This window comes from Notothenia coriiceps, unplaced genomic scaffold (genome assembly GCF_000735185.1).
Source record: "Notothenia coriiceps isolate Sejong01 unplaced genomic scaffold, NC01 NC01_scaffold00034181, whole genome shotgun sequence".
Taxonomy (NCBI): domain Eukaryota; kingdom Metazoa; phylum Chordata; class Actinopteri; order Perciformes; family Nototheniidae; genus Notothenia; species Notothenia coriiceps.
In genome coordinates, this window is record NW_011366882.1 from 1 (window position 1) to 107031 (window position 107031).

General features: G+C 38.2%; 12 protein-coding genes across 20 annotated transcripts; 7 read left to right on the plus strand and 5 right to left on the minus strand.

Annotated features, from left to right (window-relative positions):
- Window positions 1–455: 455 nt before the first annotated feature.
- Window positions 456–7808, minus strand: LOC104962003 (B-cell receptor CD22). The gene is made up of 16 exons (XM_010790378.1): window positions 7681–7808; window positions 7171–7569; window positions 6739–7014; window positions 5899–6162; window positions 5491–5748; window positions 5068–5370; window positions 4351–4644; window positions 3953–4222; window positions 3041–3292; window positions 2756–2837; window positions 2605–2668; window positions 2073–2212; window positions 1832–1865; window positions 1146–1255; window positions 1009–1060; window positions 456–756 (listed from the first exon to the last, which is right to left on the minus strand). The coding sequence occupies exons 1-16, from the start codon at window positions 7727–7729 to the stop codon at window positions 613–615; spliced, it is 2991 nt and encodes a 996-aa protein (XP_010788680.1). The 5' UTR covers window positions 7730–7808; the 3' UTR covers window positions 456–612.
- A 947-nt stretch (window positions 7809–8755) lies between these two features.
- Window positions 8756–12919, plus strand: LOC104962013 (hemicentin-1-like). The gene is made up of 6 exons (XM_010790398.1): window positions 8756–8767; window positions 9157–9502; window positions 9597–9887; window positions 10028–10139; window positions 10448–10493; window positions 10877–12919. Exons 1-6 carry the CDS (start codon window positions 8756–8758, stop codon window positions 11261–11263), a joined length of 1194 nt encoding a protein of 397 aa, XP_010788700.1. The 3' UTR covers window positions 11264–12919.
- Window positions 12920–13998: 1079 nt separating this feature from the next.
- On the plus strand, window positions 13999–15138 carry irgq2 (immunity-related GTPase family, q2). The gene has a single exon (XM_010790399.1). It carries the CDS (start codon window positions 13999–14001, stop codon window positions 15136–15138), a length of 1140 nt encoding a protein of 379 aa, XP_010788701.1.
- A 1229-nt stretch (window positions 15139–16367) lies between these two features.
- LOC104962015 (mast/stem cell growth factor receptor kita-like) lies at window positions 16368–19621 on the minus strand. The gene is made up of 5 exons (XM_010790400.1): window positions 19268–19621; window positions 18320–18427; window positions 17949–18227; window positions 17722–17833; window positions 16368–16383 (listed from the first exon to the last, which is right to left on the minus strand). The coding sequence occupies exons 1-5, from the start codon at window positions 19563–19565 to the stop codon at window positions 16368–16370; spliced, it is 813 nt and encodes a 270-aa protein (XP_010788702.1). The 5' UTR covers window positions 19566–19621.
- A 3864-nt stretch (window positions 19622–23485) lies between these two features.
- Window positions 23486–29485, minus strand: LOC104962016 (sialic acid-binding Ig-like lectin 10). Its single transcript, XM_010790401.1, has 10 exons — window positions 29348–29485; window positions 28787–28895; window positions 28043–28453; window positions 27426–27746; window positions 26956–27282; window positions 26129–26410; window positions 25769–26047; window positions 25541–25652; window positions 25378–25447; window positions 23486–24981 (listed from the first exon to the last, which is right to left on the minus strand). The coding sequence occupies exons 1-10, from the start codon at window positions 29483–29485 to the stop codon at window positions 24595–24597; spliced, it is 2436 nt and encodes an 811-aa protein (XP_010788703.1). The 3' UTR covers window positions 23486–24594.
- Window positions 29486–32546: 3061 nt separating this feature from the next.
- On the minus strand, window positions 32547–35218 carry LOC104962018 (uncharacterized). Its single transcript, XM_010790402.1, has 5 exons — window positions 35170–35218; window positions 34102–34188; window positions 33362–33637; window positions 32912–33011; window positions 32547–32824 (listed from the first exon to the last, which is right to left on the minus strand). The coding sequence occupies exons 1-5, from the start codon at window positions 35216–35218 to the stop codon at window positions 32716–32718; spliced, it is 621 nt and encodes a 206-aa protein (XP_010788704.1). The 3' UTR covers window positions 32547–32715.
- Window positions 35219–35405: 187 nt separating this feature from the next.
- mag (myelin associated glycoprotein) lies at window positions 35406–54669 on the plus strand. Of its 7 annotated transcripts, none has more exons than XM_010790379.1 (13): window positions 35406–35525; window positions 39418–39534; window positions 42290–42386; window positions 43747–43807; window positions 44075–44443; window positions 44839–45135; window positions 45800–46057; window positions 47512–47772; window positions 48557–48865; window positions 49733–49832; window positions 50442–50538; window positions 50806–50859; window positions 51174–54669. In XM_010790379.1, exons 4-13 carry the CDS (start codon window positions 43762–43764, stop codon window positions 51330–51332), a joined length of 1950 nt encoding a protein of 649 aa, XP_010788681.1. In that variant the 5' UTR covers window positions 35406–35525; window positions 39418–39534; window positions 42290–42386; window positions 43747–43761; the 3' UTR covers window positions 51333–54669. The 7 variants fall into 7 exon arrangements, with proteins under 7 accessions (XP_010788681.1, XP_010788684.1, XP_010788686.1 ...); XM_010790382.1 differs by having other exon boundaries at window positions 42290–42316; XM_010790384.1 differs by lacking the exon at window positions 50806–50859.
- A 468-nt stretch (window positions 54670–55137) lies between these two features.
- Window positions 55138–56034, plus strand: LOC104962019 (myeloid cell surface antigen CD33-like). Its single transcript, XM_010790403.1, has 2 exons — window positions 55138–55251; window positions 55595–56034. Exons 1-2 carry the CDS (start codon window positions 55191–55193, stop codon window positions 56032–56034), a joined length of 501 nt encoding a protein of 166 aa, XP_010788705.1. The 5' UTR covers window positions 55138–55190.
- Window positions 56035–68328: 12294 nt separating this feature from the next.
- LOC104962020 (beta-1,4-galactosyltransferase 3-like) lies at window positions 68329–72818 on the plus strand (the record flags this gene model as incomplete). The annotated part of the gene is made up of 4 exons (XM_010790404.1): window positions 68329–68543; window positions 68634–68756; window positions 69637–69741; window positions 69954–72818. Coding segments are annotated over 4 exons (726 nt in total), but the record flags the coding sequence as incomplete, so codon positions are not given.
- Window positions 72819–74906: 2088 nt separating this feature from the next.
- Window positions 74907–81325, minus strand: LOC104962006 (serine/threonine-protein kinase crk1). The gene is made up of 6 exons (XM_010790387.1): window positions 81255–81325; window positions 78681–78826; window positions 78095–78233; window positions 77813–77920; window positions 76035–77227; window positions 74907–75426 (listed from the first exon to the last, which is right to left on the minus strand). Exons 2-6 carry the CDS (start codon window positions 78824–78826, stop codon window positions 75420–75422), a joined length of 1593 nt encoding a protein of 530 aa, XP_010788689.1. The 5' UTR covers window positions 81255–81325; the 3' UTR covers window positions 74907–75419.
- A 2647-nt stretch (window positions 81326–83972) lies between these two features.
- On the plus strand, window positions 83973–89423 carry LOC104962007 (uncharacterized). 2 transcript variants are annotated; one of them, XM_010790388.1, is made up of 10 exons: window positions 83973–84054; window positions 84495–84525; window positions 85516–85943; window positions 87081–87134; window positions 87324–87629; window positions 87974–88087; window positions 88487–88534; window positions 88644–88684; window positions 88910–88925; window positions 89074–89423. In XM_010790388.1, the coding sequence occupies exons 1-10, from the start codon at window positions 84012–84014 to the stop codon at window positions 89103–89105; spliced, it is 1113 nt and encodes a 370-aa protein (XP_010788690.1). In that variant the 5' UTR covers window positions 83973–84011; the 3' UTR covers window positions 89106–89423. The 2 variants fall into 2 exon arrangements, with proteins under 2 accessions (XP_010788690.1, XP_010788691.1); XM_010790389.1 differs by having other exon boundaries at window positions 87327–87629.
- A 606-nt stretch (window positions 89424–90029) lies between these two features.
- Window positions 90030–104269, plus strand: lsr (lipolysis stimulated lipoprotein receptor). Of its 2 annotated transcripts, XM_010790390.1 has the most exons (11): window positions 90030–90239; window positions 91589–91918; window positions 94445–94564; window positions 94855–94911; window positions 96291–96437; window positions 96926–97120; window positions 97339–97395; window positions 97866–97982; window positions 100245–100539; window positions 102144–102615; window positions 103523–104269. In XM_010790390.1, the coding sequence occupies exons 1-11, from the start codon at window positions 90200–90202 to the stop codon at window positions 103556–103558; spliced, it is 1866 nt and encodes a 621-aa protein (XP_010788692.1). In that variant the 5' UTR covers window positions 90030–90199; the 3' UTR covers window positions 103559–104269. The 2 variants fall into 2 exon arrangements, with proteins under 2 accessions (XP_010788692.1, XP_010788693.1); XM_010790391.1 differs by lacking the exon at window positions 94855–94911.
- Window positions 104270–107031: the final 2762 nt, after the last annotated feature.

Below are 107031 nucleotides of genomic sequence, written 5' to 3' on the forward strand. Positions count from 1 at the left end.
CAGGTTATTGACATGAAGTTTAAAAGTAAGACAATACCTAAAATGCCAGATACCTAGGTATTTATAACAGGTAACCACTTCAAGTACTTGTCCTTGCATAGTAACAATATCTAAAACAGGCTCTGGTGTCTTTTTAGCTTTTGAAAATAGCAATACCTTGGTTTTATCAACATTTAAAAGAAGCTTAAGCTAAGAGTCTGAATAATGTTTAAAACAGCCTGTAATTTAACACCAGCCTCCTTAATGGAGGGACCTGCACAGTACATAACGGTATCATCCGCATAGAAATGTAAAGTAGCTTCATTCACATTTTCACCTAAACTGTTGATATATATGGAGAATAAAAGTGGACCTAAAACAGAACCTTGAGGAACACCATTAGCAATGTTTAACTACTCAGAAGACAGCCCATCAAAGTGAACACATTGGGACCTTTCAGAGAAACCACCCCACTGCATGGATGGATATGCCAATACAATACTGAGTAGCCTCTGCTTTAAGATGCGATGATCAACGGTGTCAAACGCTTTGGAAGATAATGTAAACTCAGATGTTGACGTGAGAGTACTGCGTCTCCTCTTCATCAGAGTTGATCAAGTCTCTGGCGGCTCTCTAAGTCTTTGCCTTGAAGTTCACCTGTGAATAATTGATCTCTAATTCATCCTCACTGGTGTCTGTGTCATCAGTCAATGGATTCGGAGATATGGCTGAGTGTGCTGTGCTGATGTTCTCGTAGTCCTGGAGCCTCTTTTCATTCTAGAAGAAAACACATATATAGTCACCAGATCATTGCTGTGATAACCTTTGACAGTATCAGGATTTTCTAAACAATATCTACATTTACATACATTTTATCCTCAGAAGAATTAAAAAAGTTTTACTTGATTTGAATAAGTAGTCACGTCTTAAGAGGAAACATCCATTACAGTAAAGTGGACTATACATGCCATACTTCTTTTCTATATATATATATACACCATAGTTTACCCCAAACACAAGCAAAATTACCTTTTTGTCTTTGGATACAATAGCATATACTTCCTCTTCTGCCTGTTTGTTTCTACAGAAGAAAAAAACATCATACATTTGCCATGCGACAATACCTTTTTTTTACTGGTATTATATGTAAAAAGATATATTCTCACTGTTGCTTATTTCCAAAGTGCAAAGACGCGTAGTTGAGAGAATCATCTTGTGTGTGTCCACCTTGCTGTCGGATTGGCCTTTGTGCAAAAGGACGCTGAGCAGATTCAGACTGAAGACAGATCAGTGAATGAACACTAGCACTGAATCAGTTCATTCATGCTTTAAAATGTAGGTCATTCATGCTCTACTATACTAAATACTGAATGATTACTATTCTGAAAAACAGTGAGGACAGAGTTATATTTCAGCGTGCAAAGCAACAGCTTGATCAATGGAAGGGATTTTGTGTGTATGTGCTAAACACAAATTGTCAGAAGGCATAAATGTCATACTTCAAATTGTGTTATGTCAAAATGGTCTTACAACAGTATGCCATAACATGTCATTGTATAGTATTTGATAAAGTGAATAAAACACAAAGGTCGATGTTAAATCAGAAACAAATCCAAGGCAGTGAGTCTTGAAAAAATGTCCTTAAAAATGTCAGAAAAACGACATGTTCTGTATGGCATAGGAAATGTCCAAAAAATATCATATTAAAAATGCCATAAGAAGTCATACAAGTCCCCAAAAAGCAACAGCATAGCACAATGTAATGTATTTTGTAATCTTAAAGTGAGGGAATCATTTTAAGTTTGATGTTATGTTTGTTTTGTTTTAATGAATCTGGAATTGCTTTACTCACTTGTTCGGAGGGCAGATTCAGAAGACTGTAAACACTGTTGATGTTGGATGCAGGCCATTGGAACAACAATGGAAAAAAAACATGTTATGACTGATTATAATAAATGACAGGGGAAACTCTCATTGTGCATTTCATATCTGAAGGATTTTTTAATGAACGCTTTAGTTCTAGCATGAGCAGCAGGATCCTACAGAGTGAGCCTCGTCCCGTGAGGACTGTGTTTGCGTGTCTGCTGTCTTACGCGCAGTCTGGGCTCGGCTGGCACCGTTGGGCCTTTGGACGGCGCGGCTGTTCTGGCAGTAAGTCATCTCTGCTCCTGGAAGGCTCCGCCAGGCGGGGCTCGTTTATCCGATTTCTCACCCTGGGGCCCATCCGCCATCCCTGAGTGTGTTTCCACCCACACACACACACAACAGTTAAGTCACCATGATATTTCTACATCCGTTTACATCTCACATATTTATACATTTTTAAAATAAGCAGTATTTTATTCCACTGTACTATACATCCTGTTGTTATTTATCTGTGAATAATGTTTACTTCGTTTTGCGTTTACTGGCACATCGGTCTTTCTTTATCACAATTATTTTCTGTTTCTTCTTGCACACTTTTGTTTGTATTGTTTTATATCTTAAACATATTGTATGTTGCATTTTTGGAAGAGCCTGGGACTTTTCCTTGCCAAAACGACAAGCTGTAGCGATCATTAATCATTATTGTCTAGATCAGTAAAATAAAGGAGTAAAGAAAAGGTTGTTCAAATGATTCATCACCAGAAACCCAATACAGGGCAGTGTGTTTGTAGATCCTTGTTGAATTGATGTCTTCCTCTTTTTTCTGAAAACAAAGTGAAACGGCAGTTGTTTAAAATGCCAGTTAAACGTGCCAAAAGATCCTAAAAATGTAATTGCTTTCATACTTTACCTGTAGACGAAGAAAATTGTCAAAATTAGGATCAGGGTTATAAAGAAAAGAAAGGACCTAAACAGGACCTTCATCCAGCTTTCTGTGGATAGAAGAGAAATGTATATACAGTACATACAGTATGTATATATGTACAAATATATGTATTTGAACAAGAGCCAGGCTGACAAACTGTTGCGATTATTTAGAGGAATAAGTGTACTCTGGCAAGTCTGATTTCCATAACCAACACATTTCCAGTATGAACAATTAGCATAAAGAAACATTGCATTAAAACTCACTCACGGTCAAACAGATGGATCTTTTCAGAGGACTGAATCGGATTTATTTTATTTTTCGCGGTGCAGTAGTAGACTCCAGGTTGATCTGAATACACAGTGTAGTTCTGACGGTCATGCACTTTGACGTCCTTTTCTCCCGTGTTCTCCTTGTACCATACATATTGTATAACTGGGGGATAGCTGTGACTGCTGCAGCTCAGCGCCACAGAGTGAGTCCCGTCTTCTGCTCTCAGTATCTTTGTGTGTTTTGGAGCATCTAGGTGAAATTTAGGACAAAATGAAAAAAGGGCAAACAATCATCAAGGATCAAGGCACGCGACCAAAGACAATGTGAAGCCACTGTGTGTAGAACTTTACATCTTTGGTGCCCCCCAGTGGTCGTTTCCAAAATGTGCAGATTTGTAGAAAAAGTGTTAGTCACATTTAAAATTAATCATTAAATCACGCTTCGACACAATGCACATCCCTGTTATGCTCCATGTTACTTAATCTATTGACAGCTGGTAGAGGTTATGCGAATGTAATTATGACTTAAAAAAAAGAATGAAAATCTCCACTGGATACCTTTAACATCCATCACTGAAATGACTTCCTTATTTTGTCTTAACATTACAATCTGTGTTAGAATAACCACTTAAGCTGCCACTTTCACAGTTGCATAAGTCCTTTGTTACCCGATGTTGGACATAAGAAGAAAGATGCTTCACATGTTTTATTAGTAAGAATTATGGCCTATAATAGTAAAGGGTATATTGTATCAAACACTTAAAATGTAAATGTTTTTGTGTTATCTTTCGTTTCTGTGTCTTATTCTTATCAGGTTAAGGGGTTTTGAATCCATTTTGTAGACATGCTTATCTGAATTTACAATACTCCTATTTTTTCTATATAATCTTGATTGTGCTATTGTACTCACAGTTTACTTTAACATCAGCCTGCATTGAGTCTCCAGCTCCAATTTCGTTACAGGCTGTACATCTGTACAGTCCGCTGTCTGAATAACTGACAGACTTCAGACTGAAGGTGTGAGTCTTCCAGATGATTTTACTCTTTCCATCAGTCATCTTCATCCAGGTGAAAGAGGTTGCTGGTGGGTGGGACTTGGCACTGCAATGCAGCGTCAACGACTTGTTTTCATTCACAGTAAGGGCAGGCTCAGCTCTTATGGTCACATTTTTTGGAGAATCTGCACTCGCCAAAATTCAGTAAAAGAAAAAGAGAAAGACAGGTGTCGGATCAAAGTTAATGTTAAGTTACGATGATATGGTAATACAAATACTGTATATACAAAAAAATTCTCGATAAGTCACTCACATTTCACAACCAGCGTCGTTTGATTGCTTTTGGTTGAGCCTTGACTGTTCGTGGCAGTGCAAAAATAATTGCCTGTGTGGGTTGAAGTTAAATTAAATTTGTGTTGAAGAGTGTTATGGGGCCAATCATTTGCAGCTTCAAATAAATGCTTTTCTGAAGGCTGAGGAGTTGATGTAGGAGTCATGGTCAAGGTGAGCTGTGACGGTGGAAAGCTTTCAACAATGCAGTTGATGGTGATGAGCTGACCTTCTCTGACCGCAGCATCCATAGACAGCCTGACAGATGTGGGAGCATCTGTAGAGACGGGAGAGCAGCATGATTTTCAGAAGGATCAATAATGTTTCTAAATGTTGCATGATATAACAGCAGCAGACCCTGAACAGGTGCATATCCTACAATCTTTAGTTTGACATTTTCCTATACGCGCTTATACTTGTTCTGAAAGATTGTTCGAGAAAAAGATCAACGGGAGGTCAAAAAAGCCTACACCATAATTCAGATTTGTTAAAAGTCTGTTCTACTGCTTATTCAGGTATTTCTGCACAAGCTAATTAATTTTGAAATGCTAGCTCCAGAACGATCAGGGTTATGCTATGCTAACATTGTAGCTGCTAGCTGCATCAACAATCCAAAAGAATGTAATACAAATGATACGAATAAATACGTCAGAGAAACTTAAACATCACAGTTCATTTTGAGCAGAACACAATTACTTACACATTACTTGTATGCACTTCGGTTCACTATCCTCCCCTGTACTGATGAGGTTGGTTGCATTGCACATGTAACATGCTTCATCTGATCTCTGTACTTTGTTCAAACACAGTGTGTTGTTATCAGTTGTCCTGGACGTCCACTGTAAGGAGTCGATCCGTTTATTCTTGTTGTATCGGTACCAGGAGTATCTCGTTGGTGCAGGATTGGCATCAGTGTTGCATTGGAATGTAATGGAGCTACCGACTCCCACATTTGGATCCTCTTTTATACCATGGTTACTGATGGTTGTCTTCCTCGGGCCGTCTGGAACATGACATTTATTTTTAGTATACTTTCTACAAATAGTCAGTGGATTTATTTCCTTTTCTGTGCCATATCAAAACGGTTTGATATACATACAGCAAAAGGAGCGGTGCAACTTACATTTAACAATAATTTGAAGAGGGTCTGATGTTCCATTCCCCACAGTGTTAGTGGCTGTACATGTGTAGCTGCCTTTGTTCTCAGGCTCGATTCTTTTAACAACATACAGCTGTGTCCTCTGCCCAATACTTGTCCCATTTTTTGACCAAACATAGGTTGTGGGTTGTGGGTTGCTTCTTGTCACCTTACATGTCAAGGTCAGTTCATCTCCTTGTTTAACTTCAGAAGTTGAGGACACAACCTGAACTTCAGGCTTATCTGAAACATAAGATTTCAATGTTTATTTTGGTTAATATACATGGATAATACATTAAGAATGCTGCAGACCTCAGGTGTTAAAAATACTGAGAATCAGAAACGCAATTAAAATATATGTTAAATTCTAGAATAAATCTAGTAAATACTTACATGTGACATTAATTTTGACAAAGTCCGATTTGTTTGTACCATGTCTGTTTATGGCTTCACATTGGTATTCTCCACCCCAAGACTCTCCAATTGATGGGATGTCCCAAACTGCAAAATTTTTTACATTTACATCTCCTGCTTTTTCATTTTTATACCAGGTAAAGGTGGGGTCAGGATTTCCTTTGGCGGAGCATCTTAGAGTCACATTTTGTCCTTCCACAATGTTTATTGGACTCATTTCAGCCAATGTGTTTTTTGGAGCATCTGTATCAACACAAGTCAGGAGAATTCAGACAACACCCAGCAAGCATAGATGGACTTGTACATTGTTTCCAAATATCCAGCACAATAGAATCATATTACATTTTATTTCAGTCCCGGTAAGGGTTTTTTAAATGTTATAAAATCAAAGCCAGAGTGAGTCAAGCATTATATTACTTTCTAAAGTACAACTAAGCTATTTGATTTTTTTAAAAGCAGGAAAGTTGTTGGTTTTTCGACCCTTAAAAATACATAATCTGATGGTCAAAGGAATTATTCATTAAAAATCTTATTATTACTACTAAATAGAATATGACAAAGTTGTTCATCTAGCTTATTCGGATCGTAAAAAATACGCATTTCAAAGTAGTAGCAACTCAATTGTACAAGATTGTCAAATTCTTAATTTTCAGTATTTCTAATATGCAGTATATTTAAAAAAAATGTATGGAAATGATCACCATAAAAGTTGGATGTAGCAGATAAAGATTGCATCTTTTTTTAAATCACTTACTTTGCTTTGCGTATATCCGACTACTTTAATAATAGACATTAAATAAACTACCTTCATTAACTTACATTCAACAGTCACACTGATATTGCGGATCAAATAGCTGTCTGGGTTATTTTGGGTTTGGCATGAAAATTCCTTCCCATCATCCAGCCAGGTGACTTTGAAAGTGTCTGTGATTCTTTTCTGTTTTTCATCCTTTTCTGACTGGTTATTTGAGTTTGGACATCGAGGATGAATTTGTAGATCTGATGTGCATGAACTTGAAGTAGAGCATGTCAGTGTTATCGAATTAGTTTCGTTTACAGCAGGCGGTGTCTCAAAAGTAATCGGGCATGGATTTTCTGAAAATATGAAAGAGGCAATATCAGAAGAAATGTTAATTAACAGAATATCCAGTGTTAGTTACAATCAAAACAATACAAATTCATGTTTTAATAGAATAATTATATTGGTATGTGTATATATAAATATATACTGTAAGGCAAACATGAAATTACCAGTAACCGTGATGCGTGATGGCGGTTTAGTCATCCATGTGTCTCTCCCTTGCTTCCCTATATATCTAAAATAATAGTTTCCACTGTCAGTTTTGGTCAGGTTGCAGATTATAATACTACACTCCTTTGAGGGTGTACCATCATCTTTCCATCTTGAAAATGGAGAGCCGATGTATGAAACTCTTTCTGCAAAGGCTGGACTGACAGAACGCAATGTGTTATTACTGCTGTAAATGACAGTGCCGGTGAAAGAACCTTTATCCCAAGTTGCATTTTTCATCCAAAACCAGTGTGCGTCAACAACATCAACCCTTTTATTGACGTTGCAGGTGATTTTGATGCAGGACCCCTCTGTGGCTGTCAGGGGAGTCTCTTTGAGTGAGAAGACACAAGACAATTCTGTGGTGGTAAGAGCACATAAATGAAAGTCAGGTCATTCAAGTAACTTTAATGAAAATGTTGTGAGAAGCAAACAATATTATTATATCGGAGATAAAAAGAAAATCCTACCTTTTATTATTGCCAGAAATACCAACCACTCGAATATCTTAGCAAACATTGTTTTGTGTTACTGAAGCTTGATATCTGTAAAAAAAAGTGTGTGTACACTATTGTATGTACATCTCAATACATATAACCAATTTTTGAAATGTATTTTCTTTATTTAATCCAAATGAGCTATGCAACATTGTAATTAGGGCCGGGACTCGATTAAAAAAATTAATCTAATTAATTACAGGCTTTGTAATTAATTAATTGCAATTAATCGCATTTTTAATCGCATATAGATATTTGACCTGAGAACAGTGAGAAGCAATTTTTTTCACATGGATTTTAGTATACCATTGAATAATGACTGAATACATAAGCTTAAGCAACAAAGCATTGTTTATTTTTTTCAAGGAGGTACTTAACCAAGACCAACAGAAAAGTGCAATTTTTGCCATAAAGTGTAGCAATAGCATATTTAGGAATATAGTATATTTAATATACTATATTCCTAAATATGCTATTGCTACACTTTATGGCAAAAATTGCACTTTTCTGTTGGTCTTGGTTAAGTACCTCCTTGAAAAAAATAAACANTGTAAAATAATGGGTTGTTTGAATGTATGGTTTTTAACTAGTAGGCAGAGTGCAATTTAACAATTTTTTTTCAAGTTTTATTTATATATAAATAAAACTTGATTTGATTTGTTGTCTAAATGGAGATCGGCTAAGCTAACGCAATATAGGCTATATGCTCCGACTGTCCACACTCACAACGGCCTATACAGACATAAATAAACCAGCGACTGTATTCGCCATGACACAGACAGTCAGTGGTTTGTACTTGTTTAACTTTTGTCTAGTTTCTGAACAGATATGAGGAGCTTGAGTGCAAACAGCTAACGGCTCCGCCTACACTGCGTTACTATAGTTACTGCCCCAGCTCCTAAACTTAAGCGCAGCATTAAAGTGAGCCGGGCCTAATGAGGCCTAACCAAACCGAGCGAGGCCTGCGGTGGAAACGGGCCAAAAGGTTTGCTGTGTTGTTGCGATTCCTTATGTGTGTTTGCTGTTTTCACAAGGATCTTAAGTCCGGATGTGTTGTTCAGTCAGAAGTTCTGACATGTGAGGGGTTTCCTTCAAAGAGCATCAAGTTGTCCTTGTTGAATGCTCAAGATGAATACTATGTCACTAACAATTTGTCAAATCAGGCAGTTGACGTAAAATTATCCATACCTTTTTTTTAGATGGTTCTTAAGAGTTCATATCGGGTATCTTCATCATCAGAGGGCATTTGCAAATCAATGGTTACTGCATGTAAATCTGGTTATTGATGGAGATTTTATTTCTTAGTCCGCTCTAACCAACATAATCCTTTCATTAAAATGTCTCACCCATATTTTTGTGCTTTAACGCATCTAGATGGTTTTCAGCCTCAGCTTGAAGCCACATTTGTAAAATAATGGGTTGTTTGAATGTATGGTTTTTAACTAGTAGGCAGAGTGCAATTTAACAATTTGTCAAACAAATACTTATTTTTTAACTTATTTTTTCTTTCAAGTTGGGAAGAAACCTGTGATCACTGGAAATACAACAATCAAAGATGGTGATGATTTGAATCTGACCTGCAGCGTTGAAAGTTTCCCTCCATCTGTTATCACATGGATTAAACATGGTTCCATCAAAAACCTGACAAAAGAAACCAAAATCATCCTGCATAACAACACTGGAACAGCCACTCTTATCATCCGTAATGTGACAGTAGATTATTCTGGTCTGTACGTCTGTAAAGCAAACCACCAGATCTCTACTCTGAGTACACATGCTGAAGTAAATGTGACATGTGAGTAGGCTGTTCTAGTCTCATTTTAAATGCAATAATGTCATCTTACTGTATGTTTGCTGTATTGTTCAAATCCCTTGTGTATGTTTTTCAGTTCATCCAAGGATCTTCAGTACCTCTGGATGTGTGGTTCAGTCCGAGGTTCTGACGTGTGTGTGTATCAGTGAGGGGTTTCCTTTACCCACCATCAAATGGCCGCTGTTAGACACTCACACTGAATACTCTGTCACTACCAATTTCTCAAACCATGCAGTTAACCTCAGCATTACTGTAACTTTGAAAGATCACAACTACACCACAGTCGAGTGTGTCAGCAGAAATGACATTGGGGAAGTAAAAGAAAACCTCAATGTTACGAGAAAAGCGTTTGAACAAAAACCAAAGGGTAAGTGTTGACAGCTAAAACGTCTCCCAACTCAAGACCACTGTTTTATGACATTTTCATTACCTAATTAAACCATTTTTGACAAAGAGCAGTGATCACAGCTCTTATTTCTTTTAATAATCTGTTGTTCTCTTTTCCAGATCCCATCCATAGTTTGTTTAAGACTCTTAATCTGCCGCAACTCATCATTGCATTTTTGATTGGGCTACTTGTTGCAACATCCATCTGCTGTTTGTGCAGAAAATGCCAAAGGTACACATTTTACTTTGCTGTGTTTCTTTTTGACATGTATGCATTGCTGTTAAAAGCAGAATACTTTATAGAGTCTTTAAGCAATAGATCTAAAAACAGAACAGAAGTTGCCTGGTAAGTAGTAAAAACAAAAAAGAGAGGAAAATTGGTTAGCAGTCATGATTACCTACATGAATAAATGTTTTAATAATGCTCATCAATTGTGGGCAGAAGCATTCTAAATAAGAAGTTTGGTCCTTTTTGAAGACAAATGATTGATTATTAATTGTTATTAATGTTTGCTTCTGTTTATTTAATTTTCTCTCCAGAAGAAAACAGAAGAACTCTGAAGAAATCGCTGAGACTCTGGAGATGGTAACTACTCAAGCTGCTCCATTGCCATTTATATTGATACAGTTGGCTTTAATATATACATTCATTAAATATTTTGTGAATTATTAGTCTTGTGTGCAGAAATGCTCTTCCATGATTTTGTTTTTCATTTAACTTCAAATTGCAGAAACTTTAATAGTCATATTCATGCAGTTTCCCGCTGTAAGATCAGAAGAAATATATATTTGATATGTATATCATGGAAAAACTTTGAAACTTGTTGGCAGTGGAAAAAAGTTATATATGATTTGTAGTCAGCCTATGACTGTAAAGTTTGAAATGTTTTGATATCTTAACATATTGTATGTTACTGATAAATTGTCTAGTTTGTATCATGTACATTATTTTGTATTTCTATCTGACAGATCAGTGCTGGTGAAGCCGTGCAAAATGATGGGACCCGAGACGGAGAGGCAGCTGAAGGAGGAGCTGTGGCTCAACCAAACGATGACGGGGTACCAAGAGAGGTGGAATACTCTGACATTAACTTCAGCTTGTTGAAAAGGAAGTGTCCCAATGGGCCAGAGGCTACTAAAGAGACCACAGAGACAGAGTACACTGAAGTTAAAAGGAAAGGGGAGAGACAAGATGATGGTGGACAGGATGGTGAAAAGGTGGAGGGCAACAAAGAGGAAGAGGTGATGTTAGTGGGAGAGAAAGAGGTAGAACAGTGGATGTCTGCAGAGGAGGTGGAGGGAGGTCAGGATATGGCATTGTACTCAAATTTGAATGAAATAATGGGTAAGGTTTGAGCACAGTGTGGCTTGAAATCACAAAATGATACATGTTTAAAAAAGGGTTTTCAGTGCAAACACAATGGGTGATTAAACATTGGCGTAACATGCATGCAAGAACTACAAGAATATTGCATGTTTTTACAAACTAGAAAGTATGTATACAATCAATTTGACATGTTATTGAAAAACCTTTTAACAAAGCACTGTGCTCTCAGCATGAAATTAACCGACCTTATCAAGCTTCTGTTTGTTTTTTTTGGAATCTAACCGCTATCTTAGGTTACACCTATTCCATATGCACATTTTTTGTAATCCTCACAGTTTCTGCTTCACATGGCCGATCCCCTATCCACCCACACTGAACTGCATGTACATTTTATCAGCTAGAATGATTGGTTTTTTGTAGCAGTTAGGCTTTCCATTATAATGCATTGTTATGTTTGTAGAAATGCATGCAGATAGTATTGCTTGTTTTATTACTATGGAGACATTGAAGTAGGTCTTGTTATTGTATTATATAGGGTTTCTTTGTTCAAATGCTGTTTTCTTCTATTGTTTATTATTCCATTGAGCTTTTCCAAACAACTTTACTTTGTTCATGAAAATGATTATAGTGCTGGTGTGCAAGGAGAGGGCATGTTAGCTTTGTGTGTACCAAAGTCTGCATTTTTTACTTTTAGAATGTAAACAGGTTTTGATTATGTAGTATGTGAATATATGTACATATAATGTCCCATTTGCAGTTGTGTATATCTTATACAACTTATTTACTTAAAAGATGTAAGCAGAAATCCTATTAATTTAATCGACAATGTGTTAGAATGTTTTATTGCCATTAAGAAACTGTATGTCGAAGTGTTTTTTGTTAAGAATGTGATTGTTTGAATTGCATGCCATGATCCAAGTTAAGAAAATGGTAGCATATACAGAAGTTCAACATTTTAACCAACTGTTTTATACCTGAGAGTTAGAGGAGAATAGCAAATAAATGCACATGTCTGTGCTAATATGAAGCTATAGAGCTAGCAGAGTTAGCTTAGTTTAACCATTTTAAATGGGGGGGAAAAGCTCCATGTGAAGTTTAAAATAATCCTCAAAAGCACACAATGTAAGAACTTAGTACAAAAACAAAGATAAAAGAACAATTTGTAGTTTTAGGACCAATTATGTGCAGCCAGCTGCACCAGCTGTTACAGTTGAGAAAGTCCAAACCAGGATGTGTGTTGGGTGAATGTTTTCTTTTTTAATTTACATTTTACTCATTGTTGTAAAGCATATATTTGAGCATGTATTAAAGCAGTTAACTTGATCTAAATATTAGCATAACAGAGAAACTGCGTAACCTTAACTTGAAGTCCAATTACTTTGAACTAACTCGCATATATATTTAAAGGATGCTTAACACTTTCTTCTGCTGTCACAAACACAGGAAATAATTTTGTGAGAGGGTGATTCTAAAATAACATGTGAAACACCAGCCACATGTTGGACGGTTTGCATACTGGGTTCTGAAAAGGGAAGAAAGAAGCTTTTTCTAACAAGAGTACATTACACAACTTCCTCACATTTATTAACTTGACTTTGTTCCTCTTTATTGGTAAAGCCTTCAGTATATGGCCAAACCCAACATTCATGTAACAAAGGTTTCCATAATAAAGAAAATGAAACTTGTCATATTAAACATTGTGATTTTTGGGCATCATTAATTAAGGAGGCAAATCTCTTGAGGTTCTGTGTGTAAAACTTATATCAACTATTTATACCTAAATTACAAAATGTTTGGCTGGTCCTTTTATTTCATACACAGCAACCTTTGAGAAACTTCCCACACAATTATAAACAAAGACACTTGTTTTATGCTTTCAGTTTAATGTATTCATACTCTATACTTATTTGGGCATTTTTGTATTTATTTTCACTATTGAAATTGTCGAAGTACATCAAAAATGAAACACATTTGCTAAAGTTCTTCATGGTCCTACTGGTGAGATTTGGCAACATATTCCTTTCTGCATGACTGTAATGCTTATTAGTGAAACATTGCAGTTTAATAATAAAAACAATGGGGCTATTCAAATGACTCTTTATTTAAAAAGTGTATGTTTTTGTTATGTGCTTCTTCTTGAAGGCTTTGAAAAGTACAGTTTAACATATACCCAAAGTGGGCATGTGCTCAGAGGGATTTTGGATTAAGGCTAAGCTAACAGGATTAAAAATGTCCCACTCGCTGGACAGCTTTAAATAGATCAACCTGATGCTGCTTGTGCTTCAGAGCCGCAAAAGAGTCAAGATTTGACAACCAAGAACACATTTCTCAACCTCCCGGCTGTTTCTCAAGACCTTTAGGTGAGTGTGTGCAGTTTGTAATACATTGAAATGTTGCATTTGCAAAAAGGACCTATTTGACGGGTTTGAACACTGTGAATTATCTGAATAACAGAAATAATCAGCAGGTTTAGTGATACTGATAGCAATGTATGCTAAACAAGACCTTTGGTTGTGAAAAGTACTTTTATTAACACACTATGTACACCTTTAGTTCAGTTTTAAACATTGTGTGCACCAGTGTTAAGTGAGATTGTTTCCTGTGACACCAGAAAAACAGGTCAATTCAGGTATTAGTAGGTTACAAGGGTACTATCAAACTGTGTTGCCACAATCTATTTTATACTTAATACTATGGTAAAGATGATTGACTTATGTGCTTTAATAACTATATTCAAAAATGCAATGCATATCTTTTCACAGGTATGGCTGATGTTTTCAGAAGTCTGAACCTCATTGAGACCCTAAAAGAGTCCATAGACCACAATAAGTTATCAGAGGTCAAAGATGCATTAGAAGACCTCCTGATCAGCAGGATCAACCTCGCTTTGATTGGGGACCGTGGGGATGAAAAAACCTCCTTCATAAACTCGCTCAATGGCCTCAGCTTCGGGGACGATGGAGCAGCTCCCTCTGCGACACCTGTTGCACCGGAGGAAGTGGCATGCTACCCTAACCCCAAACACCCTGACTTTCGTCTGTGGGATCTGCCACCTCTCCCATCCACCTCTCCGTTTGAACCAGAGGGATACATGAACGCAGTGAAGTTTCCCCGCTACAATGCCGTCTTTATATCATCCACACAGACGCCCCAAACCAACAGTGTGAGATTGTTCCTTGAGGCCCAGTCGCTGCAGCAACAAACAGTGTATTTTATTCTCTTTGCTTCAGAAAAAATTACAGAAAAAAGCCTAGAAGAAATACGGAAAAGCAGTCTGGAAGTGCTGAGATCACAGGGTGTGAAAATGCCTAAATTCTATGTGGTACGACCCTCCGCCCTGGAGAAGTTTGACTTTCCTGGCTTGTTGCAGGACATGGAAAGAGACCTTCCTGAGATCCGAGCCCACGCGGTGCTCTTGGCTCTCCCAACACTTACCTCCAGCCTGGTCACACAGAAAAAGGATGCATTTAAAGCACTAGTATGGGCAGCTGCCTCGCTATCTGGTGGGGTGTCGGCTATTCCTGTTCCCTTTGTGGCCTCCATGGTGGACTCAAGTGTAGCAGTACGGATTCTAACCAAAGCACAATTATCTCTGTGTCTAGACGATGAATCTGTGGAACGACTGGCCCGTCAGCGAGGCATGGAGCCCACAAGACTTAAAGGGATGCGAACTTGTGCACTGTCAGTCGAGGTCACTAAGGGCGAGGTTCAACAGCGCCTGGCGAAGGCACAAAACGACTTGGCCACAGTTTCTTTAAAGCTGGTTGAGATGGCGTTACCTAGACATGCTGGTTCAGCCAGCCGCTCCTTTGCTGCCATGCAGCAAGCCTTAAACTGCGCCATCGATGAAATGGCGGCTGATGCTGAGAAGATAGTGTCTGAGGCTCTTGGGGAGGGGAAGTGAAGTCAACTTGTTTCTTCTTTGTCTAAGGTTTCTTGTTTGTGTGTGTTTTATCTCTGAAACACACTTTCATAAAGTACTCCAGAAATCATTTGATACATTGTAACAACTTTTAATCCGCAAGTAATTATAAAGGGTCTTGCAAATACTTTGCTAGCATATAATCTGCAACTCGTTTTCAAATACTGTAACTATTCAATGCCAGTAAAATATACTTCAACCACCCAACCCAGTAGCTTTCAATAAAAATAAATGCATCAAATAGAGGAAGTGAAAGGAGGTTGCAGGCCTACTGTAGCGAGCCAGATGGAGAGGGGAAATAACACAATTGCATATAAAACATTTTGGTCCCGGGCAGGCATGATTGAGCATGCAAATTTTGAGAACATTTTAGGTCAAGTGTGAAAAACTTCCTTTTTTTAAATCTTACTTTTACTTTAGGAGGGATGGCGTGAGCTACATAACGCTGTAAGAGGATCCTCTGAGGTAAAAACAAGATTATGTTGTTGTCTTTAATATTTTAGATTTCCTCTATTTGACTGCCTATTTTAACTTAAAAGGTGATGTCTGTCTGGAAATGTTTATCTCTTTACTAAATAACAAAGTGGTACACGGTCTGTGTCCAGAATAAAGTTTGAGTTTTTTTAAATGTTGAGTGAATGAGGAAAAGGGGTTATTTTGTTTCTGCAAAGTACAAAATGGCATTTGAAAGTTAAGTATACAGTATACTGTTAAAAACCCTACAAAATGCTGACTATTCAATTTACAAAGTGGGGGATTCATAACCATATTCTAACACTCCTGTCGTGTCCGGGTAAAATCTGACTGATTTACTACTTTCATCAATCATAAATATTGTGTTTTACGTTTGAATGCTTCAAGGCCTTATGATATGAACAGGCATTTGAAAATATAAAATTGCTGACCACCACTTTTATTGAATTTTAGGTGGTTAAGTCAACTCTATGGGTAAGTTCAGCCAGATAGTACACACACACAAATTGACAAGCATTGTTTGTGTATTCACTGCAGTTATTCATGTAAACTTGTAGTCGAAAGCGGATAAAAAGTTTACTGCTTAAAAGGGTGATAATTAACATTAAGCGGTTTTGTGTTAATGTGAGAGCAGTTAAAACAGACAAGTCAAATTTGACCGGGAACAACAAAGTAAGACAAATAAAAACGACAAGAGGGCTAATGCTGCTAAATGTGGTGTAGAAAACATACTTTCTTTAAGTTTCCAGCAATCTTAAAACAAGGAAGAAACACTCAAACAATTCAGAAAACCCCCCCAGAAAAAAAGGAAGTATTACAATTAGGGCCGGGACTTTAACGCGTTAATTAAGATTAATTAATTACACAAAAATTAACGCGTTAAAAAAATTAACGCATTTTAATCGCACTTATTTTTGCACCGCGGAACGTTTCTCACTGGATGAGTTTCAGGGGTACCGATTATACTGGAGCACCAACTAACGTTCATTACTTCAGACAACAACAAACCACAGTGAACAATAGTCAAACGTGAACGAAGAAGCTGATGAGACCGCTTTGGTTGGCCCCGTGAATGGGACATTTTGTTTTAAAAAACGGACGGATGGAAGCGTCAATAAGAGCACAGTTGTTTGCAAATTATGCAAAAAGGAATTCGCATATCACCGCAGCACATCAAGCCTCAAGTATCACCTCAATGCAAAACATATAGCAGCTAGCGTGGAAGCTAGCGTGGACGTTAGCCCGACTCGTAGTACAAGGACCCACACCCAATTCGCGTTGATCAAACAGTGGCCTATGCAACAGAGAGATTTTATTTTTCATCAGGATATTGGAAGAATAGGAGGGATTGAGGTCAATCACTGGCACTTTTTTATTTTATTTTAAATGGTACACTTTATGTTGAACTATTTATTACGTTGTTGGTGCAACTGGCACTTTATGTTGAACTGTTTATTGTTTTGGCCAAGGTTATTGAGAGAGTTGGACTGAAATGTATTAGATTTTTTAAATCAACTGTTGGTAAATCAACAAAGTCTGTTATGGCCTCTGAAGCAACAGAGAGATGTTTTCTAATAGTCAGGGTTTCCAATGTTCTGAATGTACTTGAAAGTATTGTGTTTTACTTAAAAAACGAAGTGTTATAGTTTACAGAAGGTCTACCTACCTATAGGCTACCTAAATCTCTGAAATATACTATATTCCTAAATATGCTATTGCTACACTTTATGGCAAAAATTGCACTTTTCTGTTGGTCTTGGTTAAGTACCTCCTTGAAAAAAATAAACAATGTTTTGTTGCTTAAGCTTATGTATTCAGTCATTATTCAATGGTATACTAAAATCCATGTGAAAAAAATTGCTTCTCACTGTTCTCAGGTCAAATATTTATATGTGATTAAAAATGCGATTAATTGCAATTAATTAATTACAAAGCCTGTAATTAATTAGATTAATTTTTTTAATCGAGTCCCGGCCCTAAAAAAAAGACTTCTTGCCTTTTTCAAAAGCCTCGTCGATAGGTAAAAGCCCCGGTGCCTTTGCAGCTGGCTTTCGATTTGCCGCTAGTTTAGCAGCGCAGGCGTCTTCGTACACTTTTNCATACCAGAGGAACATCATGAGGATTATGCAGATGACATTTACAATAAGAGATACAGCAGCAACGCCAAGCCAGAGTAGCACTTCGCATGGTCCATGTTGATCTGCTATTAGAAAGTACATAATGTAGATTGTGTCACTGTTTAAGATTTATATTAGTGCTGTAAAGTATTAAACATTTCATAAAGCAGTTTGGGAGATATTTTAGTAGTCAACACTTACCATACTGTTTTAACACTTCTCTCGTAACAATGAGGTTTTCTTTTACTTCCCCAATGTCATTGCTGCTGATGCACTCGACAGTGGTGTAATTGTGATCTCTTAAAGTTACAGTAATGCTGATGTTAACTGCATGGTTTGAGAAATTGGTAGTGACAGAGTATTCAGTGTCTAACAGCGGCCATTTGATGGTGGGTAAAGGAAACCCCTCACTGATACACACACACGTCAGAACCTCCGACTGAACCACACATCCAGAGGTACTGAAAATCCTTGGATGAACTGAAAAACACACACAAGGGATTTGAACAATACAGCAAACAGAGTAAGATGACATTATTACATTTAAAAGGAGAATAGAACAGCCTACTCACATGTCATATTTACTTCAGCATGTGTACTCAGAGTAGGGATCTGACGTTTTGCCTTACAGACGTAAAGTCCAGAATAATCGACTGTCACATTACGGATTATAAGAGTGGCTGTTCCAGTGTCGTTATGCAGGATGATTTTGTTTTGACACGTTTTTGAAGGAATCATGTTTAGTCCATGTGATAACAGATGGAGGGAAACTTTCAACACTGCAGGTCAGATTCAAATCATTACCATCTTTGATTGTTGTATTTCCAGTGATCACAGGTTTCTTTGCACATTTAAGAACAAATTAAACAAACCATAAAAACCTATTTGGCAAAATATTAAATTGCAGCGTAGTTATCAAATCATTAAAAAAAACCTGTTTGAATAATTCCTTATGCGGTTCGAAGATGAGGCTGAAAATCTCCTAGAGGCCTTAAAGTGTCTAAATATGGATGATCATTTAAATTAAAGGAATATGTTGGTAAGAGCCGAATATGTAAGAAATAAAATCACCATCAATAACTTTAAATACACTGACACTCTTGCAAATGCCCTCAGATAATAAAGATACTCAGAAAGAATACAAGTATAACTAAATTACTAAAATCATTTGGAAAATACTCAAATTTTACGTCAACTGTTTTTGTCAGTAAGCTGTTCAGATATGTTGCCGTCTGGTTGCCGTACAGATGTTCTGTCCAAAATGTTCTGATGTCAAATGATGGATTATAATATGACCGCAAACTTCAATGTTATATTTCGATTGATTACCAGTCCTTTGAGAAAATACGATATGATATGTGATAAGAGTAGGTGCACTAAAACAGGTCAAAGCTTTGGACCCTCTCAAGTCACACGTACAAATGACATTTGAGAGAAAGATAAAAACAATTGTCTCAAAAAAGGGAGGCAGATTAGATTTGACTTTTTTAACTAATCAGAATGTAAAATGTGATACTTACAGGTCACATTAAGAGTCACAGTCTCCTCTGCAGTGATGTTGTTTCTGAAGCTGACCTCACAGGTAACATTGCTGTTGTGGTGTTCAGCTGAAGGGTTAAAGGTCAAAGTGGAGCTGTGTCTCTGTGTGACAGCAGTCAGATCCTCAGTCTTGAGAGCAGTGATGTTTCCTGTGATCTGAGAGTCCTTCTCTCCTGCTCCTCTCCATGTCCAGGTGAATTTAGGATCAGATCCAGAACAGAGACCAGGAGCAGTGCAGGTCAGTGTGGTCTGCTGCCTCTCTGTCAGAGGAAGAATCATCACTGAGGGCTTCTGGGTCAGACCTAAAGACAGAGCAGTCTGTTAGTGAAATCAGTTCAACAGCCTGAAGGTCATCATTCAATTGACTTTTGGCACAAACATCATATACTTATATCCTAACTACTAACTTGTTAGTAGTTAGGATATAAGTATATGATGTTTGTGCCAAAAGTCAATTGAATGATGACCTTCAGGCTGTTGAACTGATTTCACTAACAGACTGCTCTGTCTNTGAAAAAGTTTAAAGTTATAACTCCGTTTCCTTTTATTAAAATGTTGTTTTTTAATTGCATTTGTATCGTTATCAATCTGTAATATTTTCTGTCAGGTATGCGTAAAAAGGAAGAAATGATCATGACAATCATAGCCATTTTGTTATATAGATTCATAAACATTCATCATGGAAGAACTACAAATATTTGTCCCAAAGAATATAACCTCGCCAGTCAGACTGAACATTTGTTACCATTCCATTGTCATGTTACAAGCTGTTTCTGCTTGTAACATAAGGACAACAGTTCCACACAGGAGTTGCCCAAAACAATCATTTATTTTACCCAACACAGTGGTTACAACCAACAATAAAACAAACACAGGAGCGGTGTACTGCTGCACCGAGCAGGGCAGCTGAGAGAGAGCGAGAGCCTGTTCTGCAGCCCTCTTATATACTGGAATCAAGTGCCACAGGTGGGTCCCATCACTGCTGATTACAACAAACACACAGGTTACAGCAGCACCACCTGCTGGACAACCACAGGGCTGTCACAGTCATCAAAAAATAAGATAACAGATTTTGGTTGAAGGTTTCCCTTTGTAGCATGACAATTACTTCCCTTCACACTTCTCATGAGAAGATGTCATTTGTCTTGTCTTTTGGAATGACTTTATAGCTTTACTGAAATACACTTTGGAACAAAACTTGTTGAAGTTCCTTCATTATTTTGTTATGAATGTCTGAATCCATTAGATAAAAGCATACATCAATAATAGCTACAACATAAAACATATACTTAAAATTCACAGCCCTAAATAAATACATAGCCTACATGCAAGCTAAAGATGTGTTTTGTTGTGTTTGAATGTGAGAACATGTGAAGTAAAATTGGTGTTTTTTATTATTTGTATCATCAGTTCAAGTTGTGTCTTTCTATGTTATTTCCTCATGGTTTACTTGATGCTGATTGGTTGAGATCTCTGGGCCACCATATTATGCAGCCAATAAAGTCAAGTCTTCTGAGGGCAGTTTAATTTGTTGATTAGTAACTTCATGTGCAGGTGTGGATAATCACTGACACTCTGGCCCAATTCCAAACTTCCCCCTACCCACTTCTACTCGGTGACAGAGTGAACTCCGTCTGCAGTCACACTCACAGCTGAATGAGGCTCCCTTTTTTCAGGTGGGGTGTAAATACAGAGGGAAGCTTTGGGACGAACTCCCCTCTTTCCAGCAGAAACAGGAAATGCTGTCACTTTTCGTAACATTGGTTTCATATCAGCATCTATTAGACAAACATGTATAAAACAATAACCAAAATAAAACTCCAAAAAGTATTTTATGCCGTTTTTATTTCTTTACATTCCAAAAAACAAATGTTCTTCTGAATTGCCCAAAATATAAATGTGTAGTATTTTTAAGCTCTAATTGAATAGATATATTAATATGTCATTCATTGTTCAGTCAGACACACCTTCTACAAGGATTTGACCTCCTCATAACTCAGATCAAACCTTTATGATACAAATAGATGCACATTGTGGTGGAATAAAATATTTCCAGTGTCGAGCCTTCGTTCAAAATTATTGTAATTATACTAGGGTTTAAAATGAAACCCTCCCCTTCACCCTGTGTAGGAAAGAGGTCTCTCTTTTTCAACGTCACTCTAGGAATGTCAGCGTCCGGCTTTCTGTCAGCTCTGGTTTGTAAGAACTCTTTAGACCCGACTAAGATATCTCTGATAATGTTAGCATTGTTTCATCACAGACTTGAAAAACAGGAAGTTCTACCTTGAACTTTTATTTTCTGCATCATTTGATGTATATGTCATATATGTATAAATATGGAGGCTTGATTAATTGCAAACAATTTCAAAATCAGTTTTAAACATCTAATCATCTTTGCATTTGGTCAGTTTTCTCAAACGGATAAAAGATATAGCAAGATTGGTCTCTATAGCCATGTTAGTGTTCTTGTTTAAGACGTTATGTATTGCTTCCCTTTTTTTGATGCCTTATGACTCGAGTCTGCTTGACTCACACTTCCGTAAGAGTGAACAATATCTTGTCTTTTTTTTAATTTGTATTATTTAATTTAAAAGAAAAAAGAAAACCCTTCATGTTGGGGATGAAGTCACTGTGTGGTTAGTAAAAACGAAACCTTTCTTCCTACAGAACCTGCAACGTTGCAAATACAGCAAACGTGACAGTTCAATAATCAGGCGTAACTGGTAATGAAAAAACTGTTGTATGTCCGTAGCTTTAAAAATAGGTCACCATGTAGCAGCTTGAAGTGCCAACAGGAAGTTATTAAGGAGGATACAGTGATGCCATAAAAGGCAATGTTTGAATGAATAACCACTTCAGGGACTTTTCGAGAACTTAAAATAAGGTGTTGCACAAAAAACTAAATATCAAAACCATAGCGTTACAAGTAAAGGTTATAAGGCTGCAACCAGTTAAAACAGTTACTAGGTTTTAAACAATACTTTTTATCTTTATGTAATAAATGCACTTAATCTGGAGTTTTATATTAAAAAAACCTAATGATTAAACAAATGACTATTTGAAATGAGCCTTCATTATTTAACTGCAGATATTAACACGTAATACAGATCATTGAGATGCACTTTTCACTCTGGGAATAACGTGTTTTACATTACAGTGTAGAACGATGGTTTGTGTAACAAATATTTATTGTCTTCTAACATAAAAGTCTGATGCACTCTCATGGTACTACCGCTTTCTCAATGTTTTTCACACCTTCGGTCATGATAAACTATAAATAGACTTGCTCACTTCAAGATGTTTTATTTACTGTAGAGCTCATTATCATCAATACACAAACTGCAATGATATCTGTGATATTGATCTCTGAGAATATTTCATATCTTAGCTTCAGTGGTAGGAGTCAGCTGGGCTAATTGTAAAAGAAGCCCCTGGAACATTTGAAGTGCGAAAAAGGGAAGAAAGTACAAATTGAGCGAAGAAGAAGAGGAGGGTCAGAGCAGAGACTCAGCGAGACACTCGGAGAGAAGAGAGCCAGCGGAGAAAGGCAATAAAGGTGAAACCCAAACATTTTACCCTTTTTTTTATATTTAAGATATCCTGTGAATTGTAATATATCAACAAACTCATTTTTCTTTATAATTCATAAAATGCTTGAAAATTCAGCACTTTAAATAAGTGGAGTTTTCGCATTCAATGAGCGGGGAGTAGATGAGCGCTCAGATATTCAAGTTGAACATGGCAGCCTTTTTTGTTAGCAGGATAAAAACAAAACGTTAGAAAAAAAATTTCAAGAGATAAATAATCCTGAAAGCAGATCTTAAGCAACATTTATAATTTACTTCAGGAGATCAACACCCTGTATCTGAGCTGTGCCTGGCATGTTGGAGTTGTTCTTTGACCAGTCTTATCACTTGACTTTGAGAGTTTTTGTTTATTTTATGTAATTTATTTGTATTGTTTTTATTCTTGCAACATAGAGACGGNAAATATCACAGATATCATGCAGTTTGTGTATTTGATGATAATGAGCATCTTACAGTAAATAAAACATCTTGAAGTGAGCAAGTCTATTTATAGTTTATCATGACCGAAGGTGTGAAAAACATTGAGAAAGCGGTCGTACCATGAGAGTGCATCAGACTTTTATGTTAGAAGACAATAAATATCTACACAAACCATCGTTCTACACTGTAATGTGAAACACGTTATTCCCAGAGTGAAAAGTGCATCTCAATGATCTGTATTACATGTTAATATCTGCAGTTAAATAATGAAGGCTCATTTCAAATAGTCATTTGTTTAATTATTAGGTTTTTTTAATATAAAACTCCCGAATAAGTGCATTTACTACGTAAAGATAAAAAGTATTGTTTAAAACCTAGTAACTGTTTTAACTGGTTGCAGCCTTATAACCTGTACTTGTAACGCTATGGTTTTGATATTTAATTTTTTGTGCAAAGCCTTATTTTAAGCTCTCATAAAAGTCCCTGAAGTGGTTATTCATTCAAACATTGCCTTTTATGGCATCACTGTATCCTCTTTAATAACTTCCTCTTCACACTTCAAGCTGCTACATGATAACTTATTTTTAAAGCTACGGACATACAGTACAACAGTTTTTTCATTATCAGTTACGCCTGATTATTTTAATGTTTGTTATTCTGTATTATACGTTTACAGGTTCTGTAGAAAGAAAGAGCTTCCTGTTTTTTCAAGCCTGTTTTGAAACAACACTAAAATGAATCAGATATATCTCAATATGGTCTAAAAGGTTCTTACAAACCAGACCTGACAGACGTTAACATCCCTAGAGTCATGTGGAAAAAGAGAAACATTTTCCCTGAGGCAAATAAACGTTTGCCATTCAACAGAGCTTTGGGAAAGTAAGGCACAGAAGCTTATTGTGGTTGAATTAAATTGTATCAAACTAAATTACACTTCAGCTCTCAGAGCAGAGAGGATGGATGTGGTTGCCCCTTAACACATCACTGATATATTGGTAGCATCAACATTTTCATGGATATGGGGAACAGATCTGGAAAGCTTAAAAACTAAACACATTAAAGCACAACACCACTTAGAAATGACTTTCCAGTCCAATGAACGGATGAGCACAGACTCTAACATTTAAAGATGTGAAGTGTCTTGGTGACGTCAGTAAATCTGGCTGAATTTGGAGTTATAAGATATCAGTGCCAAAGTTCATCCACAGAAATGAAAATCCATCATTAGTCCATCATTTCAACCACAGCTGATGAGATCAAGAGACATTGTATCCGTAAGCAACTCCACTATGTAACAGCCTTCAACTCTCAGCCATGATGTCCTTCACATTAGAATACACAGCAGCATCCTCCTCTTCCTCATGTTCATGATGTTTTGTCTCCTCTTCCTCCATAACCACAGCCTCCTCCTCTTCCAACATATAACCTTCCTCTCCGCTATTGTCTTCCTTTTCTTCTTTTACTCCTTTGTTAATTTCAGCGTACTCCGTCTCTGTGGTCCCTGGCCTCTTTACTGCCTCCCTCTGACTCTTTCTTTCCAACATGGAGAAATCAATGCTCGCGTACTCCACTTCTTTTGGTCCTCCATTGAGATCAGTGTCTCCTTTCTCTGCTGCCACAGCTCCTTCTTCTTCAGCTGCTTCTTGGTGGTAGGTTTGATAATCTTCCGCTGCTTGACCAGCATCTATCTGTCAGGTACAACGTACAATTATACCACTCATTCAGCAGCTGCTATTTTCATCAAGATTGTGTACAAGACACGTCAAATTGATATCTGGTATATTATATACATTATTGACAACCCTATCTTTAAAATCATAGCATAATTACAATTTGAATTTAGAAAATAACTTGACACTTGTTGGAGATACTGTATTCCATCACAATATGAATCTGCTTTTATCATAGAAGTTTGATCTGAGCAATTGATACTGGGGTTAAAAGACTCCTTGGCTCTGATTGGAGGTTTTCATCACACACACACACACACACACACACACACACACACACACACACACACACACACACACACACACACACACACACACACACACACACACTATTTCTAGAAAGACTATAGATACCAGTGGATCCTCTTGACTGGCCACCATCCCCAGAGTCTCTTCCAGATTTCCAGAGTTCTTCTGTTTATTTCTACGAAAGAGAAAGTATATAAAACATCAGTTATATTTATGTATGAAGATTATCCACAAAAGAATCTACGTATTGATTATTGATTAAGTGTACCTGTGGCATTTTGTGGCAAAACAGCAAAGGACTGCTGACAGAAGTAACCCAATGAAAAAGGCAATGATGACTTCCAGCTGTGAAACAAGTTTTAATATGTTTTTGGATTGACCTGCAATCAGAAGAAACAAAAAGAAATGTTCTGTGTTTATCAATCTGATAGTCTAATTATGCAAAAATAAAGCAGTTGTCTACAGTAACTAGAGTGTTTTAGTTGACAACACGTACCCCCTTGTTCCATCGTGTTTATTCTGATGGTGAGGGTTTTTTTTGCTTCCCCATTTTCATGGATGCTTACACACTCAACAGAGGTGTTGCTATAATATTTTAAAGTAAGGCTGCTGTTGACTGTGTGGTTTAACACAGTAGTAAAGACAGAGTACTCGGTGTGTTTCTTCAACAGTGGCCATTCGATGGTGGGTAGAGGAAACCCTTCGCTGATACACACACAACTCAGAATGTCTGAATGAACCACACATTCAGAGTTGTTGAAGATCCTTGAAAACCCTGTAAACACAAAATCACAAGAAATTACAAAAAAATACTGAAATGTGAACAAAAGCGTCTGAATTAGTACCATCTACTTACAAGTCACTGTAACATCAGCATACATAGTCACCGTGGTGTCCAAGTGTTGCACGGTACAGCTGTACTGTCCAGAATATTCTGTGGTCACATTAGGGATGACAAGTGTGGCTGACCCATTGTTGCTCTGCAGGTACGCATCAGGTCCATTGTTCAGGTTTGTGTTGAAGCCAGGTTTAGTCCATGTGATATGAGACGGAGGAAAACTTTCAACACTGCAGGTTAAATTCAGAGAATCTCCATCCTTAACAGTTGTATCCCCAGTGATCAGAGTTTCCCTCGTATCTGTGAAGCACATTAACCAAATATTTAAAGTTAAGATGCAATAAAAGCTGAAAATACATTGAAGATTTTATTTCATATTATTACCCAAACACATGAATTGTTGGAATATCTGTCAAATATATGTTCAGTAAAATGCTATCTGTAATACTACATTAAATATAGGTACAATAATAAATGAATTTGCAAAACAAACGTGAACATAAACACAAATGTGTGATACGCTGTGTTGAAAATGGAATTATATCTACAGTAGAAAAATGAAATAAGGAAACTGTGTATGAGTGTTTTTTCCTGATTGCGTTCATACCGTTTTGGCCAGGGTTTTTTCTATTTCTTTTAAAATAACACTAGAGGGCGCCAAACTATAAACAAGGTATAGTTTAGACAGAAATCCCAATCATTATTATTGTCTAAAGATGAGGCTCCAGTGCAGCCAGAATGTATCTTCAGCTGTCACAAAACACTTGCTCTTATGGTTTCAGTTTCACGACAGGAAAGAAATGCAAGACATTTTCTGTATTAGACCAGTTGTACAAAATACTTACATGTGACTGTTACATTAACTTTTTCCATCAGGGTGTAGTTCATATGTCTCGCTGTGCAGATGTACAGTCCAGAATCTTCTGGCGTCACGTTTGAGATGGAGAGGATGCCGATTCCGCTTTCTTCCTGCAGGAAGGTCTCGGTGCCGTTCTGCAGGTCAGTTAAAGTGCTGTTTTGAAGACTTGGTTCTGATCCATTTTGCATATTTCGGTCAGAGTATTTAGTCCACATGATGAGGGATGGAGGGAAACTATCAACACTGCAGGTCAAATTAAGAGTCTCCCCCTCCTTCACAGTTGTATTCCCAGAGATTATGAATGTCTTCACATCTATGAGAAATAATGTAATCTGTATTATATACTGTATAGTGTTAAAGTGGCATTACATTTCAAGCTTTCCTGCAAAAACACTGTTTATATTGAAACCCCAACACAAATCAGAGAAATAGAAAGAAACACTATGATCTACTCACAGGTCACATTAAGAGCCTTTGTCTCCTCTGCAGTGATGTTGTTTCTGAAGCCGACCTCACAGGTAACATTGCTGTTGTGGTGTTCAGCTGAAGGGTTAAAGGTCAAAGTGGAGCTGTGACTCTGTGTGACAGCAGTCAGATTCTCAGTCTTGAGAGCAATGATGTTTCCTGTGATCTGAGAGTCCTTCTCTCCTGCTCCTCTCCATGTCCAGGTGAATTTAGGATCAGATCCAGAACAGAGACCAGGAGCAGTGCAGGTCAGTGTGGTCGGCTGCCCCTCTGCCAGAGGAGGAATCATCACTGAGGGCTTCTGGGTCAGACCTAAAGACAGAGCAGTCTGTTAGTGAAATCAGTTCAACAGCTTAAAGGTCGTCTTTCTCCTAAATCTGGGCAAAAATATCAGATACTTGGTTAAACATTTGCACTGGGCATTGAGTAAAAGTTATATCAGGAACTGCTGCTGTTCCTACTGGTTGCCCACAGAGGTTGACAAAAGCTCTTAATGCTGAATTACTTAATGCAGAATAGAGACTATAAATATATCAAATATGTTGGTGCATTTCATGGGTACAAAATTGAAAATATTCACTGTGAATATGTATTGTAGATCTTCAAACCTTTTACAGAGAGAACTGCTCTTTCAGGGTATGTAAATCCATCCACCTTCCCATTCAGTAAACCATCAACTCTGAGTTTATATCTTCCAGAGTCTGACTCAGTGAGGTCGTTGATGATGATGCTGCAGTTCCCCTGACTCACATCAGGCTGCAACAGTGAAACCCGTCCTTTGAACAAAGACTGAACCTTGGTGTTTAACTTGTTGGTGTGGAATATCATGTCAGAATCACCACATGTTGTAGATGATTCACATTTGTACCAAACTATATGTTTGGGTTTAAAGGCTGCAGGAGTAGTGAAAGAACACGGTATCACAACACAGAGTCCAGCCTCTGCTGTTATATCTGCTTCACCAAGAGTGATACAGTATGTTCCTGCTTCACAGTATTGTCTTCCCCAAACCGATGCACCTGTTAATACAAAATCAGGGATATAGGTTATTTTAATTTCAACAACATATCATGAAATCAAATACATTCTGATTAAATAAATGGTAAAGAAAGGCTGCTATATTACTATTTTTGTTTCATAGGCTATAACAAAAAGGCCAACTAAATGAAGTTAGTTGATCAATGCTGCAAGGACTTGTTACTTATGAGCTGGTGGAAAAACAAAACACGTAATTTGGAAGCATGTCAGGAATATAATGAAACAAAGGACACTTATCATGACATTATTGGCATTATATTTTTTTAAATCTTTCCTTTTGGCATAACAACATGATGTACAAATGCATACAGTACCTGTTTCTGCATGGATGCCCCTCACAGAGAAAAGCAGCGTTGCACAGATTAGAACAAACATCCCGATTTGATACTTGAGACCGTCAGTCTTCACAGGACAAAGTTGACACTGAAAGTGCAGCAAACATAGAGGAAGTGAACCAAAGGGAAGCTGCACCGCTGACACATAACTTAATACAGGACGTTGCACATTAAGATAATCGCAAGATTACTCTACCCTGGGGTGGGACTTCCCTGACATTTGTTAGTTTAAAGCACTTTGTGACACTTGTTCAAAATATCTTATGAACTTTAGTGTTAGCTTTTGAAAACTGCAACTTTGCTCCCCCCCAATTAATTTACTGAAATAACTGTGACATATATCATTATAAAAAAATTTCAAAAGGACTTATTCCATCCCCAAGCACTCTTTCATAAACTGAGTTCAGCCTCACTTTACCAGAAAGTCAAAGTATGTCAAAAAGCGTTTTTGTGATACAGCTAGGAGATAACATTTCCATTTAACAAATTCAATGTGACCAAAAGGCTATTTTAAACATAAATATAGATGTTGTGTCTTACCTGTTTCTTGCTGTCTCCTCTCCACAGTGATCTCTGCTGAGTGTCTCTGCTATGACCTGACTCTTCCTCTCCTCTCTCATCTATTTCTTCCCTCTTATGCAACGTCAAAGTTTCAGGGAGTTTCCCAACACCTAGCATGAGCAACACTTTTTTCGTTTGCTTGTTTTTTTCAGATCATTACATGACATTACATGTCATTTGTTAGACGCTTTAATCCAAAGCGATTTACATACATTCAATATTGTGGACAATCCCCACAGGAGCAATTTGAGGTGAAGTGTCTTGCCCAGGGACACAATGACATGCTGACTGCAGTGGGACTTGAACTTGCTATGCCCTGATTTGAAGTCCAGCACACTATCCACTGAGCCACAGCCTCAACCTCATCCTCGTGACTATGTCAATATTTTGAAAAGGAAATATGTAAATATTTATTTACATATTTACATACAATACTTGTGATTTGATATATATATATACAATCTTGTTAAATCCTAGACAACAGAAAATGATTGTAAGTACTGGTATAGTTTTCTGTCAAGCATTAATATTGAACGACGTATGAAAGGTCTTTATATCTTCTTCCTAAATCTCATAATGTGCATTGCTGCATATGGTCTGTGTTCCTAATATCTGCAGTGAATGGAGTGATGATGGCCAAATGAACAGTGTTTTATGAATTCAAAACATTAACTTGTGATAGATAGCAAAAGGCTCATAAAGAAAGTAGGGCATTTCCCCATTTCAACTGCATGCATCCTCTTAGGAAGCACTTCTGCATTTGTGTGTCTTTCTGTTTTTTATTCTGCAATATCTGAGTAGATACTGTTCTCTGTAAAGTCGCTGCAATGCAAGAGGCTAGAAAGGTCGACTTGAAATAGGTCAATATGTCTGCATACTTATGAACATTGTGACAATGTATTCTGAAATCCTGATCGGCACCAACTTCACAGCTGATTGCCCTTTACAAGTTGGCTGAGATGCCTTCTCCTGCAACACGTGCCTTCCATTTTGGTTAGAGCAATTTCAAGGACTCTGTTGTTTGACTTTTAATTGTACTGAATACTAATACTTTTGCCAAAGGGTTTTTTATGTTGTACACGTGTTTGTAGAAGCCAGGTGTTCAATAAAAAAATAAAACGAATATCCAAATGCAAACATAAATAATCAAATCCCTACCCAACAAACATATCAAAGAGGGTCGTGAGGCTAGTCCAGGAGTTTCGTGATTGCATGGTTACAACTCTTTTACAATCACATGTGTCCACAGACAAAATACAAAAAATATGGCAAAGTACTAAAAAACAAGTCTGTGATAGTTCCCAGCAGACAAAGAGTCTCCTTTTGACAAGGACGACACAAACAGAGTCACAAGGTGAGAATGTTTGAATGCAGAACTTAGGCCTGCTTGTTGTTGAGTAGTTTAGCACTATTTACTGATACTTTCATTATGTAAAGTAGCTAATTAATATCAAAGTTATGTTACACACACACACACAGCACACGCTGGTAAGTGACTGCGGTCAAGCCAGCCGTCTTTCACTTTTGAGTGCGCGATTAGTTACAGGTTTACGGTAATGCAATAAAACAACTCTGGGAAGCTGGATTTCAAAGTAAAGGAAGGCATGTGGTTCATTTCTATTATTTGCGATTGAGGAACAGGGTAATTTATGAGAAAAATTGTAGGACTTATTGCTTCATAAACTTGTTGCACAAATACTATGAACTACTTTTACTGTGTACTTTTTGAGAATGGCAAAATTCCCTCCAGAGAACAAGAAGGAGCCATGTTTGTACTTAATACTTCTAGGACTACTTGCAAACATAATATGAACTACTTTTACTGTGTACTTTTTCAGTAATTAGAGTTTCAAAGTCCTCTCCAGAGAACAAAAATGAGCATTTTTGTCAACTTTAATGTGGTCTAAAAAACATTTCTTCCATAAGTAGTTTATGAAACTGCCATGTTTGTACTTAGTACTTCTTAGACTACTTGCAAACATAATATGAACTACTTTTACTGTGTACTTTTTGAGTAATTTGAGTTTCAAAGTCCCCTCCAGAGAACAAGAAGGAGCATTTTTGTCAACTTTAATGTGGGATAAAAAACATTTCTTATAAGTGTGACATTGAACAAACACAACAAAACACAGCTAATGCTTGTATGAAAGTAGGCAATATATTACATTTAAGGTTATGAATGTAGCATAATCTATTTTATATGTTGTAGCTATTACTGCATTTATTAGCTTTTTCTTATGGACCCGTCTAAAATGCTGATTATGTCCTGTCATTACTTTTTAGCTTTCCAACTCTGCTAAGCATATTTTGCCTCTTGCATAAAAAGGTCTGAATGATAAAAAAAAAACCTTTGCTATTTAATATCTTTTTTTATGTTAACCAGCTGATACAACATTCATACAAAACCAATGAGGGTCTCGGAGCTTCAACATTTTGTTTTGTCCAGAATTAATTTACTTCAGTGAAGCTATCTGACATTAATTTCAGAAGGCTTTGCAGACATGGTGGAAGCGCAGAGAGATTATTTACTGACTTAATCATTTTAAAAGAAGTGTGACCTTAATCATTTTGGATTTACGCAATAAGGGAATACCTTCAACCAAATCTGTTTCCTATGGTTTCTATGGTTTGTGGTTCCTGTGGTTTGGTTCTTTACATCATAATGGAGTTGTACAAAATGAGCCATTTGGTCAGACAGACAAGGTTGAATATTCGTCTGACTTTCTTCTTTTTTTTGTGATACGTTGTAATGTAAAATTGTGTGAAGTAAATTAAAATGACTCTTCCTGTCAGGATAAATTCTTCTTTTTAAAGGTAAAGCGTACAGAATGAATGCAAAACACATTGTTAACAATACTGATCCTTTTATAATGACAATTTTAATACAAATAATAATATACACAATAATCAATGTATTTCACTTATGTTTTTTTTCCAAATCTTCATAAATATATCTGAAAAAGCACAAGCTACAAACGACTGTGATTGTACTGCACTTTCCCTGATCTTCTGCTGGGCAAATAAAGGTAATTCTAATGTAATACGAAAAAAAAAGAATAAGATAAGGTAAGATAGTACTTTATTGATCCAAATTTGGGAAATGTTTGCGTTGCAGCAGCATAAAAAGACATGGCATTGTACAATAGGAATTCAAGACAGGTGATAAACAAGAAAGTAGAAAATATACATGTTGAATTTAACAAGGTATTATATATATAATATACTGTAAAAACACAAAATATAAGTGGCAGTTCAATGAAAAGAATGTCGACATTTGAAACTAATACAATATTGCACTTTTGACGATACGATCAAAATCATCCTCTACTACACTCAGGTAAAGCTGGTTAGTTCAGAGGCTGGGCGATAACTTCATAATCAGATGACACGTCTGTTTTCTTGATTGACATGTAGGTTCTGTCTTCTTGGTTTGGTTTCACCTTTTTTCTTGTGTGCCTTTGGAGAGAAGAGATGTTGTCTAAAACTGCATTGACAGAGCCTTGCAAGCAATAAATGTTGATATACAGTACTGTGGTTACATACCAAAGGAACATGATGAGGATTATGCTGATGACATTTATAAAAAGAGAAACAGCAGCAACGAGAACCCAGGGAAGCTGTGCACTTGGTCCATGTTGATTTGCTAGTAGAAATGACAGAGGGTGACAAGAGTTATATTAATGCTGTAAAGTCAGTATAGCTACTAACACCCCATGTTATGGATATGTACCTGTAGGTGACCAATACCAAAATATACACAGATGGAGTTATCAAATATATTCACATGAGAGATGATTGTGGGGTTTGAATTATAGTTGAAGAAAAGGATAAACCAGTTAAATTACAGTACATGTACTCTATTGGATCACAATTTCATACGATTTTACGCATAATGTGTATTTTCATAGAATCAATTCACGAAACCGTTTCTTAAAAGACCAACAGAAACTATGTTTTTGCTGGTTATCAGTCATTGGTTATGAATGTGTTTACCTTCTCGCTTCTGTGAAGTTATAACAGGGATGGTGTGTTGAACTTCCCCAACTTTGCTGCGTCCGACACACTCAACAACAGTGTTGCTGTGGTCCTTTACAGTTAGGGTGCTGTGGATAGTTTGGTGTGACACAGTGGTGATGACGGAGTACTCAGAGTGGTTATTCAACAGCGGCCATATGATGTAGGGTAAAGGAATCCCCTTACTGATGCACACGCAGGTCAGGACCCCCGACTGAACCTCACACTTTGAGCCATTTAGGATCTTTGGATAGACTGTTGACACACAGAGTCATAGCAGTGTGAGTCAGCTGCAGCATTTGAGTAACCACACAATATCCTGCTTACCCTTTCATTCACTTCAATTCATAAAGGACATAGGTGCTTACATGTGTTCCTACATTTAAATAATTGTACTAATGAAATAAGTGGAAAACTAGATTGTGACTTTAATTAGTGGAAGTTATTTGAATTGGTTAATAAATGTCATAGGAATAGGAGCAATTGAATAAATATGCGTTGCACATGTCATATGACCTTTAAACAATCTTCTGATCCTCATCAGGAACAAGGTGTTAGTAAGGCATCAGATATTTTGCCAAAAACAGATCTTTCCCAAAATGTAGATCTTAAAGCTGCAAAACTTCAAACATTTCTCAGAAGATCAGCAGGAGCTTTGATAACTGCTTTCCTTTTTAAGAAAATGTGACGTGTTTAAGTGTAGTATGTACAATACTCACAGGTCACATTAAGAGTCACAGTCTCCTCTGCAGTGATGTTTTTTCTGAAGCTGACCTCACAGGTAACATTGCTGTTGTGGTGTTCAGCTGAACATCACTGCAGAGGAGACTGTGACTCTTAATGTGACCTGTGAGTATTGNGACGTTTTCAAAGTAAATCGTTTTTAATAAACGTGATATCAATTATCGACCCAAATAATCGAGATTATGATTTTTGCCATAATCGAGCAGTTTCTAAAGTGGAGTAAAGCCCAGTAGTCATATGTGCAAAACTATCATCAAGATAATACAGCTATATTAGTGTAGTTCAGCTTTCTTTCTATAAGAAGACGCGTTCTCCTTTCATCATTATATACATACAGTATCACTAATGCTGAGTCCACGTTATATCAAAGTAACTGTTGGTATGAGTGTCCATTTTGTAAAAACGTTCACATTGTCATTGAAGCTTTAATTATGACCAGTGCACTTAAATGTTCTCAAACCTTTTATTCAATCAATAACACAGATGTGCTGAACAAACAGTGATGCCTCATATAAACTAAAGGTCTGTCAATCAAACCTAAATGAACCAATTCGACACATTGTCAAATATCAAATGCAAACACTTTTTATGTAGTCCCACAAGATGATCATGTGACTTTAAAAACAAAAGCAAGTAACATTTTTAAGCATTTAGATTTTCTTGGTAGTGAAATGGATAGAGACCCGTGGCTGCCTTGAAGGTGGGAAAATACATTTAAACATTTGAACTAGTGTCATGCTCTGAAAGGCAGATTTGTGGCCATTGGGGTAAGAAATGCAAAGTCACTGTTCTGGTACTCTAGTTTCTGTGGCCTCTGAAGCGTTTACTTGGGTCTCAAAACTGTGACAGATTTGACTCATATTGGTCCTCATTCTCCGCATCTCCCCCTCCCAAAATCACTTCCTGCCTTTTGTTATAATGAAAAAAATAATAATGTGGATGTGTTCTCAATCAATACAAAATAATCGAATATGCTCAGTCCCATTCAGCATACAGCGACTGTCCATGGGGGATTGAAAAGGCCACGGAGCTCAAAGCCTCACCCATATTTGTTGGGGCGAGGAGGAACAGTGTGGCCCTTTGTGGCCCCATGTTTATTTATGAATGACTGAGCCTCGGAGCGAAGCCTTAGAACAATGCTGCTTCACTGAAGGACTCATTTTCATTAGGGGAGGGGTGATGGTGGTGATGATGATGATGATGATGATGAGGGTGGCAGCAGTGGTGGGGTGGGCAGCTTATTCCCCACCGTTGGGGCTTGGTACAGAGAGTGGCGAGAGATCTGAGTTGCAACAGGCTGGTGTGACGCTTTGCATGCGAGTGTGACAGGGAAGGCTGCTCAAACCGCTCATACAGGAGCTGCTGAGTGCTGGGAGGTCGGCCACGGTCACCTACACAGGTGAGCAGCTGCAGTGTATTCTGATTTGTTATTTATTATGCCCTTGGGAGCTTTGGAAATTGAGTTTTTTTCATTAAGAAAGAAGGAATGGGATAGAGAAATGGATGAATGCACATGCAAACACTTCCTGTGCCATCTCTATCCATCTATCTATTTATTTATCTATCTATCTATCCATCTATTCATCTATCTATCTATCTATCTATCTATCTATCTATCTATCTATCTATCTATCTATCTATCTATCTATCTATCTATCTATCTATCTATCCATCTATCTACTTTCGTTTTTTGTTATTTAAGGTCAAACACATACAGTCAGGGTGAGTGTGTGCTTGTTAGGTTGTGTTAGGTCAGTGTGTGTGTGAACATGTTTTGTGGTGATTTGTAAGCGTGGACACGTGTGTGTGTGTGTGTGTGTGTGTGTGTGTGTGTGTGTGTGTGTGTGTGTGTGTGTGTGTGTGTGTGTGTGTGTGTGTATGTTTGCTTGTGTGTGTGGTGTGTGTGCGTGTGTGTGTGTGTGTGTGTGTGTGTGTGTATGTTTGCTTGCTTGCTGTAAATGGGGGTTGCAAAAAGCCTAGCTAATCATTACTGGACAGATTTTCGCTATTAGTGACATTAGCAATGAGTCGTTGCAGTAATTACTAGAGTGTATTCCCACATCCAAACAGAAATCTGATGCCAGGTAGAAGAGCCTCTGATTAGACAGCAGACCAATGTTACAAGTAATTTAGCAGCAGTGATCGGCATTATTAAAATAAAGGAAAGATAGATTTTCTTTAATTACTTTTTCAGAAATCACAGTGTTTCACTGCATTCACATATACAAGGTTTATAGAGAGATTGGTGCAGTTTTTAAACAGCTTGAGACACAAGTGTTTCCGTGGTGATGTGGCTGTGTAATTCTAATTCTTAATTATGGCCTGATTGGTACATTTTGAAATAGATCGTGTTTCAAAGCACAACAGGTCCAGTTGAGGTTAAATCACACAAGTGGTGACACATTTGAGTTTCAGATTTTGACCTTTAATTATAGCTCTTCCTAATATATGTTAAGATATTAATATATATTAATATGATGGTGGTGTGTGTTGAGCAAGTTCTCATTCAAATTAGATTTTCAGTACAAGATTTAGGGTGTTTTTAAAGCTTTTTATCATCATTTTGTGTTAATAATGTAACAGAAGATAACTCATCTGGGATCAGTCTTTCAAGAATGAAAACGTCACCCACCAATACTTTCTTTTTCTCAAGTGCAAAGACATGACATTCTTTTTAAATTCCACAAAAATTAGATGGCATTTTTAAAGTCAAGTGGATGGTTTTAGCGAGCATTGGGATGGCTGAACAGGTGACTGCTCTGTTTGTCGCCCCCTTTTGTTCGGAGCGGAAGGGAGAGCTCTCTAATGAGAGGAGGCCTGTGGCTCACCATCTGCCCACTGGGCCGGGGATTGCCAGAGACACTTGCCAGGTAGAAAAGATGGAAATAAGCTTTTTGGTGCTCCTGATCTCATGTTATGTTGATGATCTGCCAAGTGAAGTGTATCTATTGTCACTGAATGTGCTGTTGTGATTTCAGAAATGAAGTGGATGCTGATTTTAAAACCATAAAAATGCACAAATGCATGTAGCATTATTTATTTATTAACAATTGTAGGGAGGGAGTGAGACACACAATCCTGAAGTCACCTTTTATGGTTTCTGACATATTTTTAAAGATACAACTAAAACAGAATCAGAGTTTCCTTAAAAGACTAAAATAAAATAAAAGGGAATTGCAACAGCAGTAGGAGAAACTACACAGAGGAGTGGTAAAGATGAAAACACCCTAAATTAATTCATACATTATGTGCAATAACAATACAAAACTTTATTCACATTAGATACACGGCAAAATATCAACTGTAAGAGGCAAGCAGTATTGGCATAATCCTCTTTGATAACCTCAAAGTACGCTTTGAATCTCTTATTCATGCCAGCACTCCCTGCAGTACCTTGGACAGACTGGGTGACTGGATATTGGCATATCTCTCTCTGTGTGTGTGTGTGTGTGTGTGTGTGTGTGTGTGTGTGTGTGTGTGTGTGTGTGTGTGTGTGTGTGTGTGTGTGTGTGTGTGTGTGTGTGTGTGTGTGTGTGTGTGTGGTGGGAGGGGGAGCAGTCATGTTTTAAGACCATCTGCTCCTCTGAGTATTTTAGTGGGGGCCTTAGCTTGTGGTGGACCAACGCGCGTCACAGGCAAACAGCAAAGCGCAAGCTGTGAGCGGGCCTGTTCCGGAAAAATTCCTCCAGTTTCTGCCTTGCACAATGGGCAGTGTTCTGCATACAACGTTCCCATTCTTTCCCACCCTATCCAAGAGCCACGGCGAAGCTCCTGCACACGGATTGCAGACAATATTCACAATGAAAATGTTCTTCTTGGCACAGTCGATTGTTTGTGTGAGCCTCTTAGCTTGTGTGAGCAATTTCAATAATGTAAAGTGACTCATAAAAGGTGCCATGGCCTGATTTAGCCAAGCTGATTGTTCAGATAGCATCTGTATCCCTGAAGCGTGCTGTGGAATAAGTGATTATCTTGAGGTTTGATTACCTTGGTAGAGGAGAGTCTGCACAAAGCAGCAAGGATATCAGATCTTCAGGTCGAAACTAAACCAGGCATTGTCTGTTTATACTTCTTCAACATGCTATCACTTGTAGTTTCTTTGGTCCTTTTTGCCCCTTTCTTTGAGACAGAAAAAAACATGACATGATTCTGAACAACTGGACAGTCACTCCTTCTGCTTTGGAATGTATTGAATACATACTGTCCTCACAATGACTATAGTCCCAGCAGGACAATGAAGAAGACTGAGCTTACAAACAGCATATAGGGGATGCAGAGGAAGGTCACATATCTGTCCGCCCCTCACTGAGGACTGTGTTGGCTCTTCTTATGCTGCATGTGTGTGTAGGGGGTATGGCATGCTGCGTATGCGTTTGTACATGGCTCCAGAGCGTCAGTACGGCATTCTCCTCTTCAGCTCTTCTCCAGACTGTTTACGGAGGGATTCCCTTGAGGTTAACCATGGCTCGGTCGATGCCATCACTTGGCCAGTGGCCTGAAGGCTTTTGGACACAGTGACTCACCATACATGTAACAATGAGAATGGGGAAAAAGTGCCCCACTTGGAAAGACAAGTTGCCTTTGTTTTATGTCAACTACGTGGACCTCTGAGTGGATATATGCTTGTGCTTCCCGCCTACAGACATATTTCAGCAAGGAAAACATTATATCTGCATATGGCTGGACAGATCAGTTTAGCTGCCCTTATTGCATTTCTGAAATTCAAATGAATCCAGACTTGGCTTGAGATTTAAACAATTTTCAGATTTTTAATAGAGCGACTAAGATCTCTTAAGTGATAATTAAACAAATGAACACTCCAACATCAAACTCTGTATCAAACTAATGTAAATATATGATTAACATAACCATATTCATCTCACAAGTTCTATATTCCTCCTACTCTCCGCATGTTGCTCTAAGGCAGCCCTTCTGAAAGTGACATTGAGTCATCATTACTTCACAGAGCAGCATTTGCCCTTATGTCTTTCGCACCTAGCATGAAACAGCTCCACTAATGTCAACAGACTTTGCTTTGACCTCAGACTGAGGTATGATCAAGGCCCAGAGTTCAAGGCATCAAGACACATGGGACATATCAGGGCAATGGTCCATCCAAGTAAAGGAATGCTGAGTGGGCCATAGAGCAGCTCCAGAAATGCCTGAACGCATATTCAGAGCTGCCCACGACACATGTAAACCAGAGCTCACACAGACCCCCTCTTTTCCCCTTCCTCTTGTCTCCTTCCGACATCTCTCTTCAAATCCCTTTTTTATATTTTCTCCCACAGAATCTGAGATCCAAGTTTCAGAGAAAGACGACTAGCTCAGGCAGAGCAAACACAAGGGGAAGACGAAGAAGTCAGGACTGAGAGGGAGCAGGAGCTTGGTGCTGAGGCTGGTATGAGGCAAGTGTTTTGCGTGTGTGTCGCGTGTGTGTATCTAAGTGTGCACACGTATGCTGTGTGCTCTGTGCAAGACGTTTGTCTGCCCCATCAATGAGGCTGTTGTTTGGGTTGGTGGTGGTGTCAGTGGCCCTGCCTGGCCGCCCGGCTCCATTCTCTCCTGCCCTTGCTGATGCCTGAACGACGCTCTTGGCCTTTTGTTGCAGTGCAGATGGTGGAGCTTGACGTAACTTTGGAAAAAAAAGTTAGGATTGTCACAGTTCGGATTGTCACAGTCAACAGATGCGTCATTATAAGACGTCTCAGAATGTGACCTTTTCCAATGTGAGATGTTTATTTTAGAAGAGGCTGTAATTGATATGTTCACAACAGTGTCTTAAATGTGAGAAAGCATAGGTCATAGTGATGAACATACAGGGATGTTTCATCTGAATCTGCAGCTTCCCTCAGATTTGCAGAGCTTTTCAGTGAGGTTATCTATATCGCCTGCATCTTTACTGTTTTGGTTTACCCTCACGGCTCACAAAGCGTTGTTTTCGGACAAATCGGAGAGAAATAAGCTCTTTAAACCTCCTTTAGCGGCACAAAACTGCAGACAGACACAGCCGGAGACTAGATGGAAAAAGCATAGGAGCATTTAGCAGCTGTCGAGCACGAACTATTGGTCGGGTATTGGTCGAGACCAGAAAAGAGCTAAATCAGAGTGAATATTGGACATGTGGCCAGAAACATGATTACAATTGAATGCTAATCGTGTTCAATAACTGCTGGATGTTTAATTAAGCAACCTTTTTCTGATACTTACTTAAAAGCTCAATGTTGTGTCAATGACTCGTTTCCTCTGCTTCCGAGTAGCATAAAAAAAAAACGTTAGGGATTTTATTATTAGAGAAAAGTAGAAGGAAGCATTTTGCGAAGTGAATGTTCTATTAGTGTTCGAAAACATGCCTTCCCATTTTGTGACTGTATGATGCACGATGATGAGCAGCAGGACAGATCAATGGCCTCTTGCAATGTCAGAACAACAGCATTTTTTTCACTCTTCTTGAACAACCAGGCTAATATTGGTCATGGATTCTCCGGAGGATGCTAGGATGTGTTAATCACGAAGCTCTGATACACAATCCACTCTTGGGCCGGCCATCTGCACACACAGGCTGCTGCAACACGAGGCTCGATCCTCTGCTTCTACTTCTGCCTTCTGCATCCACTGAACAAGCTACAGTCGCCATGAACATAACATACATTTGATTTACTTAGAATCTCAAAATGTACAAATGTCTTAAAAACATGAATAATAAAAGTGAATTACTGATAGCATGTTGAAATAGTATATAAACACAATACGCAAAAAATATTTAATAAGCAGTGACTTTACAATACATTAAAGTGGAAAGACATTATTTACAATTGTATTTTCTTTAAATGTTGCACATTTGCTTTTATATCATCTGTTAGATTTAAAATACTCATCACAGCAAAATAAAATGTATGAAGGAAATCTTTAAAATATTGAAACGTGTATAAACTACCAACTTTAAATTCTGCTGTGTGAACAATCTATGTTAATGAATGTCTAAACGTAAACAGGAAACTCCTTTTTTCAACTATGAAAGTGTCATGTCACCAAAGGTAGGACATGACATGAAGATTGATATTCTCCTTATTGTGAATCAATAAGCAGTGCTAGGTTTTTGTCTTCTTAGTTTGACTTATGTAACAAAAGTAAGAAGGCAATGGTGACCGAGAAAAACCCTGGCACACGTACAGCATGACAGACAGAGTTATAATGGTGCCTCAATACAAAATTGTATTTACATGGAGATTACAGAGAACACAATTCCACTATTAAACTGAATGAAAGAGCTCACTAAAGATATCTTCCTGATATACAGAAAATGATGCGTAAACATAAATAAAGCAATCAGTCAATATCTTCTTTAAGTTTGTTTATTGAGCATTATCGCTCTCTAATGGCTATCTGATTACATAAAACTATTTGTGGGGGACAGAGGCTGAAGTCAATACTCGACCCGACCGTTAGTTTTAATGTAGTTGCAAACATTTCCAAAAACCAATTACCAGAACAGGTGTTGAAAAAGTAGTTCTTTATATGGGCCTCTATGTGGCTCCAGAACAGAGCTGACATCTCAGACTATAGAAGGCAAAAGAAAAAGCAGGTCACCATTGAAAAAGAGGTCAATGATCTCAATGGGTTTTCACCTGAATAAATAAAGGTTTTGAATTGAATTGAAAAACAAATGAGACACAAAACAAACTCTACACACAGACTTGTAGTTTCCTCATGTAATATATCTATTGAGCTAAACCATGGCTTGTTGGATTTGGGAACTAAATGCTGCATTGATGCTAATGGATTTATGAGCCTTTTTCTGGTGCTATTCATTTATAAATGCAGTGTCATTTCTTTGTTTGTCATCACTGAATATCGGTCCCTCCTACTTACCCCCTGATTTATTTCTAGCACAGCACAGATAGTTGTATTCTGCTGATGACATGATGTGTGGTGGCTTGAGTTTGTTGTTGTGTCAGAGCTTCGTCAACAGTGAGTGTCATTCATTGGACGGGTTTACGTGTGGCGGCCGTAATGAGTGATGAGAGGGAGCAAGCAGGTGCTGGCTGACGCTGGGTTTGTGTGCTTATGTCACTTACTACGGCTCTGTGGGAGTGAGGGGGCTGTCCGTGATGTCACTGCCTGATGATGCTGATGTCACTCTTCTTTTTTTTTTTTTTACAGAGAAGGAGGCTGTGGAGCTGTCTGGGTGTAAGTGAACACCCTCTAGTGGAGCTGCTGACCAGAGCGCCTGTCTGTTTCTTAGCATCAGCATTTCAGGGTAAACTTAAGCAATAAGTCACAGCAGGGTATTTCTATGAAGCGATGCTAACAAGCTACTATTTTTTGTTATTTAACACGTTTTAAAAGTCTTCACATGTGGACTTTGCAATGTTTTTTCTTTATTGCTTGGACACAAAATACATTCAGTGAACAATTAAAAAAATATGCTTGAGAATGAATTCAGTTTTGATTTTAATAAGCATATATTAACACCTGACAAACTAACTTAATTTACTATAGTGTATTCTATAGCCAGAGTTAAAGGTATAGTTATAAGTATCCAAAGTGTTAAGTTACAATTTCTTACACTAAAACCGCACATGGACAAAGATTAACTCAAAAATAGTTCAAAATAGCTCCTTCAAACAACTGAAATACATTAAGGACCTTCACTAATTATAAAATGGTAATAAGTTCAAACATCGAATTCAAGATGTTAATTTTTTAAATTTTTTTAATTTTACCTTTATTTAACCAGGATAGGTCTCATTGAGATTAAAAATCTCTTTTTCAAGAGAGTCCTGGCCCAAGAATGGTAACAGCACAGTTTCAGACAGTTTTACAGTTACAAACAATTACAAAACACACAATCACAACACAGTCATACACCAAGTTTAGCCAAAGCATTTACAGACACAGCGGCTTGCTTTTAATAGTAACATTCCCATCTCAGTGAAGAGAGTCTGAGGATTATTCGTACATCTAGTATATTATGTGCCCCATTCTGTGCTGATTAATACTAATTTATAATAACAATGTAAGAAATAGGAGTCAACCCTTCAACTCTGACATTATCCGTCTGCTGTTTCTTACCTTTTGTTCGATTTATTGCTGTGACTAAACGAGTGCATTGCATTGTTTTTGTGGATGAATATGACTTTGATTCCCTGCTGCTGTGTTACCAATTAAATATAATGCACGTAGATCAAAACTGATACAGAGCCGTCTGTGGTGAGTTATGAAAATATGAATTTGGAATTGCTTGTTGGAAATTGCTAAATAAAAAAATACTGTTTCATTTTGCAAAGTATCACATGGTGAGGCGAACATCACTTCACTCCAATTTTGGTGATCAGTGATTCAGTAAAAAGACAACATTTCCTCTGTGGGTTGAGCAAATTACACCACTTCCAGCAGTCCAAAAAAACGTATATTGCAAAGGGGTTTTGATGAAGGTTTAGGAACCATGATATAAAACCCAGAAACTAAACTGTTCAATCTCAGAAAACATTTTGAGCAGTTGTGTGATTCTTAGAGGTAGACGAAGCATCTGAGTCACGTAGCAGAACCCATGCTGTTAAGGTTTTCTTTTCTTGATGATGCATTTGCTGTGACTGACAGGACATTATGTGTTTCAGCATCGAGTCGAGACCATGTGGTGTTTGGAGCTACTTTTACCACTGCTGTTGATCATCAACGGTAATACATTCCTGCATCTCTTCCTCATGTGATGGCAGACCTATTCTGATTTTGTACCTCACACTTCACCATTAACTTACACTTCATTACGTTATGCTGTTGATTTGATCCAATAAGCCAAACCTTTGTTAGTGCTACTGCATTTGCTTCAAATAAGCCAAACATTGCTGCATACAGAAATGTGTTTCTTAATTAGTTTTTATTGTTCAAGGTGCAGTTGGAATATGCATGCCATGTTGTCACACCCTGTCTCTGATCTTCTCTCAGATGCCAGGTGCCAGTGGAACGTTTGGGTACCTCGGGACATCTCGGCCATGACAAACTCCTGCGTGGTCATCCCGTGCACATTCATGTATCCGTCCGGTATCAGGCCGTACCGTGGCACTCACGGTATCTGGTACTTCGGCCAGCCCTACCCTCAACTCTTCCCTCCTGTTGTCTTCAAATCACGCACAGACGTTGTGCATGAGAGCTACAAAGGACGGACCAAGCTGCTGGGTGACCTCAACCAGAGGAACTGCACACTGCTCATCAACAACATCGGAGCAGAGCACTCGGGGAAATACTACTTTCGTGCTGACCTCGGGGGAGCCAACATGTACACGTACCCAGACTTCTCTGAGCTCAAAGTTCTGGGTAGGTCAATGAGTGTAATGTACATTAAACTGTAACAACCAGCAGAATAAAATCAGTAATTGCTAAATAAATGATTTTTAAAAGTTTGTCTGTAATTACTTCGAAATATAGCCAAAAATATTATTTGAAAGTAAATGTTTTAAGTAATTATTAGTTTTAATGTTCCTTTTATTATTCTATTTTTTTCTTCATGTTTTCAATACATTTTTTTGTTTATATCATTATTTTCTTCGTACACTTACTGTAGTGTTTTTAAGTTAGTGTCTTTTTCTATAGTTGTATACTATAGTTTTATAGCTATCCTTTGATAAATTGTATCTCTGCATGAAGATATTATGCTACCCTTTTGAATCCCTTTTTACTATTATTAAGAAAAGATACTTCCTGTCCACCAGATCAACCCAACATCGACGTCCCGGAGGAGATTGTCAGCGATGTAAGCCTGGAGCTGACGTGCTACGCTCCCGACAACTGCCCCGAGATGACTCCAGAGATCCAGTGGATGTACATCGACTACCTGCCCGACCCGGAGATCAGCGCTGACTTCCTGGAGGATGGCAACACGGCCGTGCTCTCCAGCACCCTCACCTTCACACCCAGACCCATGCACAACGGGCAGCTCCTGGGCTGCAGGGTCTACTACCCCAACACCACGCTGGTCTATGAGAGGCTCATCTCTCTGGACATCAAGTGTAAGTTTAAAGGCACTTCCCACTTTTAGGCCATAAGTAATAATGATGCTTTTCCAATTTCGAATAATCTCAAAAGGATGCTTTATATACAACTATGGTACATGAAAAGACAAAAAATAATGTTAGTAAACATTGAGAATCACAGTTTAAGGTACACACATAATCATGTTTGTATAACCAAGGTACTGCTGTGCATCTCAATGGATCAAAAGAAAAACCTTGTGCTCGAAACTTTGCACAACGGCATCTCTCCTTTCTCTGTTACTCTAACCCATTCTTTCAGACACTGGGATGTGCATGTCCCTTTCATCATTTTCATTACAAACGAATGCTAGCTTTAAACATGCTACTTAAATTATAAGGTGTCATCTTGCTGTTCAAAGTTCAAACTCACAAGAACCATACAAAGCCACATGAAAGACAAACCCAAAATACAAGAAAAAGGAAAGTAAAGGGGAAGAAAAGCCAATTTATTTCTTGAGTGGCTTCAAGCAAAGCCTCAGAGGTTGTCCAAATATAAATGTACCCTCTTTAGCGTTTAAGTCATGCATGCATTAATCACTGTTATATTTGTGTATATTATATATATATGTAAACCCTGTTTTAAAAAAGGCGGTCATACACATGAGCCCAGGGACATGAAACTCTCTGCTTTCCCTCCCAGACTCTCCGCGCTCTGTGTGGGTGAACGTGTCCTCGGAGGTGATGGAGGGCAGCTCTGTGATGCTGCACTGCGAGGTGGACAGTAACCCTCCTTCAAGGATTTCCTGGATGTTTGGAGACCAGGAGCTGCTGTGGGACACGGCGTCCAACGTCTCCCTCTCCCTGGACGATGTGACGCCTGCACAGGAGGGAATCTACACGTGCTACGGGGACAATGGCTACGGCATCATGAACACTTCACTGTACCTGGCTGTCAATTGTAAGTTTCTGATACAGCAGCTTTGTCCCAATTCCAACCAACATACAATGCATTCTGTATACAGTTAGCATCTAATATGGAATCAGGAATAAGTTACATTACATTTGCATCTGTGAATTTAAATGATACCAATCAGAAACCATGAAGGTATAGTTGGGTCATTCTCCTCACCCTCTCTGAAGGAAAGCAGCTGTAGTGGACCTGAATTCAGCTTCAATAGATTTCAACAACAAAAATAAAAGGTCTCTCAACATTCATAGAAACTTCTCCAATCACATTTATACTGTAGCTGCTGCTGATCTGGACGCTCAGTATTTTCCAAACTACCTTGCCTAATCAATAAATCCATATGCACTGCAAAGCTTCGGAGCCACGAGCCGGCAAGGACAGAACAAAAAAAACGTGTATTGTATAAAAAATGTCAAGCTGTGTCCTAAATACATATAACGTACTAATAGTGTCATAAATCAAAAATATTTATTTTTAAATGTGTGCAAACACAAAACACAGTCAGACTGTGACCTTAGAATACCACTGCCAAATCTACAAAAAAAAGGGTCTTGTTGTGGAACCACAGTGTTCATCAACAGCCAATTAAACAACTGATTGGATTTAGTATGCATAGTGATAGCTTTGAGTATACTTTTTGTTTGTACGCCTGTATGCACTGAACTACATATTAAAAAGCTGCTGATCATTAGCATGTTGTATGAAACAGGGACACAGCAGGAGTGCTTTGACCTTCCTTTTTAACAGCTAGTGTGTAGTGTGTAGTGTGTAGGTTGGATTAGTTGTGTGTTTTGAGAGCCAGAGATCTCTGCCCAAACGTATCATTGAACATTTCCATTCATTAAAATGAATACATATTTTATTCTGAAACAGAGAACCTCACTCTGTTTATTAGCTGTTCGAGATTAAAATGTTTATAGATGATATAACCTTTAAATAACAATATATCAAACTAAAATGTAAAAAACCGATGTAAAAAGGGGTCACTCAACAGAAAAAATATCAGCCATATTGCCGATATTTGCTCTCACTGCTCTTACATCTCAATTTTTGGAAAACAGACAGCAGCTTTTCACATTTTCACAATCACCTATCTGGTAAAAATAGAGCAGCATTAGCAGCTTAAGATCCAGATGTTTCCCTGAGGATTTGGAGAGGGAGAGAGGGCTTCCAGAAACAAGACTCCAAATGAATGATGATGTTGCTCTGTAACTGCCGGATGTGTGTATGTAAGCCACCGCTGAATCACAGATTGCCATATCAACTTGAAAATAACCTGTCCTTCGTTTCCACTGACCCTGAATGGCCAAAGTCATTGCAATACCAAAATGCTGTCTCTTGTTATTAATGAAGGTAGCGTGTTGTAACTATGTGAGGATACAGAGACTGATACAAAATCTGGATAAGGTAAAGAAACAATACAATTTTCTCTTTAAATGTTGCAGACCCTCCCCGCGAGCCTGTGGTAAACGACTCTATGACGATACTTGAGGGGTCCACGCTGGCCTTGCACTGTAGCACCCAGGGCAGCCCGGCCCCCACCCTCACCTGGCTGAAGGACGGGGAGCTGGTGGGCACCATCACCGCCGACGAGCTGTCAGTGCTGGAGATTGTGGAGGTCACCCCCCAGGGAGACGGACAGTACCGCTGCCTGGCCGAGAACGAGCATGGAAGAGCCAGCAGCTCCTTCAACATCACTGTTGAGTGTAAGTGCTTGTCCTGCATTTCACCCAACATGAGTGTGGACATATAGGACAGTAGAATAACACAATTCTGCAGGTCAACAGGATTATATTCTTGGGTGTATAGCCAGCGTCTCAAAAGTTTCTAAACCATTAAAAGTATAATATTCTGCTTCTATGTATTGCAGAATTTCAAAAACATCCTTCTTCCATTAAGAAAATTATATTTATTTATTGTAACAAATTATTACGTTCAGATTCGAAAGGTCACCTATTATGCAGAATCGATTCTGAACGTTTCAGGAACAAAGACCCCCTCTCTTTTTGTCCTTATCCATTAATGTAAAAACCTGTCTGAAAATGAGCTGATCAGATTTTGGCCACTTTATGATGTCCTAACGTTTTTGGCTTGTGTCATTAGCAAATAACCAACCAAGGTAACACCCGCCCATCTTATCACCTGCATCTCCTCCTAGAGCACCATTTTGTTTTTTTTAACCAAATGTCTCTCAGAGGGGCGTGGGGAGGGGCTCCTTATTTTCATCTAAAGTAAAAGACACAGAATCAGCACTTTTGAAAGAGGGCTGAAACAGAGGGGATTATGGCATGGCTACAATTGGTATTTCGAACCAAACACTTCAGAGACATGTTTTTTATATATCTGAGACCTATAATATATTGATGAAAAACAGTATCATAGGGGACCTTTAAATAGGAAAAAATGACCATAAGCAAAAAGTTTAGTTTGACGTGTACATATATCCACATTCAATGGTGTTATTGTAGCTCTTTCTGCCTCCTTCACTAGATGCCCCTGTCCTTCTGGAGGAGTCAAAGTGCACCGTGGTGAGGGAGGGTGTCCAGTGTGTGTGCATTGCCACAGGAAACCCTGAACCCACCATTGAGTTCTACCTGCCCGATGTGAATGTCACCATCAACGAAACAGACGGCCGGTACAACTTCTACACACACACTGACGGACACACCTCTACGGGAATGATCAAGCTGCGGGAGAAAGGCGAGCGGGTAGACAACGGAGGCCCAGCCGTCAACGTCCACTGCAGCTTCTTCAACACGTACGGAAGAGAGAGCGTACAACTGGAGCTGCAGCAGGAGAGTGAGTCGGGACCAACTATGCACCACATCTGAGTATTTACTCGCACGGACGCTTGATACAATTTGAATGAGAATGTCTTATTTCTGCCAATTTTTCTTTACTGTTAGCTTCAGTGTTGATATGGAAATGAAAAACTTAGGTCACAGGCTCCTCCAACAGTGCAACATGAATATATACAGGACATAGAACAAATACAACTGATAAATTAGTGCAAGAGAATCAGTTTTTCTTATTCCTATTTGTCTGAATTCCTATTTGTCTTAATCCTGCATTCAAATGCTGAAAGTTCAGTACAATTCTAGTTTTTCTTACTGTCAACAACAGCAAATTGTTTTTATTGGCAATTGTTGTGTGTGCAGCCAAGCCTGATATATTCCTCTGTGCTATAGAGCTCCATTGTTGTCCAAAAACACATAAATCAGCTCGACCGTTTTAATGTGACATGGTCCTTTTCTACCATGAACATGGGCCCTGTAGTTTATTTTGAGCTGAGCCCTCTCCTGCAGCTGTAAATTAGATAATTGTTTATTGATCTGCAGCAGAAAATACTTCTCAACAAAACCTTTTTCCTCCAGCTTGAGTAATGTTTGCTAAAACCACCAGCCGCTGTAATGCCCGGCTGTTTTAGGATTGTTTAAAATTTGTTTGAAGTTTGCTTTCACATGTACGTCTCAAGTAGGAATGGTTGTATTTTGGTCTGCGAGTATTTAGATATCAACAAAAAGGCCTTGAAACCATATTCACAAATTGGCCTTATGCACTCGAAGAGAAGAGTGATTGTTCTCTCTTTAACAGATGCAAATGCCTGCTTTTGCCCTCTGACCTCTGCATAGTGCGATCAATAACAATTCTGTTCTTTGTTTTCAGAAAAGTACATGATGGCAGTTATAGTTGGCACTATTGGAGGAGTGGCCGTCATAGCCTTCATCATTGCAGCAGTGAGATACGTTGGCCACAACAACAAGAAGTGAGTATACATGATAAATAATCGAGAGGCCGATGCGAGGCAGAAGTAGCCCTTTTTCCTCACTAAGCATTCTCTGAAATCCAAGGAAACACTTAAGCCCAGTCATCCATTCTAAAACACATTGATGCATATTGAATATGAGTGATTGTGGGATTGATGTGGACGTGAGAACCATTTCTCAAAAGCAATTTAGCTGTTTATTTACCAAGAGAAGAATCCCTTGGAGATCCGCATTGGCCGCCTTGTGGAGTCGGTTAGCAAGCTGGACTAACTTATATTTTGCAGACTCAAATCCCTGCCCTGACACTGCTTCTGAATCCTTGACCTGCTACGCTAAACAAAATCCAAGTAGCTCTGTTAACCAAGAACTTTATTTAAGCCTCAAGGCATATTTGGACCCTCAAATTGACAAGCTTCCTCTGACAAATCACCCTTCAAGTGGGTGTGAGCTCAGCGACTAAACCCATAAAATAACCACGTCACTCACCCACAGACCTCCAGCTTAACCTTACATAGCTTGTTGTTTTAAAATGGATGCCCAGGCTTGGCGTGTCGCCCTGCGTTAGTGGCAGTCGAGACCGAGTCTGACTATGTGACTCCGTCCCCCAGAGAGAATGGCACCCCTAGGCAGGACGTGGTCCTGGAGAACCCAGCTTTGTACTACAGCGCAGTCAAGAAGGACAAACAAAATCTGAGGAAGAAAGTGGTGAGACATGCTGATGTCAATTATTATTATGATGGAGGATGGGTTGGATGACCATTCTCAAACTGTTTAGGGTTAAACATTGTATGTAATCCAGCAAGTTGTATATATGAGACCCCATTTTGACTTCTGAAAATAAGGTAATAAAAGGAGTCCTTCCCACTGGCATTCCAGTACCTCCAACCATTACCTTTCCGAACACTGTTTTCTCTTGCTTTCATCGCTTCTATGCGTTTTTCTGTCTGTTTTTCTCTCCCCTAACTTGCACAGCTTAAGACAGAGCTGTTGGGCTCAAAGTTTAACTCCATTCTAGAGGAAACTACGGTAAGGTTCCTAAACAGATCCCCATTAAAAACACAAGCCTCAGTGACAGATACATCTCCTCGCATATCAGCTTTTGTGTTCTGTACACTGCCGTTTGTTTCTGAATCTGCCTGCTGCATGGCTGCCTCATTGCTAAAACAAATTTGCCAGACTAACAAGAAACATCTCAGTCTCCTTGTCAATTGTGGACCAGTAACCACCCAGTAACCACTAACACATTTTGGTAGTGTTGTCCGTCGCGCTCTTCTGTCATTTGCGGTGTCACCGGCACCCTGCCCGAGTTTTGTGTCGCTGATCGATCCTTCTGTCTGCAGGGAGAAGACGGGGATTATCAACCTGTGGGCTCTTTGGCAGGACTGGAGAGGCAAGAGTTGAATTACGCTGCTCTGGAGTTTATCGGGGCCAGGTCCAGGGAAGGGGCCTCAGGGAGGGGGGATGATGACAGCAACTACACGGAAATCAAAGCCAAATGAAACGCGATCCTTCCCTGATCCTTCGGCTAAGCGAGACGCAGTGGCAGCCCCAATAAACTGTTAAATAACCCCCCGTGGTCAACTGGATTTCACCCTGCATATGATGGCTCCTTGTTTCACATTTCTTCAGATCTGTCACCCCTAAAGTACCACTAGATGCCACTACTCCCCCCTCATGCTGTCCCTCCTCCATTGGACCCCCCCCTTCACATGCCTCATTCGGGAATACTGGTACTTTGGGTTGAAGCATTTCCCACTGGACAATGAAAACAAATTACTTACAGTTCTGGCCTCAGTTGTTGTTCATGGGCTTTTAAACATGCAGTGTTAGACAGCAGCTTTGCTTTGGTTGCTTTCTTCATGTTCTTCATTGTGCTTTTTAAACAAAAGACATCTGAGTGCTTGCATCTGTCCCACTACCTGTCTCTTATATCTGTCACTGTGTCTGCTGCCAGTTGAAGCATCAGGGCAAGGAGTAACGTTGCTTTTTGTTCTCTTATATTTATGTGTGTCTATCAGCAGAGAGCAAACCTCTCTTCCCTCTTTCCTTTGGTTAAATTACATCCTAAGTAGATAACAGCCTGAGGCGAGAGATGGAAACGCATCTCTACATCTTGTTTCTACATAAGTGTATTTAATGTGTGTGCCTCTCATAATAAATGCATCAAAAGTCACCATCACTTTTGACAATAATTGAAGAGGTTTTGTAAATTCGAATGGTTCACTTTCCAGTTCTGAGAAATGCCACAGCTTTTTCCCCAGCCTTATTTTTTAGTAAACTGTAGGATTGTTGATGTTTTGGGGGATTTTCCTGCACTGTGGCCAATGAAAGACTTATTTTTCGTCTGTAACTTGTTCTCCCTAAAGCACAAAATATTTGAGCGCAAGTGGCCAAAGTGTTATCTCTTTTAGACAATGTGTGTGGGTATGCGTGTGTGTGTTCAAATCGTGCTCAAAGCTCATAGGACACTGATCATTGATGACTGGGGTCTTTGGGAGGTTTTTAGCATTGCTTCACTTGAGAGGGTTGCATCAAATATTTGAATGACACAGATGATTTGCCAGCTGTTTATGCTATTCAAAGGCATTTGATGAACCTGTGATGTAATATCAAAGCCTACTAATAGTCTAACTTTATAATGATGGTATCAATAATATATATTAATAAGATGTATAGCTAGAGAATGGAAGCCAGTATGTACAGTAAATACCCTGCATGACTGTCCTTCTTGCAGGCATTAAGTTATTAAATGATGGATAAAAGCCAGTTTGAAAAGTAAAAATACTCCTATCACACATCACTCACATGCTTTTGACTGAACATTGTCTTAATAAATACTATCAAGCTCTAACTAGTGTGCACTATAGTCAAATCAGAGGCTGCGTTTACATGCAGGAAGTGACCTTGTTATTGACCGGGATTGAGGATCAATTTAAAGTACAATAGCTGCTGTATTTAATAAATTGTTTCTTTAAACCTTAAAAGGAAACTCCAGATCAATCAAATTAAAGCAGCAGAGGCCGATATAGCTTTGTATTTCATAGAATAGTATTTCATAGGATTGGGTCAAGTTCCAAACCAAATGCATCCTACATTACCCACAATGCACCAACATGTTTTATTTAGATCCATCCTGCCTGTTAAATGTCTTTCAAACTCCATACGTCTAGTTTGTAACACTGTTTTTTTTCAGACTTTTCAAAAGTTTATCAGTTCAGCATCACATGATGACATTACATTTTTGCTGAATTGCACTGCCGTCTGCCGATGATATAAATACATTTCTTGTGAATCCGATAGTCGGTGTAGTAAAGAGAATGAAGTCACCAAAGTCCTTTTCCCCGTCTTCACTTTGTCTGTTTCTCACAAAAGTGCAACAAAATTACTCAACACAAATGACACTCTAACTTGGTCACTGCCTTTTTACGTAAAACAATTAGTAAAAATGAAATTAATACCTACAGTGTATTGTATGGTGTATGCTTTAAAAATGTGTGTCCAGATATACAATTTCATCAACTGAATCAGTCATGTAAACATTTATGATGTCAGTTTTTTCTGCAAGAAAAGGATAAAATACCGAAGTAATGACCATAGTTTTAATTTCCAAAATCACCTGCTACAGTGTGGAACCTGTCCCCTGATTGTTTTCCTCCTTAAAATACATTACACTGTTTGTACTGATGTGGATTGAAGGGGAACGTAAAATCCAGCTAGAGATGTGCTATGATCTCTTCTTGAAGATTGAAAGTACTTTTGATTCTCATGCTCTGCCTAAGGCTTTATAAATGTATGTTATGAAATATTGCCGCACTGTGGCAGTCTCATTTGTAATGATGGATTTAGTTCATCAAGGCAGCAGCATGTCTCTGTGAGCTGTTTCTAATTGGTTTTACAATCAAAATACAGCCAAGGCCTCTCACTGTGGTAACTGCATAATACTGTTCATAAGCAGCAGGCGGCACTATAAAAACTAAATCACACTACCAGGAGTACTTTAGGTTTGAGCTGTTCACACATAAATATCCTGCTGCAAAAAGTTTGAATACACCATACTGATGAATCCTCAGTCCCTCAATGGCACAGGGCAAACACATATTAGGAAAAATGAATAGAATATTTTTTGTGATATCATGCCCATAATGCTGTGCGACATATCCACCACTAATTTATTACTCTCATAATAGTAACTGCTGTAATAATATTTTGAAATGAATTCCTTGGTCGTATCCTGCATCAAGTCATATTGGTAATGAAACGAAACATGGTGCACACAAATCAGCTAAAGTTGTGTTTGATTTGATTAAAAACTCCAAAATGTAAAAAAGAAATGCAGTTTTCTGTGCATGTAAACAAAGCTTTTGTCTACCACCCATTCTGACTCACATTAGCCTTTATTAAGACATTGTTCTGTTGACTCAAGGATGGATATGCTGGCTAGTATTCATATATTGCCTGTAGCTACAAAGACAATAACCAGTATATCTTGTTGAAAGCTTTTTTTCATTTTATTTATTTGAAAAAGTAAAAAATATGAAATGTGTCTTACCTAATCTTTTGTCACGGTGTGTTGTATAGCAGATTTGTATACCCTATACTTTGTGGTGATCATAATTATCATGATTCTACAAATATGATAATAATAATTCAGGTCAGAGTTTTGAACTGTTACTTAATAACAGTAGGATTTCTGCAATGATGTAGTTTGTTTGCTCTTTTATTTTAAACATATACTTCACGCCTCAAGCAAATCCATATGTCTTCAGTTCTACCCAAACATAAACAAAAATAAAAACAACAACAACTGGAGACAGTTGTCCGTTTTCTCATGCTGTCTTTTTTGTTCTGCTTTTTGAGAATGAGCACCATGGTTACAGGTAACAGGTAACAAAACATCTATATTTGTGTTTAAAATAGCCTTTTGATCTATACATTGTACATCTATACATAAAGTTGTTTCCTAGCTATAACAAAAACACTTTTTGATGTGGTTAAGTGAGGGTGAACTCAGTTTGGGAAAGAGTGCTTGGGATAATAGTAATAGTAATTTGTCAGAGTTATTTCAGTAAATTAATTAGGGGGGAGCAAAGTTGCATTTGTTAAAGCTAACTGGAAACATGTTTAGTTACAGTTTATAATATATTTTGAGAACATGTGTCACATATCAGGGAAGTCACACCCCTGGGTGTTAAAGAGTTTGTTAACTTGTAGCTACAGATTATCTTAATGTGCAACGTCCTGTATTAAGTTATGTGTCAGCGGTGCAGCTTCCCTTTGGTTCACTTCCTCTATGTTTGCTGGACTTTCAGTGTCAAGTTTGTCCTGTGAAGACTGACGGTCTCAAGTATCAAATCGGGATGTTTGTTCTAATCTGTGCAACGCTGCTTTTCTCTGTGAGGGGCATCCATGCAGAAACAGGTACTGTATGCATTTGTACATCATGTTGTTATGCCAAAAGGAAAGATTTGAAAAAATATAATGCCAATAATGTCATGATAAGTGTCCTTTGTTTCATTATATTCCTGACATGCTTCCAAATTACAAGTGTTTTGTTTTTCCACCAGCTCATAAGTAACAAGTCCTTGCAGTATTGATTAACTAACTTCAGATATTCATTTAGTTGGCCTTTTTGTTAAAGCCTATGAAACCAAAATAGTCATATAGCAGCCTTTCTTTACCATTTATTTAATCAGAATGTATTTGATTTCATGATATGTTGTTGAAATTAAAATAACCTATATCCCTGATTTTGTATTAACAGGTGCATCGGTTTGGGGAAGACAATACTGTGAAGCAGGAACATTCTGTATCACTCTTGGTGTAGCAGATATAACAGCAGAGGCTGGACTCTGTGTTGTGATACCGTGTTCTTTCTCTACTCCTGCAGCCTTTAAACCCAAACATATAGTTTGGTACAAATGTAAAACGTCCAATCAAAGATGTGGCGATTCTGACATGATTTTCCACACCAACAAGCACAGCACCAAGGTTCAGTCTTTGTTCAAGGGACGGGTTTCACTGTTGCAGCCGGATGTGAGTCAGGGGAACTGCAGCATCTTCATCAACGACCTCACTGAGTCAGACTCTGGAGCATATCAGCTCAGAGTTAATGGTTTACTGGATGGGATCTCGGATGGATTTACATACTCTGAAAGAGCAGTTCTCTCTGTGAAAGGTATGGAGAGCTACAACAAATATTAACAGTCAAAATGTTCATTTTTGTTTTGNCCACTTTAGAAACTGCTCGATTATGGCAAAAATCATAATCTCGATTATTTGGGTCGATAATTGATATCACGTTTATTAAAAACGATTATCCATTCACTAAAAAAAATGTGAACAGTATGTTTTTAACAGTTGATTACCCTGAACTTTAAGTATAATTCAACTGAAAAACCAATAATACAAAATAAAAATACATCACCAAGATATCAATTTATTTATTGATAATATATCAATAAATAATATATCAATAAATAGATAATATATCAATAAATCAATAATCATTTTATTTCGATTATGTTGTTTTCATAATCGTTGCAAGCCAAAATCGTAATTGCGATTAAAATCCGATTAATTGAGTAGCCCTACTCCACCTTATCATAAAGCTGGAGCTGGCACACAGTAGTTGAATGAGAGGCGTCTAAACTGCCTCAGTGACCGAAGACACTACAGACTCCTCCTTGATGTCCTTCGATTGAACCACACGGTGAACTGAGGTCACTCCGAAGCTGATTTTAAACCATTTTCTTTTTCAGTCTGTGTCATAGTTTCACTTTGCAACTGGCAATCTGGAGAATTTAAGACAAGTTATGTTTTTGTACTTTTTCTTCTGGTGAGGTAGGTCTAAAGCTTGTTTTAAAGATCTATCTTAAAGTCCTTCATTTTGTCTTTTCATTGTTTTAAGACAATTGCACATAAAAAAAGGCAATATGTCTGTATCCACCTGCCAACTCATCCTCACTACGATTACAAAAGATTAAAACATATTGTTTACCCTAAAGTAGCATTAAGAGTATTCACACAGTTACATGGTGCTGTGACCATGTCTTGAAACCCGAAGACTTGTCAGCGCACCCCCCCACTCCTCCTGACACAGTAGCCATTGTTTCCCAAGGCCTTCTGGGACAGAACAGCTCAGCTCGAGCCTGACACCGCACAACACTGGGAAGTCGATGTGCACAGATAATTGTCTTTTAATCACAACAATCCTCTTTTCTCTGGCCTTGCTCATTTGTTTCTGTCTCTTGTTCGACCTTTTTTGTCTTGGTTGTAACTCTGGTGGCTTTTAGCAAGTTCGACCAGCCCCATCGAGCTTGTGAGCCGAGACTCTGTCATGGAAGCAGAGCTGGAACGAGGAGCAATGGATCCCATACACCTATCAAAAACATCCCAGTACGATTCAAACACACCTCAAACATTGATTTACTGTCTATAACCAAGCCCATTGCTAATTGAATATACGTTTTTTGATAATCAAAGGGGAACAGTGAGTAGATTGACTAACGCACTATAGTTAAGAACAATATCGAAGTACTTGTAGCTTACTTGAGTATATTCATGTCCTGCTACTTTCACTACACTACAACTCAGCAGCAAATATTGTGAGTTTTACTGCACTACATTTAATCTGAGCTTTAGTTACTTAGAAGATTCAGATTTGTAGTACACAATATAGTCAAAGAAAGCATTTTTATAATGTGCTACAACAAATGTACCTTAAGTTAAAGATCTGAGTCATAACATGTATCTGCTCAGGATTTAGGTCCTACTTCCTCTCAACATAACCATTCTATAATAAAAACCAGAAAAACAACATCATCATGTTACAGAGTTAGTTTAGTTGCCAGTCCTATTGTGAATCTGGAAATGTTGAGTATCCCAGAGTTTTATGTTAGAAACGTAAAGTACTGGGGCCGTATTCACAAAGGATTTTAGGGCTAAAAGTAGCTCCTAACTGGCGAATTTAGGAGAAACTCCTAAGCATAATGGGCGTGTCAGTCTTAAATTTAGGACTCCTAATTTTATTCACAAAGAGCAATTCACAAAGTATTTTAGGCCTAAAAGTAGCACCTAAGTCTGGGAGAGCTTAAAAGTCCTCGAGAGGACTCCTAACTCAGTAAGACCTATTCACAAAGAATCTGAAAATGGCTGCGAGACGAAATGTTTTGGAGACAATGGAAGACTGTGAATTGATCAAGAGATATAGGCTAAATCGTGAGGGTATCAAACTTGTTGTGGAATTAGTGCGGGATGCAATAACATCCCCGACTAACAGGAATAACCCGATTAGTCCGGAAATAAAATGTTTGGCAACACTACGATATTTAGCAACAGGGAAAATGCAACTTTGCAATGCCGACGATTTAGGAATATCGCAACCATCAGTCAGCTGTGCCATAAACCAAACCATCAACGCGCTCTCTAGACCACATATCATCCAACAGTTTATCCGGTTTCCTTTGGACAATCAACAACTACACAGGATCAAAGCCAACTTCATGGCAATGCAGGTATGCCCGGTGTGGTCGGTGCTATTGACGGGACGCACATAAAAATAATTGCGCCATCAAAAGATGAGGACGTGTTCGTCAATAGAAAGAAAGTACATTCCATCAACACGCAGATTGTTTTCATTCATCATGATAGGGGGCTTAACGGCGGTATGGGCTGTTATTGAAAGTGTTTAAGTGCTGGAATATGCTCATTGGATAATAGTTTGCAGGGTGCTTTTAATTGCCTCCTGATTTAATGCAATTTACGTATTTTTATTGTTTGCTCTCTCTCTTTAACGTGCATATACAACGTCATTATCGTGGTCTGCACAAACTTGTCATCATGCGTGTATTCTGCTAACTGCACTGTCCATAACTATTAGATAGGAATACATTTCTAGCCTAGGCTATTTCCTTGTTTTTCGGTGATTTAGTGGGCTCGTTTTTGGGATGTTGCGGATGAGTTTCACCGAGACCGCCTGCTCTGAACAACCAATCACCGTACTGACCGCTTCTAAACTCAAGCACGAGAATCGACGTAATCCATAGCAACGGCGCGTCACTCTTAGTTCACTCTTAGTGATTTATCCTTAGTATGAGTAGGTCTCAGCGGCTTTGTGAATAACTTTTAAGAAAAAACTCCTACGTAAAATGTTTTAGCGCGAGTTAGGAGCACTCCTAGCGGTAAGATAAAATGCTTTGTGAATACGGCCCCTGATGTTTACATGTTCCTGTGAACTAACTTCATGTGGTTGTCCATTAAGAACAAAGAAGTGCAACCTCCATAAGTGGTTCAACAAAAACTTCAACATGAGAGAAGGTGGTTACCATCATGTCTCCCACCAATGGGTCCGTCTGGTCTTTTCCACAATTGTGTGTTCTTTAATAACTTGAGAACATGATCCGACTATTATTAAAAGCCCTGGACACCCATAGGTAAAACAGAATGTGCTTTTAATTGTTTTGGCTGATTAAACCTCAGAGCTACGGATTGGACTTGATTGATATTTCTTTCACTCTCAGTTTGGATTTGATGTGAAGGTGAGGGCTAAATGACACCTTCATATTAGTACATAGTCCTATGACATCATGTAAAACGTCCTCTTTCTCCGTAAGCTTTCTTTAAATCTGGTTGAATAACATCATGATCAAAAACACCTATGTTTGTGTACAGGGCCTTTGAAATCACAATACGGTTTGAATTGAATGTCAAGCAGCTTAACACAGGGCTGTTTAGTTTATGTGTGAGATTCATGTTTTTTCAAGGGGGACAATGATGATTTACTAGCTTCTCTAACCTTAAAAAATCATGTTTTAAACACAAAGCAGCTGAGTTAAAAGCGAAATGTATATATAACTATACTTTAGTCACTTTTTGGCTGTGGTGGAAGACATATTGAAGTATTTTACCAGGTGAAAGTAGTAATACAGTCAAAGTACTCCTTTTAAAAGATGGCTAACTTCTGAAAAAGAGATATATATTCTACGATAATAATTAGTATTTAAGGCAGAAGGAGAAGGGTTTGTTGGTTTTGTTTGTAAACACAATGGTGTGAAGGTTAAGGTTCTTGCCAGCAGGTGAAAGTCAACCCCAGATTAAACCTTTCCCTGCTTCCTTGTGCCTCACTATATTCAAATGTTTTATTATCATGTCCACCATTTTCATATCTTCAAATGAAATGTGCACCTATGATCTGGCACCTGGTGGCTGCTCCTTTTTTTTTTATATAGAGGTTGGTGCTAATAAAAATCCAGTTTTACATTTGTTTTTAAGGAAAACCCTACTCAATGTACCTTAAATGTGGACATCACTTTGCTCTTGCAGCTGGTAAAGATGAAACTGATCCCAGTTCAGCTTTTCTACTGCTGTGTTACTCCAATATATCATCAGTTATTTGTAATCTTTTTTGCTATTTTACGAGAAACCACACACACCAGAGTCTACACAGTTTAAACATACAAACACACTTACATGCGTGTACAGTATGATGGTGAAGACATGGTAGGTGGTGTGTAGGGGAGGGAGGGTGTGTGTGGGCGGGTGAGGGGGCTGTGCTGGACAGAGACGGGTGACAGAAGAACCCTACTGAGAATAGATCCATTGTCCCTCTGTCCACTCTACTGGACACAAGCAGTGGACGGCTGCCATTTACAAAACTGCCTGGAAAATTGCATGTTGTTGTTTTTTTTTTAAATGGCTCCACCTCGTAGTTTTTAAGCTTAATCGTTTTACACTTTGGTGTTTTATTGATAATGCAGAACACAAATGGAAACAAATTATTAACAGCAGGATTCAAATCTATTGCGGTTTGAATGACAATTCCCATGTTGCTCAGGTGTTTAGTTTTTATTACATTTACTGAAAAAAGAGAAACAATTTAATTAAAAGTCGAGGTCACAAGTTACATTTAAATTGGAACATTTCCCAAAATCAATTTAGGGGGACTATTCCAATATTTAATTTGAGATTCAATAAAACATCAACCCTGTCATCCATTTCCTTCCAACTAGAAAGTTATACTATATACACTTATTTGGTGCTAATGACAAATACAAGTTGTTAGAAAATCTGTTTTTCTTATTACCCGTTTGCCCAAAGGTTTTGGGAAATCATTTTAAATGTACCATCTCAATGAGGGATTATTGAACCAATTCTGAATTACATATCCACAGCCCTGACATGCTGCTATTCCTGGGCTACATGGGACTTGTATTCCCAAAGGTCAAACTAATCTCATACTGTATATATGCTATTTGGCCTAAATTGCCATACTTCTCTCCAACTGCTTAAACTTGGCATGTTTTGTTAGGCAGGTTGTTTTTATTTATTATCAAAAACATTTTTTTATAATTTCTCCAGGTACAGGGTTAGAGATTGTAGACAGCCATTTTGTAGAAACGAGACAAAATCTATCACTATTTGTCTTGAAAAGTTGTCTCTGTACTTTAATGTTACTTTATCAGTATTTGTCAAAGGACACAAAATGTAGAATTGAGCCAGGCACCCGAGTACTCTAAAATAATAAGAACCATGTATTTCCACAAGATGACAGTTTAAGTGGCTCTGAAGAGAAAAAATTAAGTTTATTGCGTGATCATTTCTCGTGGCAAGAATTATGAATAAAATAAAACATGATAATTGCCAGTTTTACTTCTCTCCAGACAATACATAATCAAACAGATAGCCTTTTACTTCTTTCCTGTGTAACACTATAATCCATTAAAACGTGTGCGAGCATCAAGTGTAGATACAGTACTAATAGGATTTGGTGGGGCAGCTATAATAATCTCTTCATAAACATCAAACAGCTGTGAGATGTTTGCCCCTTTAGAGATTCCACAAAATAATCATATTATTCGACACAGACATTATTTTTGAAAAGAAATTATTTCAAAGTGAGAACAAATCAAACCCAGAAGAGAAAATAAAAACTAAGAGTTAAAGATGAAGCAAAACCCAGCAACATGTTAAGGATCTGCTCATAAGGAAATGTAAAAGTAATGAATACTAATGTTGGATGAGAGAGCAGCAGAGCTCTTACCTTATCAGCTGTGGAGCTCAGAGTCGCCTCCTCTTCTTCAGCATTTGCTTTCTCTGCTGCTCTCCCTCCTCCCTCATCTTCCTCTCTCTCCGTCAGCAGATTGGGTCTTTGGCATCAAAACCTGTGAAAAGGGGGGTGGGGCAGCTTCAGGATGTAGATTCACACATTATTTATTATTTCAATCAAGTATAATTCTGCTTTTTGCAACTTTAGTCTTTTTGTGACCATCCATTGTAGATTTCAAGTACTTGCTGAGATCTGAGAAACATCAATATAGTCTGTAGCAACGGGAACAGACCCAAGATCAGTCAGACAGGTAAATATCATCTAAACCAGGGGTGTCAAACTCAATTTCATCGCGGGCCACATCAGCATTATGGTTGCACTCAAAGGGCCGGTTGTAACTTTAAGACTATATAAAAATACATATATAAATATATCATATATATAAAATAATGTATTATATTACATGATTGCCTCTGCATTGGATTATTATCGGATAGGGTCAATAATAACTTCATGATTAACTGACTGAAAGCTGAAGTCTCTATAGTGAGAATGTCACAAAATGATTTAAAAAGAAAAGCCAAATTCTGGAAAAAAAGTCACAATCAAAAAAAATAAGTGACATTTTGAAGAAAAAAAGTCAAATTCTGAGAAAATAGTCAAATTTGAGATGCATTGTGCTCCATGTAGGGGCAACGTGCCTCTGTAAATCGGCATGTAACCGTATAACAAACATATATTCTTTACAAGCTCTTGTGGGGCCACGCCGGATTTGGCCCACGGGCCTTGAGTTTGACCCCCCTGATCTAAACCATTACATTTCGAGGTAAAACAAAAAAGAGCACAGCCTAAAATGTTATTACTGCATTACAATATCCATCTATAATAAGTCAAAGTTGAACCAGATGGTCTATAAAAAGGGATGGAAATGAAATACGTTAAAATTACTAGTTAACTTTGAAAAACATGTACCGTAATCAGTAACTTAATCTGAGTATCAAAATATAAAAGTAATGACCTCAATATCAAATATGCAAATAAACAAAAGAGGAAATAAAAACAATGAGGTGTTTTTTACTCAAGTGTAAGACAACAGACCAATGTAACCTTAAAAGAAGAAACCAATATATTTAGTATCAAAAAAGGGTCCTCTGAAAGGAGATTCTATTAATAAGAAAACCCATCTTCCTATAAATGGTATATGATTCGGATGAAACCATAAGTGGAGGTTGGGGTGGTGGAGGAAGCGTAAAGCACGTTAAACTGTCATGCATCCATCAGTGTCAATTTCCTCCCGTTAAAGACCTGCAATTGTGTTTTTATTAACCATAACGATCATTCAAATAAATGTCACAATACAAAAGTTACCAAGCAAACATAATGTTGAAGGTGATAATTATAAAAACATTGTTATTGAACGTAGTATGGGGTTTCAGAGAATTATCCGATATTGATATTCTCGTCTGGAGGTAATGGTGTGACAAAATCCACTCGATTCACTGGTGGAACTGTCCATAAACACCCTGAGCTGTTTCCTCTCCAGAAGGAGTCTCACATTAGCTCCTTTGGTTACATCAGGTGTGGGTCTGATGTGGGTGTGATGTGAATATTCTGCTGACAGTGTTCAGCTTAACTAATGCAATATCAGCTCACACACACAAACAAATCTGGTCCTCGGGTTTTGGAAAATCTCTGGTGGGCTGAGTTGACAAAATATGAAAAATAGCTTCAAAATCCCTCATTTTATAGTGGATACAAAAACATATTTATATAAAGAATTATTTAAAAATATTTATAAATTCATGAAATAACAATATTGACAAGAATTGCCAGAGAAAGAAGATGATATATTATTAATTCTTTTTAAATGACATTCAAAAATGTAGTAGGTCAGTGTCCCTTTACCTTTTCAGATATTTGCTATATATAATATATCAGACAATATTGACTCATCACAGATCGATAAATGTGCATTATGGCAACTCATGAGTTAATAAGTTGTGGTAAAGCATTGGGTCTATTTTTCAAATTAATACATTTCATAAACGTATATGAGACAATTTGTTTTGCTCTACAGTGGACATTTATACACTTTAGTTTGTGCTTTAATATAAAATGATAGCTAAGTGTTGGTTAATGACATCATTTTTATTTTTGCAGCTATTCAAATTAGAGGTCACTGCACGTACAAAACGATACATAACAAATGTAGCAGATATAAATATAAAAACGTAAGAGTATGTAACGGTACTGCTAGAGAGGAGGTCTTTGAATACTCATGATTGCAAATGTGGTCGCGTTATAAGATTACTATCATCTGTTATATTGCTTAATAATGTACTTTGCTGTCTATTTTTAGTTTGTTTTAAAATGGTGTAAAACAAAGCACTGAAGGGATATTTTATATTATGTTAAAGGTGGGGTAGGTAAGTTTGAGAAACCGGCTCGAGATACACTTTTTGTTATATTCCATGGAATGCTCTTAACATCCCGATAGCAATGAATATCTGAAGTGCTTTGACACAAAATACATAAAATAATTTCATCTGTGGAAGCCGTAGCGCTGTAAAATGAGGGCGCTGGATAAGTTTGTGCACAGATGGAAGGCTGACAGGCAGGTAGGCCATCCAGTTATTGGATTGGTCGTGCTTTTTACAGCGCTACGGCTTCCACAGATGAAATTATTTTATGTATTTTGTGTCAAAGCACTTCAGATATTCATTGCTATCGGGATGTTAAGAGCATTCCATGNTTGGTTCGTTACTGGCTCCAGCAGTGCTGGCGGCGGGCTGCCCGACGCGCCCCGCTTCACCATCAGAGTGCCTAGCAGAAGGAAAGGTGGATTGAGGACAGGCAAGCAAGTAAGGCAGCAATTAATACTTTTGCTTTAGGAGCGATGAAAGCCCTCTCGTGCTGTCGTTTGAGGGCGCGAACCTCTCCATGCGTCACTGCCTTGCGCCCGTACCAGGTAACCCTCCTCTATTACGCTGCGTACATTAAAATTGGGGTTGACAGAATGAAAGAGCCTTTGTGAAAGACGATGCGAGTGTTGTTAGTGAAGTAGATGAAATCATCATAAAATGCTAAATTCCCGTGCCTACTTCACAATTTGGTCCTAGATTATTGCATTAACTCAGTGCGTGAATGAATTAAAACAGGAAGCATTGAAATGTACCTACGGGGCGAAATGGATGGGAGAGAGTTTTTTCGATTTAAATGAGCAGAACGTACCGATCCAAATGCCAGATGCTGACAATCATGCGCTTACTCTCGGGGGTGAAGGTGGCCGCAGAGATTCAGAGGGCGTAGATTGTGACGTCAACACGGTCCCCGCCTCATGGCCTGTCAGGGTTGCTTATACAGGTGCTTGGCGTACGGTCACCTTCGGAAGCCACAGCTAAAACATGTCCACATGTGATTACACAAATATTCTACTTTTTCTTACTAAATTTTTTACTATTTTGTTATAGCCAAATGTGGTATTGTTGGGAGAGGATGCTTAGCTGTGTAATCAGGCATTATGAGGACAATGATTGTTTAATTAATATCTGCCTAGCTCCAACTCTAAGGCACTAAGTTAGCTAGAAAGAATTATTTCAATTAGCATACAGACAACTACACTGAAAACACTGAAGCATTGGACTTTAATTAAATGTATTATTAACATATTTCACATAACTTAGTTTAGAGTTAGTTGAAGCCGAATAATCTTACATGTTGAATTGGTTCAATTGTAATATTATTGCTTTTCAACAAACCCTAATCTATGTTGTTGTATAAATGTGTTGACATATATAATCATGCTTATATAAATCTTAAGTCAATTGCTTCAGTGTTTTTCAGTGTCTAAAGTTTCTCTCAAAATCTTTTTTGTCAGAACATAAAGTAATATTAGATGAAACATCACGCTGCGTGTTTCTTGCTGAAGTCGAAGGCCACATTTGAATCGCCCTATCTCTTTTATGTGCTAATCTTTATTTGGTATGCTACATGGGACACCAGAGCCGGCCCGGACCCATTTAAGCCGACATAAGCTCGGTCCTGGTCAGGTGTCCCCTGCAGCCACTAGTCCTTCCCCTCTCCCCCCTCCTAGTCTCTCCTCATAAAAATATATATATATATTATAATGATATATATAAAAAAAATGTGTTTTAATATATATTGAAAATATAATAAATATAAATTAATATAAATCCCATGCACACCGTCGCCTGGGTATGTGTGATTTAATGTGTAATATTGCCTATGTATATTGTTTTCCCTACTCTCAAAACCTTAGTGATTATATTGTTGTCCATCTATATTATCTAGTGGTGCAATATATATATGTTATATGTCAGCTCCACCTTTGCAAAGTCTTTCCCACTAAAAAGATGAGAGAGGCCTGTAATTTTCATCCCTAGTTTTATACCTCAACCAGAAATCTTTGGAGGGAGTTGAAATTCCGTTGTTTTTGCCCCAGCGACAGCCCCAAAACATCATATATATATATATGCTCTTAAGTGTATGAGATTCTGCAATGGAGGAATGGTTCTTCAATAATTCCCTTCTCAGCAACAGTGTGTGATAACTCGTGAAGACTTATCTAGATATTGGTCTCTCGTTCATTGTCCAACAATAGTGTTATATAACAAAGTATTGAGGCAGCGAACTTTTTTGTCTGACAAATACTTATTTTCACAATAATTTTTACGGACAATTCTTTAAAAAATCAAGACAATGTGATTTTCTATTTTTTTCTTTCTTCATTTTGTCTTCAAGTTGAGTTATACCTAGTATGATATATATACTCAGGTCCCTCCTCTCATCTTTTAAGTGGTGATGAATATCTTGCTCCCACAATGGTGGCTGACTAAATACTTTTTTTGGCCCCACTGCTTAAATCACTCCCCACTCATGTTTTTTTTAACCTGAAATTTTCTCATCATGAAATGTTTCATATGATTTGATTGTTTTTCGTTCGGCAGAATTTGTCTAATTCCCGTGTTCAGTGAATGCATAACAGATTGCTAATCACACTTTATGACCAACCAGGAGAGTTGATATGGATATATTAACATTCTGTTTTTATGGCTGACAGTACTATCTTCTCTGGTTGCGCTGTGGACAATGTTTAAATTGTCAGTCGGATTCAGGTTTTGTTTTATATATAAATATGATGGATCTATTATAATGAACATCTTTCTTAAAAGACGATCTATCTCATAGTGGTGGCACATCCAACAACCCCAGTTTCTAGGTTCCTTCCATCTTGAGGCCATTGGTAATTTGTATGCGTTTTATGATAAATGTCAGCTAAACTTCCGAAGAATAGCCGAACATGCTAAAGCAGAAGCATAAATTACAGCTTACGTTGATGCCACTGCTTTACGTGTCGACAGCATGTTTGAACGTATTTGCAAGTAGTAAATGTGTCTGTTTGGCCACTGACGTTGCCATAACAACACCTGAATTTAAATGTGCAGCCTCTTTTTGTGACAGATTTTTGCAAGAAATTATAATTCTTCTGAATGATATTCCTATTGACAGCTAGTTTCTATGTGAACATTATGAGATGGAAAGCCAGAGAGAATAAATGAAAAACAGTTGTGAAATACTATATGACAAAACAAGAATACAGTTTAAAAGGGGAGTGATTTGTAAAATATAAGAAAAATAAAATCTGTTTACAGTTTTGTTTCATATGGATGTTGAGAGATGTATCCATAGATCTCTTAATTTTGCTCTCAAAGTGCACCAGATTGATGCTTTTAACTTCGTTATTTAAAAAAAATCTTCCCGGGGGAGCATGCCCCCGGAACCTCCTAGCGGAGATGAGGACCCCCCCTAGAGGAAGTTAGGTCCACAGTGTTTACATGCTTATTTATACAATATGTGTGCTCATGCTAACATCATAAGACAAAAGTTGGTTCCGTGTTGTGTGTAGGGAGAACCCACCAGAGTGAGGGGGGCCCCCAAGCCAAAGCTCGCTTAGGGCCCCCAAAAGTCTAGGGCCGGCCCTGGTCGCCAATGTAACCGGTTAAAAGTCCAAGTGGCGATGAGGTCTTAAAATGTATGGAAAGGGTCTTAAAAAAGGTCTTCCATTTGAATTCAGGATTCCTGCATATACCCTGAGCTAAATAAAGAGTGCCCTCTAGTGTGCTGTCCCTGCTTGTGCATGTTAGAGAAAGAGGACGCTTAGATGCTTTAACCTCTTTAGCTGGTTATAACAATTGTTTCATGTGTATTTCTCAGCATTCTCTCATTCGCTATTCTCTCTTTTGCCAGATAAGAATGAATGTGTTCCACTTCTTCCTGCAATGGTTTCCTGATTATTTGATTCTACTTTGTGGATTTATCTTCTATACCTCTAACTCCCTCGTACTCCAAGGTTGTCTGGTTCGTGCTAGATGCCTCTCTGTTAACAAAACCTTCTGGAGCTGTATTGAAGTGAGATGATTCCATCACTCTGACATGATGTGTCTGTGTTTTCTCCACAGGCTGGAACATACACTTTCAACAGGGCCAAGCTGATGAATGTGGGTTTCCGAGAAGCCATGAGGGAGGAGGACTGGGACTGCCTCTTCTTCCATGATGTGGACCTCATCCCGGAGGACGATCGCAACACGTACGTCTGCGACTCCACCCCCAAGCATGTGGCCATCGCCATGGACAAGTTCGGCTACAAGTATGTCCTTTTCTTGTGTCTAATAATCCATTGAAGGCTTCACTGTTCACCGATTACATATGTTTACCTGCAATACTTAATCCTCTCCAGGCTTCCGTACAAGATGTACTTTGGAGGAGTGTCAGCTCTGACGCCACTGCACTACCTCAAGATGAACGGCTTTCCCAACAACTACTGGGGCTGGGGTGGAGAGGACGACGATATTGGACTCAGGTGAGCCTTGGCCGAATGCTCTTCAGAATAAATTATATGTAGACAGTCACTCATTATGGCATTTCCAGTTTGATTAAGAGTAGATCTAGTATTACATTGAAACAGTTGTGCTACCCTACTATAGGTCAAACTCTGTTATCGGTACAAGATCAATGTTTTGATTTGTGTCTCTTGAACCACGTAAGGAGATGAGTGTGATCCAGTTTATGGCAAAAATCATAATCACGATTATTTTGGTCAATAATTTGATTATTAAATACGATTATTCATTAACTTTGAAAACATTTTCATTCATTTCATTTCAATCTTTATTTCGAACAGATTAAAAAAATAACAAAATAACAAATGTGAAAAACAGAATACCGTATTGTTAAAATACAGTATTTATGCACATTCATGATACAAAAAGTCTTCATATTAATAATAATATTTAAGAAATGTGTCCAAAAGGGAGTAGGAGGAAGCAAAACATCAATTTAGTGAGCTTTAAAAAAAAAATACAAATAATAATTTGAACGGTATCTTACAACTGTTGATTACCCTGAACGTATAATTCAACTGAAAAACCAATACAAAAATAAATAAAATAAGTGATATATTTACATTTAAATAAATAATACAAAATAATAAATACCAATAAACAAGATCAACAAATATTTTGGAGCGCACTTCAACAAGCTTCTAAACATATATAAATATGATAAATACAATTCAATTAGATCAAATATGTTGCAGTGCACTGTCACAACCTAGCAAAGCAAAATAATCGTTTTTTTCGATTATGTTTTCGTAATTGTGGCAGGCCAAATCGTTATTGCTATTTTAAAATATGACTATATGCACAGCCCTATGTGATGGACATACCTTCTCTTCTTTTTAGAGTGTCTCTGGGGGGGATGTACATCAGTCGTCCCTCAGTGAAGGTCGGCCGTTACAAGATGATTAAACACAAGCTGGACAAAGGCAATGATGTGAACCCAAAGAGGTACAGTAAACTACTTGATGTATTTATTTTAATTTGGGACTTTAGGAGTAAATCTGATTTAGTTTGAATGCAGATTAACACAAATGATGATGTAAAAGAGACCCTGCACTACTTGTTCATAAATGGAAACAGCAGAAATGACACTAATTGTTACGTCAAGTAAAATGCAAAGCTACGCAGCGTTCAGTCATCACTGCTCTGTCTATTTAAAGGTTCAACATGCTGGCCAAAACACGTCAGACCTGGAAGTCGGATGGGATGAACACAGCTGAATATGAGATGATCTCACGGGAATACATGCCCCTCTACACCAACATCACTGTTAACATTGGCACTGAGGCCGGTCTACATTCCCCTCCACCTCCTCCAGAAAAAGCTGCAGAAAAACATCCAGAGAAAAAATCACCTGCCGAAGTCCCAGCCAACGTCCCAGCCAAAATGACAGAAGGCGACACTAACAAAAAGCCAACGCAAAATACTTCTAATCATGTATAACGCTGCCATGACTTCAATGGGATAATCCTATTGGTCGAGCTGTAGGATGCTGTTTTTCTCCTCTATCACCTGGAGCTGTTTTCACTTTTTTGTCAGTTTTTGGTGGCATTTCTTTGTGGACAGTGGTACACTGATTTGGGTGATTTTAAAATGGTGATTTTTTTTTTTTTTTGAAAATGAAAACAATTGACCAGAATTTGTCAACCCTTAGATGACGGCTCTCCACCTTGGCTCCTGTTCTATCACTGACTCTTCTTCCAATGGGAGCCACAGTGAAGGGTAAACGTTGGACTCTGTGAGTTTATATATCTACTGCGCTGTGGTCGCTGGCTAAACCTTGTGATGCCTTAGAAGCTTGTTTTGTTTTCTGTCTCTTCACTCGTACCTTACATTATTCCGAATATTGGGTTTGATAGAGCAGTAGCTGTGATTTCCAGCAGTCGCACTCGTTTTTTTTTGTCCAAATGCCAATGACTACATGACTGAAGGAGAGTGTGTGAAGCTGCTACAATGAGTGATGAATGAAGGAACTTGAAAATGTTGTTTATTACTTCTGCATCTATTACTGCTTCTGACTGAGCGCTGCACATACGACCACCTGTCTGCAAATACCTGGGGTCTCGTTTAGAAAGACCTTTATCCGTTTGGTTTCTGCATCAGGTGGACTAAATCCTTCAAATGTTTTCAGATGCTGTACACATACATTACCTGTCATTTTCAGTGGAAATACTAACGAGAATGAGAGTTCATTTTACGTCTTGGTTCTGTAAACAGCTGCATTCAATTCAGCCTTTCACATTTCAGCATATGGGATATCTACATTTGATTTTCTGTCGTTTTTGTTATTGTGTGCATTCACCTTTATCCAATAGAGCACCTCTTTGTGACGGTGATCAGTCCTCTGCCTTCAGATGAGCTTAACATCAAAATGGAGTCTGTCTTGCTTTAAAACAATTTTTTATTTATCATTTGATCATGTGCAGTTTACTTTACATCTCCTTATGTAGATGTTTCCCCCCAAGAGTGCTGGCTTACTCCCACAACACTTTATATGCAGTCAAATGTTATAATGTATCTTTTGCCCACTTCCTTTCCTTAATCTATACATATCATGGAGAAATGCACTCAAAAAAGTAAAAATATATATATATATAATTTACCTCAGTTCAATTGAAGGAATATTATGATCTTGTTTGTGTTTTGAGAGAATTCTGTGACTTCTTGTTAGGATATGATTCATTAAAACCGCCACAGAATAGTGTCTAAATGGCACTCAATGAAACTGTGTTCAAATTAAGCAGATTATATCAGTTCACGATTTCTTAGCAATATTGTTATACTTATAGTCTCACCACCATTTTTATTTGTATTTTCTGTTCTCCCCTTTCAAACACACAGAAACTATTTGTCCCTGTGTAATTTTCAAGTTTGGTCCATAATCTTACTCTGGAAGCCTTCACATCGAAACATCTGCCATTTCCTTTCCACTTGTGCCCGTATACTGCATGTCTGCGCCTCCTTCGCTTCCCTCCACTCTGACAGATTTGATTGTAAAGATGCGAAAAAGAGTCCCCTCTTCCACTGAGAGTGGCTGTACTGGCAGGTGAACAGGCTGAAACCAAAGGTGTGTGTGTGTGTGTGTGTGTGTGTGTGTGTGTGTGTGTGTGTGTGTGTGTGTGTGTGTGTGTGTGTGTGTGTGTGTGTGTGTGTGTGTGTGTGTGTGTGTCTATCAAATCAATACTTGTATGTTGTTCAAAGAATCTCACACCAACATGTATTCAAAACACTCATAATTTACGTTTTTTTTCTTTTTTGTGAAGAGATGAAGATGGTCCATGATGATTACAAGTGATTTATTTTCTGAATGCTGTACTGAACTTATTTTTTCATCATGACATTGGGCATTTGTCCGTGTTAGGGGACGATTTGAGCTCTGAGAGTGTCAACCTGTGATTTCCATAATTAGATGACTATATACTGTATTATCATTTTGATGTGACTTCATATTCGTCTCCTATGGCCTTAGCAACACATAATAGTGTTATTTCAACTTGTGCTCACTAATACAATAGCATCTTTATATCAAGACTTAATATGCATGGCAACAAACCTATTAGCGAGGAAGTGTACCGAGCACAATGTGAAGATGATACATATCAGTGCTCCTCTAGAAGAATATGACGCATGCTGAAGTGTCTATGTTGTGAACTGGAAACGTTCTTATTGTGACTGTAAATGCAAGTTTCTGCTGTGGGGAATGCTCCTCACTGTTAAATGTAAGGATTCAAGTAGGGCATTTCTCAGAAAGATGTACAAAGGAAGCTTATATTCCCAAAGTCACAGCATACAGTCTCCATCTTTAACTGTGCGACACTCGACCTGATGTTTTGTGTTTCTGATTTAAGCTACTTTACGTTGACTCCGTTCTGATGTAGATCAGCAGCAATAGAAAGCAGTCATCACAGGGTAGCACTGACGTAACCAAGAGCAATGTGACTTTGTGAGTTGTTTCTGCTCTTTATGAATTCTGCACAGTCCAGAGTGGCCTTAAATTCATTATTAAACTGATTATTCAAAAGCAATGCTTCACCTGTTTTATTTTTCAATCGTTTTTTTTTTGTGCAACTTACGTTTATTGTGCATCTCTTTGTACACCTCCTGTAACACCGTTGCTGTCAAAGTTAGCCGTTTTAAAAAAGCTTATCACATGGTATTAATATGTGAGGGTGATGACAACTCTATGACCTAATGGATGTATCACTTAGTGGGAAACGACAACACCTTTCCCACTAAGTTGTACATGAGGGCAGGAATGTTGTCAAGCTGGAACAGGCTGGAAAGTAAACCCACTTGGTTAGATTTTTCTTTCTCTTTCTTGGCACAATATTATGAAACTCTTAAACAGGTTGTTTTATCACCCAACATGTTTTGAGTTCTCTTTAAAACTTCATAAGTATATTGAGTATCTTACACTTTGAACAGTTTCATATTTTGCATGAAAGGTTTCAGAGTATGAATGCCCATTAATCAGTTCAAGGCAAGCACATTCAAAATTTCCAAGAATATAAGTTTAATTATAAAACGGACAAGTCAAATCAAGCAATCTGATTGGTTCTTAGCCGTGATATACTGAGCGTATACCACGGGTAGAATTGTAAGTTACTTTTCACAACAAGTCAGTATCCCTCCGCGTCTGAGCAAAAAAAGTATACCGTGCAGTTTGCTTTTCATACTGGAACAAGAAAGCAGCGGAGAAGTAACTGGGCAGAAGCTGGGCAGAAGCCCTCCTTTTTGACGCAGCGGTCCAGACATAGACATCAAACGGCAAAACATATTCAGTGTGCAGTTCCTTTGGCATTAGGGCAGGGATATCTAGATACTTTTGAAGGTTTGACGCTATCGATCAATCAGATTGCTTGATTTGACTTGTCAGTTTTATAAATATATTTAAATTTCTTCCGTTACGAAACAAACTTACAAAGCATAAAATGGAAACATTTAAGATTAACTTCGACCTCCGGGGGGGTCTTACTATAGAATGGAGGAGTGGATTGAGCAGTGCCTATCTCCAGAAAAAAAAGCACCTAAACTACGACATGCAGAGCTACGTGAAGAGCAGGTAAACCAACTGGAAAAGTACCACCATTCAAAAGGGGGTTGTCGACCCTCCGCTTCGCGTCGGGCCGAACCACGCCCCTTAGCTGTGATATAATGAGCATATACCACGGCCTGTCGTGAGCTATTGCTTAAATAACAATCACAATGGGAAATAACTTTGTTGACCTGACTTTCAATCTAGCACTATTTATACAATGTCTCAACAACTTCTGTAGCTACTTGCTTTAAGTTAAACAGGAATATAGTATGATATACAACTCCAGATACAGACAACTGAGAAAAAAAGTCCACACCGACTGTTGATGTCCTTATTTAGATTCTGTGAACCTCAAATCACCTCTGACATGTCTGAATATCTTTTGTCAATATTAGAGAAAGCTAAAATACCAATTTGCTATTTGACACGGTATTTTTAGTGTTGATGTTTTAAGACACGCTTTGATTACTATTTGGTGGGGGCAGCACTGTTAACCAAAACTAAAGGATGAAATGTTAACACAGTGCTTATGGTTTTAAAAACAGGTCAGTAGAATGAAAACAATGTATTTGGTTTTGTGTGTCTGAGTAGTCAGTAAGCTGACACCAGTAGTTTCTTGTATAGATTAGCAGCTTCTTTATTACCAAGGAAGTCATTTAAGGAAGTGAAAATGATGCTTGAAGCAACTCAGCTAAAAGGATTGTTTTAGCTGTATTTCCTTGTCTTATATTGTAAATAACTTTGGGTGCATACTGTTGGCAAGGATAAGACAAGACGCAAGAACATCACTTTTGGTACTGGATAGAGGCATAGTGGCTGATTGCAGTAGCTAAAATTGTCAAAGAATACCGACATTATCTCAATAATGACCTACACGCAGTGGCTGTTCTAGACCAATTTGACTGGGGGGGCCAGGCTGGGGCCAGTTATTTTCTGAGAGGGGCACAATAAATGCAGGACGAAAAAGACAAAGACAGTATGAAGTAATTGCGCTTAAGAAAACAATGCAATACAGTTATTGGTACACATTTATTTCAGATACTTATAGTTACAGTTTTTACGCTCTAATGGGTCCGACTGACAAATAACGTTAGTTCCGCCTATTCCGTCAGCCAAGAAATTGTTTAATAATAAACTTTTCATTTTCAGGGGGGCCGCAGGGGGGCCCAAAGTCAGTGTTACGGGGGCACTGCCCCCCCCCCCCAACATAGAACCACCCGACCCAGTGATATGCTATCAAGTTAGCTGGGTTGCTGTTGTCCAAATGTGGTGGCATTTTCATATTGTGTTCAAGAGTTTAAAAGTTAACAATTTTAACCAAGAAATTTAGGCCAAAAATATGTTACTCTACAAATCCAAGTTTAGTGGCTTTGGGCTGAAGTGAAAAGAGCTTTTCATACAAATTAAGCTATGGTTGGAGTGCCAAAAACTTGGCCCTTACCCAAACTGATCCACCAAGATTCATTTCATTATTTAACAAGTTTGTTTTTTAACAAACAAATAACACTGCACATTTTCCTAACCTGAGACTGTCTTGATCCAGAAATGAAGTATGTAGCTTGTATGTTTAGCCACAGAAGTCACCAATTTAAGACCTAATAAAAAAACAGCAAAAAACAGTATTATTTTATAGTTTGCTCCTGGCCCATGTTGTCTTACTCTGATTTCAGAAACCATTTTAGTTTACAGCGATCAAGTAAAGTTTTCTCGCTTCTTTTCATTACAAAAAACCCTGAATCCACCTCTGAAATTGAGATATCAGGATTTATTTATATACAAAACCATACACATAATGTACGAGCCATGTTCACAGTGTTATGCATTCAGATACAGATAAAACATTCACAGATGGTTGTTCGGGCCTGCAGATATCTTTTTCTTGCCAAGTAAATTAGATATCAATCTAATTCCTAACATGGCTGAATAACTTGTTACAGCAGAACCAAAGCCCTTTCTCTATGTCTCCTCAAAACCATTTCAACCTATCATTTATTTCATAATTGTCTTTATGTGTGCAAAAAAACAAGGGCCCACTGTAGTTTCACCTCAGTTTACACGTTGACTCATTGGAAAAGTATTTAACATGCTCTCTTAAAAAGATACCAAAAGCTAGGTGACCCTGCACTAATCGTTGAACCAGCACATTCAATCCTTTTTATAGGAGCTACATTATCTGCCAAATAAGAAATCCCTTTATTCTTACTTGCTATCAAACTTGAGATCACCAAACTTGACTATTTTTCCACACTCAGTCACCACCTCCTTCTGCTCCCATGTTTCAACCTCCCCGTTTTTCATCTCAAAGCGCTGCATGACCACCCTTCCTGTTGTGGGCAGGTTGCTGGGCAGGTTATCTGCAGCACCTTGGAAAAACTTCCCTTTCATGAGGTCTTCGGTGCGCTCAGTTCTGCCTGTCGGGGCCAGACCCTGGTTTTTGTTCTTGTCCTCCGTCCTATAAGGGGAAGGAGGAAGGGGCATTGCTGCTCGAGGAGGCGGAGCTTTGATCTCTGGTCTCGGTGAGCGCTCCCATTTCAGTGGCGATTTCTCCCTGTTGGTTGGATCTCTGTTAAACTGTGTTTGAGCCCTGTTCATTTGCTGTTGGTGTATGTTCATTGGCGATAGGTCTCTGTTCATTGGCTGTTGGTGTCTGTTCATTGGGTTTAGGTCTCTGTTCATTGGCAATGGATTTCTGTTCATGGGGGTTGGGTCTCTGTTCATTGGTGATAGGCCTCTGTTCATTGGCTGTTGGTGTCTGTTCATTGGGTTTGGGTCTCTCTTCATTGGCGATAGGTCTCTGTTCATTGGCAATGGATTTCTGTTCATGGGGGTTCGGTCTCTGTCCATTGGTGATAGGCCTCTGTTCATTGGCTGTTGGTGTCTTTTCATGGGGGTTAGGCCTCTGTTCATTGGCTGTTGGTGTCTGTTCATTGGGTTTGGGTCTCTGTTCATTGGCGATAGGTCTCTGTTCACTGGAGACAGTTTTTCGACACTGATGTGAGGTGTTGCTGGCTTAAGGTCATCTTTTTTAACGGGGTTAATGCCTGGACCTCCGACCCTTTTTATCTCACTCATGACCCCACCCATGGAGGCTCTCAGAGTAGGGTCGGGAACCACCATCCTACACACAACATGGCAGTAAGGCTGATCCTTCAGGATATCGTTGATCTTAGCTGGACAGACGCTGGGCGTGTACAGCCGGACCCGGGCACAGAGCTCGGCGATGATTTTACCCATGGCCCACACGTCTGAGCGCTGGTCCCTCTGACTGCCCCTCTGCAGAACCTCAGGGGCAGAGTACGCCTCATTCCCCATGTCTATGGCAGAGTTTTGACCATACCGGAAGAACTTAGCCAATCCCAGGTCGATGATGACTGCTCTGTTTGTGTCATGCTCCACCTGAAGGACACATTAACTTTATTGAATTTATATTCTTACAAAATTAAAAAAACAATTCAGAGATTTAAAAGCGGATAGACGTGCAGGCCGTCTTTCGGTTTCAGCTACTGCCCAGTGATTACAAGTATCATGAGATAGTCTACACTACCTCCATACTACCAGCTCCACCAGTTTAGCGTGTTAGCATGGTATTCTTTTTTGTGAGCATTTAAAACTAAGTCCATCTGAGGCTGCAGGTATTTAGTCATATTAAACAAATTAAACATTAGACCTAATGATGTAGCTGGATGAAAGGTTAAGGGCTCACCAAAGTTATCCTGAGGGTTTTTTAAAAGTGTGTATTAAATCTCATGTCAGTAGTTGGTAAGACGTTTTATTAGAATCTGGAAATGTAAACTTTGTTGTGGCGCAAGAGGAAATATCAGGCTTTGAGCAAAAACATTAGGATTAGTTCTTTAAGCTCCATGGATATCTCTAATAAAATGTAATGTCATCTTATAGTTACTTATTCAGTCAGGACTATATGTCCTCTGTAAATCTCTGTTGTTTTTTGCATGCTGACAGTCTGCACAGGCCTCCACCCACCATGATGTTTTCAGGCTTGAGGTCTTGATGGACAATATCTTTGGAGTGAAGGTGGTACAGCCCTTCACACATGCCGGTGATGATAGTTCCTTTGATAGACGGAGTCAACTGTAAGAGACAGACATTTGAGATCAACTTTAACCAGACTGGCATCAAGTATGAGCCACATTAGAGTCAAATCCACTTTTCTCATATTAGGTAACATCATTTTCCTTCAGGCCTCAATAAAATTGCTGTTCTGAAGAAGTGTGAAGCTATTGTTTGTTGACATGATAACTTTACCTGTATTTTAGACTGTGATGCTTTAAAGATGGTGGTCTCCAGGTCTTCTCCAAAGATAAACTCTAAAGGAATAATCCATTTTCCGTCTTTGAGATTTATTTTCCCCAGTAGCTTCACAATATTTGGATGATTTGCCTTCCTGCAGATCAGTGGTGGAAAGTCATGGAGAGACAGAGAAAAAGACAAATAAGATCAAATTAAGAACAAACTAGATACTTACTGGGTACCCGTATAGAGGGTAATTGTGTTTAAGAGAGACCTATAAGTAAAAGAGCCAACACACACATCAGAGATTCTTTTTTTCAAAGAATGGTTCCCCCTTGCCACATATTTTGGTTGGAAGATAACACCAACAATTGTTATGGTTATTAAACTGTGTTATATTATCTATATAGTGGCTGTAAATGGTGTGTCTACTTCTGTTTTTTTTTTGGTATCGGATAAGAGTTGAGTCTAAAGAATTGCAACTTATTGCATTATAATACACTTACATTATTATATATTTGTGTGTATTTCTCATTATTTTTTTATATCCTGCTTGGCTTTCTTTTGAGTCTGCAAACATAACTAAATCACGTGTACTTACTTGTACACTTCACTCTCTCTCTCCAGGTCGTGCTGCCTGATGAGGTGTTGCGGGACTTTCTTTATAGCAGCCCAGGTATCTAAGTACTTCTGCTTGTAGACCTTCCCAAAACAGCCTTTTGCGATTGTTCCGGTGGAGTACGCCATCTAGTAGATAGGAGGTAGATTGTGAGGGCATTTTGACAATAAATATGCTCAACCTCAAAACATTTAATTACAGAGGACTAAACAGCAGAAAACACGATACGATATTACTTTAATAAAAGGCTCCTCCGCACTTAATGGCAGTTTGGTTTAGAACATGTTCAACATATTGGTATTAAGATGTTTTAGATGCTGTTCTATAGACTGTTTGTGAGCGCTGTTCCTGTTGGCCAATGAAGGTTTTCTTGTAAATGTTGCTGGGATTTTTGGGACCTTCCTCTTCATCACTTTGCGTACTTGCTATGTGTTCGTTGTTGTGACTACAAGAACAGATCAAATAACAGCAAGGGTTAAGATTATGTTATCTTGACAAGCAAACAGACGACTCATGATAAATTGAATTCCAATCCGCGTTGTACATCAGGTACATTTTTAAGGTTATTAAGAGAGATACCAAACTAAATCAAAACAGTGTACAATAGAAAGGACTGGTTTTTCTCCTAAAATGTTATAGCCTACTTTGGGTTAATGTTGCCATTTTACACTACTTAATCTTGATTCTTAAGATAATTTCTTTGAAGATAAATCTTGAAATACAAATATAAAAGTATTCAATTCAATATTAGATTTGTATCCAAGTGAAAGAAGACTCAATCGCAATGAATTTATAATACTACTGGTAGTTCTCATCCAGGCATCTTTCAGCGTGAATGGACCTGTCAAAAGTCGGGCAAATAAATTTGATCAAATGTTCAGTAAGGGAGTGTCAATGTTGTTGTTAGACTGTGTACTTGTTCTCCTTGTTGAGGATTTGGATCAAACCCACTTTTTATCGCCACACATGTACCCAGCACAGTATACACATTTAAGTGTAGCCTCTGCATTTAACCCATCAGTTCAGTAGGAGTTAAAATCACTTAACCAATGTTTAAGTGGTTCTCAACTGGTCAGGCCTCAGGACCCACTTTTTCCTTTGTCAATAAATCGCGACCCGAAATTTTGAACCACTCAAACCTATTCAACAAAAAATCGTGCTGTAATACGCTTTTCCACATACATTATGAATTAAAGTGAAGTACAGTGTCAGTGCATATATCCCTTATAGCCCTTCACAGAACTAAAGAATGCTTTTAAATAAGGTTTAATGATATGATGGAATCAAAGCTGAACTGTATCGCATAAAAAGGCACACATGCTGAAAACCCAACCCAAGAAGGGGGGTCTGGGGGGATTCTCTCCCAAGAGATTTTTTGAAAATACTAACATATAAACTACGCATTCTGGTACACTCTGAGAAGAAAAGTACTATTATTATTATTACTATTACTACCTGATATATTAATAATATTCTTATGCCATGGTTTGTTTTTCACTTTTTTCTGACAGCTTGCTTGCTCCTCAAATGAGAGAAGAGCAAAGGAGGAGATAGTCTGTGGTGGAATTACTTTGTGGTTAAAGTGTAGATAGCTCCCATTGTTCTGTGGACCTGTCAATCATCAAACCGGGGGTCAAATTTCATTATGTGTTCATTTTTATCTGAAGTTGTACCCATGGATGTATAAAGAGTAGTTCTATATCAAAGTTATTCTCCGTCGGGACTTCCGGCAACAATCTTGATTCTGATTGGCCAGAAGACTCGAAAAAACATCAGCAAAGATGTTTTATTGAGAAGATGATCACTACGTGACAGAAGTTTTCAAAACCGTTTATGGTCTCCGGTACCTCCAGTCCAACGCCTACTGCATGCACAGCGTTAAAAAATTGGGTCTTCAAAATAAAAGTTCCACCATTTTCCGAAAAGAAAAAATATAGGCTATATATTTTTTTCCCCCTTCATTCACACATCTGCGACCCACTCGAAACGGGTCCGCGCCCCACTTTTGGGTCGCGACCCACCAGTTGAGAACCACTGCTTGATCACAAAACACAACTAAGCCTGGTCTGATCTAAACATACACGTTTATCTTTTTTAAGACAGAGGAGGGGCCTCCAGTGAAAAGACTTAAAGCAACTTAAATCCTTGATCATTTTGCAAAGACCCACGGTCATGTGTTAGGTAGCTAGCTTACATAACAGGGAGATACAAAAAAGCTGACAAACTGGTTAGTCCACAAGAAAGTTTATATTTGTATTATCCCGGACACAGTGTTTGCTCATACATGTGTCATGTTCCTAACTAAAAGCTTTAGAATGAATACTCTCTTTTAGTGACTGACGTCTCACAGATGGAGGGAGTAGGCCTACTGCGACTATGAACTAGTACATTCTGTATTATCTTTCTTAACATCTTATATCTGGTAGTTGACGTTCTCTGGTCTGACTCGTTTACCCCGGAAAGGTTAACAAAGACCAAAGAGGTTATTACTAAATGTAACAAAGTTGTTAAAAATCGACATTTACATATGTTACAGAAAGCCGTTAAGGTGCTTACCTTTCTACTGAAGAGGGAATCCTTCCTGCTGTGGAGTGAAAGCAGCTGTGTCAGGTCTGAACAAGAGGGAACAGGGTTTCTTCTCTCTCTCTACCTGTTTGTCCACACCTCCTTGGATCTGAGTCATGGCCTTCCAGGAAATCATAGTCATCTATTCCTGAATAATAGCTCAGAGATGGCACCATTTTTTTTCATAAACAAAAGGACATGTGACTGCGTGGATGATGATGCTGCATGTACAAAGCCACGATATAGGGGAATTTTCAAACTGATCACCTGGTGGTTATATGGAAGCAACACCAATTAAACAATTAAATATAGGCCTAGTAGATTTACAATATAGTGCTTAAACTGTACGTGAGAGCTGGACAGATTATGAAATGATGGGCCTATAAGGACACAGTGGATGGGTCAGATTACTTACTAACTGATTTAACTCACTAATGTTCTCACGCAATAAATAAATGTAATATAGCTAATGTGAGCACTTTATCATTTAAAATATTGCAATTAATAGGCCTACTTGAAAATAATTAGGCGATCGGCCGCCGATCGAAATCGGCCGATACTCATACTCTACCGATCTACCGTGCTCTCTTAAAATGCAGATCGCGAGAGCCGATCGCATGACGCCAAATGTGTGAAGCAGAAATCCTGCAGCTCCACCACTGTGACGGACAGGTGGGCGGAGCAAAACACACACTTAGTTAGACCTAACACACGTAGCGATGTTATCTACCTCTGGAACAAGCTAAACTAGTTATAAATATATTTATTCTTCACTGTCGGGTCACTCATTACTGGATCAGTGCTGCATGGCGATACTGACAGGCTGTCAGGAGAGAAAGAGAGGGAGAGAGAGCGCTTCCGCTCATTTCTCCCGTGTTATTATCCAAAGTTAATGTAAACTTGAATAATGTACTTCATTTGAATGTAATAATTATGTTGGTTGTTGTTTGTGGAAGCGCCAGTGAATGAGCCCCATTAACTGAGTTTAAACATCACTTGTGGAAGATCCCCATAGGCCCCACCCACTCGATCGGATCGGTGATCGGTATCGGTATCGGCGATACTGATTCCGGCGATCGGCCCCAAAATTGACGATCGGAGCATCCCTAAAAAGAATGGACGCAGCCACAAAACTTTGAGCACCACAAGTATTATATTTTCAGTTTTTATATAAACCTTTTTTTTCAAGGCAAATCAAATTCATGTTGCATTTTTAGCATTAACAGATATTCAAATCAAATCCCCATTAGAGAAACAGGACAAGCACTAACTGCAGGTGTGCTGTGTTGATTCTACAAAATGTCACTTTATTCATCATAAGTGTTGCACTTATGCTTGGTATCCAGAAGACACATCCTAATGATGTTCATGTCTCCCAAAACTAATGGATACATGTCAGATTGGACTGTATATCAGAAGATTGTGTGAAAGAATTGTGAAAGGATGTTAAAGACGGTGTATGCTGTCTTGGTCTGTGCAGTGACTCTCACATGGTCAGAGCAAAATCGGTTCATTTTTTTATTATTAATTTATTGAGATTTCTCCTCCAATTTTTCATTCATCTGTCGTTATATGAAGCACGTGGGTGTCGTTGTTTTTTCATCAGAAGTTGTATTAACTCCACAACCAGTTGAAGTTAAACACGCCCTTTTGTTCAACCAGCTGACATTAAACAAACAGTAAATGTATGCTACTGTGATTGACAGGCAGTATTAGTCAGTTTCCAGATGATAAACTTAACCGAGGCCCGGTTCAAAGACTCATGTTTAAATGGAAATGTCTCAGCACATCAAAAAGCTGCTGCACAGGTCGTCACACAGTCCTTAAAAGATGTCTTCAAATCACTTCAAGTTCTCGTTTTCATTTTTAACTTCTCAGTTAGTTAGTTCTTAGATCTAAATACATAAGCCTCACAATAATATTGTATGACTTTTGCTTTTTATTATTTACATCAGACTAGTATTAGTACTCTAGGCTATTTTTGTTATTGCAGTGATAATAGGATCTTTAAAAAAAAGTGTGGCTTTATTGAATGTAAGTGTGAGTTGTTTTAACCAATATTTTTGCTGTTTTTCTTTGGTTTAGAATTTCACTGGGAATCAGCACTTTTCATACTGGAATCAGCATTTTTTATTAATTTAAATGTGTTTTTATTTGACCTCTGTATTTTTTTCTTTGTCTATAGTGCAAAACAAGAAACAAACAAAGTGATAACCACAGAAACATTGCAGTGTAGGGTTTATCATGCTAGTTTAATTTACTTGATGCTTCTTCAGTGAAATTGGGACACGGTTTACTTTAAACTGCAATGAATATTTGTGCAAAAAACCCCTGAGAAGTAGGTCATGTTCACATGTTCATGAACAGAAATAGGATGGATCTTTCTTTCACTTCTGAATCCGATTGGTTGCAAATGTTAATCTATAGCTAAATGTATTTTGATGGTTCTTAAAGAATATCTTATTTGTATAAATCCACTGTCCTCTGAGGAATAAGAGCACCCGAAACACCAGTAAATGCAAACATAACAAACACACTTTCCCCCGGTAAACATGCTGCATCAGGCTGAGTGGAGTGTACTTCAATAGAGATAATGATATGTTGTTTCCACCAGATGGAGATCATGTATTACAAATTAATGGTGACGTTTACTGGAATCCATGAGCATTTCCTGGTGTGGCCATTATATATCTCGTGTCACTACCAAGGAACATCTTAGCCTCTGTTGATCATTTTAAAATCAAAACCATGACCAAACCAAACAATGACTTTCTCCAACCTCAGCTGCAAAGTAAGTTTCTTTATTTGAATTATATCATTTAAATGCATTTAGTGGGAAAGACCAGCTTTTTTATGTGCTGAGTTTTAAGGCCTGCTGCAAGAGTCATTCATTCGAGCATGCAAACCGGCCTGTGCACTCTAAGGACGAAGCTAATGTCGTTTTTAAACAAATTACAAGTTTTGTTAACTTCAGTGACCACAGAAATGATTGTGTTCATATTTGTTAATCTGAAATGTTGCTAGTTAGTTACAATTTTAGAAAAACAACATGATAAGCAATTGTGACGCGGTGATCAAATTCCTACGCAGGAAGTTCCTGTTATGTGGTTTTATCAACAACAATCCTATCATTTGTGTGTGTATGTAAACAATGACTTTTTAATGTGCATCTTATCAGTTTTGTAAGTGATAACTATTATAAGTAACTGTTTTTATGTCTTATACTTGTAGGTGGCCAGGGCCTACACACCCAGGAGAGCGGGTATGAGACTTTTCTTTCAATTCCTGACCTCAACCTTGTTATTAACATTATGAGTGCAACATGTTAACAGGTTCAAAGGGCTATATTGTCATATTCACAGCTAGGTGGATATGGATTAAACAACAAGTCCCAGGCTCCTCCAACAATGCAACATACATATATATAGGACATAAAACAAAACAATAAAAATGGTGCAAGCTCATGAGTTTAGCAGTCTTATGGCCTGCGTGCATGAATATGCGTTTCTACTTTTGAAGTAATACTGTGCGTTTCTGATTTATATTGACTTTAAAGTGAGACAGAGTCTTTGGAAAATGTAGATCTTATTGGTAAATGTTTTGAATCTGAATATCAGGTTTTCATGATTTCAGGTTATATATATATACTGTTAATAAGTTCTCAGAACCTTAACCCAAGTAAAAGTACAATTATTTTGGTCTTAAAATATTCCACAATAAGTAAAAGCAAAGTAAAATATACTTGAAGTACAGAAAGTAAAATAACTAATTCTGCACACTGACCCATTTCAGAATAATAAAAAGTACAGAAGCATTATCAGCTAAATGTACTGACTGTAAAGTGTCAAAAGTTAAATGACTTGTGAATGGATCTTTTCACAGTATTATATTATTATGGGTATCATGTTATCCTGTTTTTATACATGTAACAGCATTTTATACTGGGTAGACTAGTAGTACAGCATTGCTTTATACCATATCAGCATATATAGTAACTGTGAGTGATGGAGTATGAGTATAAAGTAGTATTAAATGGAAATACTCAAGTAAAGTACAACTATGTCAAAAAAGTACTCAAGTACAATACTTGGGTAAATGTACTTTCCTACACTAAGTCAAAGTCAAAGTCATCTTTATTGTTGATTCCTCTATTTGTGTTACACAGACAGGGGGACCAACATTTGGTTTCTCACCATCTCAGAGATTCATTATATATCTTAATTCTTTTGATTTATTTCCCTTTTTAATACAGTGAGGATGGCCTCTCCTCCAACATGAAGCACACATTCATTGATCATAACAATGGAAGTGTGCCTCTGCCTGTAGCAGATAAGGGCAGCTGTGTGAAACCAATTCCTAAGGAGGAAAGAAGCACAGTTGTCCCATGGTCGCACACCTCAGTGTCTGAGTATGCTACTGGTCCAAAAACACACACTGTGTTTGCTGAAGAAGGGTTCAAAAAACCGCCCACCCAAGCTGTGACGGACAACATCCCAGAAGAGGAAGCTGTCAAGATCGTATCCGGCAAGACAGCCATTACAGAGGAGCATGCAGAGGTAGAAGGAGATGAAAGCTGCACTAAGATGGACTCTGGGGAAATCCCTGAAACACCCAAAGGTCAAACGCTGGTCGGCAGAGAAGGGAGAAGCAAGGGAAGAACTGCTTCAAAGCACTGGAAAGGTAATTACATTTACATTTGTATTCATTTTATATGATTAAAAATGCATTTCTTGAAAATATATTTCAATTTTAGTTATTTTAATTGTATAGAATAATGTGCACATGTATATGCAGTGTTTTTTCAGTGGCTACTTTATCGCGCCTGTACAAAGCATTTTTTTATTTCCTCTGATAGTTTTTATTGAATTAATTGGATATCATGGATATTTCTCATCATTACTCTTATCATTATGTAAATACATAGGCACATACCGTAAAATGTGAAACCTACACCTATTCAAATATTACAGTTAAAAACAACAGCTATTCCATACATTCATTACAAAGACCTCTTAAGGTTTGGGGTTTAGGTTTAGGTATTGTCAGGAATGTGTTACTTCAATTATACGTTTATTAAGAAATGTTTCAAATGTTTACTGTCCTCTCTATTCACTTAGACAAGAGGGTCAGAATATAGAAAACATCTCCGCTTATAATGTAATATAATGCATTACAACACATCCACTAACTGACCGCAATACTAAAACATAGAATAAAATTAACTCCTCTTGTAAACACAATACAAAATACTTTAATAATGTATTACTCTTAACATACTCAATTGTCCTATTAAAGCACTTTAAAGTGCATTTTATTTGTTGGAATGGTCATTTATAAATAGAGTTTAAGTGATTTATTAGACAACACAACTTTATGGCTGTGGCTGTGAGGAAGTATGGTCGTCTTGCAACCGGAAGGTTGTGGGTTCGATCCCAGCCCATGCAGTCAACATGTCGATGTATCCTTGGGCAAGATACTTAACCCTGAGTTGCTCCCGATGGCATGGCCAACGGTGTGTGAATGTGTGTGAATGTTAGGTCCTAGAGTAAGGTACACTGCTCTGTATGAATGGGTGTGAATGGGTGAATGACATGTAGTATGTAAAGCGCTTTGAGGGGTCTTAAAGACTGGATAAAGCGCTATATAAGTACAGTCCATATGGCAGTGGATATTGTTTTGTGTTGCATGTAGTGTTTCTAATAAAGTGTCCACTGAGTGTATACTTGTTATGTGTCTCAGGTATATGCATTCATTTATGAACTGTAATACAACCATTTGATGAGGAAAACTACATTTTTTTTCTCTGTTTTTTTTCAGTGTTACTACTTGTGATTGCATTCATGCCTGTTGGTGTCTCGGAGGGCTCTTCTGGTATGTTGTGAAAAGTGGATTTAGTAATGTAACACTATGTGCAGAGCACTCTTAAATGTATTTCTTTAATTAGGTTTGATTGCATTGAATATGAGCCGAAATATTTTTTATTTGAATGAACATTGAGAACTGCTTTAATGCACAATGTTTTAGACTCATATACTCTCTGACATGGGGCTCATTCTTCAGCAGATCAAGATTGTAAATGTAGAGACATTCACCCCACCGCAGGCAAATGCTATACCTGCAAGGACAAGGACGGATGCAGTAAATTGAAGACAATATATGATTCCCGGGTTTACCTTAATCCCAAAGAGATTTACCAAGGAGACAATACAAAGTTTCCAAGATGCTCTGAAATCTCTCCACCTGGTGATAACTGTACTGTGTGCCTGGACCTGTCTTCTTCCATCAATATCTTCTGCTCAGAGCACATCGGACAAATAAACCTGGTAGAAGGCAATGGAATGTACATTGGCACCATCTCCTTAAAATGTGCGTATACAGTTGTATTAAACATGATCTCTGCTGTTTTCCTAAACATCTAGTTTCACACTGAGGTTTTTTAAGCATCGGGGCTGCATAAACATAATGTTCCAGCAGCATTGAAATAACAATATTACATTTTGCAAAAACTATACAATACATATTGAAAAATATACAATTTAAGAATTGTTAAAACAACAGAAAATAAGGCTTCTGCCAGGTAATTATTTAGCTAACTTAATTAGCCAACTATTCTCTTGCATCTTGTCTTGTCTAATCAGTTTTGTATTTGACTTTTGAGCCAAACGATTGCTGTTTGTTCATTAGCAGTTAAATGACTTTCTTTTCTTCAGGTGTAAAGCTGCAGCCCCCTGGCACAAACTCACAACCAAGTGTCTCACTGTCTAATGTCTCACCAAATCCAAATGTGCATGACAGCACACGTCGCGGATTGATTTCTAACTTTGGTATGTATTTAATCAAAGCACTAAACGTCAATTTAATATTTGTATGGCTAAATTGCATGACTGTGCCCTTTTCCATGTTGTGTAATGTCTTATTTCATTAACCGTATTTCTATGAAGTTAGCCGAGGCAGTCTATGTTTGTAATTCTTTAAAGTGGCTCACCCCTTGACGGATAATACACACCAGTTTTTAGTAACATTAATACGCAGTCCTGCATCAAATCCTACCATAATGGAGATTATAACTTTCAGTTTTGATTGAAACAGTCTTTTTTATTACCAACCGATATAGGCAGCATAGGTTAAGATAGGTAACAACAACCAACAAAGATGTATTTTACTTTGATTTAAATTATTTCTGTTCGGTTATTAACAGTTGAATTGCTTCTTCTTTTCTTTAGGTGAACATTCAACTGTGAATGCACATCTTGGATTGATTTGTAGCTTTGGTATGTATTTAACAATAGCACTGAAGGTCAATTGAATATGGTTGTTGATAAGCTGAATGGCCTGACATGATGATCCAACATGACAGCTATATGTGTTTTTATTTTTCAGGCTTTTTGATCGTGTTGGCAGCGCTGGGGATCTCCTATCATGTAAGTCTGACTCAATATGTTCAATAATCACCCAACTTTCAATAATCATTGAGACTGAATTACATCAAATCGAGTTTCTGCACGAGCCATTGAATATATTTTAGGTCTTACATATTCCAAGTAAAGTCTATTCTACAAAATTCAAAGGATAACAATGTATAATGTTTGTAAATGTAATAAGTCACATTTCGCTTTTTAAATTGCTTTTTTTTCTTTTCTTTTTAGTGCTACAAAAAAAGAGGTAGGTCTGTAAAATATCAAAAAATCTCTAATCTGAGTGTTATAATATTAACTCCAAAAATAAAGGACGCTCAGAGTTGACTGGGAATATTGTTCACTCAACAGATTCACATTTGACACTAAAATCATGTTTTTTTCTTTTCAAATAGGATTTCAATGCGTCAACAGTGAAGAAGTCTGAGGAAAGAGGAAGTGTGTGGACTCACTGGAGGCATTTCTGATGCAACTGATAATGATTTTATTATTCATTTAGCTGTTGATTGTTTTCTTAATAATGGTAATATATAATGGCATTTCATAATAATATATGTTTTGAAGTAGGATACAGTGGAAATACTCAATTGAAGTACAAGTATCTTAACGTGCAATACTTGAGTAAATGTACTTAGTGAATTCCCACCTCTAAAAACTGGTTTCAGTTGTGCTTGCTAGCAATGTAGAAATAAGAGAGCTTTTTGCAAAAATGGCGTAATGCACATGTATCCGCTGTCTTAATAAAAATTGCTTTGAACAGCAAATGGTTCTGTCATTATTTAAAGTTAAAGGAACAAGTGTTTGTGGTGAATTCATTATCTGCAAAGTGACCTGTGGTTCTAGCTGTCAATTAAATAAAGTGGAGTATAAGGTAATAAACATGGGAATAATCAGTAGCCTATAGTACAGGTACTTCTAAGTTGTTATAAACGTGGTCCTATGCAGTTTTCAATAACGTCGCACCTACAGGAAGTAGGCCATACGCCAGCTCTCTCTCTCACACACACACGCATGCACGCACGCACGCACACACACGCACACACACGATGAGAGTTGAACATTAACACACAATGGTGCTTTGACATCTTATCAGTGTCTGGGTCGTACCAACTGGCGGGCAGGTTAAAGGTCGTCTATTGGTTACATTTTTATTTGGGCGATTACAACATCTGTTGAGAAAGGGATGGTTCCGTATAAAACGATATGTTTCTCTTATTAGCAGGTGTTTGGTGTCAAATGTATCCACAGTCGATGAAAAAAATAACCCAAAATCATTTGCACACCCCTGTGTTTTACAACCTGTATTTGAAAGCTCACCTGTTGGCTGTTCTGCTTCCGTGGGGCGTTCAGGTACTCCCCTTCGCCGACAACTTACAAAGACACAAAATGGAGCTGAAACTACCTGGCTGAGGAAAAGTACAGTTGCGCTCAATATTATGCATAAGACGAAGTTTTATTTAAGTCTCTAAGGAAATAATATTAAAATAAGTCGACTGACACCTTGAGGAAAGAGGATTCAAAATGTTCTGGACCTTAATCATCGCCGCTTTAGTGGCAACAGGTAAGTTGGCCTGTTTTTCTTTTTTTGCAAAACAGGGTGGGCCCTCTTCCGTAAAAATTCCCTTGATAAATAGCCGCTCGCAGTGTCGTTATTTTGTGGTAATATCAGTTTTGTCACAGTTTGAGAAAGGGTTCCTATGCATGCAAGGGTTTATTAAATGCTATGTATACGAATGTTGAATACAATTATCAAATGACATATGTTAACCATATAACCACCTGGTGTGACACTTTACTCGAGTACAAGCACGTTTTCTACTCTATGCTTCTTCTTCAAGAAAACAATGTCAGGAGGAGATATTTTACCTCTTACTCCACATCAATTTGACACTTAGGCCTAAAGCCACTTGTTACTTTTTACCTAAAAACACAAGTGACGTGCTTGAATATGATGCTGTACCATAGTAGCCTACTAATACCCTGTAGTAAACATGGTATCTTACATTATCTCCTCATTGAACAACTCAAACATTTATATTACATGCATTTGTTGATTCAAAACAAAATTGTATTTTGATAGGAGCCAGTTTGTATTTTAGTAGCTTTACTTTTGATGGATAGATTTATCAATTAATTAAGTAACATTTTGAATTCAGGATTATTTTACTAAAGTAAATTATCTAAGTATTTCTTCACTTGTAGTTTGTTCTTGTGGGTAGTTGTTTTGTTATACCTAGAATCTCCCTTCACAATTAAAACTGATAATAATTTGTTAGTATTTTATTTGTTGTATGGCAGTACAACATAACTCCAATAAGCATATATACCATTATTTAGTAGATTGGAGCTGCAGAAGATTCGAACAACTTGAAATAATAGAAATAATTAGGATATATTTTCTGGTTGGTGGTCAAAAACCATCGCACTGCCTATCATTTTATGTTTCTCATGCTATATGTGCTATAATGTCGCTGGTTGAGAGAGAAGTCCCAGCAGACAGAAGCCACTACAGCAAAGTGATCACCTCCTGTGAAATATGCCTTGCTGGGAATAATCCGTTTTTTCTTACTGTCAACAATTCCCATGAAAAACAAACCAGAAATGTGATTGTAATACATGTCTTGGCTTTGTAACTACATTGTTTTTAGAGCATCCTAAGTATTCATAGCTTTCATACTTGGATGTAATGGTCAGGCTGAAAAACAGAGGCAGTCTGAGGTGACTCATTACACCCACTCTCAGTGATACTAGCAGTGAGGAAATACTGTTAATCAGATACCACACCCTAGGGGTTTTGTGGAGTAATAAGAAACCATAAATAAATTATCAAATGTCAGTAACATTTTGCTAATAATAATCATTATCTACCAGTCCATCTCTTATTTTTAATTCTCCACTATTTCTTTCTAGAGTCCACCATGGCCATCTCGGTCCAGTGCCCCACCAAGAGATACATCGTCATCCTCTTTCAGGACGTCACCCTTAACTGCAACTACCAGACTACCGCCACTCAGTCTCCTGTTGTCACGTGGAAGTACAAATCATATTGCCGGGACCCCATCCAGGCTGCGTTTAGTCCAAGCAGTGCGGAGAGCATCTTGTCTCAGAACAACCCCAACTATGACCCCAACATCGAGTGTGCCGATTCCCAGAGGACGGTGCGCATAGTGGCGTCCAAACAAAATGCTGCCGTTACCCTCGGTTCAGACTACCAGGGGCGCAAGATCAGCGTCCAGAACAGTAAGTTCATCAAAGTTAACACTTAATATCTCATAGTATACTACAGTATATAGTAAATACCAGGTATACATTTCTTTCACTTTTAATTTATTAAAAGTAATAAGTTGTGATGAATTTAATAAAAGTATTTATTAATTTAACAGAAAAGTTGCAGCGATTAGTCGATCAACAGAAAATCATCTGTCAGCTTTTTTGATAATAATCACTTAATCTTCACATTTTCACAGAAATATATGTTGGTTTGAGTTTCCCTGTTGTGACTTTATATTCAATTGGATGTCTTTGAGGTTTTAGTGTTGGTCAGACATAACAAGACAGAGAGAAAATTGGGCTTTATGAAATTATGACCAATTTTTACATTATGACCAGTCATTATAATGACACAAGTTTAAAGGCTAATGATGACAATTTAAACAGTTTTTAATTAACATACTTCTTCCCTCTCGACAAACAAGCCAAGGTAAGTGATTAAAATACATTTACTCTGTCATTATCTGACTCTGTAAAGCGTGTAAACACTAGTTTTATTACTATGTCAGAGCTTTGTGTGACTTGTCACTATCATACCTGTGTACATCTGCTTGGATATGATGATTCAAATGTGACTAAATTAAGATTCAACATTCAAAGATGTATTTGTCACCGTCCTTTTTGTAAATACGTGCAATTAAATGCGGGGGCAGTAATCTCAAGGGGAACTTAAAAAGAGAAGCTGGTGGATTTATGACGGCCCAGTGTAACGTTCAGGTTGATATTTTGTAATAGGCCGTTGAATCATACCCACCTTGGAGGTAGGCTAATGAGAAAATAATGTATTAATAGGACAGAAATGCTGACATAATGATCTCCTTCTAATTTAATAACTAACATCAGCTTTAAAAGCTATCCAGGGTTATTTATACTGCCACCATGCATGTGAAACATTTCCTTTCTTTATCATAATCACCACTTTGGCACTTTTCAAAGGCTAATCTGCAAAGTCTTAACAGGGCTGAAGGAAGTTAAAAAAACATCAATACTAGTAAAAAAAAACACAATTTACATAACAGCTGCTCAATAAAACACAACAGACATAAAAACAATGAGGTTAGAGTAAGGTTAACACAGTAGCATAGATCTGACAGTTATCAGTCAAGTTGCCAACCTGATCTCTTTATAAGAACTTATTTAAAAGTGTAGGGTTTTATTGACAAAGGCATGATCGCTCTTGGATAAAGTGCAGGTTCACACCATCACTAAACGAAGACCTGGTGCATAGCAGAGCACTTACACATTTTAAGTAGTAATCATTCTCCAAAAAAGTGATCAATTCTTGCTAAACAAACTCAAATATAACCAGTAAAGGGTTAACTAACAGGACACACCTAGGCTGTGAGAGTCTGTTTACAAATGAGCCGCGATCTGATAGGACTAAATGGAGCAGGCTTGTCTGAGCGGGAGATAGCAGGAGGAACTGCTTTAACTCATATGTCAATATTCCAATTACTGTATATTATAGACTATTCTGCACTGTTTCTATTATATTATATTATATTTTATTAACTTGCACTCTTTTATCTGTGTTATTGTGTTGCACTGTTGGAGGAGCTTGTGACCTAAGATTGTCATCGTCATACAAACACTGTAGCTATGCACACATAATAAAAGCCTTGAGACTTGAATAAGTGCACTGTGCTGAAACCACAGATAAACAACGAGCCAGAAAACATGCTTGTGATTTTGATACTCAGCTAACCCCTAGGTCAAAGTTCACAGCTCAGTGACGTAGCAGGGGCCAGAGGACAGAATGAAAAGTATCATGATAATGTACGACAGGCCTTTTATAAAAGCTGTAAATTGGTAACAATCTGCATTCATACTTACTACTACAAACTTATGTATGTAATGCATCATCACATTTCGGTGGGGAAACTGCCAGATCTGCTACTAGGTGAAGAATGAGTTTATTTCAGGCTACATGGAAACTGTAGACATCACATTGTAGAGTGCAGAGGCGTATTATTATTTCTCCCTATCTTCACTCCAAGTCACGATGAAACTGAAAACTGAAAAGATATTTGTCTGTACTTCACACAGCCTGCTTTCAGACGTGTTCTGACTTCTCACACACGCATGCAACCACATTATAATAGTTTGTCTGCATTATGCAATATTTACACATATAAACTCGTGTAGATCAGCATAGCCTTTTTCATTTAAAAATGTGCGTGACATTTATTTATAGTGTGTTTATAAAATACGTTATTCAAAAGATAAATGATTTTGAGCAGTGCATTTTTTATCCTTGTTATATTTATCAAAACACAGGTGAGATGAGAAAAACCGTACGAGTGCATACAAGCTCAATACACTGTCAGTATGGGCATGAGTATATTTTTTATTGTATGTTTTTCTTGTACTAAAGCTGCAATTGAACAAGGATTATATGATCCCATTATTCTATGATTGTAACAATAGAAAAATAATAATACTATAGCCTCTCTAAGACAACAAATCAAACCCATGGACCTATTTTTTTCCTCACAGATGCAGACCTGAACATCGCGCAGACGGCATGGGGCGACAGCGGTGTCTACGTCTGTTCTGTGGTCTCCGCCCAGGACCTTTCCGGAAACGGGGAAGACTACACAGAGCTAATTGTTCTTGGTAAGTTGCATTTGGAGCTCATGTGGTCACATTTGTTTTTTTCCCCTCTCTATACTTCCCCTTATCTTTACTTTCCTCCACCCATGCACACACAAAAAGGTTTTTACTTTATTAAGAGTTTAAAAATAAACATGGCCGTAACTTAGTGACGTATGGGCAGATGTACAGTACCTTCAACAGAGGGGGAATTTGCCACCAGCAGGAAGAGTCTTAAAAGTAATTCGCTCTAGGCAGTAGAAATCTGACCGAGACCACTTTAAAGTAATTGTGGCTTTATCTTTCTTTCACAGAGAGAAAGTCAAATACTACTGACCTGCTGCCTGGTATTGACTTGCTGGTTATGGAAGGTAGTACAAACCCCTTGATATAGCTCAGTCATGTTGTAGTCCCACAGTAGAGGTGTATGACAGAGAGGATAAGCACTAGCTATAGATGAAAAATGAAAGGAAGCATTTCAAACACAACCACCTGGCTGCATTGCTTGAAGTCACTCAGGTTGTGAGTTTGAATTTGAGCAATTAAAGCCTCAGACATACACAACTATTTCTGGCCAAAGGTCATAATCCTAGTTCAAAAAGATTTCGTACAAAGTATGACTCATCTAACCTCAGCGCCCTGCATTCTAACATCCCGTTGTGGGCGAGAATGGTAGAAGGTAATAATGCGGTTAGGCAAACTTAACTGTTCTGCTCGTATGATACTTGACTTACACACAATCTTTCTCTACCTCACACTCCCTCCTTATCTACTTCTGTTTCTCTCTCTCTTTAATATGGCTCACATGTGTGACTTTCTGTAGTTGCCTAGTTGAAACAAAGGTGCATTGAGCACACATTTCCTTATCAGTGTACATGGCAACAGAATATATTACATTCCAACAAAAAGGTTTTCCATTTGAGTTGATTCATTTAAACTGACATTTTGTCCCCCAACCATTACTGTTTGTTTCTTTGCTTTGTGGCATGTGCTGCCTGAACTGACACGCAGAGTGAAATCTTCCCCTCCTGGGCACAACAAAAAACCTGCTTTACCGGTTTCACAACACCTTTGAAAATTACCACCGCAGCCAGCTGGCTTTGTTGATCTGAACACTCAATAACATAAATAAAATCTGTGTTTATACTTACAAACAAGAAGCAACACATCATATCTCATACCAACACAGACAGCTTCCACTTGTTTAACAAAAATCCAACTTTTCTGTTCAAAGAGAAGAGTTCCCATTCCTTTAGTCATTCTCATGTCTTTTTTCTCACAAATTCTGTTGACAAATAATTCTGCAGTTCAGGAAAATATTTTCTTATATGCTGGCTTTATTTGACATGTTAAAGAGGTCCTATCATGCGTTTTGGGTTTTCCCTTTGCTGTAGTGTGATATTTAGGTTTTTGTGGAAGAAAATGGTACTCAAAGGCTAAAATATTTATTTCAAAAAGGATTTAACTCTTTGTCTACTTCCATAACATAGTGAGATCACTATGGAACAACGCTTCTATTGGCTTGTGCTCCAGTGATAGGCGAAGGGGCGGGACAACTCAATGTAGTTGACCCATGCACAGGCAGTATAAAAAAAAAAAAAGAAGCACTTTTTGAGCATTTATAGCATGTATATATCACAGTATAGGCACAACATACAAATATGAACCTTACATTTCGCATAATATGTCCTCTTTAAAGGAGATTTAGTGATGTAAATATTAATATAAATCTATCTAATTTCCCACACAGACTGGCTCCTGGTTGTTTTGGTGGTGTTTGGCTTCTTGCTGCTGCTGCTGCTGATCGGGATCTGCTGGTGTCAGTGCTGTCCGCACACCTGCTGCTGCTACATCAGCTGCCCCTGCTGCCCCGAGCGCTGCTGCTGCCCACGGGCCTGTGAGTACCACATGGAAAGCCAATGAAACTGAACTTCTTGTCCTGCTTTTACAGCAGATCTACTTTTTAAATCCTTTTTGAAATACATATGTCAGCACTTATTCTGAACTTCTCAAACGGTTTTAATGTTCTATGTCTTTCAGTAATGTTCACACACAACTGTGTCCATAAGGTTAAGCTCTCCGATAACATTTAACAATGTCAAACTGTACCAAGCTTGACTTTAACTTTAAACAAGGGCATGTTATGAAGCTGACTTGCATTTTAAACATGCTAAATTGTACAAAAACTAAAGGACAGGCATATCAAATATGATAATTTTAATTTAATTTTTGCAACAATAAACATTTAGTTGTATTTCCCACTATTTCTTAAAGTGGACCCTTAAAATGGCTTTGTCCTTCAGCAGTTACTTATGAGCTATTTCTGCTGTAACATACAGTTATGTTTTATTCCACTCTAACCAGCTGTCCTCTGTTATTTCCCAGTGTACGAGGCAGGAAAAGCAGTGAAGAAAGGTGGAATTCCCATGAGTCAGTATGCTCCCACCCTCTATGCTCGCAGTATGTACGGTCAGCCTGGATACGGTCAGCCTGGTATGCCCATACTTCCTGTCCCCAACGGAGCCGGGTACCCACCTCCCCATAACGGTTACAGTCGTGAATACGATGCCGCTAGCTCTGGTAAGAGTACTTTTAACTTCTCATATAAGAGCGGCTGGTTAGTCATTTCTGTCTGTGTGGGAATTGAGTCAGCAGAAATCACACATTTGAGTTTCATAATGACATAAAATCCCCTAATGTGCGAGTGTGCCAACCTCGGACCGTAGTTATGTGTCTTGTTTTTTTTAAGTTCAGCTTTCTTAAATCTTAATTTAAATGTGTTTGTTGTGTCTTTGCAGTTGGACAGGGCTCCCAGGTGCCTCTGCTGCATGGCCAAGACGGTGGGGGGGACAACAGTGAGTAACGTTTTTCTAGCCCTGCCACCACAAATCCTGCCTACTTATAGATGTTTCCACAAGTCTACTGTTGTAATAATAAGAGGAGTTTCCATGTCTCACCATTGTTGTTTCACTACTAGAATTGTTGAGATGAGTTGCATCCCATTGTTATACTACTTTTCTTTTTAAATAAAAGATTAGGTGGCTTTTTGAAACAGATATGTCGATTATGTTGTCAATATCATCCTGGTATTTTTTTCTGATTTCCCCCAGGATTTATGCACATGAAAGGAAAAACAATGTCTTTTTAAATAGTAAATATATATATATTTATAAACTGTATATATAAAATACTAATGTATTAAAGGGGAATCTGACTCCATTGTGTCCACACCTTGACTGCAGTTATGTTCAAAGCACATTGGTTTAGTGTATCTGCATCAAGCTGCCAATGTTCAAATCTGATTTCCCTTTCTCCTTCTCATCAGCTCGCAGTGGGTATCGTATCCAGGTAGACCCCGATGGTAATGCTACACGTGCCATTTACTATATGGAGAAGGAGCTGGCAAACATGGACCCATCCAGACCCGGAAACTACAACCGCAGTGAGTGACTGATCACTTCCTGCTACTCTGGTCACAGTCACTGTGTACTCATAATACTTCTGGTGAAAGCTGTCAAGAGTTAAGAGGCAGCCACTTAGCCACGGCCAGCGTCTAGTTTAGGATCTGTTGCGGCAAACAAAAGTCTTTCTTTGCTTTGACTTTTCCCTGTAATATACATTTCCTAAACGCCAACATATGGGACTATTTGTCAACCATTAGGACGTCTATTAGACCATATGCTCTAATTTTACTAATGTTTAAAATGCCATCTAGAGAAATTATTAAAATTAGTAGCTCAGGGATCATTTTTTTCCAGCTATCTGTAAAGCCCCTGTCACACTGTCCCGAAATTGACCCCCGATGGACACACGAATATGGAATTGTGAATTTCGCACGAAGATGGCCCCGAACCACACACGAAGGCAACATTTACATTACATTTAAGACATACAACTGCAACGAAAGTAACACAAACAATTATGTTAAAGTATTATGATACTGTACTGATATTTTCCGACTTTGTTCTTTACTTTCTCCGTCTTTATATGTAGAAGATATTACGTTTTCTCCGTCATGTTGTTTCCATAGCAACAACAACTTCCTCGCCTTCAAAATAATATATTATATTATTTTTAGTTTCACAGAACACAAATTGGGTTATTTACATAATATGTTTACATGATTTTGTTGTGCAATAAAACAACCAGATGGACACACGATAAAGGAAATGTTCAAATTCGGCTCTGATCGTAGCAACATCAGGCCATTCGTGAGGGCATCTTAAGCCATCTTTGGCATGCCAAAGATTTTGCCACCGCTCCCGAAGTTGCTGCCGGAGCCTGAGAAACTCCACCGGCGGTCATACGATGGCTTAAGGATGCCCTCACGAATGCCTTACGAAGGGCAAAATGGACACACGAAGTCAACACGAAAATGAACCTTCACAAGGTCCTTCGGCAATGCTTTGTGATGCCAAAGATGTTGCCACCGCTCCCGAAGTTGCTGCCGGAGCCTGAGAAACTCCACCGGCGGTCATACGATGGCTTAAAGGTCACATGTCATGCTTTTCCCGTTATTACCCGTCCCCTTGTGTGTTATGAAGGTTTTTCTGCATATAAACGGTCTGCAGAGTCAAAACCCTCAAAGTACACCCTGTAGCGAGTAAAACTCTAAAACAGAAAATACCTCCCCAAAACGCCTCGTTGGAGAAAGGTCATCATGACGTCATCATCCATTTGATTCTTCCGGTACGTGCTTACGAAAGCACTTCGGAACTAAATGGGCCAATCCGTGGAGCCGTTACATTACGATCGCGGAGCCGTTACGTTAAGCCCCCGCTGATTGGTCCAAATTGACCAATCCACACACACTCAGTGCATGCAGCTCTGCTGATCTCTCCTCCCTGGCTGCAGGCTGATAACAGACAGTTGGGATCGCGCGAAATTCTCTCTGCAGACCCATTCTCACAGCGTTTATCAACCTATAAACCTTTTTCTTACTCAATATCAAGCCACACTTATTGTTTTTATTTCGGGTGTGACTTTGTGTGTGTTCGGGTTGAGTTTGGCTGTGTTTGGCTGTGTATTGCTAAACAAGGAAATCACGGAGGGGGGGGGAGGGGGCGGGGGGAGGAGCTGCAGCGAGCCGTTTAGTGGAGAAAGTGAATACTGCTGAATACACATACTTTACAGAGATGCTGTATGCGAAACCAATGTGAGTTTGGAAAATTGCACAATATTTTTCTATTTTAGTATACCTCAACAATGGAATTATGATCAGTTGAAATTGCCATGACATGTGACCTTTAAGATGCCCTCACGAATGGCCCGATGTTTTTACGATCAGAGCCGAATTTGAACATTTCCTTAATCGTGTGTCCATCGGGTGTCAATTTCGGGACAGTGTGACAGGGGCTTAACATGAGTTTTGTCCTAATGGGACATTAAATGTCTTATCCTTCACCAAAACACCACCATATTCTGTTCTTAAGCAAGGCAAGGCTAGTTTATTTATATAGCAACTTTCAAAATAAGGCAATATAAAGTACTTTACAAAAATAAAAAAAACATAAGGAGCATTACGAGATACGACATCATAAAATGGCATTTCAAAACAATCAAAAAGCAAACCGAATGAAATAAACATAAAACAAGCTAATATAGAATCAAACGGGTATAAAATGCATGAATACAAGTTGCAGTATACGATATGAATACTTCAATTAATAGCATCACCTAACAATTGTCTCTGTTTCCCCTGAAGTGGATAATATGACCGAAGTCAGTTCCCTGCACGACGGCCTGGACCCTCGGGGACACGGGGGTCGCCCCCAGCCTGCACCTCTGGCCACGGTTTACGACAGGGATGAAGCCATGAGCACCATCAGCAGTGTTTCACAGCAAGGCCAGCGCCGCGACAACTACCCGCGTCAAGGTGGAGGGTACATGGGGGACCGTGTGCGTGCCCGCTCCATGGACAACCTCGACGACATCGGGTGGCGCAACGGCCGCGATGACCCCCCGCCCCGCCGCCCAGACGAGTTCAGAGGCAGGAGAGGGTGAGTCTCAATGAGCAACATCTCCTTATTGTCACCAGGACCTGGAGTTCTTTTTATTTACCTTGGTTGAATCTCAGAACATTGGGGTTATAGGGTCTCGCTTGGGTCGCTGAGCTTTGACTCCAAGAATTGAAGACTGTTCACATTTACTTCAAATTGGATATAACGGAGCCAATAAATAAGCTTTTCGCACCAAGCAGAATAATCATTTGAAAAGCAAAACACAATTTGAAATGTTTTGCGGTTCTTGTTTGTGGTCATGTTGTCACCATCCGACCAGTAAAGCTAGCCAAAGCTGATAATAGACATTGGAGTGGAGTGTGTCTCTGTTTCTCTAGATAAGATAATTATCAAGAGCGTGTGAACTAAAACAGGGACGGCCTCCTTTGTTTTTTTTTTTGTTAAAGGCACTGACTTGTGAACACTTGTTTAAACTCTTTTTCTTGTATTTGATCCAGGCTGGATTAGGAAATTATTGTTATGTGTGTTTTGCATGTTTTTCGAATTATTCTCTGTCGTTTTACAGTTTTAAGACTAGTTCCTGGGATTTAAACCAAACCTATCAATAATAGAAGGTATATAGAAAGTAAAGTAACAATGAGGTTTTCAAGTCAGAATCAGTGGTGTATGATTCTGTGTAAAGCAGTGGTTAATGTGAGGTCAAAGACACAATTCTCTTGTTGAAGAGAGGCCCCCTCCCCTGAGTGTGGGCAGGATTAGCTAAATATCTCAGGAACTCTGTCCGGGTGCTGCAAAGTAGGAGGACGGCCCCTCTGCTGCTCCCAGCCAAGAAACTGCACAAACAGTATCAAGGCAACAGGTCTCTGGGGTCATCGCAGTCACTTCATACACGGCTGGTTCAAAGTGAAACACACAGGCACTGTTTCAGGAGCAGGTTTTAACATCTGGGTGATTATTAACATTCAACTGGATATCATTTGGGATTGTGCAATTATTAAAGTAATGTTCAACCATGTTGGCTCTGCTGTGCTGGTACAGGAAGGTTTGTTTCTGGATAGGTAATGTCCAAATTTAGAATACAAGTTCTTATCGTGTTGCAGGTATTACAACCACATATATCTGTTTAAACCATTTAATGATTCCAAATGCGTTAGAGGCTATATTCACAGATTTTTTTCATATAATCAAGTTTCCATTACAGCTGAACAGTCCAAACAGTATTTTATGAATTTCTTTTTCATAATATATTCATATATTTTCCTAGGTGATCCAATGTACCGATCTAATACAGGGGACACACTTTGAGAATTAAGCATAACACCAACAAATGAGCACCTTCCTTAGAGAATGTAATTGTCTTTTAGTTTAAGTAAAGTTTAACTATGTCACATTGAATTGAGTAGCCTTATATAATGCTGCACACATTACACAGTATAGCTTAGCTTTGAGGTGCAGCACAGGTACAGTAGTTGATCTGATTGACGTAGAATCTGCATTAAAGCTAAACCTATGGCACAGTTTAAGCTGGAACGGAGAACACAACACTGAGGTTTAACCTACAGTATATTTAGCTCTAATGGCGGAGCATCATATTTTATACGTTTCTTCCTCCTCTCAATGTGTGCTTTTTTCTGTCTCTCTAGCTCGGATGACGGGTGGAGCAGCAGCGCCCGAAGCGGCAACAACCGCGACATCGAAGACCGCCGGCGCCGTGACTACTCCCCAGAAGACCGTGGGAGAGGACAAGGCGGCGGTGGCTACGGCGGCCTCCCAGGGAGACGCAGTCGCAGCCGTGACGACCTGATGGCCCTGGAGAGAGATCGCCGCCCTGAAGGAAACGCCAGGGGGAGGCGAGAAGATTATGATGACAACTTCCTGCGAGAGGCCATGGAGAGGAAGAAGATGGGCGAGCAGCAGAGGGCGCGCAGCCGGGAGCACCTGGACAGCGAGAGCGACCGCTCGGACCGGGGCAGGGTGCCGCGCGGGCCCCCCCCACTCCCCCAGGTCCCGGCCTCCGGACACCACGGCCGCCGTGACGATTACCCACCGCCTGCACCGCCACCGTACAGTGACGATGAAAGTATGTCATCCTCAAAGAAAAGCAACCTCCGCAAGGTGAGTCACAGCACAACTCTGTACATTCACAAGAAAGCACTGTGAGCTTCAGGATGACTCGGGGGATAGTTTCACATCTTTCAAGTTTATTTTCAAAGCAGATATAACATCGAACTTAACACTGAAACCAGTTTTGGTTGCTTTGATTATTCCTCTTGTTCATATTTTCCATTAAGATGCAATTTCCTAATGTAATTCAAATTGTTTTTGACTTACGTGATGTTTATCTGAGGCTTCAGAGCTACTGAAATCCACTGAATATCCTAATCTAAAGTTACAGTTTATATATTTACAATCCCCTTTTTGTGTTTCCGTGTTGAGCTGTAGTGAGTGGACAGAAATAATACCTTTTTATACTAAAACAACCGTAACTTTTGAAGATATCTACTTGATTTGAATAACTTGGGAAAGCTTAAGCCTCATATTTTTTTGCATGTAAGGTTTTTTTGGGATTTGTCCCCATCACTGATATTGATGAAAGTACATGAGCAGGAGGAAACATTACAACAAGCGAAACGTGTAAACTATAAAGAGGACTTCAACATGTTTTACCTTTTCCTTTTAAGCAGGAGCCACAATCTGTAACGGTGACATTTTTAAAGGCAAAAGGAAAAATGTAGGATTTTTATAATCCAAGTTGGGACTTCTGTGCAGATTCTTAGGCTACAGCTGAAGTCGGTTCATATTTAATTTGATCCTTATCAACAAATCCCAGAAAAACATTAAAAACATTAGATAGGAAAGAGCTTTACAGAGCTTTGACTAAACTGGTATTACTCATACCTGTTTAGTCAAAGCTCTGTAAAGCTCATTCCTATCTAATCTATAAAATCACCAACCTCCAATCAAATTTGGATATTTATTTGTTGTTCCTCATATTTAAATGAGCCTTTTCCTTGTGTTGCAGAATGGAGCTGTGAGCAGGGAGAGCCTTGTGGTGTAAAAACCAACATTAACAGGAGCAACCTGTCCCATGATGGACCAGTTGATCTCTGAGACTGTAAATATGAATACACTGCTAATTTGATGTGCTGATTTTTTGATGTTGCATAATTTACACTAAACTAGAATGCTGAATGTATAAGTATACTTATCAGGGAAGAGGTGCACAGATGATATGTAACGTGCCTTTTCATGTATTACACATTGTGGCTGCCACAAGTGCCTTAGAGTGTACAGAATTTAACTTGCAGATGTGAAAGTCAAGTTGATAAACAATTCTCTGTAAATGTGTTTACATCTTGACGATTAACATGTCCCAATTGGTTTCAACTTTTAACGTTTTTACCTTTTATGTCGTTTCAGTGTACTTATTTAGATTTTTAGGGGTCTATAGATTTTTTTCTGGCTTTTTACTTGTGATAAAATGAATAGTTTTTATAAGAAAAATGATGTACATTTTAAAGGATTTTATTTTATCTGCTTTTTGTTGTGTTTGAGTGAGCTCAATGTATTTAGAAATCTGGAGAACAAAACTGTCTCGGTTAGAATTTGTGTTTCACCTTTTTATTTTTGGTTTTATTTTCTTTACACAATATTTCCCTTTTCTAACCTTCAGTATGTTGTACAGTTAACCAGTAATCCACTCTGAGAACTCAAATGTTTATTGTGATGTGATGAAACCTAATTTTACAATAAAGGTCTTTGCCAGACATTTATTTCACTTGCATAATTGTACCACTAGATGACACCATCACGTAAGTGTGTTATTTAATAGCACAGTTGATCATTGCTGCTGCATGTTAAAATACACTGTGTTTAAGACTATAAACTTTAATTACAGATACATTAAATGGCTCAGGGATTTCTGTATATATCATTTGTTTCATGATATTATCGTCAGTTCCTACTAACATGAGGATTTCTGTGTTCTCTGTTTATGTGTCTCTGAAAAAAAGTACTTGACTACTTCAACTAAAAGTTGTAGAAGGTCTATCACCATGAGCAAGAACAATTAATTCAATTAAGAGGTTAAATCAAAAGTTCTCTGACAACATATCGGCATGCATTTGAATTTTAAACTTTGCAAAAATGGGATTAATTCCAAAGTTATTGACTTGTCTTTATATTTTATTACTGTTTCGACTTCTCTCTCTTACCATATTTTATAGTTTGCCCACTCATATTGTAGTTGCCTCTTTATATGTGATTTGACATGCATCATTACAGTCATTCTTGTATTTAAGGTAGTATTGAACATACTACTGCTCTGTGTGTACAAGAAGCAGAATGATGGTGTGAAAACTGCTTCTGCCCTGTATCACTTTGACCCGAAACAAGATTTCACTACAAGTTACTTAACAGGTAAGAATGCCAATCATTCATGCTTTGTTATTTAACTGTTCAAATGTAATTATATAAAATGCCACTATTTCGTTTTCAGGACTCCCATGATCCTCTGCTTCAGTCATTTTGATCTTTCTCCATGATGGCCGTCTTCTCACGCCATACGTCTGCTGTTGATCAACACCCCGATGTCTCTGACACTAAAGGATGGTTACACAGTCCAAGGTGTGTGCTGATCATCTCCACATTACCACACGCTGTCCGTTGTGACATGCAGCTCGCACAGGGGAAGTCATTTTGAAATATATTGTGTCTCTTTAACTGACGGATGGTTTTCCTGGTGGTTTGAATGTGTTTTCGAACATTGTGGATGACCACATTAGACAGAAGGGTGTGTTCTGCTTCTGCTTTTAGTTTATCCTGTTTCTGCATTTTTCTCACCAAAGGAAGTTTGCAGCTAATAGCAAACTTTCTGTGATTACATTAACACTGACTTTGTTTATACGTATTACACATAACAGCTCAAGCCTACAAAAGAGTCCAGCCAGCCTATGAAGTTGCTGTTTTTAAGAAAGTATATACATTTAGGCATCCCACACAACTCTTTTTTTTTTAATTCATAGAAATAAATAAACATTTAGCATTTCTTATAACATGATCAAAGAATTTCAACGCTAGTGTGGGAATGCATCAATAGATCCAACACAACTGTGTAATTGTCCTTTATGGCACATAATTAAGGCTTGTATCACATCAAATATTTAAAATTATCACTTGAAAAGACAATATCGTCTTTCATGAACTGTAGTGATGCTGATCAGTTTGTTAAAATTGTTCTTAAAAATAAGCATTGCTTTAAAAAGTTTTTGGATAGGTTTTTAGATAGGTTAAAAATGAGATAAATGTAGCAGAAAATTACTGCAATAAACATCCAGCTCTGACATTTTGATCACCAGCAGAGACAGGCTTTATTTCAGTTTCACCACATTCACCATTAATAGAAACCACCATTTTGAGTCCAGTATGTTATCCTTTTTAACACCTTCATACAAGCATTACACACCCAAGCCTCTTCATTATTAAACATTTTAAGTTAAATGAAACACACTTAGTAAGAGGGAGGTAACAGACATGGCACATACAGTCTAAGCAGTTTTGTCAGTGTAATAGTATATACATATTTTTTTTTTCTTGGGACATGGTGGCGCTGTGAGGGACTTTTCAATACTTTATTAACCACAGACTGCTTCCCTCAAGTTCACAGCAAGGCTTCTGATACCTGATGGACCTTGTTTCAGTTTATAGTGCTGCTCCAAGCCTCTGAGGTAGATCAACTTCCAGAAAAGAAAAACCCATTTACGAGACGTACTGCTCCTCCACTGTAATCTGAGGAGAGACACCTGCTTCAATTTCATTTGAGGAGGCATTACTGAGATTTAGTGTTTTAGTGCACTTCGATAAAGTTTGGGGAAACATAAGAACCAGAATAAACACAGCAGAGGCTTAGATCATCTCTTTCAGTCACTTCTATGGGTCCAAAAAGGCTGGATCTTGCTGGCCCTGCTGGCGTTATGGAGTACTGTATTCAACTGAATCAACCTTCATGTTTGAAAACAGTGGAGTTCCCCTTTAAATATAATGTGTCTGTTGGAGAGAGTATGTTGTTGTTAAAGTCAATTATTTAACACACTTGCATATACATTAGAGATTGTTTATAGACCTTGCTCACAGTATTATAAAGACAGCAGGAGATGTATTATGTCCTATTGTGTCAAAGGACTGCATGCAACATGTAATTCAACCTGCCATCAGTCACTAAACACATTATCTTTCCAGGAGGGACACTTTCTAGGTTTCTAAACATTAAAGAGGAGATTTACAATTTCAAAAAGGGAAAATTGTAGTTTTTTCTGGTTCAGTTTGTTTTTAAAGTGGAAACAATTTAACCTGTACACTTCATCTCCAGTTAGTTCAGTATTTTAATATCTGTATTATTTAGGTCATAATATTGTCATCTTTCCATGTAGCTTAAAGGTGGGGTAGGTAATTTTGGAGAAACCAGCTCGAGTGCGCAAGAATTTAAAAATACACAGCCGGAAGAAATCTGCCACTTCCTTACAGAGCTCCAAC

Coding starts and splice junctions, on each gene's coding strand:
- LOC104962003 (XM_010790378.1), bottom strand. CDS start 7,729: ATGTTTGCTAAGATATTCGAGTGGTTGGTATTTCTGGCAATAATAAAA. Junction 6,163..6,738: donor TATCAGTGTGACTGTTGAAT/GTAAGTTAATGA, acceptor GTGTTGATACAG/ATGCTCCAAAAAACACATTG. Junction 1,866..2,072: donor CAGCCGAGCCCAGACTGCGC/GTAAGACAGCAG, acceptor CAACATCAACAG/TGTTTACAGTCTTCTGAATC.
- LOC104962007 (XM_010790388.1), top strand. CDS start 84,012: ATGACCAAACCAAACAATGACTTTCTCCAACCTCAGCTGCAAA. Junction 84,526..85,515: donor CTACACACCCAGGAGAGCGG/GTATGAGACTTT, acceptor TTTTTAATACAG/TGAGGATGGCCTCTCCTCCA. Junction 88,535..88,643: donor TGGATTGATTTGTAGCTTTG/GTATGTATTTAA, acceptor TTTATTTTTCAG/GCTTTTTGATCGTGTTGGCA.
- LOC104962013 (XM_010790398.1), top strand. Junction 9,888..10,027: donor GTTTGAACAAAAACCAAAGG/GTAAGTGTTGAC, acceptor TCTCTTTTCCAG/ATCCCATCCATAGTTTGTTT. Junction 10,140..10,447: donor TTGTGCAGAAAATGCCAAAG/GTACACATTTTA, acceptor TTTTCTCTCCAG/AAGAAAACAGAAGAACTCTG.
- LOC104962006 (XM_010790387.1), bottom strand. CDS start 78,826: ATGGCGTACTCCACCGGAACAATCGCAAAAGGCTGTTTTGGGAAGGTC. Junction 77,921..78,094: donor CATCACAGTCTAAAATACAG/GTAAAGTTATCA, acceptor TGTCTCTTACAG/TTGACTCCGTCTATCAAAGG. Junction 77,228..77,812: donor TCAAGCCTGAAAACATCATG/GTGGGTGGAGGC, acceptor TGTGTCCTTCAG/GTGGAGCATGACACAAACAG.
- LOC104962016 (XM_010790401.1), bottom strand. CDS start 29,485: ATGCTAGGTGTTGGGAAACTCCCTGAAACTTTGACGTTGCATAAGAGG. Junction 27,747..28,042: donor AGCAGTTCTCTCTGTAAAAG/GTTTGAAGATCT, acceptor CTCTGTCTTTAG/GTCTGACCCAGAAGCCCTCA. Junction 26,048..26,128: donor TGCTGATGTTACAGTGACTT/GTAAGTAGATGG, acceptor TTGTGTTTACAG/GGTTTTCAAGGATCTTCAAC.
- irgq2 (XM_010790399.1), top strand. CDS start 13,999: ATGGCTGATGTTTTCAGAAGTCTGAACCTCATTGAGACCCTAAAAGAG.
- lsr (XM_010790390.1), top strand. CDS start 90,200: ATGTTCTGGACCTTAATCATCGCCGCTTTAGTGGCAACAG. Junction 94,565..94,854: donor CACAGAGCTAATTGTTCTTG/GTAAGTTGCATT, acceptor TTTCTTTCACAG/AGAGAAAGTCAAATACTACT. Junction 97,983..100,244: donor ACCCGGAAACTACAACCGCA/GTGAGTGACTGA, acceptor TTTCCCCTGAAG/TGGATAATATGACCGAAGTC.
- mag (XM_010790379.1), top strand. CDS start 43,762: ATGTGGTGTTTGGAGCTACTTTTACCACTGCTGTTGATCATCAACG. Junction 44,444..44,838: donor CTCTGAGCTCAAAGTTCTGG/GTAGGTCAATGA, acceptor CCTGTCCACCAG/ATCAACCCAACATCGACGTC. Junction 47,773..48,556: donor CTTCAACATCACTGTTGAGT/GTAAGTGCTTGT, acceptor CTCCTTCACTAG/ATGCCCCTGTCCTTCTGGAG.
- LOC104962018 (XM_010790402.1), bottom strand. CDS start 35,218: ATGGGGCCACAAAGGGCCACACTGTTCCTCCTCGCCCCAACAAATATG. Junction 33,638..34,101: donor TGTGACTCTTAATGTGACCT/GTGAGTATTGTA, acceptor GTGTGTCAACAG/TCTATCCAAAGATCCTAAAT. Junction 33,012..33,361: donor AACTTCACAGAAGCGAGAAG/GTAAACACATTC, acceptor CATTTCTACTAG/CAAATCAACATGGACCAAGT.
- LOC104962019 (XM_010790403.1), top strand. CDS start 55,191: ATGTTTGTTCTAATCTGTGCAACGCTGCTTTTCTCTGTGAGGGGCATC. Junction 55,252..55,594: donor GGGCATCCATGCAGAAACAG/GTACTGTATGCA, acceptor TTGTATTAACAG/GTGCATCGGTTTGGGGAAGA.